Raw genomic sequence first — 138,224 nt, forward strand, 5'->3', positions numbered from 1 at the left:
GACTTTTCCTTTCCAGATTTAGCTAATATTCAGAAAGGGAATCTAGCACCTGCCTTCCAGATTTGAACACCTCACAATTCAGGAGTGCTTTAGCTCAGTTTGGGCAGCTCTTACTTCATTTCTCCCAAATCAAATATACTGATCCACTGTAATTTGCTGTAGAAAAAGTAGGATAAGAAATGAAGAAGCAAGAAATGCTTCCCGGTGGTTATTAGGACTGGAATTGCTATTTTCCACAGCCATTGCCTTTTTTTGAGTTTTATTTGTTTAAAAGGAAGACAGTGATATTGCATTGGCAAATTCCCCACAGAAACAAAGAGTGGAACAAAAGAGTAATAAAGGCATCTCAACTTTTCCTCATTTATGGAGGACAGTCTTATAATATGCATCCAGATCTCCTCCAGTCACGCAAGCTAAAAACTGTTCCACTTTACTGCAGCTCTGTAACCATATGGGAACCAATCCTGTCTGTGTTCTGTGCACATCCAAAATTCCTGCTGAATGAGCCACCCTGGGAGCAAGTTACCAGTGACTTGCTGGTAGTAGAAGGAGGGTGCAGGTGCAGGGAGGGGGGAAGAGCCCAGGGCTGGGGTGCCAGGGGTGTGTGGGGGGGAGCTGAGAGCTGGGGTGGGGGCAGCCAAAAAATTTTTTGCTTGGGGCGGCAAAAAACCTAGAGCTGGCCCTGTCCTGAGGCCCCTTCCAACCCTGATATTCTATGATTCACAACTTTTGTGCTCAGTACAGGCAAATGAGAATTGAGAGGTAAGCTGTGCAGGGAACTCTTCCTCAACTTGAACTCCGCTCCCCAAGGGCCTTTCGGAGTCTTCTATGGACTTCAGGTTTCATTTGATTTCCAAGGTTTATGGTTTCCAAGGTTAATTAGCCACCTCTCCTAATGCAGGGATCCTACATGTCAGACCAAAGATCGATGGCCCAAAAGAGCTAAGAAACAGAACTAAAGCTGAGCGCTAGGTGTTAAACTTACATGAGCATCCAGAATCTGACTGTGCCCTGGCAAGTTCAACGCTGCCGAAAGAAACCAGAAAACAAGGAGCTCGTCAGGTCCCCCTGCTAGCACCAAATCTGGTGTCTAGTCAGTCTGCTGGGAAATCAGGAAAAGGAAATGAATGAAGAAGTCAGGCAATAACAAGGAAATGAAGAGGTTTGCCGAACGGGTTCTGTCCGATTTACCATCTTCCCAGCTACCCATCAACGTTAAAGACCTAAAGTCAACCTAGCGGCGTAAGTACAGGTTGTTAGATGGAAATTAAAAGGAGCTGCTGTCACGAGTGTTAAGTGCCTGCAAGCAGCATGCAGACCGTTTAAAGACACCGTCATTAGAGGCCCAGATGAAATGTATGCCCTAAATCAGAAACGACAATAGGAGGACCAGAAGAACTGGGGTGATTTAGTTGGGGTTGGTCCTTCTTTGAACAGGGGGTTGGACTAGATACCTCCTGAGATCCTTTCCAACCTTGATATTCTATTATTCTAATGCCACCCAAGGTAAACAGCAGAGTAATGGAAGCCGTTAGAGGCAAAAAGTCATCCTTCAAAATTTGGAAATCAAATTGTAGCGAGTATAATAGGAAGGTGCACGAACTCTGGCTGGTCAGGCCAAAAAAGAATCTGAGAAGCAACGTGCTGAAGACACAAACGCTAACTGTAAGAATGTTTTTAAGTACATCAGAAGCAAGCAGCCTGCCAAAGAGGTGGTGGGGCCACTAGCTGACAATTGAGCACTCTAGGAAGACGAGGCCATTGCAGAGAAGCTCCATGAATTCTTTGCAGCGGTCTTCGCTGCAGAGGACGGGAGGGAGAGTCCCACATCGGAGCTGTCCTTATTGGGTGATAAATCTGAAGTACCATCCCAGTAGAAGAGGTTTTAGAACAAATTGTTCAATTAAACAGGAATAAGTCACCGGGACCAGATGGCATTCGACCACGAGTTCTGAGGGAACTCAAATATGAAATTGCAGAACTACTAGTTGTAGTAAGCAAGCTACCAGTGAAGCGAGCCTCTGTTGCAGATGACTGGCAGGTAGCTAATGTAACACCAATTTTTACAATGGGCTCCAGGGGCGACCCTGGCAATTGCAGGCCGGTGAGTCTAACTTCAGTAACGGGCAAATTGGTAGAAACTAGAGTAAAGAATGATCAGACACCCAGATAAACAGGATATGTTGGGAAAGGGTGAACACAGCTTTTGTAAAGGGAACTCGTACCTCACCAATCTTCTAGAATTCTTTGAGGATCTGAACAATCATGTGGATAAGGATGATTCAGTCGATACAGCGAACTGGGATTTTCAGAAAGCCTTTGACAGGGTGTTGTATCAAGCAGGCAAGGTACTAACAAGCTTCAACAGGACTTTATTTTTACAGTGGAAACCTCTTTACCAAGCTGCTGCTGCACAAACTGTAAATCTCTCTCAGCCTCCTCAACTCCTCCCTCCTCCTTCCTGTCCTTTCAGACTCCCAACAGCCAGTGCTCCAAGCACATCCAAACACCACATTCCCTCCTCTCTTAAGAAACTCTCCCAATTAAAATAAACATTGTTGTTCTAACAACAGGAACAAATAGGAAATGACACTATACTATTGGCAGAAATATTACCCTGAAAACACTGTAGATATTACATAACATAGTCTCTAGTCCAGGCAGGTGGTCGTCTGGATCTGACAGGCCGGCTCTCAAGCCCCGGTTCCAGTGCAATGTCTTGTTGTGCTGGTTCTACGGTGAAGTCATCCAATGCAGATTGGCTGTTGGCACAATCTCCTCTTGGTGCATAGGCAGGTGCAAGACAAGAAGCATTCCATACCCGCCCATCAGAAAGTCCATAGGTGTAAGGTCCCTTCTTCTCTAGGATTTTAAGAGGAGCTGTGAATTTATGGTCCCCTTTGCGTAAGATTCCAGGTTTTCGTATTCTTATGAAGGAACCACGCTCAGACTTTGGTTCCTTAGCACCCCGCTGCTTGTCTGTGAAAACCTTATACTTTGCTTGGTTCTGTTCAACTGTTTTTCTCACATCATCCTCGTTTGGAGCATCAGGGTCGTGCCTTTAACAATCCAGCAATGTTCAGTTTATTATTCATCTGTTGCCCATGCAGTAACTCTGCGGGTGATCTTTGCGTTGTGGCATGTTGTGTAGCCCAGTATGCTTGCAAGAATTCAGTAGTGAAGGGTATCCACAATCGCTCTTTACCAAGCTGCTGCTGCTGCACCCTCTGTAACTCTCACCCTGCCTCCTCAACTCCTCCCCCCTCCTTCCTGTTTCCTGTCCTTTCAGACTCCCGACAGCCAGTGCTCCCAGTTCTAATAATTACAAGCACGTAAACACCACACAGGGTCTCTCACCAAAGGCGCTAAAGAAAACTAGGTGGTTATGGGATAAGAACGTAAGAACGGCCATACTGGGTCAGACCAAAAGTCCATCTAGCCCAGTATCCTGTCTACTGACAGTGGCCACCACTGGGCGCCCCAGAGGGAATGAACAGAACAGGGAATCATCAAGTGACCCATCCTCTGTTCCCCATTCCCAGCTTCTGGCAAACAGGGGTTAGCTAGGGATACCACTGGCTAAGTGCCATTGATGGCCCTATCCTCCATGAATTTATCTAGTTCTTTTTTTAACCCTGTTAGAGTCATGGCCTTCACATCCTCTGGCAAGGAGTTCCACAGGTTGACTGTGCGTTGGGTGAAGAAATACTTCCTTTTGCTTGTTTTAAACCCACAGCCCATTAATTTCATTTGGTGACCACTAGGTCTTGTGTTATGAGGCGTAAATAACTCTTCCTTATTTACTTTCTCCACACCAGTCATAGAATCACAGAATATCAGGGTTGGAAGGGACCTCAGGAGGTTCTAGTCCCACCCGCTGCTCAAAGCAGGACCAACCCCAACTAAATCATCCCAGCCAGGGCTTTGTCAAGCCTGACCTTAAAAACCTCTAAGGAAGGGGATTCCACCACCTCCCTACAGGGCCGGTGCAAGGATGTTTCACGCCCTAGGCGAAACTTCCACCTTGCGCCCACCCCTCTCCCTGAGCCCCCGCCCTGAGGCACACCCCCCCCCGCGGCAGCTCCCCCTCTCCGCCTTGAGGTGCCCTCCCCCCCGTGGCAGCTCTCCCCTCTCCTGAGGTGCCCACCCCCGCAGCAGCCCCCCCCCCCCCCCCCCCAGGCCCCCCCCCCCCTCTCCCCCTGCTCCGCACGAGCACCCCGGCACGCGAGCATGCAGCTCACTCTCCCACCCTCCAGGCCCAATCAGTTTATCAGTTTGCCCAGCCTGGGAGGAGGGAGGAGGCAGGAGCAGGCTGCGCGCTCAGGAGGGAGGGGGGGGGGGGGGGGGCGAGGCGAGAGGGCCCCCCCCTCCCCGCCCATGCAGCCCAGCCTCTCCCTGCCCTGGCTCCCCCCCCCTGCCTCTCCACCCTCCGGGTCGGCAAGATCCGCGCCGGCCGCGATCGCCGCAAGAAAATGCCGCCCCAAAAGCTAAATGCCGCCTGCCCCCCCCCCTCTCTAGGTTCCTAGTTCCTCCCCTGCCTCCCTAGTTGTGCCTCCCTCCTCCCCATCCCCATTCCATCCACTCTCTTTTTTCCTAATGTCCAACCTACACCTCCCCCACTGCAACTTGAGACCATTGCTCCTTGTTCTGTCATCTTCTACCACTGAGAACAGTCTAGATCCATCCTCTTTGGAACCCCCTTCAGGTAGTTGAAAGCAGCTATTAAATCCCGCCTCATTCTTCTCTTCTGCAGACTAAACAATCCCAGTTCCCTCAGCCTCTCCTCATAAGTCATGTGCTCCAGCCCCCTAATCATTTTTGTTGCCCTCCGCTGGACTCTTTCCAATTTTTCCACATCCTTCTTGTAGTGTGGGGCCCAAAACTGGACACAGTACTCCAAATGAGGCCTCACCAGTGCTGAATAGAGGGGAATGATCATGTCCCTCGATCTGCTGGCAATGCCCCTACTTATACAGCCCAAAATGCCATTAGCCTTCTTGGCAACAAGGGCACACTGTTGACTCATATCCAGCTTCTCATCCACTGTAACCCCCAGGTCCTTTTCTGCAGAACTGCTGCCTAGCCACTCGGTCCCTAGTCTGTAACAGTGCATGGGATTCTTCCATCCTAAGTGCAGGACTCTGCACTTGTCCTTGTTGAACCTCATCGGGTTTCTTTTGGCCCAGTCCTCTGATTTGTCTAGGTCCCTCTGTATCTTATCCCTACCCTCCAGCATATCTACCACTCCTCCCAGTTTAGTGTCATCTGCAAACTTGCTGAGGGTGCAGTCCACGCCATCCTCCAGATCATTAATGAAGATATTGAACAAAACCAGCCCCAGGACTGACCCTTGGGGCACCCCACTGGAAACCGGCTGCCAACTAGACATGGAGCCGTTGATCACTACCCGATGATCTAGGCAGCTTTCTACCCACCTTATAGTCCATTCATCCAGCCCATACTTCTTTAACTTGCTGGCAAGAATACTGTGGGAGTAAGAATACTGTGGGAATACAGTCATGATTTTATAGACCTCTATCACATTCCCCCTTAGTCATCTCTTTTCCAAGCTGAAAAGTCCACACCTTATTAATCTCTTCTTATACAGAAGCTGTTCCATACCCCTAATTATTTTTGTTGCTCTTTTCTGAATCTTTCCAGTTCCAATATATCTTTTTTTAGATGGAGCAACCACATCTGCACACAGTATTCAAGCTGTGGGTGCACCATGGATTTATAGAGAGGCATTAGGATATTTTCTGTCTTATTATCTATCCCTGTCCTAACTGTTCCCAACACTCCGCTGCACACTGACTGGATGTTTTCAGAGAACTCTCCACAATGACTCCAAGATCTTTCTTGAGTGGTAACAGCTAATTTAGACCCCATCATTTTATATGTAGAGGTGGGATGATGTTTTCCAATCTGCATTACTTTGCATTTATCACCATTGAATTTCAGTTGCCATTTTGTTGCCCAGTCACCCAGTTTTGTGAGATCTCTTCGTAGTTCTTCACAGTCTGCTTTGGACTTAACTATCTTGAGTAGTTTTGTATCATCTGCAAATTTTGCCACCTCACTATTTACCCCTTTTCCCAGATCATTTATGAATAAGTTGAACAGCAGTGGCCCCAGTACAGACCCCTGGGGGACACCTGGGGATAAGAGGGAAGATCCTCTTCTGACACTGGCAGACCAGCTGCCAGCACATGCCAAGGCCCCTAGGCCTTACTGAGAAGTGACAAATGCATGACTGGAAACCAGTCTTGCTCACCTATTTGTTGGTGTTGTTAAAACAGGCATTAGATTTATAAAAATGTGTTTCGTGTTTAGACTTTATGAAAAGCTTGTGAGTTGCTGCAGGATTATTCTCACCTATAATATCTGTAGCCTATGTTATAAGGTGATATATAAGCGTTGGCACTAAACCTGTAAACCCCTTTGCTGCCCCGAGTCAGGAGAGAAGCATTACCAGGAGAGGAGCCATCTCCTTTCCAACAAGGGAAGGCCCTGAGACATCAGACAAGCCACTGTGGATCATCCGTGGTCAAGAGACTCGGTTGATTTCTCCCCCTCACACGCACACCCAGGAGGAGGCAGAGACACTTGCCCCCATCAGCTTGAGCTCTGGGGGAATGGAATAAAAATCCCTGTCAAGAAGAAATTGCTGCTTGGACTTCAGGGAGCCGGCACGCCTTCTAAGCATAAGAAGGGATCCCGGCTGTTTGGCTAGAGTTAGCCCTGAAGGACATACAGAGCTTGCGTGTTACAGCAGCTTCTACTACTTTTTGAAACCTCAGACTGTAACTCCTTTGTGTGTATGTTTACCTGCTTTAACCTGGTAAATAAGTTTCTTCTTTTCCTAGTTAGTAAAGATTTAGCTAGTTTTATTATAGAATTGGCCACGATCGTTGTCTTCGGTTTGAGATCTGAGGTGCAATTGATCTGGCTGAGTGACCAGTCTGAGTAACCGGAATATTGTTATGGTTTTTGGTGCAAGGGACCATCTATCACAAAGGCAGGCTCACCTGGGTGGCAAGATAGATTCAGGGTGCCCAAGGAGGCTGTCTGTGACTCCATGTTAAGGTTGTTCTAGTGCCTGAGGAGTTCACACTTGATGCTTGGTTGGTGAAATCAAAGTCTGGAACACACAACCGTGAGGAGCTCTGTTGTCTGCCAGCCCCAGGCGCCCAGGGCTCCTGCTCTCTGGGGCTCTGGCCGCACTAGACAGGTAAGTTTCTAGCTTGTGTCTGACACTATCAGGTGGTCCAGAGACATCTACATGGAACACATCACAGGACACTGCCAGTACCAGGTTGAGTAACCGAGAACACCGACCAGGAAAATAACCCACTTCCTTCCCTGACAAACCAAGGGATGCACCCCACCCATGTACTTCTTCTCTACACCAATATAGACTTAGACCAGTGGTTCCCAAACTGAGGTTCACGAACCCTGTTACAGGGGGTTCTCAGGAAAAAATTCCCTAATGGCGGACAGAGCTGGCCCTAGGGACCCCGGGCAGCACAGGACCAGCAGCCCAGAGCTCCTGGATGCCCAAGAGCTAAGCAGATCAAAGCAAGCATATCTATCACACTGAGATTTAAACTTCAAGACTCCTTATAAGAAATGGAAAGGGAGGTGGATATTTTTTGCTGTTTTTAAAATGAAATAGGCAGCTAGTATTGTTTTAAAATTATTATGAAGAACAAGTTTAAGCTTTGTTGTAACATGTGTTGTTTGCCTGGACTGCTCAAGACCTGAATGCTTGTGTAGGAGGAACTCTCTGAGTTGGCTTCTTAAATACCTTCCTGCTGTTTCACATCTGATACTCCTTGATGAAACATAGGAGCCTTGTCTTATAACAGGCTTGTTCAAAGTGATACAAGCTACGAAAGTGAGATCCTGGAAGAGTGTTGCTGTTTTCATAATGTAAAAAAATATACTGTGATGATAAATAATAATTAATAATAGTGTGTAATAATGTCATAAAAACTAATTTTATATTTCCAAGATCACTGCTTTTATCAGTTATACGCAGGTAAAGGAGAAAAGCCCTGGAAATATTCATTTTTAGGAGGGGGTTCTCGAGACTTGACATTTTAGTGAAAGGGATTCACAGGTTGTTAAAGTTTGGGAACCACTGACTTAGACTCTTAATGCATTCTATGGGCAGAGAAGTGATGCAGAGATGCTGTGATGCCCGTACACCCCTGCCCACAACGTTTTCTACCTCACCGTGACGAGCTCCCAGACATGCAACAGACACCATGACTAGGTAACACTAAGTGAGGATCGCTTCCCCAAAACGACTCCAGGGGAAGAATTCAAAGCAAGAACCCTTAACGCACAATTCTGTTTAAAGACAGACAAGTCTTGCAGCCGCCTTCCCTGTACACCCCTAATGTGCACAAACCCACCCACTGGCCTGTGACTAGCAATCTCTCCCTTTTTGCTCTTACAGCCTATGCCCGCGCTGTACCGCAGCCCAGTGCTCTTTTCTGCTCCTTCCCACAGAACCAGGACCGGGTTTACAATGGCACCAGGCCCAGGCTCCAAAGGGGCCCCGACCCAGGCCGCTCTCAGGGCAGGGGGAGGGGGCCTGGGAGCACCCCCATGACCCCACCACACACCCCGTCCTTTCTCCTGCACCCCCTCACATACCCAGCCCCCCCCACCCCATGCCCTGACTCCTGCACACACCCCCACATCCACACCCTGAGCACCAAACAGGAGCTCATGCACCCCCCCACATTCCCACCTGCACCCCTCGCACCAAATGGGAGCTGCCCCAGGTAAGCGCTTCACACCCCAACTTCCTGCCCCAGCCAAGCCCCCTCCTGCACCCCAAGTCCCTCCCAGACCCTGCATCCTAACCTGCTCCTGCACCCCAAGTCCCTCCCAGACCCTGCACCCCCAGCCCTAAGCCCCCCCGCACCCCAACTTTTTAAAAAAATGTTGTTATAAAGTGCTCTTATCCAAAGCGCTTTAGAATAGTTAGCTAATGGTACGAACGATATTTGGAAAGATCACTGAGTGGCCCACTGAGACCCTTTGCGATTTTCAAGTGGATTGTGGAAAAATAAGTTAGACCACAAAAACAATCACGGTACCTCACTTTATTTTCATGTCCTTGCTATTACTTATAGGAGGAGGAGGAAGAAAAAAAGAATGAACAGTGGGGGAGATGAGAATGTTCTTTTTCTTGGCTGGGTCCTAAGTAGGGGCCCCAAAAATGAAGCTGAGCACAGGGCCCCACTAACTCTAAATCCAGCACTGGGGCTGAACCCTCCCCCACAGGTCCCCACCCCAGAGCCAGGGGCTGACCCCGCCCCCGCCCCAAGCCACTGCCAGGACAGGGGCTGACCCCTTCCTTGCCCCAGCTCCCCACCCCACTGCCAAGGGGCTGGGGCTGGCCCCTAACCCCCCCCAGCTCCATTCTACCTGGGGCTGAGCCCCCAACCCCAGCTGCCTGACACCCCCCTCCCATGTTCCTCCCCACCCTGGCACTGGACTGGCCCCGGCCACGCTGCCAGCTCAGCCTGGCAGACGCCATCACCTTCCAGCAGGGCCGGTGAGTGGCCTGGGTGTAGGGTGTGAGTTTCTGGAGGTGTGTGTGGGGCTGCTGGCCAGTAGGGGAGGGCTGTGTTGGGATGCTGGGCAGTGGGAGTGATGGGCTGTGGGGAAGTGCACTGGGCAGTAGAGGTGCGGCGGTGGGGTGGGGTGATGTGTGCAGGGTGCTGTGTATTTATGGTGGAGGGTCTGTGAGGGGCCTGCTGGCCACAGGGAGTGGGGGCTGTGTGTTGTGGCATAGGCCTGCCCCCGAGGCTGGCAGCACATGGCCGGGCAGGTCACTATGCGTCTGGCAACTGGCAGTTTGTAACTAGTGCCCTGCACTGGGCGGGGTGGGGCCGGCCCCCATGCTCTGCCCCATTGCCCCTGGCTGGCCCGTCGCTCCGGGGGCTGACCTCCCCACACCCTGCTCCTTTGCCCCCATGGGGACCCACAAATATGTTTGACGCTGGGCCTACAAAAGGTTAATCCAGCCCTGCTCAGGAGTCCTGGCTCCCAGCCCCACGCCCCATCTTGAGCCAGTGATAGAACCCAGCAGTGCTGCCCCCCCCAACTATAACCACTAGACTTAACCCCCCCATCACCCCCAAGCCAGGTGGCTGGTGGGCCAGGAGCCCGGTCATCATTACATCCACTGAGAGGTCTCACAATGAGAGAAGGCAGGGATGCAGTATCTCTTGTACCGGACCAGCTGCTGCGGGTGGAGGAGCCGCTTTCAAGCCACACACAGCTCCTCTCTGGTCAGGCGTTCCCCGGGAACTGCTATTAACCCATTGTGTTCCATGCCAGGGAGGACAGCGCTTCCCTGCAGCTGGTTCACTGGCTGGCTGCTGGCTGATCAATGCATGTTAACAAAAATACTGTTTGAAACTGTTCCTTACCCCGCCTCTGCCACAGCCAGTGCTGCTCTGCTGCTGACAGGACACTGGGCCAACCCAGCTTACTAAATCTGGTGTTAAACAAAATCCCTTCTTCACATGCTGCCATATTCCCCCTTGCACCACGCCCGCTTCTCCAGCCACCACAGGCTTCCTGCTCCCATCAGACCTGAGTTTACCACATAAAGTTCAAGCAGAAACTAATGCCGCCCCCAATACAAACTAGACTCTCGCACATGCCCTGCTCATCCTGCGGCCAGCAGCACAGAGGCAGACTGTGTCTTTAAGGGTCAGCATGGAGGGCGCAAGCACAACCCCCTCCTTGTGTTAGGTGCATTTGCACCAGAGGCCTTCCCCTTCCTGTGGAGCCCTTGCTGTAGTCTAGTGCCCAGGAGCTGAGTGGTGTTTACACAGGTGGGCCGTACGGCAGGCCGAGCGCTATCTCCTCAAACACGAGCTGCCCAGAAGATGAAGGGGCACAGCTTGTGCAGTGGGGCCACTCGGTACGTACCCCCGAGCACTCCCAGGCTGCAGGGAGTTTCTGTAACAAGGGAAATTCCACAGAACAAACACGGTGCTCATTGAACCATAATGTTTGGGAACCAAAGAGTAAAAGCAGGAAGCTCCTGGCTCTTCCCGAGACCCCAACACTCTCAAAAGCCCTGGGGCCTTCCCCCACCTGTTCTGCCCGGGGCTCAGAACCCAGCCCGTGTATTGACTGTACCCCAGGCGGGTGTAGCTGCAATGGGGAGGAGGGGGCTGAGGCTCAGAATGCATCAGGCTATAAAGCATTTGAGCTCCTCTGGGCAGATGGGTGCTGGGAAAGCTCAGGGCAAGGGCTACTCATCAGCTGGGAATGGCTTTCCCAGACCAGACCCGACCACTGCCCTTGTGCCAGAAGCCTCTCTTCTAAACCGTGCTGCACTGGCAGCTTCACCGGCATGGAGCCCGGCAGGCCAGGGAGCCATGGTGCCAGCAGGCGGGGGTCCCTGGCACTGGGGTCACAACTGCCCGTGGGGTTTGAGGAGCCTGCCTAGGGACTGCAGAGCCGCCACACCAATGCCACGAACAGCCTGCAGCGAGCAGAGGGGATGCCTAGGCTGGGAGGGTCACAGCAGACTCCAGCTCACACAGGGTTACTCCTGGGAACTGTCAGAGGCAGGAACCCTGGCACAATGGAGACTGATGTCGCAGAGCGCCGGTCCTTCCTCCAGCACCCGGGAACTGCAAGACATCAATTCTGATGTATCCCCACCAGCACTGCTTCCTCTTTGCCCCACACTCAGCCGGGGGGCAGGCTGCCCTTCCAAGTACAAAATACAATTTGCACCAAAGCAACATTTTATTTAGAGCGTTTTTTATAAAAAGGAACTGCCACTGATATCTGGGGAGCGAGCTGCTCCTGCCCCAAGCCATGGAACAGCTGCCTACTGGGACGCACGCCCCAGCCTCCCGCGGCCCCTAGGAGATTGAGAGGGGCCCAAAGCCCGGGCGTAGGCAGCCAGGACTACAGACACGAGTACCACAGTCAGGGTCCGTCACCCAGTGAGAGACCCTGGCGAGATGTTCAAATGTAGCGACATGATGTTACCACCAAGCAGAGGAGCTCAGCCTGGGCCCAACACAGATGTTGACGTTGGGGCGTTACAGAACCAGGCTGCTGGGCGAACGGGCACATTGCTGGCATTGGCACTGCCTGCAGAATCGATCCCTTGCTGAGGCCAGGGCAGTGCTCCCTGCCCCCATGCAGCGCTGGTCCTAGGCGCACACGCCTGTGCACTCACTCCCCCAGCAGCGTGGTGACCTCGTGCACGTGGTCACGCACCACCTGGTCCAGCACGGCATAGACGTCCTTGCAGGCCTTGCTGGCAGCCTCGATGACCTGCTCCAGGTGGTCCTCGTGCAGCCGCGAGTTCATCTCCAGCAGGGCAATCTGGTCCGACTTGGGCAGCAGGGCGAGGGCCACCTGGGGGCCCCCAGCTGCCTCCTCCACATAGTTGAGGTCGGCCAGCGGTGTGTCCTCGATGAAGCCGGCTGAGCTGGCGCACACATAGTCTCGCATGGGGATGCCTGCGTCGATGGTGGCCAGCGTGGCTGCGTTCACGCAGGCACAGTAATTCCCACCGTCCGCCTGCAGGATCTGGGGAGGCACAGTGCTTAGCACAGAGGGCAGAGCAGGCTGCACCCACCCACTCAAGGGACCCTGTGTCTGGCCCCACGGAGCTCAGAGCCAGACCCTGCGTGTCCACAAGCCTCCTTGGCGATCAGTCACCTGCTCGTGACACAGGACAAGCCCTGGGCACACTCCTGGTGTTGCTGTCTGAGCAGACGGTGGCACTAGTGGGGCAGCAAGCAGAATGCATGGTGGCTGATCCCAGCCTGAACCCCATACAAACAACCCTCCCCACACTGATGCATGAGCCAGCACCCCAGCCAGGCAAGTGCTCCCCACAGAGGTCACCGCCCCTGCCCCAATGGCTCAGCTGAGGGTTCCTCGTACCCCTTGGTCACATCATACTGCTCCCCAACATGCTCCCTGGGCCCAAAGGGCAATGGGCAAGGTTTGAGCCCCCTTCCCACCTACTCCAGGGACCTATTATAGGCAACTGGGGTGGGACACACTGTCCTGGGGTCAGCACACCAGACAGCCAGGAAGCTGCCAGAGCTGTGTGAGGAGCCAGGTGGTGCCGGGTTAACCAGGGCAAGGCTGGAGCCAACTGTAAAGGCCCCAGGGCTTGGGGGGGGGGGGGCAAGGCTGGAAACCCCCTACCTGCACGTAGATGTCGATCTGGGAGCGGGGGTAGAGCTGGGTGAGGATCGCTGCCTCGAAGGTCTGCTTGAGGTGCAGCGTCAGCTCACTGGACTTGCGGTCGCCGTGGGGCCGGCGCTTGCGCTCCCCTGTGCTGAAGGTGGCCATGCTGTACTGACAGTTCACCAGCGCCCGGTCGTGCAGGGCCTTACTGCGGGAGCCACGCATCTGCCAACAGATGGGTAACAGGGCTGGGCCAGCAGGCCATGTGGCGCTGCAGCGCCCTGGCGGGGGCAGGGTCCTGCAGTTTGGGGGAGTCTCAGGGATTTCGGGGACAGGTTAGCTTGTCCTGTAATACAGGGCTTGCAGTACTGCAAGTTATGGACTGCCCGCCACTATGGACCGGGAGGGGGACCAAGGGCATGTTTCCCCAGGGACAGGCCTGCGGAGCAGGACGAGAGGGGAGCTCCTCCACCAGTACCAGGGACCGGAGGCTCACAGTGAACTTGCTAAGGACAAAACCCTGATGGGTCCCAGCCACGGCTCATCGTCTCCAGGGAAGGGGGCTTGTTTGGTGTTTTACCCCCTAGCTTCCCTTCTCCCACACCCAGCTCCTCCATCTGACACAGGGCCAAACTGCCCAGCGCAAGGGCACAATCAGGAGTGAGGATAATGGAGAGGGGAGCAGGGCTGGAGGCCTGGGCTCCTGGGTCTATCCCCAGCTCTGGCAGAGAGCAGGAGCTAGTGGCGGGGGACCCGGACTCCTGGGTTCTGGGGGGGGTGGGGGCTCGTGGCCAGGGGACCCAGACTCCGGGGCTCTCTAGAGGGAGCGGGGGCTAGTGGCGGGGGACCCGGACTCCTGGGTTCTCGGGGGTGGGGCTAGTGGCGGGGACCCGGACTCCTGGGTTCTCGGGGTGGGGACCCGGACTCCTGGGTTCTCGGGGGGGTGGGGGCTAGTGGCGGGGGACCCGGACTCCTGGGTTCTCGGGGGGGTGGGGGCTAGTGGCGGGGGACCCGGACTCCTGGGTTCTCGGGGGTGGGGACCCGGACTCCTGGGTTCTCGGGGGGGTGGGGGCTAGTGGCGGGGGACCCGGACTCCTGGGTTCTCGGGGGGGTGGGGGCTAGTGGCGGGGGACCCGGACTCCTGGGTTCTCGGGGGGGTGGGGGATAGTGGCGGCGGACCCGGACTCCTGGGTTCTCGGGGGGCTGGGGGCTAGTGGCGGGGGACCCGGACTCCTGGGTTCTCTGGAGGGAGCGGGGGCTAGTGGCGGGGGACCCGGACTCCTGGGTTCTCTGGAGGGAGCGGGGGCTAGTGGCGGGGGACCCGGACTCCTGGGTTCTCTGGAGGGAGCGGGGGCTAGTGGCGGGGGACCCGGACTCCTGGGTTCTCGGGGGGGGTGGGGGACCCGGACTCCTGGGTTCTCGGGGGGGGGGGACCCGGACTCCCCGCCCTCACCTCGTGCGGCCCGTACACCACCGCCAGCGCCTTGGTGTTGCCCTGCTCGATGTAGGCGGAGCCGTCGGCCTGGGCGAAGACCCCCATGCGCGCGCGCACCTTGCGCAGCTCCCCGGCGCGGCGCCCGTCCACGCGGTAACCCTCGTCCGAGAGCAGCTCCAAGCCCGCCATGGCGCGGTCCCGGCATGCACCGCGCCCGGGCCACGCTCCCCCGCTTCCGGCGTGCCCTGCGCGGGGACGTCATATCCCGGCATGCACCGCGCCAGGGCCACTGCCCCCTCCCGGCGTGCTCCGCGCGGGGACTGCATATCCCGGCATGCACCGCGCCAGGGCCACGCCCCCCGCGCACGAAGTGCCCATGCGCGGGGACGTCATATCCCGGCATGCACCGCGCCAGTGCCACTGCCCCGCTCCCGGCTTGCTCCGCGCGGGGACTGCATATCCCGGCATGCACCGCATGCGGACTGCATATCCCGGCATGCCTTGCGGTAGTCTAGTCCCCGCCCGGCGCTGCCGCTGAGCCGCCTGGGGGTCTCGAGCGCGCGGGGCGGTTCCTGCCGCGGTGTCCGAGGAGCCCCGCCCCGCCCCGCCCCTTCCTGCCGGCGCGTTACCCGGGGCACCCCAGAGCCCCGCCCCCCCGGCCCAGCTTTGCGCGGGGTCTCGCTCTGCCCCGGGGTGCGGCCCCCGCCCGCCCCGCCGCCCGCCGCGTCCCCGGGCGCTCCTCAGGAGCCTGGGCCCGGTCCACCGCACGCGGACCCCGCTCGCGTCCCAAGCCCGACCCAGCCGTGCCCGAGGGTCCCGGCCCCGGGGCTGGGCCGGGGCGAGGCGCTGCTGCTGCTGCTGCTGCCGCCCGGCAGTGGGACTCGCAGCGCGGAGCCCTGTCCGCCCCCGCCTGTGACCGGCGAGCTCGTGCTGACGCCGCTCGCGCTTCCGCTGGAGCCTGCTGTAACCCGAGGCCAAGCGCTGGGGGAGCGGATCCCCCCCCCCCCCGGCAGAGCGCTGGTTACACGGGCCCTTGTCGGGAACCCCTGCTCGAGGAGATTGGAGCTTAAAGCATCAGCCGCTTCGCTTAGCCCAAAGCCCAGCCACGCAGTAGTGAGCCCCTCGTTCAAACTCCGTCTGTCTGACCGCCTCTGTGAGAGTCCAGGGAAGAGCCCCCACGGCCTCCAGTAACCCACACTAACTCCCCCCCCCCCCCCCACCTCTCCAGTCCTTTGAGCCTGAGCTGGGGGATTGTTGCTTAGCTTCCCCAAGGAGAGGTTGGGAAGTTGATCTCTCTCTGGGCCATTGGTTGCTAGGGGCTGGTGTCCTGGCAATTGCGTTTACTGTATGGAGACCAGGCCCAGACAGCCAGGTGACACCCACACTGGTCTCTTCATCTGCCTGGAGAGCAAACAGCCCTTTTCCACCCTCAGGTGACAATACAGCACATCAGGGAAACTGAGGCACACATAGGCTTCACAAAAATATTGCAAAATATTCCCCCTTTCAACCGTCACCTCTCTTCCTCCTGCGAGACCAGACTGAGCAGGGTCGCTATAACATGTGACCTGGGGAAGTTCAGGGACCTCTTGTGACAAGGCATCAGCTATAACTTTTGCACTCCTCTTAACATGGACCACTTCCACATCATGATCTTGGAAGGCCAGACTCCATCTCGGCAGCTCGGCATTTGCCCCTTTAATTTGATTCAGCCACTTCAGAGGAGAGTGGACCGCAAACAGGAAAGTGCCACCCAGACAGATACGGCTGCAGTTTTAAGAGCCCACACAATGGCCAGGCACGCCGTCTCTAGTGTAGCATAGTTCAGCTCCATGGGGAGCAGTTTCTTGCTCAGGTACACAGTTGGGTGGCTCTCCCCCTTAGCATCGGCTTGTACCAGCACCACGCCCAGCCTGTGACCATCAGGAAGGGCTTGTCGAAGTCTGGGTGTAGAACATCCTTCAGTGCAGCCCTCTGGCACTGCTCAATCCAGACCACGTTGTCTAACTTACCCGTCTTGCACAGTTCGGTAATGAGAGTTGCCAAGAAGCTACAGTGGGTGTGACAAAGTAGCAATGTTCTTAATATTTTCTCTGAATACTGTGTGCGCGCCTTGGTTTCCCCTATGTCAGTGGTTCCCAAACTTTAACAACCCGTGAACCCCTTTGACTAAATTGTGAAATCTCATGAACCCCCTCCTAAAATGAATATTTCCAGGGATTTAAGTTTAAATTTCCTCAGTGTGCTGGATGCACTGGCTTTGCTCTGCATAGCTCTTGGAATTCCGGAACCACTGGAGAAAGGTAAAATCTCAGGTCTGGTTTGGCATCAAGTCTGTTTCTGTATTTCGTTTTCAGATGTGCATAGGAGGATAGATGTGCTTTCTTGCATAAGTATGTTGTTGAAAATGGTAACAAAACTGTAGTAGCTTTTTCTGCCAGAAGGGGGTACTCATTTCTTAAACTCAGCCAAAAGTTGATCAATGACAGATTTCTGTTGATCAATGACTCATTTTCAGTTCGTAATCACAGGAGAGCTCAATCAATTTCTCTTTTTCCTCAGTGTTCAATATCTTTGTTGAGAAAGTGGTATCATCGAAAGGGTTGTGAATCCAGTCATTATCGCCTGGCATAGCTGGAAAGTATTTCCTGAAAGTTGTGCAAAGTCCTTTTAGGTGTGCAGTAATATTGGTTTTAGTGCACTGATCCAGCTGAAGTTTATGTTCTGCCAGGAAGTCATGATAATTACTGAAACACTCCATTTGATTGTTTTCCAAACAATTTCCCCAGAATTGCAACTTCTTTATCATGGATTCAACTCACTCTTGCACATTGAAAACTGTTATATTGAGGCCTTGACGAGATAAATTTAGGTAATTAATTATTGAAAAAATATCTGCTATATAAGCTAGGCTGTGGAGCCGGACATTATTTTCCATACAGCTGGCAAGGTGGAAAAGGCGGCTATTGAAAAAAAACTAGGATTTCCGTTTGAAGCTCTGTGATGAAGTGGGACTGTTCTTAATGTTTTCTCTGAATACTGCGTGTGACGAAGTGGGACTGTTCTTACTGGGGTGCTGGATGCAGATCTTAAGTATCTAGCAAAGCAAAAGGCCATGCAGCCGAATGCCTGACACTCTGTCTCCTAGCAACTGATGGCCCGGGCACCTCCCTGCAAAGGTGCTGGCTGAAGGTGTTGGAGACAAAAGGGTCAGGTGACCTCCTGGCCCAGGAAAGAGGCTGAGCAGAGAGGAGGGGCCGGAGGGGGCTGGGCAGACTGGAGCTGGCTGGGGAAAGAAGGGAAGGACAGACAGGGCTCTGATCCCCAATGGGGGCTGAGGGGCTCCTGGGGCCCCAAGAGGGACCTAACAGGGGATCCTGTTATCTGTGCCTGCAAGACCTGTGTTGGACTGTGTTCCTGTTGTCTAAATAAACCTTCTGCTTTACTGGCTGGCTGAGAGTCCTGGTGAATCGCAGGAAGCCCGGGGGTGCAGGGCCCTGACTCTCCCACACTCTGCGACACTGGGTGGGTGCCTCAGTTTCCACCACATAGTTTACCTCATTTAGCTGCTTGACAACCTTGAAGGGCCCTTCCCAGGCAGCCTGGAGTTTGTTTTTCCTCACGGGGATGAGAACCATCACCTGATCCCCGGTGGCGAAGGCGCGGGCCCGCGCCGTGCGGTCGTACCAGACCTTCTGCTTCCTCTGGGCTCGGGCCAGATTCTCCCTGGCCAGGCCCATGAGCTCGGCAAGTCTTTCCCGGAAGGTCAGGACATACTCCACCACCGACTCTCCATCGGGAGCGGCCTTCCCCTCCCATTCGTCTCTCAACAGGTCCAGGGGCCCCCTTACCCGCCTTCCATACAACAGTTCGAAAGGCGAGAACCCAGTAGATTCCTGGGGTACCTCCCTGTACGCAAACAGCAGGTGAGGTAAATACTTGTCCCAGTCCTGTGGGTGCTGGTGCATAAATGTTTTTAGCATCATCTTTAGCGTCCCGTTGAACCTCTCCACCAGCCCGTTGGTCTGGGGGTGATACGCTGAGGCCCAGCTGGGTCGGACCCCACATTTCTTCCATAAGGACTGGAGCAGGGTCGACATGAAGTTGGACCCCTGGTCCGTTAAGACTTCCTTGGGGAACCCCACCCGGCTGAAAATGGTCAGCAGCGCATCCGCCACGGTGTCTGCTTCGGTAGAGGACAAGGCTACCGCCTCGGGGTAGCGAGTGGTGAAATCTACCACCACCAGGATGTGTTTCTTCCCTGACCGAGTCGCCTTGCTGAGCGGTCCCACCATGTCTATGGCCACCTTCTGGAAAGGTTCTACTATGATGGGCAAAGGCCTCAAAGCTGCTTTCCCCTTGTCCCGGGCCTTCCCCACCCACTGGCAGGGGTCACAGGATTGGCAGTACTGTTGGACATGGGTAAAGACCCCAGGCCAGTAAAAGTTCTGTAGCAGCCTCTGCCTGGTGCGCCGGATTCCCTGGTGCCCTGCGAGGGGGATGTCATGGGCCAGGTACAGCAGCTTGTGGCGAAACTTCTGGGGAACCACCAGCTGCCTCCTGATCCCCCATGACTCCACCTCCCCGGGGGGAGTCCATTCTCGATACAGGAACCCCTTCTCCCACAGGAACCTCTCCTTGCAACCTCTCCTCATGGTCTGTACTGCACTGAGGTTAGCCCGGTCCCTGAGCTTCCGCAAGGAGGGATCCTTCTGCAACTCGGCCTGGAACTCAGCAGCTGTGACAGGGATGGGGACCTGCTCTCTCTCACCGGCTGGGTCTGAGGCCGCAGCCTCTCCGGGCCGTGTCTCTGGGCGTTCCCTCCCCACCAGGTCAGGGTCCTGCGCCTCGGGCGGAGTACCCTCCCCGTTGTCAGGGCGCAGTGCCCTGCGCCGACTCTGACTACGGGTCACGACCAGGGCACCCCGGGCATTGCCTGGCCAGGCCTCGAGGTCCCCCCCCATTAACACCTCTGTGGGCAAATGGGGGTGCACCCCCACATCCTTGGGGCCCTCCTTGACCCCCCACTTCAGGTGCACCCTTGCCACAGGCACCTTGAATGGGGTCCCGCTCACGCCCATCAGGGTCAGGTAGGTATCAGGCACCATCCGATTTGGGGCCACCACCTCGGGCCGGGCCAGCGTCACCTCTGCGCCTGTGTCCCAGTACCCAGTGACCTTCCTCCCATCCACCTCCAGGGGAACAAGGCACTGTTTCCGGAGGGGCAGCCCCGTGCCCACCCTGTAGACCAAAACCCTGGGTCCGGAGCATCCAGCCCCCCCAAGGAGCTGACCTGGGGCTCTCCTCCCTCCTTCCCAGGTGGGACGCTGCCAGCCCCCCTTTCCTGGGAATGCTGCCCCTCATCCAATTGGGTCTTTACCCAGTCAACCCTCTGCGGGTTGGGTCTGCTCGGTCTGTCCCTGAGCTTGGGGCACTGGGCCCGTATGTGGCCTCGTTGGCCACAGTGGAAGCAGCCCATGTCTCGTGGGTCCTCTCGAGGGGGTCGGGTGGACCTGACGCTGGATGTTCCCCTTTGGTGGGGGTTCTCCATAGGCCCCCGCTGGGAGGTCCTGTGGTGACTCTCTCTCTGCGTTGAGGCAGGCCTGCTCCCTCGAGACTCCTCCCTGCCATCCCCTGCCCGACTGTCCACAAACTCATCGGCCAGCCGGCCTGCATGCTGCGGGTTCTCCGGCTTCTGGTCCATCAACCACAGCTTCAGGTCAGACGGGCACTGCTCATACAGGTGCTCCAGTATGAATAGGTCAAGCAGGTCCTCTCTAGTTTGGGCCCCAGCTGTCCACTTGCGGGCATACCCCTGCGCCCGGTTGACCAGTTGCAGGTATGTGACCTCCCGGGTCTTACGTTGACTCCAGAACCTCTTCCGGTACATCTCCGGGGTCAGCCCAAACTCGCGGAGCAGGGCCTCTTTGAACAGGTTGTAGTCCCCCGCCTCCGCCCCTCTCATTCGGCTGTACACCTCCACGGCGGTGGAGTCCAGTAAGGGGGTGAGAAACTGGATCCTGTCTGCAGGGTCAACCCGGTGCAGCTCGCAGGCATTCTCAAAGGCCATCAGGAAGGTGTCTATGTCCTCCCCCTCCTTGCGCCGGGCCAGGAAGCTCTTATCAAAGCTCTTTGTAGGCTTGGGCCCCCCCTCACTCACCGCAGCCGGGGCCCCGCTGCTCCTCAGCCGGGCCAGGTCCATCTCGTGTTTACGTTTCCTCTCCTTCTCCCTCTCCTCTCGCTCCTGTCTCAGTTCTTGCCTCCTTAACTCGAGCGCCTCCCTGTCATATTCCAGCCGCCTCCGCTCCAGGGACAGGGAGCTCCGCCGGGACGATCCTCTGCTGGCCACTGAGCCCTCGGTAGTTGCTGGGCTCCCCCTCCCCCTAGGGACGCCCTCAGCAGCCAGCTGACCACTCCCAGCGGGGACAGACACTGGTGCCTGTGCTGCATCTGCCGGGCTGCTTCCCTCAGAGACCAGGACCGGTTCATTGACGCGGTCTCTCTCCTCCAGCCGGGCAATCAGCTGGGCCTTGGTGAGCTTCCCATGGCGCAGCCCCCTCTGCTTGCACAGCTCCACCAGGTCACACTTGCGCTGCTGGGCATACATCTTCCTGCTGGCCACTCACAGGCCGGGGTGCTCGCCGCTCCCCACGGGTTCCAGGGGGACCCCTAGTGTGCCAGTCCTTGAGGTCACCACCTCTCTGCCAGGGTCGAGCTGCAGGCTCCTCCGCCCCTGGGATCGCTCGCTGCGATCCCCCGGGGGACCCTGTTACTGCAAAGTCCTTCTCTCTGGCCACACTCTCCCAGGGGTTAATCGCCCCTTCGTTTTACTGCTCCCCAGTCACTTACTACAGGAAGCGCCGTCCACGGGGTGCAGTCGATCCCACCGCTGCCACCAGTTGTCACGGAGTATGGGGGAGTCAGGCCCTGCACCCCTCTTCCTGGACTCAGTGACTCTCAGCTAGCCAGTAAAACAGAGGGTTTATTGAACAACAGGAACACAGGATACAGCCCAGCTTGTGTTCAGAGCCAGGACCCCTCAATCTGACCTTTCTGGGGGGTTCAGGGTGCCTGGATCCCAGCCTAGGATCCCCTGAAAACCCACCACCCAGTTCCCCAACCGAAGACTGACTCAACCCTTCCCCTCCGCCCCTTTTCTTTGTCTAGCTCCTGGGCAGAGGTGTCACCTCCCCTCCCCCAGGCCTAGCTCATGTTACAGGCTGACTACCTGCCTCTCACCTAAAATCCTCCCTGCTCTCCCATCCCCCACACAGACAGCCCCTACTCCACCACACCTGTTTCTAGCACTTGCTAAGTACCTCACAGTGGGGGTCCTTTCTAACAAGCCTCCTAGAAAAACTTACACCTTTTCCCTAGCTGTTTTTTCAAGCAACCAGAAAGAGAAAAGAAAAAAAAGAAAAGAGAAAAAAAATATTTTCCTAACAAAGCCTGTTAGAAAACCTTATTTCCCTCAGCTAAACCCAGCTGAAAATCTGTTTCCAAAAAAAACCAATCTCCCCCTCCTGGCTTCCAAGAAGGTAGAAAAACCGGTTTTGCAACTGTCTTTTGCAAATTGCTAAGTATCCTCTCGGTAGGTGTCCTTTCTAACAAAAGCCTTGTTAGAAAAACTTGTCTGTTTGCCTTCGGGGTATCTCTCCCTCCTAACCTGCAGTCCTGCTTTAGAAGAGAATAGCAATGGCTCTCTGATTCAGAAAAAATCCTTACTGCTGTCCACCATGTCATAGGTCTCACCCCCACTTGGAGCTGTTGGGTTCCAATGTGGGGACCTGCCTTGGTTTCCCTCTAAACTAAAATCCTAGTTTAGATCTGGTTCTCGCTGCCACCAGTCAGTTTTTAAGTGTCTGACACACTCCCTGTTCCCCCAAAAACTTCCCCTGGGGAACACAGATCCAAACACCTTGAATCTCACCAGAGAGAGAGAAACAGCCAGTTCCCCTCCCCCCTTCCCTCTCTCCAGCCTGCTTTGGAGAGATTACACCGAGTCAAATCCTTGACTCAACACAAAGAGGGACTCACCTCCCCCTCCCCTTCCCTTGAATCTCCACAAAAGAAGGAATTAACCAAGTCCTTAATAGAAAAGAATTTATTAAAGAATAAAAAGAAGGTAACTGTCTCTGTGATACCAAGCTGGAACAATACACAGGGTCTAAACTTATCAATCTCTGGAGAGAATTCCCCCTCCCCCTTTCTCAGTAAAAGCAATATCAGCAAACAGGAAGAATTTCTTTTAGCAAACACACAATTGCAAATATAGAAAGCAACTCAAAAGACTAATCCGCCTTTCTAATTAATACTCACTATTAAATAGTAGGAACTACTCCAGGAGAACTTGAAGACATGACTGGCCTCTTTTAGATCCAAAGAGAGCTCTAACAAAGAACACAGACAAAGGCTTCCCTCCACAGAGATTTGAAATTATGTTGTCTTTGATTGGTTCTCTGGTCAGGTGGTCATCAGGTATTGCATGTTAACCCTTTACAGGTAAAAGAGACCTTAACCCTTAACTATCTGTTTGTTTATGACAGGGGTCCTGTTCTCTGTACCTACAAACTCTGTTTTAGGCTGTGCTCCTGTCATCTAATAAACCTCTGTTTTACTGGCTGGCTGAGAGTCACGTCTGACTGCAAAGTGGGGGTGCAGGACCCTCTGGCTTCCCCAAGATCCCACCTGGGTGGACTCGCTGTGGGAAGTGCGTAGTGTGGAAGGGGATGCTGAATGCTCCGAGGCCAGACCCAGGAAGGCCAAAGCTGTGTGAGCTTCTTGCCCTGGAGACAGTCTGCTCAGAGAGAGGAGGCTCCCCACAGTCCTGCCTGGCTTCATGTGGAGTAGTTCCAGAGCATCACCTGGTGACTCCGTGACAAGCTCAAACAAGTGCACAAGGATTTTGCCCCATGAGAGCCATCTAACTTCGGTATGGGTCAACAGACAATTGTGTAGACTACCCATTTCTTCACAAAGTACGTGAAATATTCTGGAATTTGTTGGCCATGATTTTATGAAATTCACCATTTTCCCTGCATTGTCTAGCACTTCCGTCAGTCCCTCAGGCATGCATTTTGCTGTGAGGGCTTGTCTAGATTAGCTACCTCAGTTGATTCATCCAACTGTATAGCATAATATGGACTGTTTTTCACTCTATGTACAATTGTAGTCTCCACATTATTTGATATGTTATTAATTCTTCATGACAACGTATTATTGCCCAAAGGTACCATGTGTCATGGAGTCCCCAGGCGCTGCTCTGGAACTGCTCCCCACAAAGCCAGTCAGGACGCTGGGGAGCCTCCTCTCTCTTGGAGCAGCCTGTCTTCAGGGCAAGAAGCTCACATGGCTTCACCTCCTGGGTCTCTCCTTGGAGCATTCAGCATCCTCTGCCCCTCCGTGTGCTTCCCACAGCGAGCCCGCCCAGGTGGGGTCCTGGGGAAGCCACAGGGTCCTGCACCCCCACGTCGCAGTCAGACGTGACTCTCAGCCAGCCAGTAACACAGAGGTTTATTCGATGACAGGAACGCAGTCCAAGACACATCTTGCAGGTACAGACAACAGGACTCCCTTTAGTTAGGTTCATCTTGTGGGGGAGCAGGGAGGCCAGAGCCCTATCTGGGCTCCCCTGGATTTTCCCAGCCAGCTCCAAACTGACTCACTCTCCAGCCCCTTCTCCTCTGGGCTTTGTCCCTTTTCTGGGCCAGGAGGTCACCTGATTCCTTTGTTCTCCAACACCTTTAGCATCCCCTTGCAGGGGGGAAGGGCCCCGGCCATTAGTTGCCAGGAGACAGAGTGTTGGCCATTTATGTACACTGGCCCTTTGCTCTGCAACAATTACACCCCCTTATCCCACCACCTAGAGACTTAAGAAATGCATAGGGGAAACTGAGGCACCCACACAGTATTCAGAGGAAATATTAAGAACAGTCCCACTTTGTCACACCATGTCAATCCTTTTTGCAGCCTTTGCTCCGAGCATGCAATGAACTACATCTTTTATACATGGACCAATCAAGCTCTCTGTTATGGTATGGGCTTCTGATGCTTTTGCTACTTGGTCGCTCACATGGTATGACGCTTCAAGTGCATGTTCATCATCAGTACTTGCTTTGGATATAAAACTGGTAATGTCACTTTTCCTCTCAGCTAATTTTTGCTTGAAAAAAATCAACAGGCTTGTCGAATTGTGCAGGATGCCTAGTTTCTAAATGGCACCGAAGTAGAGAAGGTTTCAGGCTGCTGTTTGCTAGACCATCACCACAGATCACACACAGTGGTTTTGGATGTTTTTGGTCACCAATGCACGTACAGCCATCTTTTATATAATTATCGTCATATTTTCTTTTCTTTATAAGTGACTTTCCAGGACCATCATGATCATTAGAAACCCAGCTGATTCTTGCATCTTTACACTTTCCTTTTTCAGCCACTTATTAATTGAACTTGTGTACAAAAGTTATAATAAAAATACAGAGAGAATCCTAACAACCAGCAAACTAGAAAACAAGAAGATTCACTCACCTCTCACTGAAGCAAAACAGCGCTCCAGAGAGAATGACTTAGTATTGAATTACTGAGGCTCCTTAACGTTGCTACACGGGGACAAATTAGCCTGGACCACCCCCACGTACAGTGTGGCCCCTGCTCACTCTGCCCCTCAAGCCACCCAACTTCCCACATCTGCCAAGGACAGGGGTTCCAGCTGCTGCCCTGCCCACCACGGGGCTTAGGCTGCTGGTCCCACACCAGGGTCTGGGCTGCCAGCTCTGCACTCTGTGGGGCTCAGGCGGCTGGACCCCGCTGGCCAGGGCTTGGGCTGCCCACTCAGCGCTCCACTGAGCTCGGGCTGGCGGTCCCCACTGACCACTGGGGCTTGGGCTGCCGGCCTCCCCACTGACCAGGGCTTGGCTGCCTGCTGAGCGCTCCATGGGGCTCGGGCTGTCAGCCCTGCAGCCGGATCCCACCTGCTGCCTCCCATGCCTGGGCTCCTCTGGCCGCCATTAGGGGAAATTTTTCTGGTGAACCCCCTGTAACGTTGTGTGAACCCGTTTGGGAACCATTGTATCTAGGTGATGGGATAAGGGTGTGTGGCTGCGGCAGAGACCCCTGGAGGGCAGGTGTGACTGCTGCCTGGCTGCCTGTGCACAGAATGGCTGATACTCGGTATCCTGGCAACTGATGGCCAGAGCCTGTCCTCTGCAAGGAGCCAGCCGGAGGTGTTGGAGAACAAAGAGACCAGGTGACCTGTTTGCCCGGAAGGAGGCAAAGCACGGAGGAGGGGCTGCTGAGCTCGACTGCGATGATGGAAGAGGTCAGTCTCCTGGTTTGGGACTTGGGGGAAGAGCCCAGGGCTCTGGATCCCCCCAAGATGGACTTTGCTGTAACTTCCTGATTTCTGTGCTAACAAGCTCTGTTCTACGCTGTGTTCCCGATGACTAATACAGCTTTTGCTTTACATGCTGGCTGAAAGTCACAGCTGACTGCGGAGTTGGGGAGCAGGGCCCTTTGGGGGTGTACAAGGCTTCCCCAGGGGTCCCACCCAGGGGGACTTGCTGCAGGGAGCTCACGGGGTGAACGGGGGCTGAATGCTCTGAAGTCAGACCCAGGAAGCACTGAAGCCAAGCCGGCTCCTTGCTCTGGGGCTAGTAGGAAGGTGATCCGATCTATCACCTCCAGAGAAAGGGAAGAGCCTAGAAGATGTGAAAGAAAATTTAGTTTGATAGTTTTCTGTCTGGTAAGAACTCACTTATCAATAGACACAGCTGGGAAACCCTTCTGTCTGTATAGATGTAGTTGTGAAATCCTCGCCTCTGTGTTGTTTTGTATGTTTATTTGCATGGTCTCTGCCTGGTTCGGTGATTGTTTCTGTCTGCTGTATAATGAATTTTGCTGGGTGTAAACTAACGAAGGTGGTGGGATATAATTGGTTAGCTAATCATGTTACAATACGTTAGGATTGTTAGGTAAATTTGAGTAGAATGATTGGTTACGGTATAGCTGAGACTATCACTATATAAATTAGGGGCAAACAGAAAGTAAGTTGGGATTCGAAAATAAGGAAAAGGAACCTGGATTTAAGCTCGCTGGAAGTTCACCCCAATAAACATCGAATTGTTTGCACCTTCGGACTTCGGGTCTTGTTGCTCTCTGTTCATGCGAGAAGGACCAGGGAAGGGGGAGGGTGAAGGAATAAGCTCTCTAACAATCACACCCGGCTGGCTTCCTGGGGAGAGTCGGTCATCCATGGTCCTCAGTTGCTAGGTACCAATGTCCAGGCAATTGGAGTGGCCGTTGTCTTTGCCTGGCTCTCCGTGGGGTCAGGCCCCAGACAGTCACACCTGGGTCTCTGCAATGAGTAAACCACCTTTTCCCCCCACCCAGTTAATCATGCAACACAGGGGGGAAACTGTGGCACACACAATACTCATCCGAGATATGAAAAATTCCCACTCTGTCACAAGGGGATTGACAGTCACAGCACAGTCCACTCTGCTCCGCCCAGAGCCCAGCCACGCAGCTGTCTGCCCCCCTCCTGACAGAGCCCAGACTGCCTCCTGCAGCCAGCACTTGCCCCACACCTCCCCAGTCCTAAGATCTTGAGCTGGGAGATTATTGTTCAGCTTCCTGAAGGAGAGGCTGGGAAGTCCTGTTGCTCTGGGGGGTTGGGGGCTGGGTATCGATGTCCTGGCAGCTGGATTTGCCATTGGCTTCTCAGAGGGTCCAGTGATATGGGGAGCAAGACCCAGACAGCTGGGTGCCACCCATATTTGTCTCTTCGCCTGTGTCACGGACTCACAGATCATGCCCACTCGTGGCCCCGTGGGGGGGGGGGCTTCCAGTGCGACAGCCCTTCTTGGGGGCCACTCTCTCTCTCGGGGTCAGGGCCCTCCACCTCCTGGAGCCGCACCTCTCTGGCCTTAGCACGTCTGTCTCTGCCGTGGGCCCCCTCAGGGAGTCCCCTTGCTCTGGGCCCCCTGGGCCTCCTCACCCCCGAAGGGGTTGAGGCCCCCTGTTCTCTAGACTGGAGCGACTCTCAGCCAGCATAAAACAGGAGGGTTTATTGAGAGTTGAACCCAGCACAGGAACCTCTCAGGCCTGGCCTCCCTCAGCCCAGCACATCCCAGTCTCCCCTGCATCTAGGTGGGCTCTGCCTGCTCCCCCTCTCCACCCCCAAGCCCCCCTGCTTCCCAGCTGGGCCTCCGATATCCCCGCCCCAAGCCCCACCTCTGTCCATTGTCTTTTCTCCAGATAAACAGGGTCACCTGGGTCTCCTCTCCTCCCTTCTGTCCTCTGGCCCCTCTGGCTGGAACCGGCTGGTCAGGTCAGGTCACCGGGGTCCTCTCTTCGCAGCCCATTATCCTCCCACTGGCCAGAACCAGCTGTGACTCCTGAGCTGGGTCTCTGGGTCACCAGTCGCTGGGGTCTCCATCCTCCCGGCCATTGGCCTGGGTCCCAAGTTCCCTCTCCACTGTAGGGTGACCAGATGAGATGAAGAAAATATCGTGACACATGGGGGGGAGGCCTGCAGAGCAAAAAGAAAACAGTGCTGCTGGCAGAGCGAAATATCGGGACAACCACCCAAATATCAGGATGTCTGGTCACCCTAGTCCTCCTCACCTCGTTAAACCAGTAACACCCGGGGACACTGAGTCCCACCCCCTGTGCATGCAACCCACTGGGAAACACGGAAAAACCAGGAAAATCCTCCAGTTCTCACAGGCTGCCTGGAGAGCAAACAGTCCTTCCCACCCCAGGTAGCAATGCAGCATGCAGGGGAAACTGAGGCACACACAAGCCTCAACATTATTACCAAAAAATCCCACTTCATCACCCCCCATCCCCAGCCGTCCCTCTCCACCCCCACCCCAAGCACCAGTGCTCCATTTCCATCCACTGCCTCAGTGTCCCTCCAAATCCCTCTGCTCCCGCCCCATTCCCCCTCCCAAACCCCGGATCACCGCGGCCCCACGGCTCAGCGAGACTCCCCCAGCGCACTGCGCCGACCCGGCCGCTCCCGCAGCAGCCCTGGCTCCCGGTAACCCGCTCCGGGCGCCGGGCCGGGGCCCGGCGAGTCCCTGCCCGCGAGCGCTCGGGGTTGCGCCGCGCAGCGCTGGGGCGAGCGGTGAATTCTGGCCGGGCCAGCGGGTGCGGACTCACCGAGTCCGGGCGGAGAAGCTGGCGGGGCTGGAGCCTGCAGCGGGGCTCGGCAGCCGCAGCGAGAGCCCCCGCCGCTGCAGCCCGTCCAGCCTCGCCCCCTCCCCAGCGCCTCCAGCCCCGCCTCCTGGCTCCCAGCCCCGCGGAGCGCACCCCTCGGCCCCAGCGCGGCGCCTCTCCGGTGCCAGGCGGGGCGCGGGGCGGGGCGGTGCCGGGCTCAGCTGGGCTCCCGGAGCAGGACCGGCCCGCTCCCCCCAGGGCTCGCACGGAGCCAGCTGCTCCTTCTCCTCTGCCCGCAGCGCCCTGCGCCCGGCCCGGCTCCCCAGGCACCTCCCCAGCCATGGCCCGGCCGAGCCCCAGCAAGTTCCAGTTCGCCATTGACCGCGGGGGCACCTTCACCGACATCTTTGCCCGCTGCCCCGGGGGGCGCGTCCGCGTGATGAAGCTGCTGTCCGAGAACCCGGCCAGCTACCGCGATGCGCCCACCGAGGGCATCCGCCGCGTCCTGCAGGAGGTGAGGGCAGGGCCCGGGGTAGGACGGGTCGGGCCCGGCCAGGAGCGGGCCCTGACCCCAGCGTCCTGGAGCCGAGGTGCCCGCCCAGCCCCTGGCACCTCGGCAGATCGGAGCGGGCCCCGGCTGCAGCCAGCTTGGCCCCAATAGCCCAGAGCAGCCTCTCGCCCCGCTGCCGGGATCGCAGCAGCCCGGCTGTGGCTCTGCCCCGCTGCCAGCGCTGGCCGGTCTCCCTGTGAGCCGGCCCATCGGGGGGGGGGGGGCGTTTTCCCCGGCCCAGCTGGGTTTCCTGCAGGAAGGAGGCGCGGGGTGCGATACCCGGAGGGGGGGGGCGCTCTCCCGACAGATCTGTCCGGCTGGGGGCCCAGCCAGCACCCCCTGTTCTCCCCAAGGCCTGGGTCTGCCAGAGGGAGGAGGGGAGACCTTGGTGGGCCACCCAGCTTAGCCCTGGGCTGGGAAGCCAGGCTGGCTCCGGGGCAGGGCCGGGTTTACAATGGCGCCATGGAGCCGGGCCCATGCTGAGAAGGGGCCCCGAGACCCCGCTGGCTCCCCCCGCCCACCAGCTGGCCGAGGGCTCCTCTCTGCTACCTGGCCCCATCCCCTGCTGCTCCAGGCAGCCTCTGCTTCCCACCACCTGTGGGGCCCCGCCTGGCTCCCGGGAGCTGAGCCACCTGGGGCTGCTGCAGAAGCCTGGCCAGTCTCAGCTAGTTGGGGGGCAGGGGCTTGGCTGGGCCCCTCCAGGCAAGTGGGTCTTAAGGGAGCCCAGCCGGGCAGGTCCTGGCCTGGCTGATTGCGCCACTCCCGAGGGGCCAGAGCGATTCCTGGCCCCGGGACCAGCCCTGGCTGCGCTGCCGGCTCAGTCGGGCAGACACAGTCGCCTCCCAGCAGGGCCCGTGAGTGTGGCTGGGAGGCAGGGCGTGGGGTAGTGGGTCTGTGAGGAGTATGGGGGTGTGTTGGGGCACTAGGGAGTGGGAGGTGTTGTCAGATGCTACCGGCGTGGTGCTCTGCTTTGTTCAATGTTGCTATCAATTGGCTGCGTGCGTGTTCCCTCTGTGTGCTGCCCCAGCTCTGCAGATCGCTGACCCAGCAGACCCCGAGAGAACCCCCAATGAGCACAGAGTCTAGTAAGGTACGAAGGCACGTCGGCCAGGTTTATTGTCAAACGAAGCACAATGATAGTTCCCTCTAGATTTTACTCTACAGGACACACTACGAGTATGAGCCCCCTGGCAATGGACTCAGCTCAGTCAGTGGCAGGACTTTCAGCTGCCCCCTAGGCTGGACAAAGACACCGCCCCAGGGGTGCATTCTTATACACTGGTGCAAACACGTTACACATCACTCCTGACGTATTGAGGTGCAGCCCCTCTATGCAGTAAGGTGCCACCTCTCACCTTGTACATGTTGGTTCGAACAAAACAACTCCGGCCATCATATTCCCCTTTGGCCCTGTCATTGGGATGGGTCGGCCTGCTCCCTGTTATCTGTGTGGAGTGTACGAGTGTGCGAATGTTCTGATCATTGGGGTCCAGTACCTGTTAGGTGTGTTTCTGTTTGCAGCATCAGCCCTTTCCTTGCCAGCTCCTGTGAGCAGGGCCTGCCTCTGGCTCACAGCTTCACTTTGCTTTATGTTAGCAAAGTCTTGCCCATTACTTTAGCTCAGGCCTCAGGCCTCATACCAGGCCTCTGATACCAAGGTTTATATCTCAGGGCCTCCTCTTACTACAGGGGGTGCTGGGCAGTTGTGGGGGGGCTGTGGGCAGGGGTGGTGTTGTGCAGGGCGCTGTGCATTTGTGGGTGGGTCTGGGGGTGGTGCTAGGCAGAGGGAGTTGGGGGGGCTCGGGCTATAGGGAGTCGGGGGGTGTTGGGCGGGGGGGGGGGGGCTGTGTGCAGTGGCATAGGCCCACCCCCGAGGGGAAGGGACAGGCTGGCAGCACAGGGCCGGGTGGGCCACTGTGCATCTGGCAACTGCTGATTTGTACCTAGTGCCCTGCACTGGGCTGGGCCGCCCCTGCCATGCCATGCCCCATTGCCCCTGGCTGGCCCCTCGCTCCGGGGACTGACCTCCCCACGCCAGGCTCCACTGCCTCCATGGGGGCCCACAAATATATTTGGCACCAGGCCCAGAAAAGGTTAATCCGGCCCTGCTCCAGGGGTGTTTGTAGCTCTTCCACTGGCTCGCTGGATCACCTTGGACCTGGGGACAGTGACTCTCCTCTCCTGGGCTCATGGGCACGAGATGATCTGAGCTCCATGGAGGGTGTTACTGGCTGTGGAAGGAGACTGCCTGCAGTGACAGGAGCTTCCCCCAGGAATGTGGCACTCCCTTTCCCCCCGACCACCCTCTGGATGCATCCCGGATAGAGTGGATCCGCATGGGGACCACGGTGGCCACCAACGCCCTGTTGGAGCGCAAGGGGGAGCGGATCGCGCTGCTGATCACCAAGGGCTTCCGGGATCTCCTGCACATCGGCAACCAAGCCCGGCCCAGAATCTTTGACCTGGTGAGTCCCCAGCCCTGCCTCCTTCTCTGTGCCTCTCCTGGGCCAGGCTCCTACTGCTGACAGGGCTTCGTATGGCCTTGGGTTCCAAGTGTGGCCAGGGCAAGGAGCTCCTGGGTCCAGGAGCATCTGGAATCTGGGCAGGATTCTCCTGCCTGCTCTGTCTCTGAGTAAACCAGCCCCCCACTGACCCCAGGGCCCCTTTCCCACATGCCAGGGGCAGCCGGGCAGGGCGGGGTGTGCGCTGCACCTGGTGATTGGCTGGCGCAGCCGGAGCGCAAGCTGTGTTGTTCCAGCCGGCAGGGTGCTCTCCTGAATCCAGCACTTGAGGCCCTGGGGGAATCGTCCTTCGGGAGGGCCCTGTCCACTGACCCACAGACAATGTCCTTGGGAACCCAGTGCAAGGGGCCTATTGTTTGGAAGGAGTCTGGGCTGGATTCCACAGCTAATCTCTGGCTGCAGTACCCGCCCCCCTTTATCTGCACTCGGTTGGCTGTGGGGCCACGTGGCAGCTGCGGCTGCTCCAGCCCTACCCACAGATCCTCCCAACTCTTGCCAGGAGGCTCCCCCACCCCTGCTGCTTGCACATGGTCTGGGTTGAGCTTTTAATCCCCTGGGTTTCTCCTGCAGCTCCCTCCCCTCCCCCCGGCCCAGGGGAAGGAGCTGCCTCTCCACAAAACCCTTTGATCTCTGAGTGTCACAGTTTGGGGGAGACCAGGCCCTGCACCCCCGGCTTCCTGCGATTCACCAGGACTCTCAGCCAGCCAGTAACACAGAAGGTTTATTTAGACGACAGGCCATTCTCTGTGCAGACCCTTTCACACCCCTGCCCTCTAGGGCTCTGCAACAATCGCACCCCCTTATCCCACCACCTAGAGACTTAAGAAATGCATAGGGGAAACTGAGGCACCCACACAGTATTCAGAGAAAACATTAAGAACATTCCCACTTTGTCACAGTCTGTATCCACAAAAGCAACAAAGAAGTGGCTTTTTTACTCACACAATCTTATGCCCAAATAAATCCGTTAGTCTTTAAGGTGCCACCAGACTCCTTGTTATTTTAATCTCCTGGGTTTCTCCTGCAGCGACCCCCCCCCCGAGCCCCAGGGGAAGGAGCTCCCTCTCCACAAAACCCTTTGATCTCTGAGCTTCTACAGATCAAGCCTGGGGAGCCCTCCAGGTGTCTCTGCCGAGTGCTGATGGGCGGCTGCCTGGAGGCATCTGGCTGGGGGAAATGACCACACACCCCAGGGGTGACCCCAGAGAGCCCCAGTCCAGGTGGCTCGGTCACTGAGTGCTGCGGGGGGGTGGGTGGGTTGTGTGTGTGCTGGCTGTCGGCTCTGGGACCTGTTCTAGATGGAAGGGTCTGGTGGGACTGGACTGAGGGTCTGGCTACACTTGCAGCTGTACAGCGCTGCCGCGGGAGCGCTTTGAAGTGCGAGTGTGGTCGCGGCGCCAGGGCTGGGAGAGCTCTCAGGTACCCCACCTCCCCGTGGGGATTAGCTTACAGCGCTGGGGCACTGTTTACACTGGCGCTTTGCAGCGCTGGAACTGGCTGCGCTCAGGGGGGTGTGCCAGTGTGCCAGTGTAGCCAAGGCCTGACCCACCGTCTCCCTTCGGGTATGTCCACACAGCGGTCAGCTGACTCAGGGCCCCGGGCTCCACACGCAGTGCAGACGTTTGGCCTTGTGTCACGGAGTCCCCAGGCGATGCTCTGGAACTGCTCCCCACCAAGCCAGGCAGGACTCTGGGGAGCCTCCTCTCCCTTGGAGCAGCCTGTCTGCAGGGCAAGAAGCTCCCACGGCTTCACCTCCTGGGTCTCTCCTTGGAGCATTCAGCATCCTCTGCCCCTCCGTGCGCTTCCCACAGCGAGTCCCCCCAGCGGGGGCCTGGGGGGGGCCACAGGGTCCTGCCCCCCCACTGCGCAGTCAGACGTGACTCTCAGCCAGCCGGTAAAACAGGAGGTTTATTTAGACGACAGGAACACAGTCCAGGACAGGGCTTGCCGGTACAGACAACAGGACCCCCCCTTAGTTAGGTCCGTCTGGGGCCCCCAGGGAGGCCACAGCCCCATTGGGAAGCCCAAGCCCCATCTGGGCCCCTCTCCATTTCCCAGCCAGCTCCAAAGTGAAACTCCCTCCAGCCTCTCACTCAGCCTCCCCCCGGCTCCTCCCCCAGCCTTTGTCCAGTGTCCCGGGCAGAGGTGTCACCTGGCCTCCCACCCCCCCTCCTGGGTTCTCAGGTTACATGCTCAGGTGTCCTCCCTTCCCCAGTGCAGACAGTCCCAGCAAAACCCCTGCCACCTTCCCAGGTCAATGCTCCCCACTCAGCACTCGCATAACACAGCCAGAACATTCCCACTTCGTCACTCCTTGGGCTGAAGGCTAGGATCCGAGACCCCCCCCACCGGGTCAGAGCCCGGCTCCAGCCGAGTGGGAACGTCTGCACTGCTACTGTTAGCTCCGTAGCGCGGACCCGAGGCAGCTGTCCCGGGTCCTGAGCCGGTGCCACGGGTGGTTTGCTGTGTAGACGTACCCTTAGCCTCTCTGGGGCGAGAGGGGTTAAACTCCTGTGTGATGGTGCTGCTGGGACACTGGGTTGGGAGGGAGAGATCAGAGCCCTGGAGCCCTGAGCAGCTGGTCCTGGTGGAGCCCTGACTGACTGCAGCAAGGAGCCGGAGCTGGAGCCGGAGCCAGGGCGGGGGAGTCGCCTCCAGGGCCATCTGGAAGGGGGAAGCTCCTGAGGCTGAACCGGGGGCCTCCAATGCCAGGGGGCCAGGCGGGAGCAGGGCCTGGGACTCAGCCCCTCACCAGGGGTGGGCGGGAGTTGTGGGGAGCCGGAGCAGCGGAGAGAGACCTGGGTCACTGGGGTGCGGCAGGACGTGGCGGGGCTGGGGAGTGGGGACCCCAATGTACACCCCCTTCAGCCCCCGAGGAAAGCGCTTGGAGGGTGGGGGGTGGCAGCAGGAGACCAGAGTGGTGGAGTGAACTGCAGCAAGGAGGGGGAGGATGAGCCCCCTGCCCCCTAGCGTGGTGGGACGAGAGCCAATCCCAGACCATGCGGGGGGCGCGTGACTGGCCCTGCCCTGGGGCTGGTCTCCACACTCCAGCCCCCCAGCCTGGCAGTGACCGGGCCCCTCTCTGTCGGTTCCCCAGGAGGTGGCAGTGCCCGAGGTGCTGTATGAGGAGGTGGTTGAGGTGGACGAGCGGCTGATCCTGCACCGCGCCGGCTGCCAGCTCCCTGGGGCCGAGCCCGGCCAGGCGCTCTCAGGTAGGTGTTTGGAGCCGGCCGGAGGGCAGCAGAGACAGGGGGCAGTCAGGGCCGGCTGGACCGCCCCCCGCCCCCGGTGAATACCCAGGGCAGTGCCATGGAGGGGGCTCAGCCGTGCACCTTTGGTGTCTTCCCAATGCCCCAGTTCCCCTCCCCACATTGCCCTGCTCTCTGTCCCTCTGCCCCGTGGCCTCCAGAGGGGGATTGGGGCTGCGGTTTGCATGTGTGGGCCCCTCTACCGTGGCTCCATCCTCTCCCCAGGCGTGACGGGGGATTCGCTGGTGGTGCAGCGCCCCGTGGACCTGGCCATGCTGCGGAGAGAGCTGCAGCGGCTGCTGGCGCGGGGGATCCGGAGCCTGGCCGTGGTGCTCCTGCACTCCTACGCGTGAGTCCCTCCGGGTGGGCGCTAGGCCCCCTGTCGCCTACGTGGCCCCGAGTGCGGTGACATGCTGGGGGCATCCCCAAGGGCACGGGGCAGACGCGGGCAGGGGTGAGATGAGCACTGGGCTCAGCCTAGACCCGATGGGTGCTGGTCCCCACCCCACTCGCGGTGCTCGGAGCCGCTCGGGGCTGGAGCCTGCACCTCCAAAGCCAAGGCTGGGCTTGGCATGTGCCTGGGGAGCAGGTCAGCCTTGTGCCACCCCCACACTGGGCACTGCCCGGCTCGGGGTCCCACCAGCGCCCCTGCTCAGCTGCTAGCATGGCCCTGCCCCAGGGGGCTGGGAAGCTCTCCCGTCTGGCTTGGGGCGGGGGTGCCCTGCTCTGGGGAAACGGGCGCCTCTGCCCCACGGCTCTCCCCAGGCCCTGACTCCACTCTCTCTCCCTGGCAGCTGGCCAGCCCATGAGCAGCAGGTGGGGGCGCTGGCCCGGGAGCTGGGCTTCCAGCACGTGTCTCTGTCCTCCTCGGTGATGCCCATGGTGCGGGTGGTGCCGCGCGGGTACACCGCCTGCGCCGACGCCTACCTGACCCCCTGCATCCACCGCTACCTCGATGGCTTCCGCGCCAGCTTCAGCCCGCAGCTCCAGGTGAGCATGGCAGCACATCGCCTCCAGGGGCCTGCCGTGCCCTGACTGCCCCGGTGGCTGGGCGGGTATTGCCCTGAACCGCCCCCTGGGGCTTCCCCACCCACCCAGGCAGACGTGGCCCTTCGCCTCCCCACATGGCCACTCCCGGCTCATCCACATGGACTCATCTGCTCCCCTCTTCTGCGCCTGGTCCGTGTCCCCATGCCAGGGCCCCTCTCCCTGCCGGGGGCACATCCCAGAGCCCTTCCCTGGCTCCAGCCTCTGTCCCAGGGCCCGTCCCAGTTCTGCTGGCCTTGTGAACCCACCCTGGCACTGCCTGTCACCCAGCTGGGGACCCCGGTTCCTGCTCCATGCAGGGCCCCACCCCCTCGTCCCACCTGGCTCCAGGCTCGCCCGCTCTCTCTGGCTCCCCCTGCAGGACACCCAGGTGCTCTTCATGCGCTCCGACGGGGGCCTGACCCCCATGGGGCAGTTCAGTGGCTCCAGGGCCATCCTGTCTGGCCCTGCCGGCGGCGTTGTGGGCTACGCAGTCACCACCTACAGCCAGGAGGACGGGCAGCCTGTGATCGGCTTCGACATGGGAGGTGGGTGCCGCCTGCAGGGGGGGGTCTCTCCCTGTGACTGGAGTGGGAAGGGTCCGAGCTCCTTTGCACGTGGTGGGGGACCCTGGCTCCCCCAGATGGGCTCCCCTAGGGCAGGCGAGGCCTGGTGCTGGGCAGGGGCCGGGGAAGCTGGGATGTCGCCCCAGGGCCGCCCAGAGGATTCAGGGGGTCCCTGCCGCCGAATTGCCGCTGAAGACCCAGCACTTCGGCGGCAGGTCCCAGAGCAGAAGGACACCCCCACCCCACCCCCGCTGAATTGCCGCTGAAGACCTGGAGCGGAAGAAGCTCTGGGGGCCCAGACCCCGTGAGAGTTTTCCGGGGCCCCCGGAGAGAGTGAAGGACCCCGCTCCAGGGGCCCTGAAAAACTCTCGTGGGGGTCCCTGTGGGGCCCGGGGCCTGGGGCAAATTGCCCCACTTGCGCCCCCCCGGGCGGCCCTGTGTCGCTCTGCCCCAGGCAGGCTGCAGGCCCTGGGGATGGAGCCAGCTCTGAGCCAGGCCCTGGCTGAGCTGTGACCCCCGCAGGCACCTCGACGGATGTCAGCCGCTACGCCGGCGAGTACGAGCACGTCTTCGAGGCGACCACGGCCGGGATCCGCATCCAGGCCCCCCAGCTGGACATCAACACCGTGGCGGCTGGCGGCGGCTCCATGCTCTTCTTCCGGTGGGTGCCTTTCCCTGCCCCGCCACTCCTGGGGCGCTTCCCCCAGGCTGGGGTTCAGGGACCCGGGCTGGCTCAGGTGGGTTCTGCTGCTGTGGGGCCCTGACTCCCCTTACAAAGGGGGTGAGCCTCCCACACCCCTCAGTGACACCCGTCCAGGCCTAGCAACGCCAGTCCTGCTTGTGGGCCAAGAGAGGGCCCCCGAGTGTGGGGCTGGCTCTGGGGGCTGCTTCGCCTGCTGCTCAAGGGACTGGATGGGCCGTTCTTGTTCCAAGCGCTCTGACGTTCCTGGCCCGAGGGGCTGTGCTTTGAGCTTCAGCATCCAGCCCCTGGACATCGGCCATTCCTGGTTCCAGCCCCGTCCCGGCTCCTTCTCCCCGCTCTGTCCCCGATGCCCCAGCCTGGCGCTAGGGGTGCTGTGCTGCCCAGCGGGGGCTCAGTAGGGGGCGCTCTCCCCCGGGTCTGTCCCCGATGCCCCAGCCTGGCGCTAGGGGCGCTGTGCTGCCCGGCGGGGGCTCAGTAGGGGGCGCTCTCCCCCGGGTCTGTCCCCGATGCCCCAGCCTGGCGCTAGGGGCGCTGTGCTGCCCGGGGGGGCTCAGTAGGGGGCGCTCTCCCCTGGGTCTGACCCGATGCCCCAGCCTGGCGCTAGGGTGCTGTGCTGCCCGGGGGCTCAGTAGGCGCTCTCCCGGGTCTGACCCCGATGCCCCAGCCTGGCACTAGGGGTGCTGTGCTGCCCGGTGGGGGCTCAGTAGGGGCTCTCCCCGGGTCTGACCCGATGCCCCAGCCTGGCGCTAGGGCGCTGTGCTGCCCGTGGGGGAGGCTCAGTAGGGGGCGCTCTCCCCAGGGTCTGACCCCGAAGCCCCAGCCTGGCGCTAGCGGTGCTCTGCTGCCCAGGGGTGGGGCTCAGTAGGGGGCGCTCTCCCCCGGGTCTGACCCCAATGCCCCAGCCTGGTGCTAGGGGTGCTGTGCTGCCCAGGGGGTGGGGGGCTCAGTAGGGGGCTCTCTCCCCCGGGTCTATCCCCGATGCCCCAGCCTGGCGCTAGGGGCGCTGTGCTGCCCGAGGGGGAGGCTCAGTGGGGGGCGCTCACCCCCGGGTCTCACCCCGAAGCCCCACCCTGGCGCTAGGGGCGCTGTGCGGCCCGGCGGGGCTCAGTAGGCGCTCTCCCGGGTCTGTCCCGATGCCCCAGCCTGGCGCTAGGCGCTGTGCTGCCCGGGGCTCAGTAGGGGCGCTCTCCTGGGTCTGACCCGATGCCCCAGCCTGGCGCTAGGGGTGCTGTGCTGCCCAGCGGGGGCTCAGTAGGGGGCGCTCTCCCCCGGGTCTGACCCCGATGCCCCAGCCTGGCGCTAGGGGTGCTGTGCTGCCCGGTGGGGGCTCAGTAGGGGGCTCTCTCCCCCGGGTCTGACCCCGATGCCCCAGCCTGGCGCTAGGGGCGCTGTGCTGCCCGTGGGGGAGGCTCAGTAGGGGGCGCTCTCCCCTGGGTCTGACCCCGATGCCCCAGCCTGGCGCTAGGGGTGCTGTGCTGCCCAGGGGGTGGGGGGCTCAGTAGGGGGCGCTCTCCCCCGGGTCTGACCCCAATGCCCCAGCCTGGTGCTAGGGGTGCTGTGCTGCCCAGGGGGTGGGGGGCTCAGTAGGGGGCTCTCTCCCCCGGGTCTATCCCCGATGCCCCAGCCTGGCGCTAGGGGCGCTGTGCTGCCCGAGGGGGAGGCTCAGTAGGGGGCGCTCTCCCCCGGGTCTATCCCCGATGCCCCAGCCTGGCGCTAGGGGCGCTGTGCTGCCCGGGGCTCAGTAGGCGCTCTCCCGGGTCTATCCCGATGCCCCAGCCTGGCGCTAGGGTGCTGTGCTGCCCAGCGGGGCTCAGTAGGCGCTCTCCCGGGTCTGTCCCGATGCCCCAGCCTGGCGCTAGGGCGCTGTGCTGCCAGCGGGGGCTCAGTAGGGGGCGCTCCCCCCCGGGTCTGTCCCCGATGCCCCAGCCTGGCGCTAGGGGCGCTGTGCTGCCCGGGGGGGCTCAGTAGGGGGCGCTCTCCCCTGGGTCTGACCCCGATGCCCCAGCCTGGCGCTAGGGGTGCTGTGCTGCCCGGGGGGGCTCAGTAGGGGGCGCTCTCCCCCGGGTCTGACCCCGATGCCCCAGCCTGGCGCTAGGGGTGCTGTGCTGCCCGGTGGGGGCTCAGTAGGGGGCTCTCTCCCCCGGGTCTGACCCCGATGCCCCAGCCTGGCGCTAGGGGCGCTGTGCTGCCCGTGGGGGAGGCTCAGTAGGGGGCGCTCTCCCCCGGGTCTGACCCCGATGCCCCAGCCTGGCGCTAGGGGTGCTGTGCTGCCCAGGGGGTGGGGGGCTCAGTAGGGGGCGCTCTCCCCCGGGTCTGACCCCAATGCCCCAGCCTGGTGCTAGGGGTGCTGTGCTGCCCAGGGGTGGGGGCTCAGTAGGGCTCTCTCCCGGGTCTCTCCCCGAGGCCCCAGCCTGGCGCTAGGGGCGCTGTGCTGCCCGAGGGGGAGGCTCAGTAGGGGGCGCTCTCCCCCGGGTCTATCCCCGATGCCCCAGCCTGGCGCTAGGGGCGCTGTGCTGCCCGGGGGGGCTCAGTAGGGGGCGCTCTCCCCCGGGTCTGTGCCCGATGCCCCAGCCTGGCGCTAGGAGCGCTGTGCTGCCCGGGGGAGGCTCAGTAGGGGGCACTCTCCCCCGGGTCTGTCCCCGATGCCCCAGCCTGGCGCTAGGGGCACCTAACAGGGCTTCTGGTACTTCCCGGGGCTGGCGCGTGACCCGCACTGTCCCTGCCTGGGTCCGATCTAGGTCACTGTTTTCCTACTTCCCTCTTGCCCATGTGCCCTCAGCTGGGCACAGGCTTCTCCTTCACTTCCTGCCCCAAATGCAGGGCGATCCCGCTGCGTGGGGCTGCCCTGCCCGCCCCGGGGCCGCGCTGCAGTAACGCGTCTCCCTTCTCTCCCCTCCAGGTCTGGGCTGTTTGTGGTTGGTCCCGAGTCTGCGGGGGCCCATCCTGGCCCCGCCTGCTACAGGAAGGGTGAGGCCGGGGCTCTGCTGTGCCGGGGCGTGTCCGGGTGGGCTGGTGAGCGGCAGCGACTGACCCCTTGTCCTTGCAGGGGGGCCCCTGACAGTGACCGACGCCAACCTGTGCCTGGGCCGCCTGCTGCCCCATTACTTCCCCCACATCTTCGGGCCGGGTGAGGACCAGCCGCTGTCGCGGGACGCCACCCTGCAGGGCTTCCAGGAGCTCACTGCCCGCGTGAACGCCTTTCTGGCCAGCCAGGCGCCAGGCCCCCGCTCCCCTCTCACCGTGGAGGAGGTGGCCATGGGCTTCCTCCAGGTGGCCAATGAGGCCATGTGCCGGCCCATCCGCTCCCTGACCCAGGTAGGGGCGGGACAGTGCTGCAGCCTATCAGCCCCACGATGGTGACACCTGCCCCCGCCTCTCCCCAGAGCCGGCAGGGCCTTTCCTCCCCCACCCCTGCTCCCCTGCCTGCATTGGGAGCAGAGCCAGGCTCCGTGCATGGGCTCTGCCCAGGGCACCCAGCACTCCCGGGCGCAGAGCTGAGCCTCCCCAGGCTGGTGACTCTGGCCAAGTGCAGCCCCACCCTGCCTGCAGGAGAGGGAAGGGTTCCCCTGGACTTGTTCCCGGGGGTGGGGAAGGTTCCTGGGGCTCACACTCAGTTCCCTGGTGGTGGGGGTGGTTTCTGGGGCTCGCTGGGTGTGGGGGCTCAGTTCTCGGGGTTGGTTCCCTGGGTCTTGCTGGGGGCGGGGGGGCTCTGTTCCCCGGGGGAGGGGTTGGATCCCTGAGTCTGGAGGGGGGGGAGTCTCACGGGGGGGAGGGGCGGCTTGGTTTGCTGTCCCTGTGGGTGACGCTTCCTCTGGTTCTGGCAGGCGAGAGGCCACGACACCTCGCACCATGTGCTGGCCTGCTTTGGGGGTGCAGGGGGGCAGCACGCCTGCGCCATTGCCCGTGTGCTAGGCATGAAGCGGGTGTTCGTTCACAGGTACGGGCCGGGGAGCTGGGGGAGGCATCGTGTCTGCCAGGGCCCAGAGAGCCCGTGGGGGGCCGCGGGGGCTGACACTTCCCAGGTCTCTCCCCCGGCTCTGGGGCTCTGCATAGGGAGGGCAGGTACAGACAGCCCCACAGGGCTCGGCAGGGCGGGGGTGGGGATGCTCGGGCGCCCTGTGGCTCTCGTGTTGGGGGCTCTGCTGGGTGCTACAGAGCGGGCTGGCTCGTTTTGGTAGGGTCACAGTTTGCTGATTTTGGTGTCCCTGCTGCTGGATGTGGCAGAGGCTGGGGGGAGCAGGACCGGGCAATGGGAGTGGGGGGCCGGGGGGAAGCAGGGCTGGGCACTGAGATTGGGGGCCGGAACAGCAGGGCCGGGCACTGGGAGTGGGGATGGGGGTAGCAGGGCCGGGCGCGGGGATTGGGGGGCTGGGAACAGCAGGGCTGGGCACTGGGATTGGGGGGCCGGGGACAGCAGGGCTGGGGAGCAGGGCCGGGCGCTGGGAGTGGGGGGCCGGGGGGAGCAGGGCCGGGCGCTGGGAGTGGGGACCGGGGAGCAGGGCCGGGCGCTGGGAGTGGGGCCGGGGAGCAGGGCCGGGGAGCAGGGCCAGGCACTGGGAGTGGGGGCCGGGAACAGCAGGGCCGGGTGCTGGGAGTGGGGGCCGGGAGCAGGGCTGGGCGCTGGGATTGGGGGCCGGGAACAGCAGGGCTGGGTGCTGGGAGTGGGGCCGGGGAGCAGGGCCGGGCACTGGGATTGGGGGCTGGGAGCAGGGCTGGGGAGCAGGGCCGGGCGCTGGGATTGGGGCCGGGAACAGCAGGGTCGGGTGCTTGGAGTGGGGCTGGGGAGCAGGGCCGGGTGCTGGGATTGGGGGCCGGGGAGCAGGGCCGGGGAGCAGGGCCGGGCGCTGGGAGTGGGGCCGGGTGCTGGGAGTGGGGGCTGGGGAGCAGGGCCGGGAGCAGGGCGGGTGCTGGGATTGGGGGTCGGGAGCAGGGCCGGGGAGCAGGGCCGGGTGCTGGGAGTGGGGCTGGGGGGAGCAGGGCCGGGGGGAGCAGGGCCGGGTGCTGGGATTGGGGCCGGGAGCAGGGCCGGGGAGCAGGGCCGGGCGCTGGGAGTGGGGCCGGGAACAGCAGGGCCGGGGAGCAGGGCTGGGGAGCAGGGCCGGGTGCTGGGAGTGGGGCTGGGGAGCAGGGCCGGGTGCTGGGAGTGGGGGCCGGGGACAGCAGGGCCGGGGCTGGGGAGCAGGGCCGGGGACAGCAGGGCCGGGCACTGAGAATGGGGCTGGGGACAGCAGGGCCGGGCGCTGGGAGCAGGGCCGGGCGCTGGGGAGCAGGGCTGGGCACTGGGATTGGGGGGCCGGGAACAGCAGGGCCGGGTGCTGGGAGTGGGGGGCCGGGGGGAGCAGGGCCGGGGGGAGCAGGGCCGGGCACTGGGATTGGGGGGCTGGGGGGAGCAGGGCCGGGCGCTGGGAGTGGGGGGCCGGGGGGAGCAGGGCCGGGCACTGGGAGTGGGGGCCGGGGAGTAGGGCCGGGGAGCAGGGCCGGGCGCTGGGAGTGGGGGCCGGGGACAGCAGGGCCGGGCGCTGGGAGTGGGGGCCGGGGAGCAGGGCCGGGGGGAGCAGGGCTGGGTGCTGGGAGTGGGGAGCCGGGAACAGCAGGGCCGGACGCTGGGAGTGGGGGGCCGGGGGAGCAGGGCCAGGTGCTGGGAGTGGGGGGCCGGGGACAGCAGGGCCGGGCGCTGGGAGTGGGGCGGGGAGCAGGGCCGGGCGCTGGGAGTGGGGCCGGGAGCAGGGCCGGGCGCTGGGAGTGGGGCCGGGGAGCAGGGCCGGGCGCTGGGAGTGGGGACCGGGGAGCAGGGCCGGGCGCTGGGATTGGGGGCCGGGGAGCAGGGCCGGGCGCTGGGAGTGGGGGGCCGGGGGAGCAGGGCCGGGTGCTGGGAGTGGGGGGCCGGGGGAGCAGGGCCGGGCGCTGGGAGTGCGGGGCTGGGGGGAGCGGGGCCGGGTGCTGGGAGTGGGGGGCCGGGGACAGCAGGGCCGGGTGCTGGGAGTCGGGGGCCGGGCGCTGGGAGTGGGGGGCTGGGGGGAGCAGGGCTGGAGGGAGCAGGGCCGGGCGCTGGGAGTGGGGGGCCGGGGACAGCAGGGCCGGGTGCTGGGAGTGGGGGGGCCGGGGAGAGCAGGTCCGGGCGCTGGGAGTGGGGGGCCGGGGACAGCAGGGCCGGGCACTGGGAGCCAGCCTCGTGGTTCCTGGGGTAGTTGGTTCGGCGCCCTGGGACCGGCCTGGGCGCTCTGCCCAGCAGACCGGGTGCCCCCCGCTGCCCTGCGGCAGGGCCGGTGCCAGGGCTGGGGGAGCGCCGCCCTCAGGCCGGGGTCTCCTTGCAGGCACAGCGGGATCCTGTCGGCCTACGGGCTGGCCCTGGCGGACGTGGTGCACGAGGCCCAGGAGCCCTGCTCCCTGCGCTACGGGCCCGAGGCCTATGCCCAGCTGGACGAGCGCATGGCGGCGCTGCAGACAGAGTGTGTGCGGGCACTGCAGGCCCAGGGCTTCCCCAGGTACCCGCCCCACAGGCCCAGGGCTGCCCTCGGGGGGCAGGGGGGCTGCATGCAGGCTGGACTCCCCGAGGGCCCGTCACCCTCAGCCCAGGGATTTGCATCAGCACCTCCCACCGCTTCCTCTGGGCAGGTGGGACGGACTCTCTGGGGGGAGGAGAAGGGGCAGGCGGGCTCTCTGGTGGGGGTGGGGCGAGGGGCTCTCAGGGGGCAGGTGGGCCCTCGGGGGCAGACAGGCTCGCAGGGGCGAGGGCAGGTGGGCTCTCGTGGGGGGCAATAGGCTCGCAGGGGCAGGTGGGCTCTTGTGGGGTGATGGGCTCTCGGGGCAGACAGGCTCGCAGGGGCAGATGGGCTCTCGTGGGGCGATGGGCTCTGGGGCGGGGGCTCTCGGGGGAGCGATGGGCATGGGGCGTGGGGGCTCTCGGGGCGATGGGCTCGGGAGCAGGGGCTCTCAGGGGACGGAGAGGCTCATGGGGGGACGATGGGTTCTGGGGGGGCGGGGGGGCTCTCGTGGGGGGCGATGGGCTCTCGGGGGCAGACAGGCTCACAGGGGGCAGATGGGCTGTGGGGGGGCGATGGGCGTGGGGGGCGATGGGCTCTCGTGGGGGGCGATGGGCTCTCGGGGAGCAGGGGGGCTTTCGGGGGGACGGAGAGGCTCTTGGGGGAGTTCTGGAGGGTGGGTGACGATGGACGTCCCGGGAGGCAATGGGAAGTGCTGCGCTGGGGGACCAGCTAACCCCACCCTCCCCGCCCAGGTCTCAGATCTGCACGGAGCCTTTCCTGCACCTGCGCTACGAGCGCACGGACTGCGCCCTCATGTGCTCGGCCAAGGGGTACCCGGCCACGTCCGATTCCTGCCGGGCCGGGGACTTCCGCGCCGCCTTCTCCAGCAGGTGGGTGTCCCTTGCCCCATGCGGGGGCCTGGGCCCCTCCTTCCCCCCACAGCACTGGGGCTGGGGGTGCCTTCCAGAACGACTGACGTGCACCGGGGCACGATCCTGAGGGCCCAGGGGTTAGTGGGCAGCACCTGCCCAGGGCTCGCTGGAGACTTGCCTTGTGGCTGCCAGGCCACTGTCCCTGCCCCACCTGTGGCCCAGAGGACCCCACCTTGCCCCCAGCGCCCTCGGCTGCCCTGCAAGGGGTGCAGCGGGGTTTGTTCCCAGCCACGTGCCGGGCTGCTGGGCGTCTCTGCAGCCTTGATGCAGCATGTGCCTGGGCTAACAGCGGCCTGGCCCTGCAGGTACCTGAAGGAGTTTGGCTTCACCATCCCTGGGCGCCCTGTGATGGTGGATGACGTGCGCGTGCGAGGCATTGGCAGCACCGGGATTGGCCAGGACGAGCCAGTCGCGGCCAGCGGCAGACCCGCCCGCGTGGAGACGGTGAGACCCAGGCAGCAGCACTCTCCCACCCCGCCGTGTGCGCCCCTCTCCCCCCAGGACTGTGGAGAGGGCTGGCTCCCTCCCTTCCTAGGGGCAGGCGGGCTCTGGGACGGGGCAGCACCTATCCCAGGGCAATCCCACAATGCCCCTGCCAGTCAGCGATCTGCCGGTCCTGTCCCATGCCCTGCCTCAGAGCAGCTCCTGGGGCTCAGCTCTTCCCAGACAGCCCTGCCCCGGTGTGGCACAGCGGGCACCGCTCCTGGGCAGCACAGGCCCGCGGGGCGCTGAGTGCAGGAGGGCAGGCTGGCTGTGCTGAGCCCTGCCCTGTGGGTCCAGATGGCTCCTCTGGGGCAGGGCAGGATCAGTGCCTGGGTCTGAGCGGCTGGGACACTGGCTCCATCTGTGCCAGGGCGCAGGGGAGGGGGTTCCCTGTTAAGTGATGCACAACGGGGCGGGATTGGGGGAACCTGGGCCCAGGCACTCTCAGGGCATCCCCTCTTCTCCCCGGGCAGGTGACCCGCTGCTATTTCGCTGATGGCTACCTGGACACCTGCGTGTACCTGCTGGAGGATCTGTCCTGGGACCACTCCATCCCTGGCCCCAGCATCATCATCGATAAGAACAGGTGGGAGGGGGGTAGATGGAGCCCGGACGCTTGGGTTCTATGCTTGTCGCTGGGGAGAGAACCTGGGCCAGTGGTTAAAGCAGGACGCTGGGCATCAGGACGCCTGGGTTCTCTGCCCACTGTCGAGAGGGGAGAGCTGAGCGGGGCTGAGATCGGTGGTCAGCGCTCCTGGGTGCTGTTCCCAGCCCAGGCTCCGACTTGCTCTGTGGCTGGGGAAGTCTCTGTCGCTCCTGCGCGAGAGGCTGTGCAGGTGCTTCAGGGAGTTCTGGAGGGTGGGTGATGATGGACGTCCCGGGGGGTGATGGGAAGTGCTGCCCTGGGGAACCCTCCCACGGGCGTGTGCACTAACACAGCCTTGTCCCTCAGCACCATCCTCATCGAGCCGGGCTGCACGGCCTCCATCACCCGCCACGGGGACATCAGCATTGCTGTGGGCTCCGAGAAGCAGGGCCCTATCAGCACCCAGCTCGACACCATCCAGCTCTCCATCTTCTCCCACCGCTTCATGGGCATTGCAGGTGAGGCTGTGGCACCAGGCCAGCCCCCAGGCCCACTCTACATGTGTGTCGTCCAGGAGCTCATCTCGTTCTTTTTTTGAACCCTGTTATAGTCTTGGCTTCACAGCATCCTCTGGCAAAGAGTTCCACAGGTTGCCTGTGTGTGGTGCAAAGGAATACTGCCTCTGGTTTCTTTTAAACCTGCTGCCTGTTAATGGCTGGTTTAGGAACAACAAATCCTGCATCTCAGCAGGGGGTTAGACTAGGCGGCTGCTGCGGTCCCTTCTAACCCTGTGCTTCTATGATTCTAGTTTCATTGGGTGACCCCTGGTTCTTGTGTTATGTGGAGGAGTAAATGACACTTCCCTGTTCACGTTCTCCACATCATTCAGGATTTTTAGATCTCTATCATATCCTCCCTTAGTTGTCTCTTTCCTAAGATGAAAAGTCCCAGTCTTGTTAATCTCTCTTCATATGTACGTTTTCCAATTCTAATATATCTTTTTTGAGATGGAGCGACCACATCTGCACACAGGATTCAAGCTGTGGTTGTACCATGGATTTATATAGAGGCAACATGATATTTTCTGCCTTATTATCGATCCCTTTCTTAATGATTCCCAACATTCTGTTCGCTTTTTTGGCTGCCGCTGCACATTGAGTGGATGTTTTCAGAGAACTCTCCACAGTGACTCCAAGATCTTTCCTGAATGGTAACAGCTAATTTAGACCTCATAAATTTGTCTGTAGAGTTGGGATGATGTTTTCCAATGTGCATCACTTTATCACCATTGAATTTCACCTGCCATTCTGCTGCCCATGTTAGGACTTCCTCTCGTCCCCCCTCGGTTCTTGTCACCCAGACAGAAAGCAGAAGGCCCGAGTGCCAAGTGCAGGCAATGCCATGTTTATTGGTGTTACCAAACAAGCATAATCCACAGCTCCGTACACCAGCAGAGCTTTTCCCTATCCCCTCCTCTTCAGTAACAGGTCATCCTGCAGCCCCAAGCATTCGGCCATAAAACTGTTCTGCTCTGAAACACCAGTAACCAAATCTGTCCTCAGCCCCTGAAGCACAGACTGCTCCCTCCCAGAATCAGCCTGGAGACAGTCCTGTCCCAACACCATTGTCTTCCCAACACGCTGGCCACACACAGCCCCTTGGTTATAGGGCTGCTCAACTTCCTTAACAGCTTCTACTCCACCTGAGACCTTCTCAAAGCTCCCCACACTGGATCTCTCAAAAGGAAAGTCAGTGGATCCATTCACAACAGAAAATTTCTGGCTGGTAGGAACTGAAACTTCCTTGATCAAATCACTTCCACACCCTTCAGCTGCAGTAAACTGCTTGCACAGGCTACCATGAGGATTCCTTTCCCCAGGAACTTCTCTAAGCACCAATTTATCCCTCACAGAAATTCTGCCCTTACCCTCTGTCACGGAGTTTGGGGGAGACCAGGCCCTGCACCCCCGGCTTCCTGCGATTCACCGGGACTCTCAGCCAGGCAGTAACACAGAAGGTTTATTTGGACGACAGGAGCACAGTCCAAGAGAGGTCTTGCAGGTACAGACAACAGGACCCCCTCAGTCAGGTCCATCTTGGGGGGCCCCAGGGAGGTCAGAGCCCCGTCTGGGCTCCCTTCCATTTTCCCAGCCAGCTCCAAACTGAAACTCTCCAGCCCCTCCTCTGCCTTTGTCTCTTTCCTGGGCCAGGAGGTCACCTGATCCCTTTGTTCTCCAACACCTTTGTCACGGAGTTCCCGGGCGCTGCTCTGGAACTGCTCCCTACGAAGCCAGTCCAGACTCTGGGGGAGCCTCCTCTCTGTGAGCAGCCTGTCTGCAGGGCAAGAACCTCCCACGGCTTCCACCTTCCTGGGTCTGACCTTGGAGCATTCAGCATCCTCTGCCCCTCCGTGGGGAAGCCAGAGGTCAAGCATGCACCCCAATTTCGCAGTCAGACGTGACTCTTAGCCAGCCAGTAACACAGAGGTTTATTAGACGACAGGAACATGGTCTAAAACAGAGCTTGTAGATACAGAGAACGGGACCCCTCGGCCGGGTCCATTCTGGGGGGCAGTGAGCCAGACCCCCACGTCTGCCCTCACTCCTCGTCCCCAGCCAGCCCCAAACTGAAACCCCCTCCAGCCCCTCCTCTCTGGGCTTTGTTTCTTTCCCGGGCCAGGAGGTCACCTGATTCCTTTGTTCTCCCCCACCTTTAGCATCCCCCTGCAGGGGGGAAGGGCCCAGCCATTAGTTGCCAGGAGACAGAGGGTCGGACAGGAACTGAGTCACCCACACAGTATTCAGAGGGAACATAAAGAACAGCCCTGGCCATTAGTAGCCAGGAGACAGAGTGTCGGCCATTTATGCACACTGGCCCTTTGCTCTGCAACAATCTCACCCCCTAGAGACTTAAGAACTGCACAGGGGAAACTGAGGTACCCACACAGTATTCAGAGGAAACATTAATAGCAGCCCCACTTCGTCACAACCTTCAGCTGGCACCTTTGTAGACAGGGGCGGCTCTAGAAATCGGGCTGCCCCAAGCAGCGCGGAGCGCTGCGCCGCCCTCCGGTCCTCGCGGGCGGCTGAGCTCCGCCCGGCATGCCTGCATGCCTGCGGCGGGCCCCGCAGTCGGAGCTCAACCGAGCCGGAAAGCGGGGACCCGCCGCAGCCTGCAGCGCTGGCTCCGTGACCTGCCGCAGGAGCTCAACGCCGCCGCCCGAAACGGCCGCCCCAAGCGCCTGCTTGGCGCGCTGGTGTCTAGAGCCGCCCCTGTTTGTAGAGGAGGGCCCCAGGACATTAGTTGCCAGGAGACAGAGTGTCGGCCATTTTCTGTCCGGACAGCATCACATCTGCCCTCTAGGGCTCTACAACAATCACACCCCCTTCTCCCACCACCTAGATACTTAAGAACTGCATAGGGGAAACTGAGGCACCCACCCAGTATTCAGAGAAAACATTAAGAACAGTCCCACTTCGTCACATCCTCTTCACCTAGGGCTTGGTCTAAAGGAACACTTCCCTGAGTCACAACAGACTCTTTCTGGGTCTTACTCACATCCATGATCACCTTTGGCCCTTCAGGTGGATTCCTACAGAATCGCCTTTCAGGCAAACTCATAGACTCACTAGATAACAGGTTAGAAGCAGTCTCCTTCCCTTGGCCACGAACAAGTTCAGGAATCTTTTCCTTCTTGCTACAAGTTGTCAAACTGTCAGTAGGTAACACACTTAAATCACCTTCATGCTCTCCTTGTGCCCCGGCTGGGGTATCACCCTGATCAGACAGAGTTGCTGCACCCTTTTCCAACCACACATTAGCAACTGGCAAACTACAAGCACCAGAATTGTCTGGTCTCTGGGATTTTGCTAGGACACTAACTGGATGCACCCTAGTCACAGGGCCATTCTCCCCAGCAGACACAAACTTAGGACCATTCCCTTCCTGGGCTTTAGTTGAATCCAGAACCAACTCTGAGACAACTGCACTATTCTCAATCCTCACAGGCTGAAAGGCCCCTTCTGTCTGCTCCACAGACACAGAAGAGCCGGAGACACATTCTCCTCTACCAGACACCCAGCTTGGGATCTCCTTTCCCTTGTCCCAGCACACAGGGCTGTTCACAGACAACTGCTTGGAGACCGAGGTAGCTTCCTCCATAGGCAAGTCAATACCCCTGACAGACACAGGCACATTCCCTCCACTGTCACATGCAAACAGTCTGTTAGGAATCATTAAAAAGGGGATAGAGAATAAGAATGAGAATATATTATTGCCCTTATATAAATCCATGGTACGCCCACATCTCGAATACTGTGTACAGATGTGGTCTCCTCATCTCAAAAAAGATATTCTAGCACTAGAAAAGGTTCAGAGAAGGGCAACTAAAATGATTAGGGGTTTGGAGAGGGTCCCATACGAGGAAAGATTAAAGAGGCTGGGACTCTTCATCTTGGAAAAGAGAAGACTAAGGGGGGACATGATAGAGGTGTATAAAATCATGAGTGATGTGGAGAAAGTGGATAAGGAAAAGTTATTTACTTATTCCCATAATACAAGAACTAGGGGTCACCAAATGAAATTAATAGGCAGCAGGTTTAAAACAAATAAAAGGAAGTTCTTCTTCACGCAGCGCACAGTCAACCTGTGGAACTCCTTACCTGAGGAGGTTGTGAAGGCTAGGACTATAACAGCGTTTAAAGGAGAACTGGATAAATTCATGGAGGTTAAGTCCATTAATGGCTATTAGCCAGGATGGATAAGGAATGGTGTCCCTAGTCTCTGTTTATCAGAGGATGGAGATGGATGGCAGGGGAGAGATCACTTGATCATTGCCTGTTAGGTTCACTCCCTCAGGGGCACCTGGCATTGGCCACTGTCGGTAGACAGATACTGGGCTAGATGGACTTTTGGTCTGACCCGCTACGGCAGTTCTTATGTTCCTATGTTCTTATAGTATTGGCACAAGTTATGGAGTCACCTTCTACTGAACTCACAGTAACAGCATTTACATAAAAGGTGGCAGTGTATTTGGTTACACCCAGACAACTGCTCACAGTTATACAACATACCCAGGGCCGGCTCTACAGTTTTCGCCGCCCCAAGCAGCGCACCGAATTGCCGCTGTGGACGGCGGGGGCAGTCCGTGTGCCCTTAGGGCAGCAGGCGTGTTTCCGCGGTGGCGGCAGCTTCTATGTTTAGCTGAAGCCGCCGCAGACAGCTAAACATAGAAGCTGCCCCCGAATTGCTGCCGCCGCGGAAACACACCTGCCGCCTTACGGACACACAGACTGCTCCCCCCCGCCCGCGGCGGCAATTTGGTGCGCTACTTGGGGGCAAAACAACAGGGACGGCCGCCCCTTGCAGATTGCCGCCCCAAGCACCAGCTTGGAATGCTGCTGCCTGGAGCCGGCCCTGAACATACCAACATTGTTGTAAACTGGACTTTTAAGAGGATACAGTTTTTGCTGTTCTTCCCTTGCTTTTTTGACTTGGAGCTGAACTCTGACTGCCTCCTGTTGCATTCGCTGAATCCTCTCCTCAGCAGCCTGTCCTTCCATTTTCCTTCTACGAGCCCTTTCCTCTCTTTTAGCAGCTGTCACGGAGTCCCCGGGCGCTGCTCTGGAACTGCTCCCCACCAAGCCAGGCAGGACTCTGGGGAGCCTCCTCTCCCTTGGAGCAGCCTGTCTGCAGGGCAGGAAGCTCCCACGGCTTCACCTCCTGGGTCTCTCCTTGGAGCATTCAGCATCCTCTGCCCCTCCGTGCGCTTCCCATAGCGAGTCCGCCTGGGCGGGGTCCTGGGGGGGCCACAGGGTCCTGCCCCCCCACTGCGCAGTCAGACGTGACTCTCAGCGAGCCAGTAACACAGAGGTTTATTCGATGACAGGAACAGGGTCTAAAACAGAGCTGGTAGGTACAGAGAACCGGACCCCTCGGCCGGGTCCATTCTGGGGGGCAGTGAGCCAGACCCCCACGTCTGCCCTCACTCCTCATCCCCAGCCAGCCCCAAACTGAAACCCCCTCCAGCCCCTCCTCTCTGGCCTTTGTCTCTTTCCTGGGCCAGGAGGTCACCTGATCTCTTGTTCAACTTTAGCGATCCCCTTGCAGGGGGGAAGTGCCTGGGCCATTAGTTGCCATGGAGACAGACTGTGGGCCAGAAACTGAGGCCCCCACACAGTATTCAGAGGAAGCATTAAGAACGGTCCCACTTCGTCACAGCAGCTTCTTTCTTTTTCTTTCTTTCATCAGCCTCCTTCTCCAGCTGGGCCAAGGCTTCTCTCTCATTCGCATTTCTGCCAGTTTCTGTTCACGCTCAAGTTGCAGTTTACTTGCTGCCTTTTGCTGTTCTGCAGCTTCTGTAGCATCGGGTAAGGGCCGTGCTCCTGCCCCCTGATCACTGGCCATTAACAGCTCTCTCAATTCTTGATTTGTAGCGTCTTTCTAAAGCTTATCCCCTTTTCTGAGCACAAATCTTCCAGGGCTTTTTTGTCAAGACCTCACATGCTCTTTGCTCACCCATTGCAACTGCTCCTTAACCAACCAAACTCTCAATACCACAATTCCAATGTGGACAGCGTGGGGTTCTGACCCAAAGCTTAATTGACCTGGTTCTGTGGATCCTGCTGACTACGCCACTGTGACGGTGCTGCCCGTGGGAGCCAGCTGAGGTCACTCAGTTAGGGTGAACTGCAAACAAAACGGGGCAGACAATGCTTAGATTTACCAACCAGCACAAAACAGCTTCTCTAGTACCTCACTGGTTACTCAGAAGTGCAAACAATACAGTTCCCTTAAAGTGCCCAGCCTCAGGCCTCCATCCAGACACACCTGTCAAACATATGATGGTGATTATAAAAGAAAAGGTTCTTCCAACCCCAAAGGATCAGCCACACACCCAGGTTCTGTTATAACTTGATCTTACCCAAAATACACGCTATAGCTAATTCTTGTTAACTAAACCAAAATGTATTAAAAAAGAAAAGTGTGTTGGTTAAAAGATCAATCTACAGACAGACTTGAATTCAATTCTTGAGGTTCAGACACAGCAGAGATGAGCTTGTAGTTGCCAAAAGTCCTTTTAGAAATAGTCCATAGGTTACAGTCCAATGTCCATATTCAGGGTGGCTCCAGTCAATGACTGGGGGATCTCAATCCTTGTGGCTTAAGGTTTCCCCCTCTTGAAACCCAAAGCAGATCTGAGATGAAGTAGGATCGTGTCCCAGGGGCATTTCCAGTAGCCTTTTCGCCTGAGAAAACAATAGGCTTAATTCTCCTTCCAAACATCCTGGCAATTAGCACAGGGAAATTTACCCATTAACAGTTCAGATACAGGTGACCACAACCTGCAAAGAGACACACAGACAATAATACTATTGCACTCAAGTATAATCATAAATGTTAATATTCCTTTTTTGATCTTTGAATTAAAGCCATAGCAATCATAGAAGATCAGGATTGGAAGGGACCTCAGGAGGTATCTAGTCCAGTGGTTCCCACACTTTTGCACTGGTGACCCCTTTCACACAGCAGCCTCTGAGTGCGACCCCCCACTTATAAATTAAAACCACTTTTCTGTATATTTAATACCATTATAAATACTGGAGGCAAAGCGGGATTTAGGGTGGAGGCTGACAGCTCATGACCCCCCATGTAATAACCACATGACCCCTTGAGGGGTCCTGACCCCCAGTTTGAGAACCCCTGATCTAGTCCATCCCCCTGCTCAAAGCAGGACCAGTCTCCAGGCAGATTTTTGCCCCAGATCCCTAAATGCCCAAACCACTGAGCTAAGACTTGTTTGCTGACATCCCAAGACCTGAGCAAACACCTCTCCTTCCACCTCTAACAATGCAGACTTGCATTTCAAAGCTCTGCTCATTTACATATTTTCCTAATCAGTTTCTACAAGTTCGGCCCTGGGTCAGGTCAGTCTGGGAGGTAATTAACTCTTTCTGGCCCTGTCGCCTTTCAATGAGACAGTATATCACACTCCTAACGTCACACCAGCCTAGAGTGACCAGATGTCCCGATTTTATAGGGACAGTCCTGATTTTTGGGGCTTTGTCTTATATAGGCTTCTATTACCCCCCACCCCTGTCCCGATTTTTCAGATTTGCTGTGTGGTCACCCTGCACCAGTCCCAGCACCATTTCAGGCAGAACAGCCCCTCCCCCTCCCGACGGTCGCCATCGGCTTCGTAAAAATACTACAGAAAAAAATACTACAGAAACTCCCCCCTGTGAGTGCTCTCAGCTGGGCCCATCCCACAAGCCCGGGGTGGGGCTGGGCAGGGCAGTGCTTGGATGGGAGACTTCCCAGGATGCCAGAAGCTGCCGGGAGCAGCAGGGGGGCCCAGTAGGGGACACGGTCCCCTTGCAGTTAGTGCTGAACCCAGTGCAGCACTAGGGGCGCTGCACAGCTGGAAGTGTTGCTAGGGTCTCTGGCCCACATACCCCAGAGTTGGGGTGTTAATCCCACTGTCCTGGCCCCGTTCTAATTAGGTGGAGCTCCTTCTGCCTCTCCAAATTCCCCCTGGAGCTTCAGCGGAGCACAGACTCTCCTTCACTTCCTGTCCCAAGCTGCTGAAGAGCCCTGCTGGGTTGCTGTTACCCAGCTGTTTCATGCTCCACCCCAGAGGCAGCTGCATTTCATATAGCATCTTTCAAACAAACTATGGCCCAAGGGTCGCCCCGGTTCAGTCAGGGGTGTGGGGCACAAGAGGCATGTAGGACAGGGAAGTGAGAGGTGTTTGTGGCTGAGATTTCGGAGGAGCTGCTGGGTCCTAGAGGCACTGGAGCGGCGGTGAAGAAGGCTCGTGCATGGAGAGCATGTGGCACTGATATGAAGTGCAGACCGGCTGGTGCTGGGGAAGTGGGGGAGAGATGGACCCGTGATGCCAGCTGGAGCCAGGGATGCAGGGGGACTGCTCAGCCTTCTGAGCTGCCTAGGCTGTGGGAAGGGTGGGTGCGTGGCCGTGGGGCTGGGATTCCTATGGAACTGCTCCCTCCTTGGCCTCGGTAGCAGTCGCTTCATCTCGCCCTGCAGAGCAGATGGGCCGGAACCTGCAGAGAACGGCCATCTCCACCAACATCAAGGAGCGGCTGGACTTCTCCTGTGCCCTCTTCGGGCCGGATGGGGGGCTGGTGTCCAACGCGCCCCACATCCCCGTGCACCTTGGTGCCATGCAGGAGGCTGTCCAGTTCCAGGTAGGCGCAACCCCGGCACACACCTCTTGGGCATCCCCCTGCGCCCTTGCTCTGCGCTTCGTGGGCTGGGCCTGCGGCTCCCCCCGGGGCGGCCCCTGAGCACCGCTCTCGGTGCCATTTCAGCTCCGGAACCTCGGGGCTGACCTGAGCGAGGGCGACGTGATCCTCAGCAACCACCCATGTGCGGGGGGCAGCCACCTCCCAGACTTGACTGTCATCACACCCGTGAGTACCACCGGCAGGGCCTGGGCAAGGCGCAGCTGGGGCCGCTGGCTGCAGCTCCCCATGGCCAGGGCCGGCTTTACGCTGATTCCCCCGATTGCCCGGAATCGGGCCCTGCGCCAATGAGGGCCCCGCGCCTAAGGGGGCCCTGCTCCCGGGGTCTTCGGCGGCATTTCGGTGGTGGGGGGTCCACTCCAGGATTTTCAGCGGTGGGGGGTCCACTCTGGGGTCCTCGGCAGCATTTCGGCACTGGGGGGTCCACTCCGGGGTCTTCAGTGGCATTTCGGTGCTGGGGGGTCCACTCCGGGGTCTTCAGCGGCATTTCGGCGGTGGGGGGTCCACTCCGGGGTCTTCAGCAGCGTTTCGGCGGTGGGGGGTCCACTCTGGGGTCCTCGGCGGCATTTTGGCGCTGGGGGGTCCTTCGGTGCCGTGGAAGACCCAGAGCAGACCCCGCACTGCCAAAGCCCATTCCTGAGCAGGCAGGTCTCCCCACCCCAGAGGTGCCAGCCCCCAGGGCACTGTAGCCTCAACAGAGAGGCCAGGGGCCAAGTGGGGCTGACAGGATGGTGACTCAGGGCAGCGGGTGTCCCAAAGGCAGGGGCAGTGGGTAGGGGTTGCCCCACACCTGGCTGTGCCCTGCCCAGAGCCCCTGCAGGGCACGTGGGTCCCTGGCCCCGATTCCAGCTGCTCTCCCCTCCCAGGTGTTCTGGCCAGGGGTGCCAAGGCCCGTGTTCTTCGTCGCCAGCCGTGGGCACCACACGGACATCGGCGGCATCACACCCGGCTCCATGCCCCCGCACTCCAAGGTGCTGCAGGAGGAAGGCGCCATCTTTGTGTCCTTTAAGCTGGTGAAGGATGGAGTCTTCCAGGAGGAGGGTGAGTCTGCTGGGGGCAGGATGGGGGCTCCATGCATGAGCTGGGAGGAGCAGCTAAGCAGCCTTGGGCTGGATTTGCATGCAGATGGGAGACCCCCGAAGGGATCCCTGCGCTCTGGCCGCGGTGGAGCCGTCTTCCTGACCCTGGCAGGAGCTCCCCTTCTGCGCCAGCAGGGTGGGTGGGCTCGGTCTCCCAGCCCTGCGGCGGGTGCAGGATTTGTTCGTTGGGTGCTTGCCTGCCCCAAGGCCCCAGGCTGGGGATTGGGTAGCACCGTCCTGCCCAATCGGGACCCTGGGAGCCAGTGTGCCCCTTGGGGAGTGAATATCTCAGCATGCAGGTGCATCCTGGCACCTGTCTCCAGGGGGCCTGCTCACACCTGCCCTTCCTCTCAGCAGCTGTGAGCGAGGCCCTGATGGCTCCCGGCTGCATCCCAGGCAGCAGCGGCACCCGCAACCTCCAGGACAACCTGTCGGACCTGCGGGCGCAGGTGGCAGCCAATCAGAAGGGGATCCAGCTGGTGAGCGAGCTGATTGGCCTGTATGGGCTGGAGGTGGTGCAGACCTACATGGCACACATCCAGGTAAGGGGGTGGGGCCTGGCCTGAGTTCCTGGGGCTGTTTGCCCTGATCTGTGTGCAAAGCAGCGGGACCCCTGGGCTCCCCATGTCCCGTTCCCAGCCGCGCCCCGGCCCCCCTCACTGCCCCGCTTTGCCCCACAGGCCAACGCGGAGGTGGCAGTGCGGGACATGCTGAAGGGATTCGCCGCTCGCTGGGGGGCAGCGACGCACCCCATGGCGGTGCAGGCGCAGGATCACATGGACGACGGCTCCCCCATCCGGCTGAAGGTGGAGGTGGACCCACAGGAGGTGAGCCAAGCCCCTCTGCTGTGGGTCGGGGCTGACGTCAGGAGCTCTTGTGGGGGAGGGGGATGTGCAGGGGGAGGAATGGGGGGGTAGCAGGAGGATGAGAGAGTTGTGGGGAGCCAGCTGGCAGGAGGAGAGTTAACCCAGAGGTGGGCGACCTGGGGCAAAGGTAACCTCCCATCTGATGGGTGAGCAGGGAAGGGGCTGGGGGTGACTCGGGGGGATGAATCTGTGGGGGAGGAGCTAGGATTTTGGGGCAACTCTGATGGGGGAGGTGGGTGCTGGGCTGACCCAGGATGGGGGCAGAGGGGGACCGGGCGGCTGAGCTGACCCCTGGTCTGGGGGGGAAGGGCTGGAATGAAGGGGGGCCAGGTGGCTCGGCTGACCTGTCTCTAGGGGGAGGTGGGTGCTGGGCTGACCCAGGCTGGGGGCAGAGGGGGGCCGGGCAGCTGAGCTGACCCCTGGTCTGGGGGGGAAGGGCTGGAATGAAGGGGGGCCAGGTGGCTTGGCTGACCCGTCTCTGGGGGGAGGTGGGTGCTGGGCTGATCCAGGCTGGGGTGAAGGGGGGCCGGGCGGCTGGGCTGACCCCATCGGGGGGCGAGGGCAGAGCCCCGTTCTGAGCCCGGCTCTCCGCAGGGCAGCGCCGTGTTTGATTTCTCTGGCTCTGGCCCCGAGGTGCATGGGAACTGCAACGCCCCCCGGGCCATCACCCTCTCGGCACTGATCTACTGCCTGCGCTGCATGGTGGGCCAGGACATCCCGCTCAACCAGGTGGGGCTCTCCCTTCGCTCCATGCCAGCAACAGGACAGTTAGTGTTGGGGAGGGACCTGCTGTGACGGAGCGATTCTGGCGGGACCCAACTGAGAGTGCCAAATCAGGACCAATTGCTTAAACAGGGCAGTTACAGCCCTAGGCTGGGGTTTTTCCACCTCTAAGGCAAACCAAACCAGCCAGACAAAAGGACTTTGGTCTCACCCCACTGGCTAACCACAAGTCACACAAGCAATTTCCTTAGACACTCCAGTCTCCCAGTATCACCACCAGTGCACTCGTCCTGGGGATAAATGGTTATGAAAACCAACACCCCAATAAAAGAAAAAGGTTCCCTCGATCCCAAAGGACCAAGCCCCAGACCCAGGTCAATATACACATCAGATCTTACCCACAAATCACGCTGTTGCCAATCCTTTAGAATCTAAAATCTAAAGGTTTATTTACAAAGGGAAAAAGGTAGAGATGAGAGGTAGAATTGGTTAAATGGAATCAATTACATACAGTAATGGCAAAGTTCTTAGTTCAGGCTTGCAGCAGTGCTGGAGTAAACTGCAGGTTTAGATTAAGTCTCTGGAGAGCATCCCCCACTGGGATGGGTCCTCAGTCCCTGGTGTAGAGCTTCAGTTTGTGGCAAAGTCCCTCCAGAGGTCAGAAGCAGGATTGAAGACAAGATGGAGATGAGGCATTAGGCTTATATAGACTTTTCCAGGTGTAAGAATCCCTTTGTCTTCACTGTGGAATTTTACAGCAAAATGGAGCCTAGAGTCACATGGGCCAGTCCCTGCATACTTTGCTGAGTCACAAGGCGTGTCTGCCTTCTCTCCATGGGTCAATTGTGTAGCCGATGGCTCTTTAATGGGCCATCAATCCAGCTATGCCGGGCTAACATCAGCTTGTCTGGGAGGCTTCCCCCAGAAGCACAGCACAAACTTGAAATACTGACAGCATAGAACCAACATTCATAACTTCAACTAAAAATGATACAGACATACAGACAGCATAATTATAACCAGCAACCCATAACCTGGTCTTAGACACCTTATATGACCCCCTTTACTTAGGATTTGGTGCCACTACAGGACCTTGGTTGCAACCCATGTTCTATATGGTCCCAATTTATATCAATAACGTCACACCCCCAACGCAAAATTGATGCAGGAAGGGATGACAAAACATCGCTGACTGCATCCCAAGAGCCCCCTTTCCTTGGGTCTGTCTCACTACAGCTAGTGTTGGGCTAGAGGCCATACCAGTGTATAACCGAAATGGTTTATCAAAGTCATGTTCAATAACATGAATGAATCTCCTTACAAACTCAAGGTATAACTTGGTTAGCTTTTGCAGCATGGTTCCTGTATGTTTCATGTGATCTTGCCAAGAGCTAAAGAAAACAGCTACTTTATCCATACCAGCTTTGGCCAATGTTTGGAACCCAATTAACATTACACCAATGTAGATATTGATGTTGTTCATAGAACAGGAATCTTGGCATTTAGCCATGAAAGCAATATGGTAGTGTGCCTCAGTTTCCCCTCTCATACAGCACATCAGGTCTGGAATGTATTTTCCCCTGTGAAAAGTTCCAACACTGTTTGCATGCATTAACTGTGAAACATCAGTATAGTAAGGCCCTTTAACATAAAGTGTGTTTTCATGTATTCCTTTCAACATGTTTAAGGGATTTTCCAAAAGATTAGGCACATCGTACATTTTTACAGTTCTTGGCAATAGCAACACATTAGATACAAAAATTAGCATTAGCAATAACAACAAATTGATTGCAAGTGTCCATTTACAATCATGTTTGTCATGCCACACCCTTGGCTCAATACCATTGGAATTTGGGCATTTTAGGGTTAACCTGTGGGTTCCCTTTGCAAAATTCAGTCTTCTCTTTCCTTCTTGTTCTTCGGGACTAAACCCCGATTTCTCTTGCTTAACAGAGATCACTGGCTGATGGGGTGGGTCCTCTGTGCTAACAGCTATTAGCAAGTCTTTCTTCTCCCTGCCAGCCAAGTAATTCGCATCAACACAGACACTCGCTTTTAACCTCTTAGCTGCTATGGATTCCAGGGCTGGACTTTGTCTTACAGAGATACCACACAAATCCAAAGAGTCTGAGGGTGAGAGCTGGCCTGCTCTCCCCTGCCTCCTCAAGCATTTAGCCATACAACTGTTCTGCCCTGAAACACCAGTAACTGAATCTGTCCTCAGATCCTGAAGCACCGACTGCTCACTTACAGATTCAGCATGGAGACATTCCTGTCCCAACAGCATTGTCTCCCCACCAACAAGCTGGCCACACACAGCCAGGTGGTTATAGGGCTGCTCAACTTCCTTAACAGCTTCTACTCCACCTGAGACCTTTTCAAATCTGCCCACACTGGATCTCTCAAAAGGAAAGTCAGTGGATCCATTCACAACAGAAAATTTCTGGCGGTTAGGAACTGAAACTTTCTTGATTAAATCACTTTTACACCCTTCAGTTGCAGTAAACTGCTTGCACAGGCTACCATGAGGATTCCTTTCCCTAGGAGCTTCTCTAAGCAGCAATTCACCCCTCTCAGAAATTCTGCCCTTCCCCTCTTCACCTAGGGCTTGCTCTAAAGGAACACTTCCCTGAGCAACCACAGATGCTACAGACTTTCTAGATAACAGGTCAGAAGTAGTCTCCTTCCCTTGGCCATGAACAAGTTCAGGAATCTTTTCCTTCTTGCTACAAGTTGTCAAACTGTCAGTCGGTAACACAATTAAATCACCTTTATGCTCTCCTTGTGCCCTGGCTGGGGTATCACCCTGATCAGACAGAGTTGCTGCACCCTTTTCCAACCACACATTAGCAACTGGCAAACTACAAGCACCAGAATTGTCTGTTCTCTGGGATTTTGCTATGACACTAACTGGATGCAACCTAGTCACAGTGCCATTCCCCCCAGCAGACCCAAACTCAGGACCATTCCCTTCCTGGGCTTTAGCTGTATTTACAACCAACTTTGAGACAACTGAATCACCCTCACCCATCACAGGCCGAAAGGCCCCTTCTGTCTGCTCCACAGACACAGAAGGGCCAGAGACACATTCTCCTTCACCAGACACACAGCTTGGGACCTCATTTCCCTTGTCCCAGCACACAGGGCTGTTCACAGACACCTGCTTGGAGACCGGGGTAGCTTCCTTCATAGGCAAGTCAATACCCCTGACCGACACAGGCACATTCCCTTCACTGTCACATTTCTCCACACAGGAAACAGGTAAGGGACAGGGACACTCATCTTCCACTATCCCTCCCTTCCCAAACTGCTGATTAGACAAAGCCATCAGCTCACAAGGCTGCCTAGGCTCCTGCAAACTTTCCCTACCAGGCACATTGCCTCTCCCAACAGATAAGCTGCTGCTCTTTTCACTACACTGAGCTACTTTTAGCAAATCACAGTTACCCATTTCAGGTTTACTTCTACAAGCTGCACTAGCCACCAATCCATTACCCATTACAAATTTACCCTCTCCTTCCTCAGTTAGGGATTTAACCTGAGAAACATTTTCCTCCCCAATGAGATCTTTTTGCTCTTGATCTAACTCCAGATTCACTTCTGAGACATTAGACAGACATTCAGAAACTTCATTCCCAGACAAACTGCTTTTTTGCACAGACAAACCTTTGGAGCAACCCTCCTCAGGCAAATCATTGCCCACAATAGACACAGGTTTAAGATCATTCCTCTCCTGTAACTGGCTACCTGGACTGAACAAGGCTGTAACATTTTCCCCAATTAAAAGATCTTTAGGCAATAACTTCCTGACGCCAGCTATCACTTCATGCTGAGCCCCATTCCACTCAAGGTGGATTCTGGCTAAAGGCACACGGACAGTAAACTCACAGAGGATCACAACATTCACACTCTGATTTGGTAAATAATCTTCCTCTTTGACCAGATCTGCTCTAACAAGAGTGATGTTAGAAGCCATAGTTTGCCCTAAACAGCTTTTACCATTGACTTTTACACTCTCATACATCGCACTGCCACAATTTATGGGGCCACCCCCTACTGAACCCACAGTAACAGCATTGACATAAAAGGTGGCATTGTTGGGGTACATGTGGTTACCCCCAGACAACTGCTCAGAGTGATACAACATACCAACATTGTTACAAACTGGACTTTCAAGAGGATACAGTCTCTGCTGTTCTTCCATTGCTTTTTTGACTTGGAGTTGGAGTCTAGCTGTCTCTTGTTGCATCTGTCGAGTTTTCTCCTCAGCAGCCAGCAGCTCCAGACGCCTCTTACGAGCTTTTTCTTCTCTCTTAGCAACTTCTTTCTTTCTCTCATCAGCCTCTTTCTCCATTCGAATTTCTGCCAGTTCTTGCTCATAATCAAACTGCAGGCTGTCTCTCAAGGCTTGCAGTTTCCTTGCTTTTCCTGATGCTCTTTGTCTCATGGTCACTGATCTTTAACCAACCAAACTCTCAATCCCAAAGTTAAAATTTGGATAGCGTGGGGTTCTGACCCAAAGCTTAATTGACCTGGTTCTGTGGATCCTGCCGACTACGCCACTGTGACGGAGCTGTTCTGGCGGGACCCAACTGAGAGTGCCAAATCAGGACCAATTGCTTAAACAGGGCAGTTACAGCCCTAGGCTGGGTTTTTTCCACCTCTAAGGCAAACCAAACCAGCCAGACAAAAAGGACTTTGGTCTCACCCCACTGGCTAACCACAAGTCACACAAGCAATTTCCTTAGACACTCCAGTCTCCCAGTATCACCACCAGTGCACTCGTCCTGGGGATAAATGGTTATGAAAACCAACACCCCAATAAAAGAAAAAGGTTCCCTCGATCCCAAAGGACCAAGCCCCAGACCCAGGTCAATATACACATCAGATCTTACCCACAAATCACGCTGTTGCCAATCCTTTAGAATCTAAAATCTAAAGGTTTATTTACAAAGGGAAAAAGGTAGAGATGAGAGGTAGAATTGGTTAAATGGAATCAATTACATACAGTAATGGCAAAGTTCTTAGTTCAGGCTTGTAGCAGTGCTGGAGTAAACTGCAGGTTTAGATTAAGTCTCTGGAGAGCATCCCCCACTGGGATGGGTCCTCAGTCCCTGGTGTAGAGCTTCAGTTTGTGGCAAAGTCCCTCCAGAGGTCAGAAGCAGGATTGAAGACAAGATGGAGATGAGGCATTAGGCTTATATAGACTTTTCCAGGTGTAAGAATCCCTTTGTCTTCACTGTGGAATTTTACAGCAAAATGGAGTCTGGAGTCACATGGGCCAGTCCCTGCATACTTTGCTGAGTCACAAGGCGTGTCTGCCTTCTCTCCATGGGTCAATTGTGTAGCCGATGGCTCTTTAATGGGCCATCAATCCAGCTATGCCGGGCTAACATCAGCTTGTCTGGGAGGCTTCCCCCAGAAGCACAGCACAAACTTGAAATACTGACAGCATAGAACCAACATTCATAACTTCAACTAAAAATGATACAGACATACAGACAGCATAATTATAACCAGCAACCCATAACCTGGTCTTAGACACCTTATATGACCCCCTTTACTTAGGATTTGGTGCCACTACAGGACCTTGGTTGCAACCCATGTTCTATATGGTCCCAATTTATATCAATAACGTCACACCTGCCCACTGCGAACTGAGCTGAGAGCCAGCAAACTCCCAGCACGCAGCAGCCAGTGACTGCCCCAGGCTTGTCTCAGGGGAGAGGGGTCTGCAGGGCAGAATGGTGGATATTGGGGGGCATGTGCCTGAGCCCCTTATACAGGAGCAGGGAGGAGCCAGGGCATCTCCCCCCAGACTGTGCCCCCGTGCCAGGGATCCCAGGGGCATGACACGCAGCAGAGCCCCCAGTCCCCGCATGCACTGCTCCTACTTGAGTCGAGATGGGGTGCTGCAGGCCGGGGTACAGCAGGGCTGGGGGCTGAGGTCTCTGGGTGGGGCAGGGGCTGGCACAGGGAGCTGAGGTCTCTGGGTGGGGCTGGGGCTGGCGCAGGGAGCTGGGCGCTGAGGTCTCTGGGTGGGGCTGGGGCTGGCGCAGGGCACTGGGCGCTGAGGTCTCTGGGTGGGGCAGGGGCTGGCGCAGGGAGCTGAGGTCTCTGGGTGGGGCAGGGGCTGGCGCAGGGAGCTGAGGTCTCTGGGTGGGGCTGGCGCAGGGCACAGGGAGCTGAGGTCTCTGGGTGGGGCAGGGCCTGGCACAGGGCGCAGGGAGCTGAGGTCTCTGGGTGGGGCTGGGGCTGGCACAGGGGGCTGAGGTCTCTGGGTGGGGCTGGGGCGGGCAGGGGGGGCAGAGGTCTCTGGGTGGGGCAGGGGCTGGCACAGGGGGCTGGGAGCTGAGGTCTCTGGGTGGGGCTGGGGCTGGCGCAGGGAGCTGAGGTCTCTGGGTGGGGCAGGGGCTGGCGCAGGGTGCAGGGAGCTGAGATGTCTGGGTGGGGCAGGGGCCGGCGCAGGGCGCTGGGAGCTGAGGTCTCTGGGTGGGGCTGGCGCAAGGCGCAGGGAGCTGCGGTCTCTGGGTGGGGCTGGGGCGGGGGAAGGGGGCTGGGAGCTGAGGTCTGTGGGGGGGGGTGGGGCTGGCGCTGGGCGCTGTGGTCTGGGGGTGGGGCTGGGGCTGGCGCAGGGGGCTGGGAGCTGAGGTCTCTGGGTGGGGCTGGGGCTGGCGCTGGGAGCTGTGGTCTCTGTGTGGGGCTGGGGCGGGGGCTGGGAGCTGAGGTCTCTGGGTGGGGCAGGGGCTGGCGCAGGGAGCTGAGGTCTCTGGGTGGGGCTGGGGCTGGCGCCGGGCGCTGGGGGCTGTGGTCTCGGGGTGGGGCTGGGGCTGGCGCTGGGAGCTGAGGTCTCTGGGTGGGGCAGGGGCTGGCGCAGGGAGCTGAGGTCTCTGGGTGGGGCAGGGGCTGGCGCAGGGAGCTGAGGTCTCTGGGTGGGGCTGGCGCTGGGCGCAGGGAGCTGAGGTCTCGGGGTGGGGATGGGGCTGGCGCAGGGGCTGAGGTCTCTGGGTGGGGCTGGCGCAGGCGAGGAGCTGAGGTCTCTGGGTGGGGCTGGCGCAGGCGCGGGAGCTGAGGTCTCTGGGTGGGGCTGGCGCAGGGCGCAGGGAGCTGAGGTCTCTGGGTGGGGCTGGGGCTGGCACAGGGAGCTGAGGTCTCTGGGTGGGGCTGGCGCAGGGCGCTGGGAGCTGAGGTCTCTGGGTGGGGCTGGGGCTGGCGCAGGGGGCTGAGGTCTCTGGGTGGGGCTGGGGCTGGCACAGGGAGCTGAGGTCTCTGGGTGGGGCTGGCGCAGGGCGCTGGGAGCTGAGGTCTCTGGGTGGGGCAGGGGCTGGCACAGGGAGCTGAGGTCTCTGGGTGGGGCAGGGGCTGGCGCAGGGAGCTGAGGTCTCTGGGGGGGGCGGGGGCGGGCGCAGGGCGCTGGGAGCTGAGGTCTCTGGGTGGGGCAGGGGCTGGCGCGGGAGCTGAGGTCTCTGGGTGGGGCGGGGGGTGGCGCCGGGGGCTGGGAGCTGAGGTCTCTGGGTGGGGCAGGGGCTGGCGCAGGGAGCTGAGGTCTCTGGGTGGGGCTGGGGCTGGCGCAGGGAGCTGAGGTCTCTGGGTGGGGCTGGCGCAGGGCGCAGGGAGCTGAGGTCTCTGGGTGGGGCGGGGGCTGGCGCAGGTCGCTGTGGCCTCTGGGTGGGGCTGGGGCTGGCGCTGGGCGCAGGGAGCTGAGGTCTCTGGGTGGGGCTGGGGCTGGCGCAGGGAGCTGAGGTCTCTGGGTGGGGCTGGGGCTGGCGCAGGGAGCTGAGGTCTCTGGGTGGGGCTGGCGCTGGGCCCAGGTAGCTGAGTTCTCTGGGTGGGGCTGGGGCGGGCGCAGGGAGCTGTGGTCTCTGGGTGGGGCAGGGGCTGGCACAGGGAGCTGAGGTCTCTGGGTGGGGCTGGGGCTGGCACAGGGAGCTGAGGTCTCTGGGTGGGGCTGGGGCGGGCACAGGGGGCTGAGGCCTCTGGGTGGGGCTGGGGCTGGCGCTGGGCGCAGGGAGCTGAGGTCTCTGGGTGGGGCTGGCGCAGGGAGCTGAGGTCTCTGGGTGGGGCTGGGGCTGGGGCTGGCACAGGGCGAGGAGCTGAGGTCTCTGGGTGGGGCTGGGGCTGGCACAGGGCGCAGGGAGCTGAGGTCTCTGGGTGGGGCAGGGGCTGGCGCAGGGCGCAGGGAGCTGAGGTCTCTGGGTGGGGCAGGGGCTGGCGCAGGGCGCAGGGAGCTGTGGTCGCTGGGTGGGGCTGGCGCAGGGCACAGGGCGCTGAGGTCTCTGGGTGGGGCTGGCGCTGGCCGCTGGGAGCAGAGTGCTCTGGGGGGGGCGGGGGCTGGCGCAGGGCACAGGGCGCTGAGGTCTCTGGGTGGGGCAGGGGCTGGCGCAGGGAGCTGAGGTCTCTGGGTGGGGCAGGGGCTGGCACAGGGGGCTGGGAGCTGAGGTCTCTGGGTGGGGCTGGGGCTGGCGCTGGGCGCAGGGAGCTGAGGTCTCTGGGGGGGGCGGGCGCTGGGTGCTGCGGTCTCGGGGTGGGGCTGGGGCTGGGGCTGGCGCAGGGCGCAGGGAGCTGAGGTCTCTGGGTGGGGCTGGGGCTGGCGCAGGGCGCAGGGAGCTGAGGTCTCTGGGTGGGGCAGGGGCTGGCGCAGGGCGCAGGGAGCTGAGGTCTCTGGGTGGGGCAGGGGCTGGCGCAGGGCACAGGGAGCTGAGGTCTGGGGGTGGGGCGGGGGCGGGCGCAGGGAGCTGTGGTATCTGGGTGGGGCTGGCACAGGAGCTGAGGTCTCTGGGTGGGGCTGGCGCAGGGCGCTGGGAGCTGAGGTCTCTGGGTGGGGCTGGGGCTGGCGCTGGGCGCAGGGAGCTGAGGTCTCTGGGTGGGGCTGGGGCTGGCGCAGGGAGCTGAGGTCTCTGGGTGGGGCAGGGGCTGGCGCAGGGCACAGTGAGCTGAGGTCTCTGGGTGGGGCAGGGGCTGGCGCAGGGCGCTGAGGTCTCGGGGTGGGGCTGGGGCTGGCACAGGGAGCTGAGGTCTCTGGGTGGGGCTGGGGCTGGCGCAGGGCGCTGGGAGCTGAGGTCTCTGGGTGGGGCTGGGGCTGGCGCAGGGAGCTGAGGTCTCTGGGTGGGGCTGGGGCTGGCGCAGGGCGCAGGGAGCTGAGGTCTCTGGGTGGGGCTGGGGCTGGCGCAGGGAGCTGAGGTGTCTGGGTGGGGCTGGGGCTGGCGCAGGGCACAGGGAGCTGAGGTGTCTGGGTGGGGCTGGGGCTGGCGCAGGGCACAGGGTGCTGAGGTCTCTGGGTGGGGCTGGGGCTGGCGCAGGGCACAGGGCGCTGAGGTCTCTGGGTGGGGCTGGGGCTGGCGCAGGCGCGAGGAGCTGAGGTCTCTGGGTGGGGCAGGGGCTGGCGCAGGGAGCTGAGGTCTCTGGGTGGGGCAGGGGCTGGCACAGGGGGCTGAGGTCTCTGGGTGGGGCTGGCGCAGGGAGCTGAGGTCTCTGGGTGGGGCTGGGGCTGGCGCAGGGGGCTGAGGTCTCTGGGTGGGGCTGGCGCAGGGCACAGGGCGCTGAGGTCTCTGGGTGGGGCTGGCGCAGGGCGCAGGGAGCTGAGGTCTCTGGGTGGGGCTGGGGCTGGCGCTGGGCGCAGGGAACTGAGGTCTCTGGGTGGGGCTGGGGCTGGCGCAGGGAGCTGAGGTCTCTGGGTGGGGCAGGGGCTGGCGCAGGGCGCAGGGAGCTGAGGTCTCTGGGTGGGGCAGGGGCTGGCGCAGGGAGCTGAGGTCTCTGGGTGGGGCAGGGGCTGGCGCAGGGCGCAGGGAGCTGAGGTCTCTGGGTGGGGCAGGGGCTGGCGCAGGGCGCAGGGAGCTGAGGTCTCTGGGTGGGGCTGGGGCGGGCGCAGGGAGCTGAGGTCTCTGGGTGGGGCTGGGGCTGGCGCAGGGCTTAGGGAGCTGAGGTGTCTGGGTGGGGCTGGGGCTGGCGCAGGGCACAGGGTGCTGAGGTCTCTGGGTGGGGCTGGGGCTGGCGCAGGGGGCTGGGAGCTGAGGTCTCTGGGTGGGGCTGGCGCAGGGCGCTGGGCGCTGAGGTCTCGGGGGGGGGCGGGGGCTGGGGCTGGCGCAGGGCGCAGGGAGCTGAGGTCTCTGGGTCGGGCAGGGGCTGGCGCAGGGAGCTGAGGTCTCTGGGTGGGGCTGGCGCAGGGCGCTGAGGTCTCTGGGTGGGGCTGGGGCTGGCGCAGGGCGCAGGGCGCTGAGGGAGCGGGGTGGGGCAGGGGCTGGCGCAGGAGCTGAGGTCTCTGGGTGGGGCTGGCGCTGGGCGCTGCGGCCTGGGGGTGGGGCGGGGGCGGGCGCAGGGAGCTGAGGTCTCTGGGTGGGGCTGGGGCTGGCGCAGGGCGCAGGGAGCTGAGGTCTCTGGGTGGGGCTAGGGCTGGCGCAGGGAGCTGAGACGCTGGGTGGGGCTGGGGCTGGCGCAGGGCACAGGGAGCTGAGGTGTCTCGGTGGGGCGGGGGCTGGCGCGGGGCACAGGGTGCTGCGGTGTCTGGGTGGGGCTGGGGCTGGCGCAGGGCACAGGGAGCTGAGGTGTCTGGGTGGGGCTGGGGCTGGCGCAGGGAGCTGAGGTGTCTGGGTGGGGCTGGGGCTGGCGCAGGGCACAGGGAGCTGAGGTGTCTGGGTGGGGCTGGGGCTGGCGCAGGGCACAGGGTGCTGAGGTCTCTGGGTGGGGCTGGGGCTGGCGCAGGGCACAGGGGGCTGAGGTCTCTGGGTGGGGCTGGGGCTGGCGCAGGGCGCAGGGAGCTGAGGTCTCTGGGTGGGGCAGGGGCTGGCGCAGGGAGCTGAGGTCTCTGGGTGGGGCTGGCGCAGGGCACAGGGAGCTGAGGTCTCTGGGTGGGGCAGGGCCTGGCACAGGACGCAGGGAGCTGAGGTCTCTGGGTGGGGCTGGGGCTGGCGCTGGGAGCTGAGGTCTCTGGGTGGGGCTGGCGCAGGGCACAGGGCGCTGAGGTCTCTGGGTGGGGCTGGCGCAGGCGCGGGAGCTGAGGTCTCTGGGTGGGGCGGGGGCTGGCGCTGTGCGCAGGGAACTGAGGTCTCTGGGTGGGGCTGGGGCTGGCGCGGGAGCTGAGGTCTCTGGGTGGGGCAGGGGCTGGCGCAGGCGCGGGAGCTGAGGTCTCTGGGTGGGGCTGGGGCTGGCGCTGGGCGCTGTGGTCTCTGGGTGGGGCAGGGGCTGGCGCAGGGCGCAGGGAGCTGAGGTCTCTGGGTGGGGCAGGGGCTGGCGCAGGGCGCAGGGAGCTGAGGTCTCTGGGTGGGGCTGGGGCTGGCGCAGGGAGCTGAGGTCTCTGGGTGGGGCAGGGGCTGGCACAGGACGCAGGGAGCTGAGGTCTCTGGGTGGGGCTGGGGCTGGCGGCGCAGGGCACAGGGGGCTGAGGTCTCTGGGTGGGGCTGGGGCTGGCGCAGGGCGCTGGGGGCTGAGGTCTCTGGGTGGGGCTGGCGCAGGCGCGAGGGAGCTGAGGTCTCGGGGTGGGGCAGGGGCTGGGGCTGGCGCAGGGCGCAGGGAGCTGAGGTCTCTGGGTCGGGCAGGGGCTGGCGCAGGGAGCTGAGGTCTCTGGGTGGGGCTGGCGCAGGCGCTGAGGTCTCTGGGTGGGGCTGGGGCTGGCGCGGGAGCTGCGGTCTCTGGGTGGGGCTGGGGCTGGCGCAGGGCACAGGGAGCTGAGGTCTCTGGGTGGGGCAGGGGCTGGCGCTGGGTGCTGTGTCTGTGGGTGGGGGTGGGGCTGGCGCAGGGTGCTGCGGTGTCTGGGTGGGGCTGGGGCTGGCGCAGGGCACAGGGAGCTGAGGTGTCTGGGTGGGGCTGGGGCTGGCGCAGGGCACAGGGAGCTGAGGGGTCGGGTTGGGGCTGGGGCTGGCGCAGGGCCCAGGGTGCTGAGGTCTCTGGGTGGGGCTGGGGCTGGCGCAGGGGGCTGGGAGCTGAGGTCTCTGGGTGGGGCTGGGGCTGGCACAGGGAGCTGAGGTCTCTGGGTGGGGCTGGGGCTGGCGCGAGGGGCTGAGGTCTCTGGGTGGGGCTGGCGCAGGGCACAGGCGCTGAGGTCTCTGGGTGGGGCTGGCGCAGGCGCGAGGAGCTGAGGTCTCTGGGTGGGGCTGGGGCTGGCGCGAGGCGCGAGGAGCTGAGGTCTCTGGGTGGGGCTGGCGCTGGCGCTGGGCAGGGAGCTGAGGTCTCTGGGTGGGGCTGGCGCTGGCGCGGGGCGCCGGGCGCTGAGGTCTCTGGGTGGGGCTGGGGCTGGCGCGGGAGCTGAGGTCTCTGGGTGGGGCAGGGGCTGGCGCAGGCGCAGGGAGCTGAGGTCTCTGGGTGGGGCAGGGGCTGGCGCGAGGGAGCTGAGGTCTCTGGGTGGGGCAGGGGCTGGCGCAGGCGCGGGAGCTGAGGTCTCTGGGTGGGGCAGGGGCTGGCGCAGGCGCAGGGAGCTGAGGTCTCTGGGTGGGGCTGGGGCTGGCGCGGGAGCTGCGGTCTCTGGGTGGGGCGGGGGCTGGCGCAGGGCACAGGGAGCTGAGGTGTCTGGGTGGGGCTGGGGCTGGCGCGGGGCACAGGGTGCTGAGGTCTCTGGGTGGGGCTGGGGCTGGCGCAGGGCACAGGGTGCTGAGGTCTCTGGGTGGGGCTGGCGCGAGGCGCGAGGAGCTGAGGTCTCTGGGTGGGGCTGGCACAGGCGCGGGAGCTGAGGTCTCTGGGTCGGGCCGGGGCTGGCGCAGGGAGCTGAGGTCTGGGGGTGGGGCTGGCGCAGGGCGCTTCGGTCTCTGGGTGGGGCTGGCGCAGGGCGCGGGGAGCTGAGGTCTCTGGGTGGGGCTGGGGCTGGCGCAGGGGCTGGGAGCTGAGGTCTCTGGGTGGGGCTGGCGCAGGCGCAGCGAGCTGAGGTCTCTGGGTGGGGCTGGGGGTGGCGCAGGGGCCTGGGTGCTGAGGTCTCTGGGTGGGGCTGGCGCAGGGGGCTGGGAGCTGAGGTCTCTGGGTGGGGCAGGGGCTGGCGCAGGGAGCTGAGGTCTCTGGGTGGGGCAGGGGCTGGCGCAGGGCGCTGAGGTCTCTGGGTGGGGCTGGCGCGAGCTGAGGTCTCTGGGTGGGGCTGGGGCTGGCGCAGGGGGCTGGGAGCTGAGGTCTCTGGGTGGGGCTGGCGCAGGGCGCAGGGAGCTGAGGTCTCTGGGTGGGGCAGGGGCTGGCGCAGGGAGCTGGGAGCTGAGGTCTCTGGGTGGGGCTGGGGCTGGCGCAGGGGCTGAGGTCTCTGGGTGGGGCTGGGGCTGGCACAGGGGCTGAGGTCTCTGGGTGGGGCTGGCGCAGGGAGCTGAGGTCTCTGGGTGGGGCTGGGGCTGGCGCTGGGAGCTGAGGTCTCTGGTGGGGCAGGGGCTGGCACAGGACGCAGGGAGCTGAGGTCTCTGGGTGGGGCAGGGGCTGGCGCAGGGTGCTGGGAGCTGTTCGCCTGCTCTGTGCCCCCTGTGGCCGTGCCCTGGCCTGGAGCCCCGGCTTGGCGGAGGGCAGGGGGGCGGGGGTGCTCGGGCAGCCTGACACCCTCTCCCCCACGGCAGGGCTGCCTGGCCCCGGTGCAGGTTCTCATTCCCAAGGGCTCCATCCTGGACCCCTCCCTGGAGGCTGCAGTGGTGGGGGGCAACGTGCTGACCTCGCAGAGGGTGGTGGACGTGATCTTCAGGGCCTTCGGGACCTGCGCTGCCTCCCAGGTGAGAGCGGGGCGTGGGGGGGCGGCCGTGGAGCTGGGCCCTGGGGCTCTCCCTGGCAGGGGCTGTGACGGAGCGATTCTGGCGGGACCCAACTGAGAGTGCCAAATCAGGACCAATTGCTCAAACAGGGCAGTTACAGCCCTAGGCTGGGGTTTTTCCACCTCTAAGGCAAACCAAACCAGCCAGACAAAAGGGACTTTGGTCTCACCCCACTGGCTAACCACAAGTCACACAAGCAATTCCCTTAGACACTCCAGTCTCCCAGTATCACCACCAGTGCGCCTGTCCTGGGGATGAATGGTTATGAAAACCAACACCCCAATAAAAGAAAAAGGTTCCCTCGATCCCAAAGGACCAAGCCCCAGACCCAGGTCAATATACACATCAGATCTTACCCACAAATCACGCTGTTGCCAATCCTTTAGAATCTAAAATCTAAAGGTTTATTTACAAAGGGAAAAAGGTAGAGATGAGAGGTAGAATTGGTTTAATGGAATCGATTACATACAGTAATGGCAAAGTTCTTAGTTCAGGCTTGCAGCAGTGCTGGAGTAAACTGCAGGTTCAATTTGAGTCTCTGGAACATCCCCAGCTGGGATGGGTCATTCAGTCCTTCGTGCAGAGCTTCAGTTTGTAGCAAAGTCCCTCCAGAGGTCAGAAGCAGGATTGAAGACAACATGGAGATGATGCATTAGCCTTATATAGACTTTTCCAGGTGTAAGAACCTCTTTGTCCTCACTGTGGAAAATTACAGCAAAATGGAGTCTGGAGTCACATGGGCCAGTCCCTGCACTTCGCTGAGTCACAAGGTGTGTCTGCCTTCTCTCCGTGGGTCAATTGTGTAGCTGATGGTCTTCAATGGGCCATCAAGCCAGCTATGCAGGGCTAACACCAGCTTGTCTGGGACACTTCCCAGAGGCAGAGCATAATACAAAATACAGACAGTACAGAGCGAATACTTATAACTTCAACTACAAAATGATACACAGACATACAGACAGCATAATCCTAACCAGCAACCCAGAACCTGGTCTTAGACACACATGATAAAGGTAATAATAGGAGATATACCAATCTCCTAGAACTGGAAGGGACCCTGAAGAGTCATCAAGTCCAGCCCCCTGCCTTCACTAGCAGGACCAATTTTTTGCCCCGATCCCTCAGTGGCCCCCTCAAGGATTGAACTCACAACCCTGAGTTTAGCAGGCCAATGCTCAAACCACTGAGCTATCCCTCCCCCCTCCACTGAGCTATCCCTCCACACCTTATATGACCCCCTTTACTTTGGATTTGGTGCCACTACAGGACCTTGGTTGCAACCCATGTTCTATATGGTCCCCATTTATATCAATAACGTCACAGGGGCTAGGACACAGGCACATGGGGCCTGGCGATTCCTCCAGCCTGCGGGCGAAGGGCACGGCAGGCCGTGGAGCTGGGCCCAGCCCAGGGGAGTTCCCTGCTGAACGGGCCCAGGCGGCTGGAGGCATCCCGCAGGCTGGGGCTGGGCACCCCGTGGGGTGGGGCCGTGCCCCCTCCAACTGCCCTGGCTGGGGCTGGGACTGAATCTCCTCAGATCCGGGACCCCATGGCAGGGGGCTGCCTGGTACAGGGCGGGTTTGCTCTCCCGTCGGGGGGACCCCGGGGCCGGCTCTCCCGTCGGGGGGACCCCGGGGCCGGCTCTCCCTCCATCTCTCATCCCCTTGCTCCAGGGCTGCATGAACAACGTCACGTTTGGGAACGAGGACTTTGGCTACTACGAGACGGTGGCGGGTGGCGCGGGGGCCGGGCCCCACTGGCATGGGCGCAGCGGGGTGCACACCCACATGACCAACACCCGCATCACTGACCCCGAGATCCTGGAGAAACGGTGGGCGTGGGTCTGGGGCCCCACGGGGAGCACCCCGTCTTTGCAGGGCTCTCGGCTAGGGCCAACCTCCTTGGGGGACATGGGGCAGGGAGTCTGGGAGAAGGGCCTGGAGGGGGGGCTGGATGGAGTGGGAGGTCCCTTGGTGTGGGAGTGGCAGCAGCCAGGACTCAAAAGACCTTTGGGGTAACCCCAGCTCTTTAGGGGCCCCCACCGAGCCAATGGGCCCCCGGGGTTTAGTGTCCTCAGCCCCTGTAACCTCTGGCTGGGGGGCTGAGCCGGCTGTGGGTCCCAGGGTCTCCTTGCCCTCTGCTCGGGCAGTGGCAGTGTGTGCGGTGGGACGGGGTGGAGGGTGCCCTGCCAGTGTGGGGGGGGTCACCCATCTCCCCAGTGACGCTCCCTTCCCCCCCAGGTACCCAGTGATCCTGCGCTGCTTCGAGCTGTGCCGGGGCAGCGGGGGCAGCGGGCAGTTCCGGGGCGGGGACGGGGTGATCCGGGAGCTGCTGTTCCGCGAGGAGGTGGTGCTGTCGGTGCTGAGTGACCGCCGGGCCTTCCGCCCCTATGGCCTGTACGGTGAGCACCCGCCATGGTCCGGCCCTGTGTCCCAGCCCCCCAGCCCCTCCCCTCCCCTCCCCATCCCTGCACTCTCACTGCCCAGATCTTCGTGGTACCCCAGCTGTCCCCCATTTGATCCTCCCTCTGACCCCCCATCTAACCCCCTACCCTCTGTCGCCGCATCTACCCTCCCTCTGACCCCCATCTAACCCCTACCCTCTGTCGCCCCATCTACCCTCCCTCCGAACCCCGTCTAACCCCTACCTCTGTCGCCCCATCTACCCTCCTCTGACCCCATTTAACCCCTACCCTCTGTCGCCCATCTACCCTCCCTCCGACCCCCGTCTGACCCATACCCTCTGTCGCCCCATCTACCCTCCCTCCGACCCCGCCTGACCCCTACCCTCTGTCGCCCCATCTACCCTCCTCTGACCCCATCTAACCCCTACCCTCTGTCGCCCCATCTACCCTCCCTCCGACCCCCGCCTAACCCCTACCCTCTGTCGCCCATCTACCCTCCTCTGACCCCATCTAACCCCTACCCTCTGTCGCCCCCTCTCCCCCCCCTCCGACCCCGGCTACCCCCTCCCCTCTGGCGCCCCATCTACCCTCCCTCCGAACCCCGTCTAACTCCCTACCCTCTGTCGCCCATCTACCCTCCATCTGACCCCATCTAACCCCTACCCTCTGTCGCCCCATCTACCCTCCTCTGACCCCATCTAACCCCTACCCTCTGTCGCCCCATCTACCCTCCCTCTGAACCCCGTCTAACCCCTACCCTCTGTCGCCCCATCTACCCACCCTCCGAACCCCCGCTAAACCCAAACCTCTGTCGCCCCATATACCCTCCCTCTGACCCCCGTCTAACCCCCTACCCTCTGTCGCCCCATCTACCCTCCCTCTGACCCCCATCTAACCCCTACCCTCTGTCGCCCCATCTACCCACCCTCTGAACCCCGTCTAACCCCTACCCTCTGTCGCCCCATCTACCCTCCCTCCGAACCCCGTCTAACCCCTACCCTCTGTCGCCCCATCTACCCTCCCTCTGACCCCCATCTAACCCTGTGATGATGCGGTTCTGGTGGGACCCAACTGAGAGTGCCAATTCAGGACCAATCGCTTAAACAGGGTGTCACGGAGTGTGGGGGAGTCAGGCCCTGCACCCCCGGGCTCCCTGCCGATTCACCAGGACTCTCAGCCAGCCAGTAAAGCAGAAGGTTTATTTAGATGACAGGGATACAGTCCAACACAGGTCTTGCAGGCACCGATAACAGGATCCCCCCTGCTAGGTCCATCTTGGGGCCCCACAGCCCCCCTCGGGGATCAGAGCCCTCTCTCCCTGCTTCCCCTCTTTCCCCAGCCAACTCCAGTCTGCCCAACCCCCTCCGGCCCCTCCTCTCTCCTCCGCTTCTTTCCCAGGCCAGGAGGTCACCTGACCCCTTTGTCTCCAACACCTTTAGCCAGCACCTTTGCAGGGAAGGTGCTCAGGCCATCAGTTGCTAGGAGACAGAGTGTCAGGCATTTGCTGCATGGACTTTTGCTGCTAGATACTTAGGATCTGTACCCAGCCCCCAGTAAGACCAGTCCCACTTCGTCACACAGGGCAGTTACAACCCCAGGCTGGGGTTTTTCCACCTCTAAGGCAAACCAAACTGTGGAGAAAGAAGTAGTTCGGGGCTATTTAGAAAAGCTGGACGAGCACAAGTCCATGGGGCCGGATGCGCTGCATCCGAGGGTGCTAAAGGAGTTGGCCGATGAGATTGCAGAGCCATTGGCCATTATCTTTGAAAACTCATGGTGATCAGGGGAGGTCCTGGATGACTGGAAAAAAGCTAATGTAGTGCCCATCTTTAAAAAAGGGAAGAAGGAAGATCCAGGGAACTACAGGCCAGTCAGTCTCACCTCAGTCCCTGGAAAAATCATAGAACAGGTCCTCAAGGAATCAATTCTGAACCACTTAAAGGAGGGGAAAGTGATCAGGAACAGTCAGCATGGATTGACCAAGGGCAAGTCATGCCTGACTAACCTAATTGCCTTCTATGATGAGATAACCAGCTCTGTGGATAAGGGGAAAGCAGTGGATGTGCTATTTCTGGACTTTAGCAAAGCTTTTGATACAGTCTCCCACAGTATTCTTGCCAGCAAGTTAAAGAAGTATGGGCTGGATGAATGGACGGTAAGGTGGATAGAAAACTGGCTAGATGGTCGGGCTCAACGGGTAGTGATCAATGGTTCCGTGTCTAATTGGCAGCTGGTATCAAGCAGAGTGCCCCAAGGGTCGGTGCTGGGGCCGGTTTTATTCAATATCTTCATTAACGATCTGGAGGATGGTGTGGACTGCACCCTTAGCAAGTTTGCAGATGACACTAAACTGGGAGGAGTGGTTGATACGCTGGAGGGTAGGGATAGGATACAGAGGGACCTAGACAAATTAGAGGATTGGGCCAAAAGAAATATGATGAGGTTCAACAAGGACAAGTGCAGAGTCCTGCACTTAGGACGGAAGAATCCCATTCACTGCTACAGACTAGGGACCGAATGGCTGGGCAGCAGTTCTGCAGAAAAGGACCTAGGGGTTACGGTGGACGAAAAGCTGAATATGAGTCAACAGTGTGCCCTTGTTGCCAAGAAGGCTAATGGCATTTTGGGTTGTATAAGTAGGGGCATTTCCAGCAGATCGAGGGACGTGATCATTCCCCTCTATTCAACATTGGTGAGGCCACATCTGGAGTACTGTGTCCAGTTTTGGGCCCCACACTACAAGAAGGATGTGGATAAATTGGAGAGAGTCCAGCGGAGGGCAACAAAAATGATTAGGGGGCTGGAGCACATGACTTACGAGGAGAGGCTGAGGGAACTGAGATTGTTTAGCCTGCAGAAGAGAAGAATGAGGGGGGATTTGATAGCTGCTTTCAACTACCTGAAAGGGGGTTCCAAAGAGGATGGATCTAGACTGTTCTTAGTGGTAGAAGATGACAGAACAAGGAGTAATGGTCTCAAGTTGCAGAGGGGGAGGTTTAGGCTGGATATTAGGAAAAACTTTTTCACTAGTAGGGTGGTGAAGAACTGGAATGGGTTACCTAGGGAGGTAGTGGAATCTCCTTCCTTAGAGGTTTTTAAGGTCAGGCTTGACAAAGCCCTGGCTGGGATGATTTAGTTGGGTTTGGTCCTGCTTTGAGCAGGGGGTTGGACTAGATGATAGTCCAACCCTGATATTCTATGATTCTATAGTTCTGGAAAATCCCTTCTTCCCTTTTTTAAAGATGGGCACTACATTAGCCTTTTTCCAGTCATCTGGGACCTCCCCCGATCGCCATGAGTTTTCAAAGATAATGGCCAATGGCTCTGCCGTCACATCCGCCAACTCCTTTAGCACCCTTGGATGCAGTGCATCCGGCCCCATGGACTTGTGCTCGTCCAGCTTTTCTAAATAGTCCTGAACCACTTTTCTCCACAGAGGGCTGGTCACCTCCTCCCCATGCTGTGCTGCCCAGTGCAGCAGTCTGGGAGCTGACCTTGTTTGAGAAAACAGAGGCAAAAAAATCATTGAGTACATTAGCTTTCTCCACATCCTCTGTCACTAGGTTCCCTCCCTCATTCAGTAAGGGGCCCACACTTTCCTTGACTTTCTTCTTGTTGCTAACATACCTGAAGAAACCCTTCTTGTTACTCTTAACATCCCTTGCTAGCTGCAACTCCAAGTGTGATTTGGCTTTCCTGATTTCACTCCTGCATGCCTGAGCAATATTTTTATACTCCTCCCTGGTCATTTGTCCAATCTTCCACTTCTTGTAAGCTTCTTTTTTGCGTTTAAGATCAGCACGGATTTCACTGTTAAGCCAAGCTGGTCGCCTGCCATATTTACTATTCTCTACACATCGGGATGGTTTGTTCCTACAACCTCAGTAAGGATTCTTTAAAATACAGCCAGCTCTCCTGGACTCCTTTGCCCCTCATTTTATTCTCTCAGGGAATCCTGCCCATCAGTTCCCTGAGGGAGTCAGTCTGCTTTTTGAAGTCCAGGGTCTCTGTTCTACTGCTCTCCTTTCTTCCTTGTATCAGGATCCTGAACTCGACCATCTCATGGTCACTGCCTCCCAGGTTCCCATCCACTTTTGCTTCCCCTACTAACTCTTCTCTGTTTATGAGCAGCAGGTCAAGAAGAGCTCTGCCCCTAGTTGGTTCCTCCAGCACTTGCACCTGGAAATTGTCCCCTACACTTTCCAGAAACTTCCTGGATTGTCTGTGCACTGCTGTATTGCTCTCCCAGCAGATATCAGGGTGATTAAAGTCTCCCATGAGAACCAGAGTCTGTGATCTAGTAACTTCTGCCACTTGCCAGAAGAAAGCCTCGTCCGCCTCATCCCCCTGGTCTGATGGTCTATAGCAGACTCCCACCACATCACCTCTGTTGCTCACGCTTCTAAACTTAATCCAGAGACTCTCAGGTTTTTCTGCAGTTTCATACTGGAGCTCTGAGCAGTCATACTGCTCTCTTACATGCAATGCAACTCCCCCACCTTTTCTGCCCTGCCTGTCCTTCCTGAACAGTTTATATCCATCCATGACAGTGCTCCAGTCATGTGAGTTATCCCACCAAGTCTCTGTTGTTCCAATGACATCATAGTTCCTTGACTGTGCCAGGACTTCCAGTTCTCCCTGCTTGTTTCCCAGGCTTCTTGCATTTGTGTCTAGGCACTTAAGATAACTCGCTGATTGTCCTGCTTTCTCGGTCTGAGACAGGAGTCCTCCCCTCTTGCACTCTCCTGCTCGTGCTTCCTCCCGGTATCCCATTTCCCCTCTTACCTCAGGGCTTTGGTCTCCTTCCCCCGGTGAACCTAGTTCAAAGCCCTCCTCACTAGGTTAGCCAGCCTGCTTGCGAAGATGCTCTTCCCTCTCTTCGTGAGGTGGAGCCCGTCTCTGCCTAGCACTCCTCCTTCTTGGAGCACCATCCCATGGTCGAAGAATCCAAAGCCTTCTCTCCGACACCACCTGCGTAGCCATTCGTTGATTTCCACAATTCGACGATCCCTACCCAGGCCTTTTCCCTGCACAGGGAGGATGGACGAGAACACCACTTGCACCTCAAACTCCTTTATCCTTCTTCCCAGAGCCACGTAGTCTGCAGTGATCCGCTGAAGGTCGTTCTTGGCAGTATCATTGGTGCCCACGTGGAGAAGCAGGAAGGGGTAGCGATCCGAGGGCTTGATGAGTCTCGGCAGTCTCTTCGTCACATCATGAATCCTAGCTCCTGGCACGCAGCAGACCTCTCGGTTTTCTCGGTCGGGGCAGCAGATAGATGATTCAGTCCCCCTGAGGAGGAAGTCCCCAACCACCACCACCCTCCTCCTTCTCTTGGGAGCGGTGGTCGTGGAACCCCTATCCCTAGGACAGCGCATCTCGTGCCTTCCAATTGGTGGAGTCTCCTTCTGCTCCCTTCTCTCAGATGTACCATCTACTCCACTCTCTGCATTAGTACCTGTGGAAAGAACATGAAAACGGTTGCTCATCTGTATCTCCATTGCTGGTACATGGATGCTCTTCTTTCTTCTTCTGTAGGTCACTTGCTGCCAAATTTCTTCACCGTCCCCCTCTCCCCTCTGCACAGCCTGCTCTGATTCTTCAGTACGTTGTGCCCGTAGAAGCATATCCTGACGTCTGTCCAGGAAATCTTCATTTTCTTGTATGCAACGCAGGGTCGATACTTGTTGCTCCAGACCTCGAACCTTCTCTTCCGATATGGAGACCAGCTTGCACTTTGTCTGTACAAAGTCGCTTCTGTCCTGTGGAAGAAAGACAAACATGGCACAACCTGTGCAGGTTACAACAGCTGAATAGTATCAGAGGGGTCGCCGTGTTAGTCTGGATCTGTAAAAGCAGCAAAGAGTCCTGTGGCACCTTATAGACTAACAGACGTTTTGGAGCATGCGCTTTCGTGGGTGAATACCCACTTCGTCGGATGCATGTAGTGGAAATTTCCAGGGGCAGGTATATATAAGCACGCGAGAAGCAGGCTGGAGATAACGAGGTTAGATCAATCAGGGAGGATGAGGCCCTGTTCTAGCAGTTGAGGTGTGAAAACCAAGGGAGGAGAAACTGGTTCTGTAGTTGGCAAGCCATTCACAGTCTTTGTTTAGTCCTGAGCTGATGGTGTCAAATTTGCAGATGAACTGGAGCTCAGCAGTTTCTCTTTGAAGTCTGGTCCTGAAGTTTTTTTGCTGCAGGATGGCCACCTTAAGATCCGCTATGGTGTGGCCAGGGAGGTTGAAGTGTTCTACAGGTTTTTGTATATTGCCATTCCTAATATCTGATTTGTGTCCATTTATCCTTTTCCGTAGAGACTGTCCAGTTTGGCCGATGTACATAGCAGAGGGGCATTGCTGGCATACGATGGCATATATTACATTGGTGGACGTGCAGGTGAATGAACCGGTGATGGTGTGGCTGATCTGGTTAGGTCCTGTGATGGTGTCGCTGGTATAGATATGTGGGCAGAGTTGGCATCGAGGTTTGTTGCATGGATTGGTTCCTGAGCTAGAGTTACTATGGTGCGGTATGCAGTTACTGGTGAGAATATGCTTCAGGTTGGCAGGTTGTCTGTGGGCGAGGACTGGCCTGCCACCCAAGGCCTGTGAAAGTGTGGGATCATTGTCCAGGATGGGTTGTAGATCCCTGATGATGCGTTGGAGGGGTTTTAGCTGGGGACTGTATGTGATGGCCAGTGGAGTCCTGTTGGTTTCTTTCTTGGGTTTGTCTTGCAGTAGGAGGCTTCTGGGTACATGTCTGGCTCTGTTGATCTGTTTCCTTATTTCCTCGTGCGGGTACTGTAATTTTGAGAATGCTTGGTGGAGATTTTGTAGGTGTTGGTCTCTGTCTGAGGGGTTAGAGCAGATGCGGTTGTACCTCAGTGCTTGGCTGTAGACAATGGATCGTGTGGTGTGCCCGGGATGGAAGCTGGAGGCATGAAGGTAGGCATAGTGGTCAGTAGGTTTTCGGTATAGGGTGGTGGTAATGTTCTCAGTGGTAGAAGATGACAGAACAAGGAGTAATGGTCTCAAGTTGCAGAGGGGGAGGTTTAGGCTGGATATTAGGAAAAACTTTTTCACTAGTAGGGTGGTGAAGAACTGGAATGGGTTACCTAGGGAGGTAGTGGAATCTCCTTCCTTAGAGGTTTTTAAGGTCAGGCTTGACAAAGCCCTGGCTGGGATGATTTAGTTGGGTTTGGTCCTGCTTTGAGCAGGGGGTTGGACTAGATGACCTCCTGAGGTCCCTTCCAACCCTGAGATTCTATGATTCTATGACCATCACTTATTTGCACCGTGGTGTCAAGGAAGTGGACCTCTCATGTAGATTGGTCCAGGCTGAGGTTGATGGTGGGGTGGAAGCTGTTGAAATCGTGGTGGAATTTTTCCAGAGTCTCCTTCCCATGGGTCCAGATGATGAAGATGTCATCAATGTAGCGTAGGTAGAGAAGGGGCGTGAGTGGACGGGAGCTGAGGAAGCGTTGTTCCAGGTCAGCCATAAAAATGTTGGCATATTGTAGGGCCATGTGGGTGCCCATAGCGGTGCCACTGATCTGGAGGTATATATTGTCATCAAATTTGAAAAAGTTGTGTGTGAGGATAAAGGCACAGAGCTCAGCAATCAGTTGTGCTGTGGCATCATCAGGGATACTGTTCCTGACAGCTTGTATTCCATCAGTGTGTGGGATGTTTGTGTAGAGAGACTCCACATCCATGGTGGCTAGGATGGTGTTTTCTGGAAGGTCACCAATGCATTGTAGTTTCCTCAGGAAATCAGTGGTGTCACGGAGATAGCTGGGAGTGCTGGTGGCATTGGGTCTGAGTAAAGAGTCCACATATCCAGACAGTCCTTCAGTGAGATTGCCAATGCCCGAGATGATGGGGCGTCCAGGATTTCCGGGTTTGTGGATCTTGGGTAGTAGATAGAATAACCCTGGTCGCGGCTCTAAGGGTATGTTGATTTGTTCCGGTGTTGGTGTAGGGAGTGTCCTGAGTAAATGGTGCAGTTTCTTAGTGTATTCCTCAGTGGGATCTGAGGGAAGTAGCCTGTAGAATTTGGTATTGGAGAGTTGTCTGGCGGCCTCTTTTTGGTAGTCAGACCTGTTCATGATGACAACAGCACCTCCTTTATCAGCCTCTTTGATAAAGGTGATACGCTCACCTTCCATAACTTCTTCCTTCTAAGAGCTTCCTCAGCTGTTGCAGCAACTCATAGAAGCCCGCAAGATGAAAGCCTCAGTGGGCTCTCCCCAGGCAAACTCCCTCTGTTCGCCTCTGCTGTTCGCTGCTCAGCTGGTTTGCTGCTGACTGCCTTTTTATAGCAGTCGGGCCCACTCAAGGTCCACCTGGAACAAAGCCTCCCAATTCACACTTTTCAAACAATCAAGCACACGTCCAACTGACAAACTGTGCCCTGCAACAGATGCTCAGATACTCACCAACACAGCCCCCCTAATGCAGCGCTTAGCGTACCTCCTCACAGAAGATTAGGCACATTGTACATTCTTACAGTTCTTGGTAATAGCAACACATTAAAATCACCATCGGCAATAACAACAAATTCATTGCAAGTGTCCATCTACAATCATTTTTTGTCATTCCACACCTTTGGCTCAATACCATTGGGGTTTGGGCATTTTAGGGTTAACCTGCGGCTTCCCTTTGCAAAATCAAGTTTTCTTTTTCCTCCTTGTCCTGAAGGATCAAACCCTGATTTCTCTTGCTTAACAGAAGTCACTGGCTGATGGGGTGGGCTCTCGGTGCTAACAGCTATTAGCAAGTCTTTCTTCTCCCTGCCAGCCAGGTAATTTGCATTAACACAGACACTAGCGTTTAACTTCTTAGCTGCTACCAATTCCAAGGCTGGACTCTGTCTTACAGAGATACCACACAAATCCAGAGGGTCTGAGGGTGAGAGCTGGCTTGCTCTCCCCTGCCTCCTCAAGCATTTAGCCATAAAACTGTTCTGCTCTGAAATACCAGTAACTGAATCTGTCCTCAGCCCCTGAAGCACAGACTGCTCCCTCCCAGAATCAGCCTGGAGACAGTCCTGTCCCAACACCATTGTCTTCCCAACAAGCTGGCCACACACAGCCCCTTGGTTATAGGGCTGCTCAACTTCCTTAACAGCTTCTACTCCACCTGAGACCTTCTCAGAGCTCCCCACACTGGATCTCTCAAAAGGAAAGTCAGTGGATCCATTCACAACAGAAAATTTCTGGCTGGTAGGAACTGAAACTTCCTTGATCAAATCACTTTTACACCCTTCAGCTGCAGTAAACTGCTTGCACAGGCTACCATGAGGATTCCTTTCCCTAGGAGCTTCTCTAAGCAGCAATTCACCCCTCTCAGAAATTCTGCCCTCACCCTTCTCACCCAGGGCTCGCTCTAAAGGAACAGTTCCCTGAGCCAGCACAGACTCTTTCTGGGTCTCACTTATATCCAGAATCACCTCTGGCCCATCAGGCAGATTCCTACACAATCCCCTTCCAGGCAAACTCCTACACTCACTAGATAACAGGTTAGAATCATTCTCCTTCCCTTCGCCACACACAAGCTCAGGAATCTTTTCCTTCTTGCTGCAAGTTGTCAAACTGTCAGTAGGTAACACAATTAAATCACTTTCATGCTCTCCTTGTGCCCTGGCTAGGGCATCACCCTGATCAGACAGAGCTGCTACACCCTTTTCCAACCACACATTAGCAACAGGCAAAATACAACAAAGAATCCTGTGGCACCTTATAGACTAACAGACGTTTTGCAGCATGAGCTTTCGTGGGTGAATACCCACTTCTTCAGATGCATCTGAAGAAGTGGGTATTCACCCACGAAAGCTCATGCTGCAAAACGTCTGTTAGTCTATAAGGTGCCACAGGATTCTTTGTTGCTTTTACAGATCCAGACTAACACGGCTACCCCTCTGATACTAGGCAAAATACAAACATCCAGAATTGTCTGGTCTCTGGGATTTTGCTAGGACACTAACTGGATACACCCTAGTCACAGGGCCATTCTCCCCAGCAGACACAAACTCAGCACCATTCCCTTCCTGGGCTTTAGTTGAATCCAGAACCAACTCTGAGACAACTGCACTATTCTCCACCCTCCCAGGCTGAAAGGCCCCTTCTGTCTGCTCCACAGACACAGAAGAGCCGGAGACACATTCTCCTTCCCCAGACACACAGCTTGGGATCTCACTTCCCTTGTCCCAGCACACAGGGCTGTTCACAGACAACTGCTTGGAGACCGAGGTAGCTCCCTCCATAGGCAAGTCAATACCCCTGACGGACACAGGCACAGGCACATTCCCTCCACTGTCACATTTCTCCACACAGGACACAGGTAAGGGACAGGGACACTCATCTTCCATTATCCCTCCCTTCCCAAACTGCTGACTAGACAAAGCCACCAGCTCACACGGCTGCCTAGGCTCATCCAGACTTTCCCTACCAGGCACATGGCCACTCCCCACAGATAAGCTGCTGCTCTTCTCACTACACTGAGCTACTGCCAGCAAATCACAGTTACCCATTTCAGGTTCACTTTCACAAGCTGCACTAGCCACCAATCCATCACCTATCACAAATCTCCCCTTTCCTTCCTCAGCTCGGGCTTCAACCTGACCAGCCACTTTCATCTGCTCCTCAGAGAGATTGTCCTGACCAGTGAGATCTTCCTGCTCTTGAGCTACCCTCTGTCGCTGCATCTGCCCTCCCTCCGACCCCCGTCTGACCCCTACCCTCTGTCGCCCCATCTACCCTCCCTCTGTCGCTGCATCTACCCTCCCTCTGTCGCTGCATCTGCCCTCCCTCCGACCCCCCGTCTAACCCCTACCCTCTGTCACCCCATCTACCCTCCCTCTGACCCCCATCTAACCCCTACCCTCTGTCGCCCCATCTACCCTCCTCTGACCCCATCTAACCCCTACCCTCTGTTGCCCCATCTACCCTCCTCTGACCCCCATCTAACCCCCTACCCTCTGTCGCCCCATCTACCCTCCCTCTGACCCCCATCTAACCCCTACCCTCTGTCGCTGCATCTGCCCTCCTCCGACCCCCATCTAACCCCTACCCTCTGTCGCCCATCTACCCTCCCTCTGTCGCTGCATCTGCCCTCCCTCCGACCCCATCTAACCCCTACCCTCTGTCGCCCCATCTACCCTCCCTCTGACCCCCATCTAACCCCTACCCTCTGTCGCCCCATCTACCCTCCCTCTGACCCCCATCTAACCCCCTACCCTCTGTTGCCCCATCTACCCTCCCTCTGACCCCCATCTAACCCCCTACCCTCTGTCGCCCCATCTACCCTCCCTCTGACCCCCCGTCTAACCCCTACCCTCTGTCGCTGCATCTGCCCTCCCTCCGACCCCCATCTAACCCCCTACCCTCTGTCGCCCCATCTACCCTCCCTCTGTCGCTGCATCTGCCCTCCCTCCGACCCCCATCTAACCCCTACCCTCTGTCGCCCCATCTGCCCTCCCTCCGACCCCCCGACTAACCCCTACCCTCTGTCGCCCCATCTACCCTCCCTCCGAACCCCGCCTAACCCCTACCTCTGTCGCCCCATCTACCCTCCTCTGACCCCCGACTAACCCCTACCCTCTGTCGCCCCATCTACCCTCCTCTGACCCCCGACTAACCCCTACCCTCTGTCGCCCCATCTACCCTCCCTCTGACCCCCGTCTAACCCCTACCCTCTGTCGCCCCATCTACCCTCCCTCCGACCCCCGTCTAACCCCTACCCTCTGTCGCCCCATCTACCCTCCCTCCGACCCCCGTCTAACCCCCTACCCTCTGTCGCCCCATCTACCCTCCCTCTGTCGCTGCATCTACCCTCCCTCCGACCCCCGTCTAACCCCGACCCTCTGTCGCCCCATCTACCCTCCCTCCGACCCCCTGTCTAACCCCTACCCTCTGTCGCCGCATCTTCCCTCCCTCCGACCCCCATCTAACCCCCTACCCTCTGTCGCCCCATCTACCCTCCCTCCGACCCCGTCTAACCCCTACCCTCTGTCGCCCCATCTACCCTCCTCTGTCGCTGCATCTGCCTTCACTCTTACCCCCCGTCTAACCCCTACCCTCTGTCGCCCCATCTACCCTCCCTCTGACCCCCCGTCTAACCCCTACCCTCTGTCGCCCCATCTACCCTCCTCCGACCCCCTGTCTAACCCCTACCCTCTGTCGCCCCATCTACCCTCCCTCCGACCCCCGTCTAACCCCTACCCTCTGTCGCCCCATCTACCCTCCCTCCGACCCCGTCTAACCCCTACCCTCTGTCGCCCCATCTACCCTCCTCTGACCCCATCTAACCCCTACCCTCTGTCGCCCCATTTACCCTCCCTCCGACCCCGTCTAACCCCTACCCTCTGTCGCCCCATCTACCCTCCCTCCGACCCCGTCTAACCCCTACCTCTGTCGCCCCATCTACCCTCCTCCGACCCCCGACTAACCCCTACCCTCTGTCGCCCCATCTACCCTCCCTTCGACCCCCACTAACCCCTACCCTCTGTCGCCCCATCTACCCTCCCTCTGACCCCGTCTAACCCCTACCCTCTGTCGCCCCATCTACCCTCCCTCTGACCCCGTCTAACCCCTACCCTCTGTCCCCATCTACCCTCCCTCTGACCCCCGACTAACCCCTACCTCTGTCGCCCCATCTACCCTCCCTCCGACCCCGTCTAACCCCTACCCTCTGTCGCCCCATCTGCCCTCCCTCCGACCCCCGTCTAACCCCAACCCTCTGTCGCCCCATCTACCCACCCTCCGACCCCGTCTAACCCCATACCCTTTGTCGCCCCATCTACCCTCCCTCTGACCCCGTCTGACCCCTACCCTCTGTCGCCCCATCTACCCTCCTCCGACCCCATCTAACCCCCTACCCTCTGTCCCCATCTGCCCTCCCTCTGACCCCGACTAACCCCTACCCTCTGTCGCCCCATCTACCCTCCCTCCGACCCCCGTCTAACCCCTACCCTCTGTCGCCCCATCTACCCTCCCTCCGACCCCCCGACTAACCCCTACCCTCTGTCGCCCCATCTACCCTCCCTCTGACCCCTCTTATAACTAGGGTTGCCAGGCATCTGGTTTTCGACCTAGGAGCCGGAGGGATGTCTGGGTCCCACGCAGACTTCCTCCCTCCCTGGAAAATGCCGGGGGTCACCTGCACTCCTTGCCCCAGTCCTGAGCTCCCTCCCACACTCCGAACCCCAGCCCCGAGCCCTCACCCCCGCTCACACCCCAATCCCCTGCACCAGCCCAGAGCCCCAGCCCACCCTCCACACCCCTCAGGCCCAGCCCGGAGCCCCCTCCTACACCACAATCCCCTCATCCCCGGTCCCACCCCTGCCCCAGCCCAGCGAGGGTGGGGAGAGCAAGGAACAGAGGGAGGGGGCATTGAGTGAGCAGGGGGCGGGGCCTTGGAGAAGGGGTGGAGCATGGGGCGGGGCAAGGGTGTTCCATGATCTGCAATTAGAAAGTTGGCAACCCTAGATCTAACCCCCACCCCCTCGTGGTATCCCCATCTGCCCCCCATTTACCCTCCCTCTGACCCCCCATCTAACCCCCACCCCCTCGTGGTATCCCCATCTGCCCCCATTTACCCTCCTCTGACCCCCATCTAACCCCCACCCCTCGTGGTACCCCATCTGCCCCCTATTTACCCTCCTCTGACCCCCATCTAACCCCACCCCTCGTGGTATCCCCATCTGCCCCCATTTACCCTCCTCTGACCCCATCTAACCCCCACCCCTCGTGGTACCCCCATCTGCCCCTATTTACCCTCCTCTGACCCCATCTAACCCCCACCCTCATGGTACCCCATCTACCCTCCTCTGACCCCCATCTAACCCCTCCTCATGGTACCCCATCTGCCCCCATTTACCCTCCCTCTGACCCCCATCTAACCCCACCCCTTGTGGTACCCCCATCTGCCCCTCATTTACCCTCTCCTCTGACCCCCATTTACCCCCATCTAACCCCCATCCTCATGGTATCCCCATCTACCCCATTTACCCTCCTCTGACCCCCATCTGACCCCCACCCCCTCGTGGTACCCCCATCTGCCCCCCATTTGACCCTGCCTCTGACCCCCCCATTTACCCTCCTCCTGACCCCCCGGTCTCTCTTGGGCAGGGGGGGACTCCGGCTCCCCCGGGCTGAACTTGCTGATCCGCAGAGACGGACGAACCATCAACCTGGGGGGGAAGACGTCACTGCCAGTGCTCCCCGGGGTAAGAGTCCTGCACCCCCCTGGCTGGGGGTGGGAGGGGAGCTGGTTGACACGGCTCCCCCGGTGGGGGGTGGGGCTGGCACGGCTGTGCCAGGGGAGAGGGGGGGCTGCTGGTTGACACGGCTCGCCCAGTGGGGGGTGGGGCTGGCATGCTGTGCCGGGGAGGGGGCGGCTGGTTGACACGGCTCCCCGGTGGGGTGGGGCTGGCACGGCTGTCCTGGGGGAAAGGGGGGGCGGCTGGTTGACACGGCTCCCCCGGTGGGGGGTGGGGCTGGCACGGCTGTGCTGCGGTCCGGCTGTACCAGCCAAACCTTTCCTTGGGTTGACCTGGTCTGATTCCCCTCTCTGGTGGCTCCTGTCTGGGCAGGGTCTGGGGACAGCCCCCCTCTCCTCTCACTGGCTCCCCTCCCCTCCCCTCCCCTCCCCTCCCCTCCCCACAGGACGTCTTCCGCTTGCAGACCCCCGGCGGGGGTGGCTTTGGGCTGGCTGCTGACCCCAGGGACTCCCTGGAGCGGCACCAGCCACCTGACGCCAGGAGCTTCCCGGAGCGTGGCAGCCTGTACGACTATCGCCTGGCGCAGGAGACGGCGTGAGGGCCGGGCCGGGGCGTGGGATGAGCCGCCCCACGGCTCTGCCCCCCTCCCCCCTCCTGGCCTCCTAATGCAGGGAGCATGGGCCAGGACTCCTGGGTTCCAGTCCACTGGGCCCTACCTCGCTGTGTCACGTTGCCCGAGTCCCTGCCCCTCTCTGCCCCACTATGGGGCGAACACTTGCAGGGGTCGTTCCTGGGCATTTGCGACTCATGGGGCTGGAGGTGCGGTTGGGGGCCTGAGCCAGGGCCTGTGGTGACTGGGGCCATGGGAACTCCCCTCCACGTGTCCTGGAGCTGAATCTCCCTGCTCTGTCAGCCCCACAGGGCCCCTGCTGCTCTCGGGGCGCATCCGCGCCCCGCCGTGGAGGAGGGGCGTGAAGGGAGCTGCCTGGGGGGAGCGAGAGCAGCCTTTGCCCTCCCCCCACAGCAGCGAGGAGCCGATGCAGCAGTTCGGGTTCTCTCCAGGGAAGGGCGGCGTTTGCCCCATCACAGGGTGTCGTAAGAGGAGGCCCTGAAACATAAACCCTGGGTCTCAGAGGCCCGGCCTGAGGCCTGAGCTAAAGGGATGGTCAGGACTTAGTGAACATAGGGCAGAGTGAAGCTGTGGGCCAGAGGCAGGCCCTGCTCCCAGACGCTGGCAAGAAGGCTGCTAATTGGATGTATACACAGAGCTAAAGGCATCTGTCACCGAGTCCCCGGGCGATGCTCTGGAACTGCTCCCCACAAAGCCAGGCAGGACTCTGGGGAGCCTCCTCTCCCTTGGAGCAGCCTGTCTGCAGGGCAAGAAGCTCCCACGGCTTCACCTCCTGGGTCTCTCCTTGGAGCATTCAGCATCCTCTGCCCCTCCGTGCGCTTCCCACAGCGAGTCCGCCCAGGCGGGGTCCTGGGGAAGCCACAGGGTCCTGCCCCCCCACTTCGCAGTCAGACGTGACTCTCAGCCAGCCAGTAACACAGAGGTTTATTTGATGACAGGAACAGGGTCTAAAACAGAGCTTGTAGGTACAGAGAACCGGACCCCTCGGCTGGGTCCATTCTGGGGCCCAGCGAGCCAGACCCCCACGTCTGCCCTCACTCCTCGTCCCCAGCCAGCCCCAAACTGAAACCCCCTCCAGCCCCTCCTCTCTGGGCTTTGTCTCTTTCCTGGGCCAGGAGGTCACCTGATCTCTTGTTCACCTTTAGCCATCCCCTTGCAGGGCGGAAGGGCCCCAACCATTTGTTGCCAGGAGACAGAGTGTCAGCCAGTTATGTGCACTGGAGACTTAAGAAATGCATAGGGGAAACTGAGGCACCCCCACAGTATTCAGAGGAAACATTAAGAACGGTCCCACTTCATCGCATCTCTCCCCCATTCAAGACCGAACTGAGCGAGGTCACTTCAGCCAGTGACCTGGGGAAGTTCGAACCCACCAACGCTCCCAGGGATGCCCCAGCATCTCTCCCGTTCCTTGGTGGGAGTTACACCGGATCCTTCCGGTTTCACACCCTCCCGTGGGTCTGTTGTGCTTGATGGCACTCGCCGGCTGCATGTGAAAAGGTTTATGCGGCCCAGGCCCTTTTGCCACCCCAAACCCCTGGGGTTTAAACTGGGATTGGGTCTTTTCCCAGCGCTGCAGTTTGGAGGGCTGTGATTTGGGCTCTCTGGGTTAAGAGCCCCCATCTTGACCTTGGCTACCCGCTGAACAGGTGTCTCTGTCCACAGCAGTTCCTCTAGAATCTCCCCAGGCCTAGGCATGGGGTCGGCATTGGACACCGCGATGGCTTTAAGCTTCCGCTGGCCCCCACAAAACCAGATCATCCCGTCTCCCTTGGGGACCAGCCCCACGGGTGAGGCCCATGGGCTGTTGAATGGCTGGATCCCATCTAAAGCCAGCAGGTCCTTGGCCTCTCTCCAGGTTCTGGGCTGCTTTCCCAGGGACTCTGAACGGGGAACACCTGATGGGGAGATTGGCTCCCACCTCAGGGAAGAGATCCCCCAGGGGGTCTGCCCCCTTCTCCTCCCAATCCTCCCCTTCCAGGTCCAGGGGTCCCCTCGCTTTCCTCCCATACAGCAGTTCAAATGGGAAGAACCCTGTGGATTCCTGGGGCACCCCCAGCTGCCTCTCGATCCCCCCCAGTTCTGCTTCCCCTTGGGGAGCCCATTCCTGGTACAGGGATCCCCTCTCCCGCAGGACTCTGTCCCTGCAGCCGTCCCCAAGGGGGTTTGCAGCGCTGGGGCCAGCAAGTTCCCTCTGCTTCTCCAAGGAGGGATCCCCGTGCAGCTCGGTCTGGGATTCAGCGGCTGGGGAAGGGAGTGGGACCTGCTCCCTCTCGCTGGCTGGGCCTGGGGTCACAGCCCCCCTGAGCCCTGTCCCTGGTAGCTCCCTCCCTGCTGTGTAATCACTTCCCAGCAGCACGGCTGGACCAGGCAAACCTGGTTGGCAGCCGCCCTGCCCTGCCCTGCCCGGGTGTCCCCCCACTCAGCTGGGGTCTCAGCTCCCCCCGTGCTCAGCGCTGCCCTGGCTGTCCCCGTGGGGGCAGGCAGCGAGCTCTCTGCTCTGGTCACAGCATCAGAGCCAGCGTCAGCTCCGGTGTACAGGGGGGTGGGGAACATCCCTTTGTCCCACTCAGCCCCCGGGGGCTGGTTACAGGCAGGCAGGTATCTTGAGCCCTGCAGCCCCTCCCCCCTGCCAGCCAGGTCATTTGCATTTTCACTGACCATTTCCATCCTAGCCAATTGGTTCCCTGGATTTAAATTCAAACCCTCGGCCGTTACCGGAGCAGGGCCTGGATCCTGTCCCAGAGAGACACAGTCACCCCCCAACAGGGCCTCCCAGCCGATATCCTGGAGAACCCCAACGACCAGCCAGCCCGACCCCTCCTGGGGCTGCACAGGGATCCGGGCCATAGGCAGGGCGAGGGGCTTCACCCCGGGGACCTTCACCCAGGTCCCTCAGCCCCTCAGCATCTGCGGCTGCACCACCCGGGGCCTGACAACAGTTCTCTCTGTCCCAGGGTCTCGCCACCCCAGGCAGGTCTCCCCACTGACCCCCACCTTCCACTCCCACTGGGGGCCCGAGGGGCCTGAGCCCAGGAGACTCCACACAGACATACAGGCCGGGGCCAGGAGTGGGAGCCTGTCCACCACCCCACCCATCTGGCTGACGGCGTCTATGGCCTTGGGGCCCAGCAAGGGAGCTGGATACCGGGGCATTGCCACAGGGTCCCCCTGGTTCCAAATCACCCGCCTGCTTGAAGGCAGCATGGGGGGCATCCACATCCCCCCTCCTTAACCAGGGGCAGCAATTTAGTGTCGAGGTTCCCTGCAGAACTGGCAGCCCGGGGTCTATCCCCACTCACCCCTGGGCAGCCCCCTATGTCTCTTCGCTCCACCATCGCCAGTCTATGCGGCTGCTGCTTCTCCTGCAGCTTTTCCTCGGGCTCTTGCTCTCTCTCACGGCCTCTCGCTCTCTCGGGCTCTGCTCCCATCCCATCCGTCTCCGATCCCCTGGTGGGGAACCCAATCGTGAAGACCCTTGTCTGGCAGGGGACCAGACTCTCGGGGATGCCTGGCTGCTGCTCCAGCTGCTCCCAGATCCTCTCGTAGCCCCATCTGGGTCAGGAATCTGCTCCTCAGAGCGGTCCTTGTCCTCCTCCTCCAGCTGCACGATTAACTGGGCCTGGGTGAACTTCCCCATGCGTAACCCTCTCTGTGTGCACAGGATCACAATGTCCTTCTTCAGGAGATGGTGACAGGCCATCACTGCACCGCTCCCAAGTGGCTCTGGACTCAGAGGCCTGTGTGCTCTTGGCTCCCCCCTGGTCTCCAGGAAGAACCCCTGGTGTGCCAGCCCTTCTTGGGATCACCACCTCTTTGCCAGAGTCGAGCTGCAGACTCCTCCGCCCCTGGGACTGCTCCTGCAATCCCCAGGGGAACCCTGCTACTGCAAAAATCCTTCTCGCTCCCAGGGTTGAGCGGCAGCTCCTCTGCCCTGAGACTGCTCCCTGCCGTCCTCAGGGGGACCCCGTTACGCCAACAGTCCTTCTCGCTGGTCACACACGCCCAGCGGTAAATCGCCCCCTGAAACAGTCCCTCTCTGAGCCTTCAGCACACCTGGTCCTCATTATCCCCCCTTTGTTTTACTGCTCCCCAGTCACTTACTGCAAGCAGCGCCATTCACGGGGTGCAGTACATCCCACCTCTGCCACCAGTTGTCACGGAGTCCCCGGGCGCTGCTCTGGAACTGCTCCCCACAAAGCCAGGCAGGAGCAAGAAATGCATAGGGGAAACTGAGGCACCCACACAGTAGTCAGAGGAAACATTAAGAACAGCCCCACTTTGTCACAGTCTCAAGCACTAATAGGATAAACATGGACCAGGATGGCACCAGAACAGTCTGGTACAAACATTCCACAGAGATAATGAGGAACAGGCTGACCCATCCTAAAAGACAGGGTCAAAAGGATAATCTGATGGACAGACTTGTTCAAACCAAGATGTACCGGGAGAGGCAGCATCCCAACACGCAGAGGGGTTGCACCCCAACACGTCAGGTGTGATGTGTAACGTGTTTGTACCTGTGGATAAGATGCACCCCTGGGGCGGTGTCTGTCTGGCCTGGGGGCAGTGGAGAGTCCCGCCACTGACTGAGCTGAGTCCATTGTCAGGGGTGCATATTCGTAGTATGTCCTGTAGAGTCTGCGGGGAACTTTTACTGTGCTTCGTTTGGCAATAAACCTGGCCCGGTGCCTTTGTACCTTATCGGAGTCTGTGGTCATTGGGGGTTCTCTTGGGGTCTGCTGTGCCAGTGATCTGCAGAGCCGGGGCAGCGCGCAGGGGGAACACATGCATGCAGCCGACAGCTACAACACTGACCGGAGCAGAGCCCCACACCGGTGACGTTGCTGGAGTCTGAGGGAGCGAAAGGCACCGGCACTGCTGTGGGCCGCACGCCAGCCCAGTCGTAGCCTCCTTGTGGCCCCAGAGCTGGAGACCCCTGGGCTCCTGCTAAACCCGTCTCTGTGCTTTGCTCAGGAGCGATAGGCCTGGCGGGGGGCAGTTCCACCCGCCCACCCGCGTGACCCTATCCAGGGCTCTGGCTCTTTCTGGCGCAGGGGGAGCTTCAGCCAATGGGCTCACTGAGTTGGGCCCGGCCTGAGCCTCAGGGAGGCACATTCCCCGCCGGGCTGCAGGGCCACCCAGAGGTGGGGGGCAAGTGGGGCCATTTGCCCCAGGCCCCACAGGGGCCCCGTGAGCTGCTCTGGGTTTTTGGTGGCACATCGGTGGCGGGTGCCGCCCGGTGAGTCCAAGCGCCGCAAGCGTCGGGAAAAGGAAAAAAAGCCGCGCTCAGCGGCACTTAGGCTGCTCCACCGCCGCTGCTTCATTCTTGGCAGCGACTCGCCGGCAGGTCCTTCCCTCCGAGAGGGACCCGCCGCCGAAGACCCGGCCCTGCCCCCGGCCCCTGAATCCTCTGGGCAGCCCTGCTGGGCTGGTGTGACGGAGCGATTCTGGCGGGACCCAACTGAGAGTGCCAAATCAGGACCAATTGCTTAAACATGGCAGTCACAGCCCTAGGCTGGGGTTTTTCCACCTCTAAGGCAAACCAAACCAGCCAGACAAAAAGGACTTTGGTCTCACCCCACTGGCTTACCACAAGTCACACAAGCAATTTCCTTAGACACTCCAGTCTCCCAGCATCACCACCAGTGCACTCGTCCTGGGGATGAATGGTTATGAAAACCAACACCCCAATAAAAGAAAAAGGTTCCCTCGATCCCAAAGGACCAAGCCCCAGACCCAGGTCAATATACACATCAGATCTTACCCACAAATCACGCTGTTGCCAATCCTTTAGAATCTAAAATCTAAAGGTTTATTTACAAAGGGAAAAAGGTAGAGAAGAGAGGTAGAATTGGTTAAATGCAATCAATTACATACAGTAATGGCAAAGTTCTTAGTTCAGGCTTGCAGCAGTGATGGAGTAAACTGCAGGTTTAGATTAAGTCTCTGGAGAACATCCCCCACCGGGATGGGTCGTTCAGTCCCCTGTGTAAAGCTTCAGTTTGTAGCAAAGTCCCTCCAGAGGTCAGAAGCAGGATTGAAGACAAGATGGAGATGAGGCCTTAGCCTTATATAGACTTTTCCAGGTGTAAGAATCCCTTTGTCTTCACTGTGGAAATTTACAGCAAAAATATGGAGTCTGGAGTCACATGGGCCAGTCCCTGCATACTTTGCTGAGTCACAAGGCGTGTCTGCCTTCTCTCCATGGGTCAATTGTGTAGCTGATGGCTCTTTAATGGGCCATCAACCCAGCTATGCAGGGCTGACATCAGCTTGTCTGGGACACTTCCCAGAGGCAGAGCATAAAACAAAGTATAGACATTACAGAGCCAATACTTATAACTTCAACTACAAAATTATACACAGACATACAGACAGCATAATCATAACCAGCAACCCAGAACCTGGTCTTAGACACCTTAGATGACCCCCTTTATCTAAGATTTGGTGCCACTGCAGGACCTTGGTTGCAACCCATGTTCTATATGGTCCCAATTTATATCAGTAACGTCACAGCTGGGCTTCATTAAGTCCAGCACGGAGGCTTTGGCGGGCTCGGCCTCACTTGCGGGTGCTGCCTGAGCCCAGGCTGGACCCCTGCCAGGTCGAGCGGGTCTCCCTCAGCTGGCATGAGGGCGGCACAGAGAGCAGGAGCCTAAACCCTGGAGTCTTTGCTGCCTGCCCCAGCATGTCTGGGCCTTGCTCTCCAGCAGCACCTCCCATGACACCGGCTGGACTCAGCAGTGCAAGGGTTAACCCCTCCAGTGCCGTGGGTTGGGCAGGGCAGCGGGCGTGACGGTGTCCGGTGAGGCTATTACAGCTGAACTGGCAGGGGTGTGATCCCCGTCCAGCGTGGGTCTGTTCGGCCACCTGTGCCCCAAGATCGACGAGGGCTGGATGGAACGCTGCCCCCCAGCTCCCACCAGCCCTGCTGGCTCTGCACCCATGACCAGGCCCTTCTCCATCGCCGAACCCAGGCACAGGGAGCAGCTCTGGCCCGGCCTTTCAGACATGGAGACTGGACCTATGCCCGTACTGTGGGGAACCAGGACACTGCGTCAAGCTGCCCTGCCAAGGTGTGATCTGCACCTGGGTCAGAGAAAGCGAAACCCTAGACCCCTTAGGGGGGTGCGGGCTGGGCTGGCGCCTTCCCTTTCCTCCAGCAGCCCGCACCAGTACGCTAGCAATGGCCAATCAGAGGCCAGCCCCTCTCTGGCTCGAGCACCTTGTGATCCCCAACACCAACCTAGAGGTGCTGGTGGGCTCGGGTGCCTCAGGCAGTTCCATGGATCCAGAGTCTGCCCAGGCACAATATCCCCCCACAGCGCAGTCACCCACCAGCTGGCACCCTTAGAGGCCACTACCCTTTGGGGCCACCGAGAAATTCTGTTTGGGCTCATGCGTGAACTGCATTCACCAGTTGTCCTTGGCATCCCCGGCTCATCGCCTACAACCTGCACATCTGCTGGTGTCAGGCACGATATGCTCTCCGTCCCTGTCTCGCCAGCAATCCTGTTTCCTGAGAGCCAAACCGGGCCCAGCAGCCCACTGCAGCTTACTCAGTCCTCCAAAGAATTCAGAGATGCTAAGCGAGGAGCCAAAGGTGACCCTGGCAACCTCCACGACCTCCTCCATAGCTCCAGGGATTCCTATTAAATAACAGCACTATGCCGACATGGTCAATGAAAAGAAAGCCAACACCCTACTGCCTCATCGCAGCCATGATGCCCCCATTGACCTCCCGTCAGGAGCCGAGGCTCCTTTTGGGCACATTTCCTTCCTCTCTCAACCTGAACTACGGGTACTTCTGGAAGGATATGAATGGCAGATCACCTTCCCTACCAGGCATGGCCATGGTCATGCCATTTGGCTTATGCAATGCCCTGGCAACATCTTTAGGGACATACTGGACCAATTTGTTGTCCTTTATCTGGATGAGATCCTAATTGTCTCTGAAAGTCAGGACCTCTACAGTCATCATGGCTGCACTGTCTTGGAGTGACGATGCCAAAACCACCACTGCTCAAAACTTGAGAAATACGCGTTCAATAAGGACAGGGTGGAATTCTTGGGATCCCCTCGCCCGAGGAACTCGCACGGACCTTCATAAGGCAGTGGCAATATTCAACTAGGCCACACCCAAGGATGTAGGTGGCGGGCAGTGATTTCTGAGATTTGCCAAATTTTACAGGTGATTTATTAAAGGATTCTCTAGCCTGGTTGCACCCATAACCCATGGGGTTCAGTAGCTGTTGATCAACTGAAGAAGGCATTCACCGTGGCAGCTATCTGAATTCACCCAGATTTCACTAACAACTTATGATCAAGGCCAATGACTCAAACTTTGCCATAGGTGCAGAATTATTTCAACATGTGGGTCCCTGCAACCAATTCTACCCCTGTGGTTTTTATGCTCGGAAGCAGTCCCCAGTGGAGAAAAATTACAATATTTGGGACAAGGAACTACTGCACATCAAGATGGCTCTGAGAAGTGGTGCCACCTCCTAGAAGGAGCCCTATTCCCAGTCTGAGTCCTGATGGACTATAGGAACTTGGAATACCTACAGACGGCCAGATTCCTTAACGAACGCCAGATCTGCTGGTCCCTCTTCTTTGCTCATGACAGGGTCGTTGTAACCTATCAACCTGGGGCAAGAAATGGGACGGCGGATGCCCTATCCCCCAAAGGCTAACATCTCAACCTGAGGAGACGCTGCATTTTTCTGAACGCGCTGGCGCTTCCTTCGCACTGAAGGGATTTTGCCCTAGTACAGTGCCAGGAGGTGACGGGGGCGCGCCCAACGGAGGCCAGGCCTCTGTCTCCCCGGAGGAGATGGAGTTTTCTTGCCAAGCAGAGATGGCAGAAAGTGTTATGGCGGCTGCTGCTGTGTAAGCGCTCGCAATCCAGGAGTCCCGCTAGCCTGCGAGTGAGCTGGGCAGCGGTGGGGCTGCAGCGTCAGCCACGGAGCCTGAGTCTCCAGCAGAGACGGCCTCTGCCCTGTCTCTGCTGCTCGGTTCTCGCCCCTTGTGTGTGTTTTGTCCTCGCGGAAGCAGGCTGGGACTTTAACACCACCAGGGACAGCTCGAGCTCAGCTCACCTGACTTACACAAACTGGACGGTTAGTACCAGGCCCCCTAGTTGGCTGTGAGAAAACCCCAACATTCACCAACAAAAATCCATGTTCTTCCATTGCAAAGGGATCCCTGGGATCCTGTTGTACCAGCGTTAACGCCGGCTGAGAGGCTGTCAACTGGGGGGGGTGGTGTTCCTGGTAAAACCTCTCTCTGGCGGAAGGGAACAAGCGTCACTGTGCCAATGGCAGCCTTACCGGGGACCTGACGGCCAACGCGGCCACTGGGTTTCTTCCTCCTGCTCTGTCGTTAATAAACGGCTACAGGGCTGGTCACGGTGTGTTCGCCGGGGGCCCGGGCGGCCTCAGCCCAAACCTCGTTGAACACCGGTCAGGGCGAGGGCCACATTAACACCTTTGATGGCCTGGCAGGGGGGCTTTAGCCAGTGCCTCTGAAATCAGTTGCAGATTAGCCTGTCTGCACTGGGCTCCCAGCTGCCTCCATTGGGACTGGGGGGTGAAGCCAGGGCTGAGTGAGTGGCATTGTGACCTGGTGCAGACTCAGACCTGAGTAACACAGTGCCCACATGCACCAGGTTGCAGGGCGGAGACGGACGCAGCCCCCTGGGCCAGGAGCCTCCTCTGCAGGGTGAACATAAGAACAGCCAGACTGAGTCACACCAATGGTTCATCCAGCCCAGTATCCAATGCCAGGTGCCCCAGAGGGAATGAACCAAACAGGGCATCATCAAGTGATCCATTCCCTGTCGCCCACTCCCAGCTTCTGGCAGACAGAGCCTAGGGACACCATCCCTGCCCATCCCAGCTAATAGCCATCGATGGACCTATCCTCCATGAGCTTATCTAGTTCTTTTTTGAACCCTGGTATGGTCTTGGCCTTCACAACATCCTCTGGCAAGGAGTTCCACAGGTTGACTGTGCGTTTGGTGAAGAAATACTGCTTTTGGTTTGCTTTAAACCTGCTGCCTGTTCATTTCATTGGGTGACCCCTAGTTCTTGCATTATGAGCAGGAGTAAATAACACTTCCTTATCTACTTTCTTCAAACCAGTCATGAATTTATAGACTTCTATTGAATCCCCACTTAATTGTCTCTTTTCCATGCTGAAAAGTCTCAGTTTTATTAATCTCTCCTCATACGGCAGCCATTCCAGACCCCTAATCATTTTGTTGCCCTTTTCTGAACCTTTTCCAATTCCAATACATCTTTTTTGAGATGGGGCGACCACATCTGCACGCAGTATTCAAGCTGTGGGGGTACCATGGATTTATATAGAGGCAACATGATATTTTCTGTCTTATTATCAATCCCTTTCCTAATGATTCCCAACAACATTGTTACCTTTGTGGAAGCAGGGAAAGAATTAATAAGGATTTGAAGGGGATCTTAATGCATGTCAGTCAGTTAGCAAGAGTTAGCCCAGCTGTAACCCTAATGACGTGAGACTTCTAGAAGCAAGGATAGTGTGGCAGAGGAGGAAAAAACTGTGTAAAAAAGTATTTACCCCTTGTAACTGATAACCAAATAGCAGCCTGTGTGTCTTCTAGGAGAGAGAAAAAGATAAGGCTGAATGGCTTGTGTAAAAAAAATGTGTTTGTTGCTCTCTGTTGTTGTTATTATTATTGCTTTATTGTAACAAAAAAAGTAAGGCTTGCTGTGATGCTGTGATTGTTGAGAGAGACCTGGGACTGACCTGGGTCCTATGGCACTCTCCTCCACTCTCTCTCTCCTCCATAATAACTGGAGGAATAATAACTTTTGATTTGACCTTTGCGAAAAAAGAAAAAACTGAGTTTTTCTCTGACACCTTGTTTGGCTGCCACTGCACATTGAGTGGCTGTTTCCAGAGAACTTTCCACACTGACTCCAAGATCTTTCTTGAGTGGTAACAGCTAATTCAGACCCCATCATTTTATATGTAGAGGTGGGATGATGTTTTCCAATGTGCATTACTTTGCATTTATCACCGTTGAATTTCATCTGACATTTTGTTGCCTAGTCTGCCTGGAGCCGGGAGGGGCAGGGGGCTCTGACCCGGGAGCCGGGAGGGGCAGGGGGCTCTGAGCAGGGAGCCGGGAGGGGCAGGGGGCTCTGAGCAGGGAGCCGGGAGGGGCAGGGGGCTCTGACCCGGGAGCCGGGAGGGGCAGGGGGCTCTGAGCAGGGAGCCGGGAGGGGCAGGGGGCTCTGACCCGGGAGCCGGGAGGGGCAGGGGGCTCTGACCCGGGAGCCGGGAGGGGCAGGGGGCTCTGAGCAGGGAGCCGGGAGGGGCAGGGGGCTCTGACCCGGGAGCTGGGAGGGGCAGGGGGCTCTGACCCAGGAGCCTGGGGTTGCATCTCATTGGCCAGAGACCAGAACCGTGACTCCTTTGCCAATGACTCCTGTGTAGCGGCCGCACGTGGCATCACTGGCTACGAGGGCTGAGAGGCCTGGGCAGGCTGTGGGGGGTGATGGCTCCTTGCCCTGGGGACCCCCCGTACCCAAGGGGGGGTTGCTGAGAGGCCTGGCATGGTGCCGAAGGGGGATGACACCTGGGGCAGAGCAGGAGCCGGGAGCTGGTGGGTCACAGGGTGTTGAAGGGGGCTGAGCTGACCCAGCCCGTGGAGGATCTGGGTGGGTGATGGGAGCTCTGAGGGCTGAACCCTGACCCCTCCCAGGGCAGGCGGGAGCTGTGAGCTCAGCCGGTGGCTGCAGGCTGGGACAAGGGGCCGAGGGGGGTTGGATAAGACCCGGCTTCAGAGAGACTGGGCAGATCTCGCCCGGGACTGATGGAGCCCGGGACTGACAGATCGTGTGGCCACTTGGCCGGTTGCTCGGACCTGGTCCACCTGGGAACGTTGGCTTCCCCAGGCCGCCGTTACAGCCGACTGCCAAACCCTGCTGCCCGCAGACGCAGCCGATGGCAGAGGTGCCTGGGCCTGGCAGAGGAGCCAGGTCTGTACTGAGGTCAGTCCCGGGGGACGGGCTGGCCAGAGCTCGCAGCCTGGGGCAGGAGAGCTGGAGCCCTGAGGCTCAGTCCAGGGGGGCTGCATGGCCCCCTGAAGGGAGAGAGGGACCCTGGGGACCCAGCCTGCTGAAGGGTTCCTACCAGGGACTGTTCAAAGTTGGGGTGTAGCTGTGCCAGTGGCCAGCCTGCAGCTGCCAGGGGAGAATCAGCCCCAGCTGTCCCCAATGCACAGATGCGGACAGGTGCTTTGGAAGCTTTATTAATTCCAGCTCCCGACCCCACGGGGCACAGGTGAGCGGGGGCAGTGGCAGCCACGGCGCAGCTGAAGAGCACTGTGCCCTGCTGGGGGACAGACGGGCCTCGCGGTGCGGAGCAGGGGCAGACACGGCCCCCACGCCAGTGCCGGGGAGCCCCTGCCCAGCTAACACCCAGCTCACGGGCTGGGGAGGGGGCCCACGGAGCCCGTGGCACTGAGCCGGGGGAGAAGCCGGCTGGCAGCCTGGGAAATAGCCGTCCCCTCGTCCTGCTGCAGTGGGTGAGGTCTGCAGAGGCAGCGCCACACCCCTGCGCCCCCCCGGGGACCCCGAACCCAGACCCATGGGTGCTGGGCCCCACTGGTGCAGTAGAGCAGCATGCCTGAACCTGGGGCCCCCGCCAGCCTGGAGACCAGGTGCTGGGGCTGTCCCCCTCCTGGGGCACTGAGCCGGGGGGGCTCTGGCCAGCACAGACCCACCTCCCATGGGACCACCAGAGCCCCAGGGGGCAACTCTAGCCCCACACAGCCCTGCACAGCCCCAGGGGCCTCTTGGCCCAGCCAGCTCCATCCGGTCCCAGGCCTCGCGGCCTATCCGAGTCCGGCGGGAGGGGGGGACACGGAGGGGGAGGGCCCAGCCCCACCCCACCATAACGAGCACTCTCCATCGACCTTCCACCCCGGACACCGGGGTTCACACTTGCTGCTGCCACTGCGGTGCAGGGTTCAGGAGCAGCCGCAGCCCCACAGCCATGTGGTCCGAGCAGCCGGCCAGCTGGGTGATGAAGGAAAACGTCTCCACCTCCTGGGCAAAGCAAGGGGACAGCAGTGTCAGGTGGGGTGGGGGTGTGTGTGTGTGAGAGAGAGAGAGAGGGAGAGACACTCTGGATCCCAGGTCTGGCTACGCCAGAGCACTGCAGGCTGGGACGTGTAGTCTCCATGGGCTGCAGCCGCCCCTCAATCAAGGCTGAGCACTGACACAGCTCGCTACCCCTTCCCGGCCATGGCCAGGCTCCTTCCCCCGCTGCAGGGCAGGAAACAGCCTGGAGCGGGGCCGAGGTCCCAGCCAGCATCTCACAGCACATCAGGGTCAGAGCCAGCAGAGAACCCAGGCGTCCAGGCCCGGACCCTTCCCGGGAGCCCCGCCCCGTGCTGAGTAGCTCTTTGAATCCCCCGCCCCCGAGCAGCGATTGAGCGAGGCCAGCGAGGCCAGCCCCGCCCGTACCGCCAAGCCCCCCGAGCGTGGGAGCTGCTGAGAGCCCCTGGAGGAGCCGATGTAGCGAGTGCGGCTCCCAGCCCCAGCCACCTCCCCAGCATGGGCCCCCGCGGCCCTACCAGCCCCCAGCAGCTGGCCCCTGAGCCGGGTCTCAGCTGAACCCCCCTGCCCTGGGCCCAGCGTCCCTGGCTGGGAGCTCTCCTGCACCCTCTGGGCACTCACCGTGGTCAGGCTGATGGGGGCGGGGTGCTCGCGGTACAGGATGTAGTCGATGCGGCGCCCTTCCCAGGGGCTCCCTGCTGCCGAGGGGTCGGGGCGGCCGTCCTGCAGGATGGGACCCGCCAGGTACGTCCGCCTGCCCTCCTCTTGCTCCAGGGTCCTGTGGGGCGCACGGGGAGCCATCAGCAGGGTGGGCCGAGGGGGCCGAGTGGCGGGGGAGCAGGAGGGGGGCTCTGCGTAGGGGGCTGCACGGCAAGGGGGGGCCATGCAGAGAGTAGCCCCCAGTGTCCCATTAACCTGTGCGGGGCCATGGGCAAAGCCTGCGTTGAACTAGGCTGTAAATCCCTCTGCCCCCACCGTGCTCCGGAACCTGCAGAACCCCCGTCCACTTCCCCCTCCCGCAGTGCCCGGAACCTGCAGGGCCCCGGACTGCTCCTCCCTCGCTCCGGAACCTGCAGAACCCCAGACGCTTCCCCCTCCCGCAGCGCTCGGAACCTGCAGGGCCCCGGACGCTTCCCCCTCCCGCAGCGCCCGGAACCTGCAGGGGCCCGGACTCCTCCCTCGCTCCGGAACCTGCAGAACCCCAGATGCTTCACCCTCCCGCAGCGCTCGGAACCTGCAGGGCCCCGGACGCTTCCCCCTCCCGCAGCACCCGGAACCTGCAGGGCCCCGGACTGCTCCTCCCTCGCTCCGGAACCTGCAGAACCCCCGGACCCTTCCCCCTCCCGCAGCACTCGGAACCTGCAGGGGCCCAGACTCCTCCCTCGCTCTGGAACCTGAAGAACCCCTGGACGCTTCCCCCTCCCGCAGCGCCCGGAACCTGCAGAACCCCCGGCTGCTTCCCCCTCCCATAGCGCCCGGAACCTGCAGGGCCCCGGACTGCTCCTCCCTCGCTCCGGAACCTGCAGAACCCCCATCCACTTCCCCCTCCCACAGCACCCGGAACCTGCAGGGCCCTGGACGGCTGCGCCCTTGCGCCGGACCCGGCAGAAGCCCAGACGCTGCCCCCTCCCGCAGCGCACGGAACCGGCGGGGCCCCGGACGCCCGGAACCTGCAGGGCCCCGGACTCCTCCCTCGCTCCGGAACCTGCAGAACCCCAGACGCTTCCCCCTCCCGCAGCGCCCGGACCCTGCCGGGCCCGGGACTGCTCCTCCCTCGCTCCAGAACCTGCAGAACTCCCGGCTGCTTCCCCCTCCCATAGCGCCGAGAACCTGCAGGGCCCCAGACGCTTCCCCCTCCCGCAGCGCCCGGAACCTGCAGGGCCCCCGGACGCTTCCCCCTCCCGCAGCGCTCGGAACCTGCAGGGCCCCGGACGCCTCCCTCGCTCTGGAACCTGCAGAACCCCTGGACACTCCCCCCTCCTGCAGCGCTCGGAACCTGCAGGGGCCCGGACGACTCCTCCCTCGCTCCGGAACCTGCAGAACCCCAGACGCTTCGCCTCCCGCAGCGCCCGGAACCTGCCGGGGCCCGGACTCCTCCCTCACTCCGGAACCTGCAGAACCCCAGACGCTTCCCCCTCCCATAGCGCCCGGAACCTGCAGAACCCCGGGACACTTCCCCCTCCTGCAGCGCTCGGAACCTGCAGGGGCCCGGACTCCTCCCTCGCTCTGGAACCTGCAGAACCCCCGGCTGCTTCCCCCTCCCATAGCGCCCGGAACCTGCAGGGCCCCGGATGCTTCCCCCTCCCACAGTGCTCGGAACCTGCAGGGGCCCGGACTCCTCCCTCGCTCCAGAACCTGCAGAACCCCAGACGCTTCCCCCTCCCGCAGCGCTCGGAACCTGCAGGGGCCCGGACGCTTCGCCTCCCGCAGCGCCCAGAACATGCAGGGGCCCGGACTCCTCCCTCGCTCCAGAACCTGCAGAACCCCAGACGCTTCCCCCTCCCATAGCGCCCGGAACCTGCAGGGCCCCGGATGCTTCCCCCTCCCGCAGCGCCCGGAACCTGCAGGGCCCCGGACGCTTCCCCCTCCCGCAGCGCCCGGAACCTGCAGGGCCCTGGACTGCTCCTCCCTCGCTCCGGAACCTGCAGAACCCCTGGACGCTTCCCCCTCCCGCAGCGCTCGGAACCTGCAGGGGCCCGGACGAGTCCTCCCTCGCTCCGGAACCTGCAGAACCCCAGACGCTTCCCCCTCCCGCAGCGCCCGGAACCTGCAGGGGCCCGGACGCTTCCCCCTCCCGCAGTGCCCGGAACCTGCAGGGCCCTGGACGCTTCCCCCTCCTGCAGCGCTCGGAACCTGCAGGGGCCCGGACTCCTCCCTCGCTCCGGAACCTGCAGAACCCCAGACACTTCCCCCTCCCACAGCGCTCGGAACCTGCAGGGCCCTGGACGCTTCCCCCTCCCATAGCGCCCGGACCCTGCAGGGCCCCGGACTGCTCCTCCCTGGCTCTGGAACCCGTGGGTGCAGCCGTTACCTTTTCAGCTTCTCTGGGGTCGACACGGCCTCCTCGTGGATATGCAGGTAGTTCAGCAGGGTGCCTGCAGGGATGTGAGCAGCAGTTACCCTGCCATTCGCCCCACCCCAAAATCTTCCTTCAGCCACAGGTACCTCAGCAGAGATCTGTGGGGCAGGAAGGCTGGGACAGCAGGGGGCTCTGGGTCGGGAGGGGCATGGGCAGCTCTGGGGGGCAGGCTGGGCTAGCAGGGCCCCTGACCCCCGGGATCTCACCCTGAGCTCCCAAAGGCTGGTTCCCTGTGAGGATTTGGATCTAGATGTTTATCTGCAGCCCCAGACAGGGTCCCGGCACCGCGGAACTGAGACAGAGAAGGCAGCAAGGCTGCGCCGGGCACTGGGCCGTCCAGACACCTACCTATGGCCCAGGGCCGGTCCTGCCTGGGCCCCACTCGGCATGGGTCTTGGTACTGGCGGAAGATCTCATGGGTCTGCTCCAACTCATCCCCTGGAAAGAGCCGGCAGAGTGAATGGGCCCATCTGCCCCCCCATCCCCTCCTCCACCCCTCCCGCTGCCCCATCCCCTCCACTCCTTGTGTGATGAAGCGGGAATTTTCTATAATATTTGTATGAGTCCAATGTGTGCCTCAGTTTCCCTCTACACTTTGCTGCTCCTGGAAGAGTGCAGGAGACACAGGGGTGTGTGTGTGTGTGTCACTCGCTGTTGGGATCGGTAATTAACTGCTCGGAGCAAACCAGATCGACAGAGGGGCCAGGGAGACCACAGAGGGGCCAGGACTGAACAGAGCAGGAAGCCTGCAGGCGGCACTAGGGACCTGAGCGGGGGGAGAGAGGGGCCAGGTGGCGGGACCGCGGCAGAGAGACAGGAAGCCCCATCACGCCGGGCTGGCTCCTGGCTCCGGCTGGGCAGGAGGGGCCTGTGCCTTGGTGGGCTCGCCCGCAGCCGTTCGTTTCTGTGGCTGGGGCCTAGGCAAAGGCTGCCTGTGTGGCTGCAAAGACCCAGCCCAGAGCCTCGCACCCTGCAGGGCCCGCGAGGGCTGGCGGCTGGATTCCTTGCAGGGGGCCCCGGGGCCCGAGCCAGCCCCTCGGGGTCCCAGGCTGGGCACCACCCCCTGCCCCACCTGAGGAGCAGTTGTCGAAGTTGAAGTCCCCGCAGAACACGTCGAAGGCGACGACGTCCCCGTGCTGCGTGTGGGTGTCCTGGAACAGCTGCGCCCAGAAGAGCCCCTGGGTGAGCTGGCTGCAGCGGATCTGAGCATCGGCTGCGGGGGGACAGGGCTCGATTACAGCGGGGCCAACGTCCTCATGGGTGAAAACAGGACACTGCTCCTGCTCCACCTCTTTCCCTCAAGCCCCTGCACCCCCCCCCCTGCATCACTCACTGCTCTCTCCACCACCCTCCCCTGCCAGCTGAGCACGGCTGGGGGGGGCAGGGGAGGGGAGGGAGAGCCGTGCTCCGGGGGTGGGGGGAGTGGGGCAGGGTGGGGGAGGGGAGGGCAGGGAGAGCCCTGCTCCGGGAGTGGGGGGAGTGGGACAGGGGGCAGGGTGGGGGAGAGCAGCGCTCCCTGGTGGCGGAGGCCGGTAACTGCAGGGAACTGGACTTCCAGTGTCCAGTCAGCACTGCGGACCGGCACTGCCAGGTCCCTTTGTGACGGGACTTTCCAGTTAAAAACCAGACACCTGGAAACCCTACTGTGCTGTTGGCTGCACCCCACATCCAACCCCTGTGGGGCTCCCCTCAGGCAGCGCCCAGCCATGGAGCCAGCGCCCCGGCCCCCTCCCCACCACTCACGGGGTCCCCCCAGCTGCCCCTGCAGACCCTGGGGTGAGGGGAGATTTGGCCCCTGGCGCTGGGACCTCCTCAGCAGCCCCAGGGGGGGGACAGGGGGGCCTGGGGGGGGGGGGGGGGGGGGAGGGGAGGGGGCTGGCAGAGAAGCCAGTGCCCAGGTGCCAATCCAGCACCAAGCCGGCTCCAGGAGCGCGGCAGGGTAGAGGCTGGGCGGCGCCCAGGAGCCGAACGGGGAAGGGGGGGCGTCTGGACGAGCTGGTCTCCCTCCGCAGCCCCCTCCCAACACTCACCGGCTGGCGCGTGCAGGTGTGTGCAGTTCAGGTAGCCCACAATCCGCTGCCCGTCTGCTGCCCCCAGCTCCACCTGGCGCGCGCACATGGAAACATTGCCCGTGACCAGCTGGCAGGGGCCCCATCGCGGGGGGTGCAGGCGTCTGGCCAGGGCGAGGCAGGGCCGCGGGGAAGGAGGGTCAGTTTCAGCCGTCGGTGCAGGGCATGGCCGGGAGCTGGGAGCAGACAACCCCCCCGCGGGTGCCCTGGACTCAGCCCTTATTGTCTGGCTGGGGTCCCAGCACCTTGTGGGTTGGGAGCTCAGCTCCCGGGGCACAGCTAGACAGCCTGCGGCAGCGAGCCCCCGGTGCAGGGCTGGCGAGCCCCCGGGGTGAGAGCCCAAGCTCCAGCCCCGGCCACGTCCCACCGGGGTCAGAGCCCGAGCCCCAGCCCCAGCCCCGGCCACGTCCCCCCGGGGTCGGAAGTCCAGCCCCAGCCGCGTCCCCCCGGGGTCAGAGCCTGAGCCCCAGCCCCATCCCTCCAGGGTCGGAGCCCCAGACCCGTCCCCGTCCTCCTGGGTCGGAGCTCCAGCCCCCGCCCCCGCCCCCCGGGGTCAGAGCCCCAGCCCCGTCCCTCCAGGGTCAGAGCCCCAGCCCCGGCCGCGTCCCACCGGGGTCAGAGCCCGAGCCCCAGCCCCGTCCCTGTCCCCCTGGGGTCAGAGCCCCAGCCCCGGCCACGTCCCACCGGGGTCAGAGCCCGAGCCCCGGCCCCAGCCCCGGCCACGTCCACACGGAGTCAGAGCCCTGGCCACGTCCCCCCGGGGTCAGGGCCCCGTCCCCGGCCACATCCCCCCGGGGTCAGAGCCCCGTCCCCATCCCCACGGGGTCAGAGCCCCGGCCCCAGCCACGTCCCCCCGGGGTCAGGGCCCAAGCCCCAGCCACGTCCCCCCGGGGTCAGGGCCCCGGCCCCGGCCACGTCCCCATGGGGTCAGAGCCCAAGCCCCAGTCCCGGCCCCGGCCACGTCCCCCCGGGGTCAGGGCCCTGGCCCTGTCCCCGTCCCCGTCCCCCCGGGGTCAGGGCCCACGCTCCAGCCCCAGCCACGTCCCCATGGGGTCAGAGCCAAAGCCCCAGTCCCGGCCCCGGCCACGTCCCCCCGGGGTCAGGGCCCTGTCCCTGTCCCCGTCCCCGTCCCCCCGGGGTCAGGGCCCAAGCTCCAGCCCCGGCCACGTCCCCATGGGGTCAGAGCCCAAGCCCCAGCCCCGTCCCCGGCCACGTCCCCCCGGGGTCAGAGCCCAAGCCCCAGCCCCGGCCCCGGCCCCGGCCACGTCCCCTGGGGTCAGAGCCCGAGCCCCAGCCCCAGCCATGTCCACGTGGCCGGTTGTGAGCGGTCGCACGAGCCCTGCGAGCCCCAGGCTGCCCCTGGGAGGCTGCGGCAGGGCTGGGCGACACTCCCTGGGTGACTGTTCCCAGCGCCGGGAGGAGGCAAAGCCCTGGGCACACAGAGCAGTTTCCATCCCACGCTGGGGCAGGCGTTTCCAGGCCTGGCTGAGGGGGAGCGAGTGGCCGGGGCAGCAGAGGGTCAGGGGCCCGTTGTCAGAGGCTGAGCCCCCTCAGCCAGCCTGCTGGCTCCCAGCCCCGCTGCCAAGGCTCTCACTGCTCTCCTGGCAGGGCCGTTCCCGAAGCGCCTGCTCCCCGCCAGGCCCTGTCCCTGCTGGGCTGCAGACACCCACTCCCCCAGCCAGGGCTCCCGGAGCCGACAAGCTCCGGCCGCAGGCACTGCCCAAGGGGCGTCCCCCCAAAGGCTGAACAAGAGCATCGGGGGGCCCTGCTCCCGCCACCCACTGTCTGGGGATCCTGGGATTTGGGGCAGACGCAGGCAGCTGCTGCTTGGGGGACAGCTGGCCCTGGGCCCCCTGCAGCTGGAGCAGCTCCTGACCTGCACGGACAGCAGCCCCTTGGCAGACAGCGCGTCCTCGCCGGAGCACTCGGGGTAGCAGCGGTACTGGGCGGCCAGCACGGGGTAGCGGCTGGCCAGGAAGAGCCCGCTGCCGAACACCTTGAGAGTACAACAGCCCTGCAGCCCGTAGGCGCCCACGTCGTACACGATGTGCTCGTAGAAGGGGCTCAGCAGCTGGCACAGGCGGGCGCCCGCCCTCTGGTCAAACACCTCCTGCAGGCACACGAAGTCCACGTCCGGCGGGAAGGGCACCGAGATCTCCCCGGGCCCAGCCTCTCCCTCCCCGTCGGGGACCTCAATCACCACGCTGGCGCCAGGCCGGCGGGCGTGGCTCTCTGGCCGCGGTGGGCTGGCCGCCGTGGCCCCATACTTGGAGGGCAGCAGGAACTGGCTGCTCCTGGGGCTGGCGAAGCTGGCGCCGGCCTCCCCCTGCGTGAGGCGCTGGCCGATGCGGGCCACCCGCTGCTTCATCTGCCCCAGGTTGCTGAACTTGGCCAGGCCGTTGGGCAGGAGGCAGACGTTGGCGCTGACGAAGCCGAAGGCCTTGCTTTTGCCCGGCAGCTCCCACACCTCCGGGTGGCGCGAGAGCACGTTGTGTTTGTAGGCGAAGGGCCTGCGGGCAGCCTGCAGGGGGAGCCACAGCAGCAGGCCCAGGAGGGCGCCAGGCATGGAGAGGATGAGGAGCAGCAGCAGCAAGGGGCCGGTGAGCAGTGCCCGCAGCGGGCAGCACCGGTGCTGCTGCCGCTCCGCCGTGGTCTCCCTGAGGTCGAGGAGGCAGTCGGTGGCCCAGTAGCTGGGGAACAGCAGGAACTGGCCCAGGCTGTAGAGGCCGCTCAGGAGCCGGTTCGGGAACGGAGACTCCCGCAGGACCATGCTGCACGGCACCGGGGGCGGGGGAGCCCGGGCGTTCCTGCTCCACCTGCTTCCCGGGGGCTCCGGTCAGACCTCGCCACGCCACGCCCCGGGGTCCCGCAGGGCTGGGAGGAGCAGCCTCGTGCACAGCGCTTCGCGTCCGGGAGGTGCTGCAGGGAGAGAACGGGCTGCAGTCAGCGCTGCCTGGCGGGTGCCGGGCATCACCGGGGGCAGGTGGTGCATGGTGGGCTCAGCCCCATGCCCCTGGTGAGTGGTTTGACATTGGCATCTGCCCCTGCTGGTTGCCTGGGGCGGGCCCTGCCAGGCTGGGCGGGCTGATGACCCCAAACACCCCCTGGTGGGTTCACAGACCGGCCGGCCGGAGGCTCCTCTGAACGGGGGTTTGCGGCGGCTCCCCCAGGAGCAGAGAGTGGCAGTGCAGGGCCTCAGCGACAGCAAACGCGGCCCGAGGCTTAGTGCAGCCAGGACAGAGCCCACAGATGGGGCCCAAGACCCCCCCACCCCTGGACGGAGCCTGCGGACGGGGCTCGGGACGACCCCCTCCCTGGATGGAGCCTGTGGACAGGCCACGGGGAGGGACTGGCGGGGACCAGGACCCAGACCCAGAGGAACGTTACCTGCTGCGTGTGCCAGGCTCCCTGATGAGTGCCAGGGTAACCACCCCCCCCGCCATCGAGTGGCACCAAGCCCACACAGAGAGATGAATGAGTCTCCTCTGCAGCCCGAGCTACGAGCCAGGGGGCTTTTAGCTCATGCACTAAGCTCCAGGGGCCCCCGTTCGATCCCCCCACTGACGAGCAGGGTGTCAGTGTTACCCCAGGGCACCCACCCGTCTGGCCACAGGGACGGCTTGTGTCTCCCTCCCCCATGCCCCTGCCCTATCACCCTTACCTGGGCTCTCCTGCCAGCCTGGCTTCCTGAGCCCCTCCCCGCTCGCCTTCCCCCACCCCTTGCCTACCCCCGGCCCTGCTCCATCACCCTCACCTGCTCACCCTGCTGCCTGAGCCACCCGCCAGCAACACGGGGGGGGCCCACGAAACCGGTCCCTGGCAGCGGGACTCAGTGGCTGCCCCTCCACATTGTCATTTCAGGGGGCCAGCGAGTCGCAGGCATCATGCAGGCACCAAAGAGCCCAGAGCTGGGAGCCAGAGCTCCTGGGTTCTCTCTCCAGCCCTGGGAGGGGAGTGGGGTCTAGTGGTTAGAGTTGGGGGGCTGGGAGCCAGGACTCCTGGGTTCTCTCTCCAGCCCTGGGAGGGGAGTGGGGTCTAGTGGTTAGAGTTGGGGGCTGGGAGCCAGGACTCCTGGGTTCTCTCTCCAGCCCTGGGAGGGGAGTGGGGTCTAGTGGTTAGAGTTGGGGGCTGGGAGCCAGGGCTCCTGGGTTCTCTCTCCAGCCCTGGGAGGGGAGTGGGGTCTAGTGGTTAGAGTTGGGGGCTGGGAGCCAGGGCTCCTGGGTTCTCTCTCCAGCCCTGGGAGGGGAGTGGGGTCTAGTGGTTAGAGTTGGGGGGCTGGAAGCCAGGACTCCTGGGTTCTCTCTCCAGCCCTGGGAGGGGAGTGGGGTCTAGTGGTTAGAGTTGGGGGCTGAGAGCCAGGGCTCCTGGGTTCTCTCTCCAGCCCTGGGAGGGGAGTGGGGTCTAGTGGTTAGAGTTGGGGGCTGGGAGTCAGGACTCCTGGGTTCTCTCTCCAGCCCTGGGAGGGGAGTGGGGTCTAGCGGTTAGAGTTGGGGGGCTGGAAGCCAGGACTCCTGGGTTCTCTCTCCAGCCCTGGGAGGGGAGTGGGGTCTAGTGGTTAGAGTTGGGGGCTGGGAGCCAGGGCTCCTGGGCTCTCTCTCCAGCCCTGGGAGGGGAGTGGGGTCTAGTGGTTAGAGTTGGGGGGCTGGAAGCCAGGGCTCCTGGGTTCTCTCTCCAGCCCTGGGAGGGGAGTGGGGTCTAGTGGTTAGAGTGGGGGGGCTGGGAGCCAGGACTCCTGGGCTCTCTCTCCAGCCCTAGGAGGGGAGTGGGGTCTAGTGGTTAGAGTTGGGGGGCTGGAAGCCAGGACTCCTGGGTTCTCTCTCCAGCCCTGGGAGGGGAGTGGGGTCTAGTGGTTAGAGTTGGGGGGCTGGAAGCCAGGACTCCTGGGTTCTCTCTCCAGCCCTGGGAGGGGAGTGGGGTCTAGTGGTTAGAGTTGGGGGCTTGGAAGCCAGGACTCCTGGGCTCTCTCTCCAGCCCTGGGAAGGGAGTGGGGTCTAGTGGTTAGAGTTGGGGGGCTGGAAGCCAGGACTCCTGGGCTCTCTCTCCAGCCCTGGGAGGGGAGTGGGGTCTAGTGGTTAGAGTTGGGGGCTGGGAGCCAGGGCTCCTGGGTTCTCTCTCCAGCCCTGGGAGGGGAGTGGGGTCTAGTGGTTAGAGTTGGGGGGCTGGAAGCCAGGACTCCTGGGTTCTCTCTCCAGCCCTGGGAGGGGAGTGGGGTCTAGTGGTTAGAGTGGGGGGCTGGGAGCCAGGACTCCTGGGTTCTCTCTCCAGCCCTGGGAGGAGTGGGGTCGAGTGGTTAGAGGTGGGGGGCTGTGAGCCAGGACTCCTGGGTTCTCTCTCCAGCCCTGGGAGGGGAGTGGGGTCTAGTGGTTAGAGTTGGGGGCTGGGAGCCAGGACTCCTGGGTTCTCTCTCCAGCCCTGGGAGGGGAGTAGGGTCTAGTGGTTAGAGTTGGGGGCTGGGAGCCAGGGCTCCTGGGTTCTCTCTCCAGCCCTGGGAGGGGAGTGGGGTCTAGCGGTTAGAGTGGGGGGGCTGGGAGCCAGGACTCCTGGGTTCTCTCTCCAGCCCTGGGAGGGGAGTGGGGTCTAGTGGTTAGAGTTGGGGGCTGGGAGCCAGGACTCCTGGGTTCTCTCTCCAGCCCTGGGAGGGGAGTGGGGTCTAGTGGTTAGAGTGGGGGGGCTTGGAAGCCAGGACTCCTGGGTTCTCTCTCCAGCCCTGGGAAGGAGTAGGGTCTAGTGGTTAGAGTTGGGGCTGGGAGCCAGGACTCCTGGGTTCTCTCTCCAGCCCTGGGAAGGGAGTAGGGTCTAGTGGTTAGAGTTGGGGGCTGGGAGCCAGGACTCCTGGGTTCTCTCTCCAGCCCTGGGAAGGGAGTGGGGTCTAGTGGTTAGAGTTGGGGGCTGGGAGCCAGGACTCCTGGGTTCTCTCTCCAGCCCTAGGAAGGGAGTCGGGTCTAGTGGTTAGAGTTGGGGGGCTGGGAGCCAGGGCTCCTGGGTTCTCTCTCCAGCCCTGGGAGGGGAGTGGGGTCTAGTGGTTAGAGTTGGGGGGCTGGAAGCCAGGACTCCTGGGCTCTCTCTCCAGCCCTGGGAGGGGAGTGGGGTCTAGTGGTTAGAGTTGGGGGGCTGGGAGCCAGGACTCCTGGGTTCTCTCTCCAGCCCTGGGAGGGGAGTGGGGTCTAGTGGTTAGAGTCAGAGGCTAGGAGCCAGGACTCCTGGGTTCTCTCTCCAGCCCTGGGAGGGGAATGGGGTCTAGTGGTTAGAGTTGGGGGCTGGGAGCCAGGACTCCTGGGTTCTCTCTACAGCCGGGGGAAGGGAGAGGGGTCGAGTGGTTAGTGTTGGGGGGTGGGAGCCCGGACGCCTGGGTTCTCTCTCCAGCCCTGGGAAGGGCGTAGGGTCTAGTGGTTTGTGTTGGGGGGCTGGGAGCCAGGGCTCCTGGGTTCTCTCTCCAGCCCTGGGAAGGGAGTCGGGTCTAGTGGTTAGAGTTGGGGGGCTGGGAGCCAGGACTCCTGGGTTCTCTCCAGCCCTGGGAAGGGAGTGGGGTCTAGTGGTTAGTGTTGGGGGGCTGAGAGCCAGGACTCCTGGGTTCTCTCTCCAGCCCTGGGAAGGGAGTGGGGTCTAGTGGTTAGAGTTGGGGGGCTGAGAGCCAGGACTCCTGGGTTCTCTCTCCAGCCCTGGGAAGGGAGTGGGGTCTAGTGGTTAGAGTGGGGGGGCTTGGAAGCCAGGACTCCTGGGTTCTCTCTCCAGCCCTGGGAAGGGAGTAGGGTCTAGTGGTTAGAGTTGGGGGCTGGGAGCCAGGACTCCTGGGTTCTCTCTCCAGCCCTGGGAAGGGAGTAGGGTCTAGTGGTTAGAGTTGGGGGCTGGGAGCCAGGACTCCTGGGTTCTCTCTCCAGCCCTGGGAAGGGAGTGGGGTCTAGTGGTTAGAGTTGGGGGCTGGGAGCCAGGACTCCTGGGTTCTCTCTCCAGCCCTGGGAAGGGAGTCGGGTCTAGTGGTTAGAGTTGGGGGGCTGGGAGCCAGGGCTCCTGGGTTCTCTCTCCAGCCCTGGGAGGGGAGTGGGGTCTAGTGGTTAGAGTTGGGGGGCTGGAAGCCAGGACTCCTGGGCTCTCTCTCCAGCCCTGGGAGGGGAGTGGGGTCTAGTGGTTAGAGTTGGGGGCTGGGAGCCAGGACTCCTGGGTTCTCTCTCCAGCCCTGGGAGGGGAGTGGGGTCTAGTGGTTAGAGTTGGGGGCTGGGAGCCAGGACTCCTGGGTTCTCTCTCCAGCCCTGGGAGGGGAGTGGGGTCTAGTGGTTAGAGTCAGAGGCTAGGAGCCAGGACTCCTGGGTTCTCTCTCCAGCCCTGGGAGGGGAATGGGGTCTAGTGGTTAGAGTTGGGGGCTGGGAGCCAGGGCTCCTGGGTTCTCTCTCCAGCCCTGGGAGGGGAGTGGGGTCTAGCGGTTAGAGTGGGGGGGCTGGGAGCCAGGACTCCTGGGTTCTCTCTCCAGCCCTGGGAGGGGAGTGGGGTCTAGTGGTTAGAGTTGGGGGCTGGGAGCCAGGGCTCCTGGGTTCTCTCTCCAGCCCTGGGAGGGGAGTGGGGTCTAGTGGTTAGAGTCAGAGGCTAGGAGCCAGGACTCCTGGGTTCTCTCTCCAGCCCTGGGAAGGGAGTAGGGTCTAGTGGTTAGGGGTGGGGGGCCCCGGACGCCTGGGTTCCATTGCCAGCTCCACCCCCAGCGCCGTGTGACCTTGGGGTGTCCTTCCCCCCTCCTGGTACCGGTGCCCTGGGCACTGACCTGGCGATTCCCCATTGGCTGCCGTCAGCAGCAGCCACCTGGCCGGTCCGAGAGCCCCCCCGGGCAGCTGCCGGCCCCGCTCCGGAGCCCCCCCTCACCGAGAGCGGCCGGAGCCGCTGCGGGGCCGGGCTGAAAGCGAAAGCAGCCGCCCCTACCTGGCCGGGGCCCCCGCCCCGAGCGCTTAAAGGAGCCGCAGCCCGGGGGTGGGGGGGGGAGGACCCAGGAGGTCCCGTCCGGGCCCCCCTCCCCGGGGCGCTGGGTCTGAGCCCCCCCCCCCCGACAAGCCCCTGGCCGGGGCTGGCTCTTACCCCGCAGTCACACTCGCCTGCCGCGCTGGACTTGGGCCGGGACTCGGGAGCAGCCCGGGGGGGCAGGACTGGGGGGGGGGAGGCCCCGAGGTCGGCAGGGGCAGCCGCAGGGCTCCGTAACCCGCCCCGGCGCGGGGCGCGGCGTTGCCCAGGTGGGGAAACTGAGGCAGGGGGTGGCGGATGGACTCCGCGAGCCTGCGCAGAGCCGGGATGAGCGCCCAGGAGCGCCGTGCCGAGCCCCTGCTCTCAGCCGGGCCCCTGCCTGGGGGTCCCTGCGGGGCGGGGGCGCGATGCTGGGCCCGCAGACGGGGCCGCCTCCCGGCAGGTGCTTAAAGCCTGGCCCGAGGCGCTGGTTCCCGCCCGGCAGGCGGCCCCGGGGCCCTCCGGCCCTTTACACTGGGGGGGGGGGGGCATTTCCCTCAGCAGCCCGGCGGGTCCCACACCCCTCCCCACAGCCACTGCCCCCAGGCCGGTTAGCCCCCCGGGAGAGGAGCAGCGGGCCGGGGCGCCCCGGCAGGTGCAGGCCAGTGGCTGCCCCCTCCCAGCCCCTGCCCCCAGCAGATCCCCTCTCCAGCCCCCTCCCCGCCTCTGGCCCCAGGAGATCCCCTCCCCAGCCCCTGACCCATCCCCTCGCCAGCCCTGCCCCCAGCAGATCCCTCTCCTCAGCCCCTGGCCCCCACAGCCCCCTCCCCAGCCCCCACCAGCCCTCCCCAGCAGGCCCACCCTTCCCCGCTCCTGGCCCCCACCCTTCCCCAGCCCCAGCCCCCAGCTCCTGGCCTCCTCCCCGGCTTTGCTGTCCAGACCCGGGAAATGCCCAGAGCCGGAGCCGCACTGCAGGGGAACGAAGGTCATGGTGGAAGTGAAGCCACCCAACTGTACCTGGCCTCTGCTTGCCCCGGTGGGGGGGATGGGGGGACGGGACTCCTGCCTTCCCCAGCCGCAGACCCCCCGGACAGGCAATGCTGCAGCGCTCTGGGGCGTGAGGGTGTCAGTTGGGGAGAGGGCGGCCCGCCGGCTGGGGTCACGCCCTGGCCCTTGGGGGTGGGGTGCACGGTACTTTGCAATGAAGGTTTCTGTGCGTGGGGGGATTGCTCACTGCGCTCCTTCTGCGCCCCCAGGGCTCCTCGCAGCCCAGCCCAGCGTCCCGCACGAGCTCCCCAGGTACCCCCAGTCCAGGGACTCCCTGCAACCTCCCCCTGCCAGGGACTCTGGGTGCCCCTACTCATCCCCCAGCTACCCCCATGTCCAGCCCCATGCAGCGCAGGCAGTGACGCCCTCGCCTCCTTGGCCCAGGGTTCTGGGGCTGCCCGTGGGAGCACGAGGGGAGGAGGCAGGTGGACGGAAGGGGCCGGGGGTGAGTGGAGGGGGGCCGTGTCCCCCTTTGCCAGCAGCTGGGCCCGGCTGCACCCAGATTCGGCCCCCCGGTGCAGCCTGATGCTTTGCAGCATTGTGGGCTAACAGCAGGGCAGGAAGGAAACCGGCAGAACGGAGCCTCCACCCCCAGAGGAAGTCGCATCTGAGCCACCCTCGCAAGCACCTTCCTCTGCTCTGCCTCTGAGCCCCTGCGGCAGGAGGTGCCTCTGCCCCCCCCCCCCCACTGCCTGTTACACAGGGAGAAGCTAGCACAGCCCTACAGGGAGCCAGAGCCTCCAGTGAGGGCCCCTGGGAGAAGGATGGGCCAGGCCTGGGACCCCGTGTGGTATCCAAAGGTACCGGAGGGCTCCTGTCATGCCAGAGAAGGGCCAGCAGTGATACTGCAGTACGCTGTGAGTTAACCCTCCAGCCCGTGACATGTTCCCCATTTGACAGAGGGGAAACTGAGGCACAGGGTGGGATGGTGACTTGCCAAGGGTCACATGGCAAGTCAGCGGCAGAGACAGGGCTGCAGCTCCGCTCTCCCAGTTCCCTTCTCAGCCCCCAGCACATCCTTCCCCTTGTCCCCAGAGCCACACGCAGGCAGGTGCTGTCTAGTTGTCTGACCACAGCTGTGGGAAACGGGAACTCCTGAACTTTGGCTCCAGTGCTGTGTCTGCCTCCCGCTGCAGCCCGGGAGCACCCGTGCAGCCACAGGGCCGAGCGGTGACACTCCAGGCCGGGTCTCAGCTCTCGGGCCGGATGAGGAGGGACATCTCCAGGCCTCGTGCAGAGCCGGGCGAGGACTGTTCCACAAAACGGTTTCCCAACAGAAAACACCAGTTTGTCAGTTGGGTGGGAGCAGGTGGGTTTGAACAGAGCTTGCCCTGGGGTGGTTCTTCAGGTCAGGACGGACTTTCTGGTCAAATCCAGAGCAAGAGACGAGGCACCAGCCCAGGGGGCAGGGCGCTCTCTGGGCTGCCAGGAATGCAGGCCCTACGGGATCTCCCCGTGGCTCTGGCTGGTCTCAGGTCTGTCCCAGTGCAGAGCAGGACATGCTCGCCCACCTCATGCGGGGAGGTGAGGGCTCGCTGGTCGGTGACGCTGTCTGACGCCCCAGGCAGACGGGTTGTGCTGAACAGTTCTGCCTCCTCAGGAAAGCGTGTCTGGAACACCAGCCCTGCTCCTGCACTAGCCTGGTACCGAGCATGCTGCAGCCAGCGGCTGGCACTGGGGGCACTGAGCAGGGAGCAGGGGCTTGGCTCTGAAGAGTTCATAGGGATGCCCAGAGCGATTTAGTCAGCAGTGCGTCTCCCAGACCCCGCACACCTGTACCTAGGGCTCCCCAACACAGGGACCTCCCCCCCGCGCTCCCTGCCCGAGCAGTGCTAGCAGGGATCCATGCCCCTTGAGAAGGGAGCAAACTCCCCAGGGAGAGCACTTCCCCCTTTGCCAGGGCCGGCGCTGCCATTTTTGCCGCCCCAAGCAAAAAAAAAAAAAAAAAAAAAGCTGCCCGGACTGTGCCACCCCAAGCATGGCTGGAATGCCGCCCCCTAGCCTGCGCCGCCCCTTAGCCTGCTTCCTCCGCCGGTGCCTGGAGCCGGCCCTGCCCTTTGCTGTCGAACATGGAAGTGTCACCTACCGGATCCCCCTGTGTCCTGCTGCAGCGTCCAGGGAGCTCTTCAGACGGGGCCTCCCAATCCGTCTGGAAAACAGATCGGGTCTGTCAGTGATTGCAAGTGACCCTCTGAGAACCCAGCTGGCCCAGCCACAGCACCATGTGCCACAGAACCAAGGCAGGGCACCCACTCTTGCCAGGAGCAGCGGGAGGCAAGAAGGAAAGTAACAATTTCACAGTTCATCCATCTGCCTGTCCATCCCCCCACCCGTCTGTCTATCTCCTACACCCTTCTGTCTGTCCATCCCCCCCACCCGTCTGTCCATCTCCTACACCCTTCTGTCTGTCCATCCCCCCCACCCGTCTGTCCATCTCCTACACCCTTCTGTCTGTCCATCCCCCCCACCCGTCTGTCCATCTCCTACACCCTTCTGTCTGTCCATCCCCCCCACCCGTCTGTCCATCTCCTACACCCTTCTGTCTGTCCATCCCCCCCACCCGTCTGTCCATCTCCTACACCCTTCTGTCTGTCCATCCCCCGCACCCATCTATCCATCTCCTACATCCCTTCTGTCTGTCCATCCCCCCCACCCGTCTGTCCATCTCCTACACCCTTCTGTCTGTCCATCCCCCGCACCCATCTATCCATCTCCTACATCCCTTCTGTCTGTCCATCCCCCCCACCCGTCTGTCCATCTCCTACACCCATCTGCCTGTCCATCCCCCCACCCGTCTATCCCCCCATCTGTCCATCTCCTACACCCATCTGCCTGTCCATCCCCCCACACGTCTATCTCCTACACCCATCTATCCATCTCCTACACCCTTCTGTCTGTCCATCCCCCACACCCATCTATCCATCTCCTACACCCATCTGCCTGTCCATCCCCCCACCCGTCTATCTCCTACACCCATCTGTCTGTCCATCCCCCACACCCATCTATCCATCTCCTACACCCCTTCTGTCTGTCCATCCCCCACACCCATCTATCCATCTCCTACACCCCTTCTGTCTGTCCATCCCCATACACTGTCGATGTCTCTCTGTCCATCCATCCCCATACACAGCCCCTATCTACCTGGCCATCCATCCCCCCCTCCACCCACAGCTCTTTGTCCGTCTGTCCCCGTGCACATCCCTCTGTCTATCTACTGCTGCTCCTGGTGGGGCTGCGCCTTCCCCTTGGCAGCGAGCAGCTCCCAAGCCAGAGCTGCCAAGGACACCGAACAGGGATGGGGGCAGAGACAGGCAGAGCTGCTAGGGTCCATGCAGCCCATCTCCTGGTGATGCAGGACCATTCCCTGCTGCCCGTGTGCATCCCCAGGCTGGGGGCAGTGCCCAGGCTCCTGCCCCTTCCTGTGGGAGCTCAGCCACGAAGTGGCTCTGACCGACCCTGCCCTAGACCGGCCCAGTCATGTGCCAGGGTCCTTCTCCCCCGATCCCTTCCATGCTGCTCCCCCCGGGTCCCACACAGCACAGCTCCTGCTGGCAGCCCTGCCCCCTCCCACTCCTTACGCTCCACCCTGGCCTCCGTGCCGACAGCTCCAGGAGTTTCCTTCCTGCACGCCTGACCTTGCCCCTCCGGATGTCCCAGCACGTGGAGCACGGCCCAGTTAGCGCTGGCCTAGCGCCCCCCAGCCGCCCCTCTGGGTGGTGTCCAGCTGCAGCGTGCACACAGCTCTGCTCCCAGCACAGGCCGCGCTGTGCTGAGCCCACCGCCCCCTCCCTTTCCGGCTCCCCGCGTCACTGTACAGCGCTGTGCACATCCGCAGCACCGGCACAAGAGCAGCAGGTGGGGAGGAACAGGGCACAGGGGGAGAGGAGCCGTCAGCTAGGCCTGGGGCAGCCAGAACCAAGCTGGGCGCCCGCAGGCAGCCAGTACGGGTCCCAGGGCACGGGGGTTACATACCCAAGGGTCAGGTTTCAGAGGGGAAGCCGGGTCAGTCTGTGTCAGCAAAACCAAGGAGGCTCCTCGTTATACCCAAGGGAAGATCGACAGGCCTCCCCGTTCTGCCCCTGGGGCTGCGAGAGCCCTTCTGGAGCAGCAGGGAGCTGCTGGGAGGGGGATGCAGCGTGCTAGCCCCACGGCCACGCAGGTTTCTGGGGGCCCAGGGAAGGATCAGAAATGAGGCCAAAATAATGACCATTGGGGGGAGGGGAGGCTGCCCGCTCCGGGCACTGGCACCCAGCACATGGGATTGCAGCGCCACTCAGGTGGGAAGGGTCACGACAACGCCAATCGGGGGGGAGGCCCTCGAATGCAGGGCCAAGGGCAAAGTGCCCCTTTGGCCTCCCGGGTGGCCCTGGCAGCCCCCTGCAGCACACACAGGAATGGCCAGACTGGGTCAGTTTCCTGTCTCTGACGGAGACCAGCCCCGGCTGCCTCAGGGGAAGACGTCCGAGATACTCTGCCCCATGCCCACCTCCTTCTGACCCTAATCGCCCGTGAAGGGCTGAAGCCCGGAGAGGTCTCACCCTTAGCACCGGCTCCTTTCACTCAGGCTATTCTCTCTATCCATATCAGTGCCCAATCCTTTTCTGAATCACGCTAAGTTCTTGACCTCAGCTTCCTGTGGCAGTGAGTTCCACAGGCTACTCACATGTGAACACACCTCTCCTTTCATCAGTTTGGAACTAGCCACCTTTACATTTTCCCGGCTGTCTTCTGTTATGAGCTGGGGAGAACCAGAGCTGCCGCTCTCCCGTCTCTATCCCCTTTGTCATTGGATCATGTCCCTTCCTGTTCAAGTGCTAATCCTCAGAAACACTTCGATTCAGCTTCACTCAGCACCCACTTTATTCTGATTTCACCAAGGTACACAAAGGCCTCAGAACCCTTCCTGTGTTTCTCCCCACACACCGCTATGGGGCAGGGCAGTGCGATTAGCCCATATTACTGAGGCATAGAGAGGCTAAGTGACTGGCCCCAGGCTGCTCTGGAAGTCTGTGGCAGAGACTTGAAGCCAGGTCACCGAAGTCCTTAGCTGGTGCCACCCTTCCTGTGCATCGCCCTGCTGCGGGATCCCACCTTAATGCTGGTGTCCCCCCACCATCGCCTGCATTTACAGAATGCTGAGCTCAGGGGAGACGAAAACACTGAGTGTGATGGAGCATCCCAGGCTGACCCCCATCTGGGAGTGTGTCCCAGGGGCCAGCTGTCCCCTGCCCTGTGGATTCATAGGGTTTAAGGCTGGAAGGGACACTTCGATCACGTACTCTGTAGGGCACAGGCCCTTCAGTTTCCCCGGTACAGAACAGGTTTGATCAGCCGTGATTTTATATTTACTTCCAGGTCGTTGATGAACCGATTGGCGTCAGGCCGAGAACCGATCCCTGGGGAACCCCACTAGAAACACCTCCCTTTGGTGAGGACTCCCCGCTGATGGCCACTTGCTGAGCTCTCCCCGGTCCCCCATCCCCGGCCTGTGTCCCCCCTGGATAGTGGAGCTCTACGTTCTCGGTCACAATGTGGCGTGGCACGTCCCATGCCTCCCTCAGTGTTTTACCACTAGGCCATGCAGCCCGTCTGACTAGAAGACGCCCTTGGGGAGCTGGGGCTGCTGGACTCGGACTCCAGGTCTCAGTTAACCAGCCTTTGAGCAGCCTGGGCAAAATTCACCGATGCCAACAGCTGGCACCAGGACAAGGGAGCGCTTCTATCCCCCTTGAGCTCTCAGGTGCCCAGGGGCCGGCCCTCGGCACAGGCTGGATTTCACCAGGACCCCAGCGAGTCTCTCTCAGCCATTCGGAAGTTGCCAGCCAAGGACTTGCTGTGGCTTTGCTAAGGCTCAGGGAGCAGCCCAAGGCGCTGGGCTGTGAAGGAGTCACCTGTCGTCCCAGGGAAGAGTGACTCACTCCTCGGAAGCTGGTGCTGCTCCAGCTCCTGGCAGGCAAGCTCAGCTGCTGGGATCAGCCCCCACACCCTCACCTGGTTTTCTTCAACATCTGAAGGGCTTGGAAAAAACCCTCCCCAGCTATTGGACAGTTGTTTATTATATGCATTGCAGTCGTGTCTCGGAAGTCCTGCCCCCGCCCAGGCCCCTAGCGTCCTAGGTGCTGCACAGACACAGAGCATTTGATTGCCAAGGCCAAGGCCACCTGCCCAGGGCAGGGTGTTAGGAGGGGAAGAACCCCGTACAAGCAAGGTTTTGAATCGTAGAGAAGGAGCATGGTCCAGTGAGCCCTGGACTCTGTTCCTGGCTCCACCACTGACCGGGGGGGTGACCTTGGGTGAGTCACCTCCCATCTCTGGGCCTGGGCGGGGGACACCATTTCAGATTTTGGTGGTGGTCGTGGTGGGTGGCAACTTTAACCGTGACTAGAGGCTACTTGCTCACCTGAACACTCTTGGTTTTTGCAGATAACTCAGATACAGTGCTCCTGTCAGATAATCATTTCTAATTCCTATATAAAGAAAGAAAATTAAATAAATATTAGACCCGCTCAGCTCTAATACTAACATGTTCAGACATCTTGTGTCAACTCACGTAAGGGACACTGGTTAGGTTTAAAATTTTAATGTACATTCTTTCTTTGTTACTAACTCTTGAATACAACAATTGTAGGAAAATCTCGATTATTTCCCATCCCTTTTTTTGCAGTTCTCTGAGCTTGGAATAGATCATTTCACTTTTGGAAACATCCTAGTAGGACAAGGCCCCGTAGTTTATACTGCACCTGCTGGGGCTCGAGGGGTGTTACCCCACTACAAATAATAGACCGGAAACAGGCTTTAAACAGGAGTGAAACTGACACTTTCAAGTCATTTTCATAGTATTGCCAACCTCAAACATACAAAAATCATGAATCAGGCTCACCAAGAATCATGAGATTGGCTTTAAAATAATGAGATTATGCAAAAATAATAGATTTGGTGATCTTTTTATGTACAATCTGCTTTTTGAACCTTTCGGGTGCACTGGGGTCACATTTTGAAGCTTTCTCCACAGCCACAAGGGCTAGAAACTGACTTTGTCTTTAAGAATGAAGGCTGAAATCATCACATATCACTTGCCTCCAGGAACTGGGGCTTTAAGCAAAACAATAATTATCATGAGACTCAAGACAAAATCATGAGAGTTGGCAACACTGCTTTCACTTCTGTTTAAAGGTTAATTACTTCCCAGAAGGCTCTTAAACACAACACTACAGCGACTGAGTTGCAGTTCTCACAGGAGAATATTTAAAACCAAAACCCAAGAAACTTCCACATTTTGAAGCTGAGAAAAAAAATGGAGACTTCCAAGGGTATCTCAGGGTCACTGCAGGCAGGAAAGGAAATAAACAGGCTGCCCCAAGCTCCTGTGCTTTTCCTCTTGAAAGAAAGTTGGACAGTCAAATCTTCTAGTCCTTAATCCAGTAAAACTTCCATTGCCATCAGCGCCTCACTCACAGGTACAGTAATTCCTCACTTAAAGTCATCCTGGTTAACGTTGTTTTGTTACATTGCTGATCAATTAGGGAACATGCTCGTTTAAAGTTGTGCAATGCTCCCTTCTAACTTTGTTTGGCAGCTGCCTGCTTTGCCCACTGCTTGCAGAAAGAGCAGCCCCTTGGAGCTGGCTGGTGGGGGCTTGGGACCAGGGTGGACCAGCAGCCCCGCCCCCATCAGCTCCCTGCTCCCCTAAGTTCCCTGTGCAGCAGCTTCCCAGCAGGCTACCAATTGCAGCTGCCCCTCCCCCCACTGCCATGTGCTGCTCCTGCTCTCTGCCTTGGAGCTGCTCCCAGAGCCTCCTGCTTGCTGTGCTGTATGGAGGGAGGGGAGGAAGAAGGGGGCTAATGTCAGGGTGTCCCCCTACCCCTGCTCCTGCACCCTGCTTACCCCATTGCCATAGAGCAGGGGGGACACAGGACAGGGCTCAGGATGGAGGGAGCTTCCAGGCAGCAGCTGCAGTCTCAGCAAGCTGATCTAATTAACACGGCAGGGTACTTAGAGTGGGGTAGCTACTTAAAGGGGAAATGTGCATCTCTCGCTCACACACACGCTGCGTGTCTGTGTCTGCAATGCTCCCTCCCCTCCCTCCATTCCTGCTGCCCTGTAGACTGTGAGAGTTAACCCTTGAGGGCTCAACCAATTGCTAGTTCATCATTTGGCAGTAAGGCATTGCCTGGGAAATATCCCACCCTCTGACTCCATCACCGCAACCAAGCTTCACAAACAGCATCGCTGTGTACCAGTATTCAATTGTTTGATTAAAACTTATGCTGTGTGTGTGTGTGTGTGTGTGTGTGTGTGTGTGTGTGTGTGTGTGTGTATATATAGATATAGTATACACACAGTATATATATCTATACACACAGTACATAAATATATATACACACAGTCTTTTGTCTGGTGAAAAATTCCCTGGAAACTAACCCCCTCATTTACATTAAATCTTATGGAGAAATTGGATTCACTTAACATCATTTCACTTAAAGTCGCATTTTTCAGGAACAGAACCACAACGTTAAGTGAGGAGTTACTGTATTAACATGTGCTCCATAACTATACACTTCATATGTAAATATCTGAGCCCTCTTATCCAGCGTTACACATCCTATCTGCATTGGCTCAGAGACTGGATTTTCAGGCATATTCTGAACAGTGCTGAAGACAGATGGTGCCCAGGGAATAACACAAATCATGACAATAACAGTCAACTGTATGGACTTTGTGGCTGCAGTTTCTGTTCTTGGTTCTGGAATTGGCCTGAACACAGCTGAGCCTGAAACGCTAAGAATCTGATGTATAATCACCTCTGATACTCAGACAACACTCTCTCATTCCTTCCTTTTCTCTAACTTAGAACAAAACATGACAAAACAAAATGGGTTTCAGTTAAAATCTAAAATTGCCCAGCAGGCATTGCTGTACAACCCAGCCTGCCACGCACTGGCCATTAAGTGCTCTCCTCTCATCTGACTCTCTCTCTTGATCCTTTCTGACCTCTGTGCTGCTTTTCATACTGTCAGGGGCGGCTCTAGGAATTCCGCCGCCCCAAGCAGGGCGGCGCGCCGCAGGGGGACCTCTTGCAGACGTGCCTGTGGAGGGTCCGCTGGTCCCACGGCTCCGGTGGACCTCCCGCAGGCACACGGGACCAGTGGACCCTCCGCCGTCATGCCTGCGGGAGGTCCGCCGGAGCCGCCTGCCGCCCTCCCGGCAAAATGGCGCGCTGGGGTCTGGAGCCGGCCCTGCATACTGTCAGCCGTGACCTCCCTCCCGATTGCCTGGGACCGTGGAGAACTGGCCTTCTTGGTTTTGCACCCACCTGAGTCCTATTTTCTGCAGCATGCAGCAGAGGGAAAGAAGGTTGGTGCAGTGGATAGGGAGCTAGCCCTGAGAGACCTGGGGGCTACTCCCGCTCCCCCCAATGGACTTCCTGTATGATGTCATCTAAAGACTTCCAGATCCTTAATTTAATTACCAGCCCTTTCTTATCTTAATCACCCTGCCTCTGTGACTCCCTGCCCCAGGGGCAGAGCCTGGGAGAAGCACTCTCCGCACAATGCACATTCCACACGAATTCTGGGTAGTTAAGAGCTCTGCCTGGGAGCACCCCTCCTGTAGGAAACTGAGGGGAGGGTAGTCCCCCCTGCTCTCCCTACTTGGCGTCCTTGGGCCTGTGTTCCCCCATCTAATCCTTCCTTCGGACTGCACTCTGAGCGGGACAGTGCCGTAGGGACCAGCACCGACTGGCGAGGGTCCTATTCCAGACAGTGAACAGCGCCAGTTACCAGGTAGATCTCAGCAAGTCTCTCTATGCTGTGCGGTGCCGCAAAGCGAGGAGCATGGGCGGAGCAGGGCAGAGTCTGTCTCCTGGTTGTGTGTCTGTCAGCACCCAGCACAATGGGCGCTAGGCACTACAGCAATACAAACAATGCATCAAGAGGCCAATGGCAGTTGTAGAAAGTGGTGCACCGATACACTCCCTGACATTCTGCCCAAACTGCAGGGAACGGCTGGTGCAGGATGCTCCCTCTCACAGACAGAGGCTAATGGAACAGGATGGTTTTTTTGTTCACGTCTGGTCCTTTTCCAGATCCGAATGTACCCCTGACCTCCCCAATATCTAGTGGCAGAGAGTTCCTCAGGCTCACAGAGTGTTTTGTAGAATAGTCTTTCCTTTATCAGTTTTACATTTGCTGCCTCCCCTTCTCCCCTTGCTCAGGGTGGTTTTTAATATCAAGAGAGTTGAGCCCACAATACACAATGGAAAACACAGCCCCATGGCCCCTGCCCCCTTTGCAGGACAGTAGCACTGAGAGGACACTGCTGCCCACAGAGACCAGTGGCCATGGCCGTGTCCCTGGCAGGACTCCAGGCTGGCAGAAGGGCCTGTTGCTCTTCATTCCTTCCAGCGCCTGTTCTTCGGAGCTCAGAATCTCAGCCAGTGCCTCATCTCTATTCCAGAGAAAAAGCGGATCCAGGGAGCGTCTCCCGACCAGCCTTGCTGGTGCAGAGAAGCTATTTACCATCTCTGCAATGTCCTTATCTTCCTTGATTTACCCCCTGGTTTCTAGCAGCCTCCCCGATCTGTTCACAGACATCTGCCTTCTGACGTTTCCACCGTTCCTTCTTGCTTTGGCTCTTTGCTGTCCCAGTTCCCTGTTCACCTCCCTCAGTCTCCATCTATTGGGTTTGCACCGCCGGGTTTCCACTTGTCAGACGAACCTTTGGGCTTGAACGAACTCCTGCATCTTCCTACGGAGCCGTCCTGGGCTTTCCTTGCCTCTCTGCTACCCGTGCGCCCGCCCCTGCGAGGTACAACAGGAACGGCACTGCACCCCTCCACCCCTGCCCCGCAATGCAGGCTCGCCACAGCCCGGTTCGAGGGGAGAGTTACAGAATCCAGCCCACTAGAGCTGGGCTGCGGGTCTGTCCTGAGGGCACCTGCCTGACAACATCCTGTGGTCTGTCGCGGAGGGCAAAGAATCGGAGCATTCTGGGCATAGTCCAAAGCCTTCTGAAGTCAGCAGGTGTCTTTCCATTGGTTCCACTGGGTCTGGATCAGGCCCTTTCTGGAGCCTGGCTTGAGACTAGGATGTCTCTCTCCCACCTCCAGGGGACTAATCTGCTGCAGGGGAGATCCAGGACCCCAGGACTCCGTGCTCCAGCCTCCACTCTTGCAATTCTCCGTTCCTGGCTGCTCCTGCCCATGGTTGGTACCAGAGGCAGCAGCCCATCTTCCCCCCGGCGTGCAGCGGTCAGGAACACAGCACACTGGGACAAGTTCCCGCTGCTGGCTCCCCATCACATTCCCTATTCTGTGCACAGTTTTATGACAGCACTTACCTCCGCCTCCGCCAGAATTCATCACCAGCAGGCCGTATGGTGCGGCTGAGTTACACGGTCAAGTCCTTCGGAAGAACTGTGACCAGTTAGCAGCTCCAGGCCAGGATGTGGAATGTGCGTTGGGCTCAGGCCGAAGAAATGTCTCTGCCATCAGGGTGACCTGTGCGCTGAACAGTGACAGACTTAATCATGTTTCCTTGGGAAACGCCCCGTGACACCTGGCTGCTCAACACGCATTCTCGCTGTAGGCGTGTTTGGAACTCCACTTGCGGAACGCCCTGTGGACTGCTGCCTGCCTAACAGGTCCTGCTTCCAGACTTCCTGCACTTTAGTGTTATTACAGAGTCATTTTATTGCACCCCACAGCATGAGGCCAGGTCACAGGGTCTGCCCCAAAGAACCTACCGTCTAATTATAGACGTGCCCCAAGCACCACCGTTAATGAGCACACAAAAGGAGGACAGCAATGCGGAAGGGTGACGTAGTTACCTGGTTACTCAGCTGGCATGACTTTGGCTCACTCAGTCAATTTATTGTCTGCTGAGCCTTCCACGGTGCAGAACATTCACAATGGGAGAGGTTAGTTCAGGGGTAGGCAACCTATGGCAGGTGTGCCGAAGGCAGCACTCAAGCTGATTTTCAGTGGCACTCACACTGCCCGAGTCCTGGCCACCAGTCCGGGGGGATCTGCTGATACCACACACCTCTGTGTTCTTGGGGAACCAGGGTGCAGTATCAAGCCTGACTCATGCAAGCACCCCCCCTCCCCCGCCTCTGCTTAAACCAAAACCCATCAGAGGAAAAAACTTGCAGAGAGCAGTGAAGGGCGTTGGGAGACACACCTAGACCCCTCCTGACAAGGGTGACAAGATTAAGACATTTCCATTAGCATACAGAATGGAGAGCAGAGACAACTCCCCTAGCCTCATCTGCATGAAAGATGGGACAGAAAGACATCTCAATTTACATACAGAATGGAGAACAGAGAACCGCACTGAATTCTGGGACCAGAAAAAGCAGGGAAGCACTGCATCATGGGAATCTCTGCTCCAGATGCTAATGAACCTATGTCTGCACACACCCAGCTCAGCAATTATCAGACCAATTCTAGTCATGAATCCTTAATTGATATCCAAATAGTGAAGCAGCCTAGTTGCATTGTGAGCTCCCTGGAAGAAAACACCACCCATAGCCAAGAGTGATCAGCTCCTATTGTCTAGTCTAAAGAAAACCCTTGAGTTATCAGCCTTACCTATAAACAAATCTAGTGTTCTCCCTTGAACAACTGTATTTTCTCTACAAAAATCCCTACTCACCCTCCAGTCAGTGTTCTGATGCTTAGATCCAAACTAGGCATCAGTTCCACTGGGACTCCATCTTCTCCTGGCTGATCGTGCTGGGGGCTCTGCCTGTCTCCAGCACTCAGGACGCTGAGCTACCAGCATCACCTGGGAACCCCGACCAGTTCAAGCCTCATGGAGTGGGTGAGACCCCCCCCCCCCCTTTCTCTCTCTCTGTTTTCCTTTCTACCTTCGGTATTAACCTTTAATAATGTAGGTTAGGTTGGTTTAGGCTCCTTGTGTAGTTATCGCTGTTATTCAATAAATAACTTTTATGGTTAAGCTGGTTGCTTCTCTCTCTCTCTCTTGCTGGACTTTACTCTTTTGTGGTTTTAGCTTCCCCCATTCACTCTGCAGCAATGCTTCTTTTACCTAAGCAAAAGATCCCTGCAGTGCCCAAAATCCAGTGGGGTTTGCTCATCAAGTAGGTTCCTGCCAGTACAATTGTGTTGTGAAGGTGGGGATAGGGACGTGCTGGATCTGAGACACATAAGGGTGGCAGCTTGAAAGTGAAATATACAAAAACCTGTAGGAGAACACTTCCCTCCCTGGCCACACAATAGCAGATCCTAAGGTGGCCATCCTGCAGCAAAAAAACTTCAGGACCAGACTTCAAAGAGAAACTGCTCAGCTCCAGTTCATCTGCAAATTTGACACCATCAGCTCAGGATTAAACAAAGACTGTGAATGGCTTGCCAACTACAGAACCAGTGTCTCCTCCCTTGGTTTTTACACCTCAACTGCTAGAACAGGGCCTCATCCTCCCTGATTGAACTAACCTCGTTATCTCTAGCCTGCTTCTTGCTTGCTTATATATACCTGCCCCTGGAAATTTCCACTACTTGCATCTGACGAAGTGGGGATTCACCCACGAAAGCTCATGCTGCAAAACGTCTGTTAGTCTATAAGGTGCCACCGGATTCTTTGCAGCTTGAAAGTGCTGGTCATCCAGCCCAGTGAGTCCAGGGACATATAAGGGGTCAGCTTGACAGTGCTGATTGACCCGGTCCGCTCAGACGTGCTCCGTTCATGTATGTGTGGGAGCTCATCCGGTTCTGGGGCTGGAGGAACCCAGCCCTGGGGAACCCAGGTCCTGCAGGATCACTCCATTGGGAGGGGACTTGCAGCAGGGAGAAGCAGAGCTCCGTATGAGCACACACGTGACACAAGCAGCACATTGATAGAATTACAGAATCCCCTTCCCCAGAAAAGTGACCCAAATGAATGAGCATTCCCCAAAGTAATGGGCAAATCTGGTAACACTGCATTTTAATTTAATTTTAAATGAAGCTTCTTAAACATTTTTAAAACCTTATTTACTTTACATACAGCAATAGTTTAGTTATATATTATAGACTTATAGAAAGAGACCTAAAAATGTTAAAATGTATTACTGGCACCTGAAACTTTAAATTACAGTGAATAAATGAAGACTCGGCACAGCACTTCTGAAAGGTTGCCAACCCCTGGGTTAGTTTGTCACTCTTTCTGCACCGGCCTGTTCATGCTAGTAACATCCATATCAGGCCCCATTTCCCAAACCTAAGGAGTATTAGGTGCAAAACTATTACCAAAGAATGTCAGCAGAGATGGGATACAAACCTGAGACTGCCCAAGGGCTTTCTGTCGATGTCCCAAAGGCACAATCCCCAGTGGCAAAAGGAAAAAAAAAAGAAAAGAAAGAAAGAAGCTGCTTTGCTTAAAAATCATTTGATTAAGAGAGACGTGAAAGCGGCAGTGAGAAAGGAAAAGAAAATAATGATCTACCGAAGGGGAGGTAGATGGCAATGGAAGTTAAGCTCCAGCAATTGATACGAGAAGCTGAAGATAGCAATTTGAAATGTCTATGGTCAGTAGAGTTAAAGACAATGAGCAAGAAGGTGTTAAATATACCACAAATAAAACCCATGACTAGGTGGAGATGGAAAATTGTCAGTAATGATGCAGGAGAGCCAGAGGTATGGAAGAGTTCAGAGTCTGGAACCAAGCTGGAAGCCGTATTCATACCTTACAAGGAGGATGAAAGACTTTCTTGTCCAATAGGAACTAAGGCAGATGTCAAACAGCATCCGCTAAACGGGTAATCTGCATCCATAGGTTTGATTTAAGAGATGGCTGAAGAACTTTCCAGGTTACTCATGTGCACTTGTAATAAGAGTGTAGGAAACTAGGAAGGGTCCAGAGCAGGGGTAGGTAACCTATGGCCCGCATGCCGAAGGTGGCATGAGAGCTGGTTTTCAGTGGCACTCACACTGACCGGGTCCTGGCCACCAGTCCGAGGGTCTGCATTTTAATTTAATTTTAAATGAAGCTTCTTAAACATTTTAAAAACCTTATTTACTTTACACGTCCGACGAAGTGGGTATTCACCCATGAAAGCTCATGCTCCAATACGTCTGTTAGTCTATAAGGTGCCACAGGACTCTTTGTTGCTTTTTACAGATCCAGACTAACACGGCTACCCCTCTGACACTTGACAACAATAGTTTAGTTATAGATTATAGACTTATAGAAAGAGACCTGCTAAAAACATTAAAATGTATGACTGGCACGCGGAACCTTAACTGAGAGTGAATAAATGAAGACTCGGCACAGCACTTCTGAAAGGTTGCTGACCCCTGGTCCAGAGGATTGTGGAAAGCCAATGTCATGTCAAACAGGGCAAAGGAGATGGCCTGGGTAACTCTGGGCCAGTTACCTGACACTGATCCTGGGTAAAATAATGGAATGACGGACACAGGACTCTATCGGTAGAGAATGGAAGGATGGAAATCTAATCCGTGCCGGTCAGGGAACACAGTCATTCCTTGGCAAGATTACAGGTCTGGCTGATGAAGGGAACTAGGCTTCCAGCTTGGTTCCAAACACTGAACTCTTCCACACTTCTGTCTCTTCTGCATCATTACTGACAATTTTCCATCTCCAGCTAGTATCCCGACATCTCGTCGCGGGACACTCGGATGCTGGAAAGAGCTGTCAGGTGGCAAATAACAAAGAGGAAGGTCACCGACAGAGCGATCTGGATCCCTCCCTAAGGGAGGCGGGATAATCGAACTACGTGAGTTCAACACAGCTGAATGCAAGGCCACACGCTGAGGAACAAAGACTGCAGATCACACTCGTTCCGGGGGCACTGTCTCCTGGAATGCAGAGACATGAAAAGGACTCAGTGTTATGGTAAGAGCCAACTGAACTTGAGCTCCCACTGCAGGGCAGTGTGACAAAAAGGGCTAATGCGATCCCTGGATGCACAAGCTGGGGGCTGTTGCGTAGGGATAGGAAGGGGATATGGTCTTTACATACAGCATCAGGGAGTCCGTAACTGAGCATGGTGCCCAGCTCTGGCGCCCACACTTCAAACAGGAGGTTGACCAATTGGGAAGGGTTCGGAAAAGAGCTCCAGGGGTGATTCAGGGGCTGGAAAAGCTGCCTTGTAGTGAGACAGTCAAGAGGAATCTAATCCATTATCTACTTAGAGGCTATAATCAACCTCCAGTCTCCGGCGTTTCCCACTCCCAACACAAACATGCTTTGGTCTCTTCCTATTGACAAATACCAACCCTTGAGCCACTTGCCAAGTGCCCTGTCTCCCTTCTGTCTTCAATCTCATCAAACGCACTGTCTACAATCGCTGTCTGGAGCTCCTCTCCTCCAGGTCCATCTGAGACGGTCTCCAACTCAGCTCCCATCTTGACATTCAACTGAAATCGTTCCTGTAAATCTCTAACAACCTCTTCCTATCACAGCTCAGAATCCGTTCTCCAGCCTCATCCTCTGTGACCTGTCAGATGCCTTCGACCAGGGCCGGCTCCAGCTTTTCTGCCACCCCAAGAAGCAAAGTGGAAAAAAAAAAAGGATAAAGCCGATCAGCGGCAGCTCAATCATGCCGCTTCATTCTTCGGAGGCAATTCGGCAGTGGGTCCTTCACTCCCTTTCTTCCTCTTTGGCGGCACTTCGGCGGCAGCTCTAAGAGGAAGAGAGGGACTGAGGGACCCGCTGCCGAATTGCCACCAAAGACCCAGATGTGCTGCCCTTTTCCATTGGCTGCCCCAAGCACCTGCTTCCTGCGCTGGTGCCTGGAGCTGGCCCTGCCTTCAACATCATCAGATCCACTAGAGCAGAAGACTGTGTCACGCATTGGGTAGGAGCCAGCCAACGGTATGATACAGAAGCGACACAGGTGGGGCTGTATTAACAGGAGCATCACACATACGACATGGAAGATAATGGTTCTGCTCTACCCAGCACTGGGGAGGCCTCCACTGGAGGACTGTGTTCAGGGTTGGGTGCTGCACCTTAGGAAAGATGTGCACAAACTGGAGGGAGTCCAGAGAGCAACACAAGCGATGAAAGGTTTGGAAAACCTGCCCTGCGAGGAAAGGTTAAAAACAACTGGGCATGTTTAGTCTTGAGCAAAGACTGATAATGGCCTTCAGATCTGTTCAGGGCTGTTATAAAAAGGATTTGATCAATTGTTCTCCATCTCCATGAAGGTAGGACAAGTAGTAATGGGCTTAACCTGCAGCCAGGGAGATGTAGGTCAGGTATTAGGAAAAACTTCTTAGCTCTCTGGGTAGTTAAACTCTGGACCTGGCTTCCAAGGGAGGGTGTGGAATCCCCGTCACTGGGGGGTTTGAAGAAGAGGCTGGACAAACCCGAGTGTTCCTTGGTGCTGCCTCAGCGCAGGGTGATAGACCAGGTGGTCTCAAGGTTCCTTCCAGCCCGACATTTCTAAGATTTTTACAAAATCTTGTCCTCCCCTGGACTCCGTCCTCTCCTGGTTCTCCTCCAACCTCTCCAATAGCTCCTTCAGCATGTTCTTTGGAGGGTACTCCTCAACCTCCCTCCAGCTTTGGGGGGGGGAGGGGGAGGGTTTCCAATGGACTCTGGCCTTGGTCCCCTTCTCATTTTGATTTGGAAATGCTGCCATGATGCCCCATGGGAGTTGTAATGCAGTTTTCTCATGTCCCCATTCTCCTCTGTGGGTCCAACTCCAAGGGACACAGAGGCCCATTGGTGGATTGCAACTCTTTGTCAATAACTGTTGTCAAGCCTGACACATTCACTACACCTCACACATTTTTGTCATGATGTGGACCCAACAGGTGCCATGTGATATAGCACTGGAGAGCTGATAACACATTGGTCATTAATATTCTTGTGTGACATATGTACGGCGTGTGTCCAAAGAGTTAGGGACATGGGCTACAATTCTAGTCTTAACGTGTTTGGTAGGCAATGCCTAACCCCTAGACAAGGGAATGTGTGTGTGTTGGTCTGTCCAGCCTGGCACAGACAGTGAAACATCCAGTTACATAAAAGGTAAATGAAGCCATCGAGCTAACAAAGGGAGGAGGCAACATCTTAGCTATCCCAGTGGGGGAGGAACCAGCGTGAGGTCTTCACCAGAGAGCATGGCCGTCTCTTCCCAGCAGGAGAAAAGGAGCTTTATCTAAGAACACATTCCAAAGGTTTACTGGTCTATAAAAATGGACCCCAAAGAATAATCAGTTGAATCAGTGAGTGTATACAATAAAGTGTTTTGAGTAACCTCTCTTACGAAAGCCTGTGGCACCCCACTGATCCCTAGAGGAGAATGGGGACAGGAGAATATCAATACAGACATGTCACGGTGATATTAAGACCATGTGAGGGATTATGGAGACTGTCATAGGTTTATTCCCCACTTTGAACTTTAGCGTTCACAAGATGGGGACCTGCATGGACTCCTCTAAACTAAAATCCTAGTTTAGATCTGGTTTTCGCTGCCACCAGTCAAGTTTTAAGTGTCTGACACACTCCCTGTTCCCCCAAAAACTTCCCCTGGGGAACACAGATCCAAACACCTTGAATCTCAACACAAAGGGAAATAATCCATTTCCCTCCTCCCCTCTCCTAGTGCTTAGGAGAGATACCTTGATTCAAACTCTTTGAATCAAACAAAGAGGGATTCCCTATCCCTCCCTCCCTTTCCCCTAGTCCTTGGGGAAAATACCTTGATTCAAACTCCTTGAATCAAACAAAGAGGGATTCACTTTTTCCCCCTCCCCTTCCCCTGAAAATCCAAACAAGGGAAGAAATCAAGTTCTAAAAAAGAAAAGATTTTATTAAAGAAAGAAAAAAAAGTACTATCTCTGTATTACCAGGATGCAAAAATACAGGGTCTAACTTATAAACCTGGAGAGGCTCTCCCCCACACCCTTTCTCAGAATAATCAAAGTAACAGCATACAGAAATAAAGATATTTCTCCGGCAAACACACAATTGCAAATGTAGAAATCAAATTATAAGACTAATTCGCCTTTCTAATACTCACTATACTAGATAGTAGGAAATACTCCAGGAGAACTTGGAGACATGTCTGGCCTCTCTTAGATCCAAAGAGAGCACGAACACTCAAACAAAGAACACAGACAAAGCCTTCCCTCCACAGAAATTTGAAATTATCCTGTCCCTTGATTGGTCCTTTGGTCAGGTGTTCATCAGGTTACTGAGCTTGTTAACCCTTTACAGGTAAAAGAGACTTTAACCCTTAACTATCTGTTTATGACAGAGACTCACTAACATTAAACCAAACAAAGGGAGAAACAGGTTTTCCTCAGACACAAGCAGGAGCGCTGGAACAATTTGGATAGTGGAGGTGCTGAGAGGCATTGAACCAAACTGTAACCTCTGGATATAATGGAAACCGCTTCAGGCCCGGGGGAGCAGCAGCCCCCCAACCCCCCTAGTTCCAGCACTTATGGACACGAGGGAAGGTAACATGGTGGAGTCAAAACAACGGAGGCCCCATTTACACAGAACTCAGCAGAGGGTGGGAAGTCCGCAAGATGGGAAGGACAGTGCGAGGTCATCGTGCCTCTTAAAACAGGGTCACTGAACCCTGAGAGATACAAGGGGAGACGGAGAAGCAGCTGGAGGCCAAGGGAAAGCAGCACTTTGTGTGTCTGTGGAAGTTCCTGACAGAGAGAGCCAGCCACGGCTGACAGGATTGGGACAAATGTGCCGTGACCCAAGGCAGTAGCTTGGGAAGTTAGGCTTTGTAATGGTGTCATGGAGTCCCTGGGCGCTGCTCTGGAACTGCTCCCCACCAAGCCAGGCAGGACTCTGGGGAGCCTCCTCTCCCTTGGAGCAGCCTGTCTGCAGGGCAAGAAGCTCCCACGGCTTCACCTCCTGGGTCTCTCCTTGGAGCATTCAGCATCCTCTGCCCCTCCGTGCGCTTCCCACAGCGAGTCCGCCCAGGCGGGGTCCTGGGGGGGCCACAGGGTCCTGCCCCCCCACTTCGCAGTCAGACGTGACTCTCAGCCAGCCAGTAACACAGAGGTTTATTAGATGACAGGAACAGGGTCTAACACAGAGCTTGTAGGTACAGAGAACCGGACCCCTCGGCTGGGTCCATTCTGGGGCCCAGCGAGCCAGACCCCCACGTCTGCCCTCACTCCCCGTCCCCAGCCAGCCCCAAACTGAAACCCCCTCCAGCCCCTCCTCTCTGGCCTTTGTCTCTTTCCTGGGCCAGGAGGTCACCTGATCTCTTTGTTCTCCCACACCTTTAGCATCCCCTTGCAGGGGGGGAAGGGCCCGGCCATTAGTTGCCAGGCAACAGAGGGTTGGCCAGGAACTGAGGCCCCCCCACAGTATTCAGAGGGAACATTAAGAACAGCCCCACTTCGTCATAAATGGCTGAGCCCTATTTTTACTGTCATCATCGGTTTCAGCGAGTTCAAAGACAAGGGGAAAAGACCATTCTTGTTTTGATTCGCTTTTTTGATGAAATAAACTTGTTTCACTTTAAATCTCCCCCCACCACAGTGTGGCGCTGTAGAGGGGCAGACTCACCCCTGCGGCGCCTCCTGCTGGTGACTCCTGGGAATTAGCTCAATTCAGCTCCGGAGAGCTCTCTGCAGGCCAGTGATCCACCTGTCCTCTGGCCCCCATGTCCCTTTAACTGGGGTGCTGCTCCTGGCAGTACCCCACTGATCTGGGTCTCCCTGTCTGGGGAACCCCCAACCCACTATCCCCACCTCGCCTCAGTTTTGGCTACTGCCTAGTCTCCATCTATCCCCCGCTCACTGGGGCAGAGTGCAGTGTCTCAGCCATTCATCATAGGCAAAGGGGTCTGGACTGGCTGCCTTTACCCACCCTCAGGCTGTCCCTCTGCAAGCCCAATACCTCAGTGGGCCTAGAACTAGGCTCTGCAGCCTGGGGAGCTGCTGGCCTAGGGCTTCCCAGCTCCTAAGGCCTGGCCTGGCCTGGCCTGGCCTTTCCCCTGCCCTGCCCTGCCCTGCCCTGCCCTGCCCTGCCTCGCCTCGCCTCGCCTCGCCTCGCTCTAGGTCCCCTGCATGCATTCCCCAGCAGCCAGGCCTGTCTCCCTCTCTAGTCAGAGAGAGACTCCTTCCCTCTGGCTGCCCAGGCCTCCTTATAAGGCCCAGTTACTTAGTTTGGGGCGTGGCCCCAGCTGCAGCCACTTCCCCCAATCTGCCGGGGTTTAGCCTTGCCCAGCCCCAGCTCTCTGTGGGGCTTTTCCAACCCCTCCAGGGCCGGAGCGGGTGCTCACCCCACTACAGGCGCACTGAGAATCGAAGCGATTGGTAGCTCCAGTTAAAGTAACAAGCTGGGCTGGGCTTTTGTGTCTGTAAAGGAGCAACACACCTGATTATTTCTCTGAGCTGTCCGGGGCGGCAGGACACCTCAGGGCAGATGGGCTTGGGGAGATTTGGGAGGGGGATGTTGGGGTCACCCTGCGAGTAGCCCCCCAGGGTGGTGGAGACCAGGGTGGGACTGTTGTGTTGTAAGCAGGCTGCTGACTGGGGGCTGCACACCACGGACTCTCAGGGTCCTGCCCGCTTGGTTGCTAGGATCTGGGCTGTGAGCTGCAGCCGCAGAGCATGAAGAGACTCAGCATTACAGAGCAGGCGGTGACACGACCCCTCACTGGTCTGCTTGAACCCCAGATCATCACAGCTACATCTCCCAGAATGCACCATGCTCAGGCACTCCCACAACATACTGCTGTCACAATTCCACCGGCTCGGTGCTCTCCCTCGCACGGCTCTGGCACAGCCCATGGGAGGACCCCTTGGGTCTGTCAGCCCACCTCGGATCACACTCTGTCCCGGGGGTCAGCCCCTCGGCTTCACTGACCCTTGGAGCCTTCAGCCCCCCGGGTCATGGTTTAGACCCCACTGGGAGTTGGGCATCTGGGTGCTAAAGACAAGCACACATCTGTGAGCTGTTTTCAGGTAAACTGGCAGCTTTGGGGCAGGTAATTCAGACTCTGGGTCTGTGTTGGAGCAGACGGGAGTGTCTGGCTCACAAGACAGGGTGCTGAAGTCCTGAGCTGGCAGGGAGAGCAGGGGCAGAAGTAGTCTTGGCACATCAGGTGGCAGCTCCCAGGGGGGTTCTGTGATCCAACCCGTCACAGTGGCGTAGTCGAGCAGGGTCTGTGCACAGCTGATTGCTTTGAGGTACTGGTAGTGATTTTAAGTGAGTTTTAGGTGTGGTGGCTGGAGAACAGACAAAGTGGTTACTGGTTTGT

General features: G+C 59.3%; 3 protein-coding genes across 8 annotated transcripts; 1 reads left to right on the forward strand and 2 right to left on the reverse strand.

The window, feature by feature from the left end:
- Window positions 1–11,774: 11,774 nt before the first annotated feature.
- Window positions 11,775–14,926, reverse strand: EXOSC4 (exosome component 4). The gene is made up of 3 exons (XM_039521564.1): window positions 14,657–14,926; window positions 13,222–13,428; window positions 11,775–12,591 (listed from the first exon to the last, which is right to left on the reverse strand). Exons 1-3 carry the CDS (start codon window positions 14,825–14,827, stop codon window positions 12,232–12,234), a joined length of 738 nt encoding a protein of 245 aa, XP_039377498.1. The 5' UTR covers window positions 14,828–14,926; the 3' UTR covers window positions 11,775–12,231.
- A 14,089-nt stretch (window positions 14,927–29,015) lies between these two features.
- Window positions 29,016–88,764, forward strand: OPLAH (5-oxoprolinase, ATP-hydrolysing). Its single transcript, XM_039521546.1, has 26 exons — window positions 29,016–29,312; window positions 31,622–31,813; window positions 34,968–35,082; window positions 35,344–35,467; window positions 35,913–36,108; window positions 36,527–36,692; window positions 37,233–37,371; window positions 40,313–40,380; window positions 40,460–40,728; window positions 41,238–41,350; window positions 43,728–43,898; window positions 44,651–44,788; window positions 45,136–45,274; window positions 45,787–45,899; window positions 46,266–46,417; window positions 54,945–55,105; window positions 55,229–55,330; window positions 56,029–56,203; window positions 56,599–56,783; window positions 56,922–57,068; window positions 57,702–57,836; window positions 71,342–71,491; window positions 73,204–73,361; window positions 73,771–73,931; window positions 88,066–88,163; window positions 88,603–88,764. Exons 1-26 carry the CDS (start codon window positions 29,139–29,141, stop codon window positions 88,753–88,755), a joined length of 3,894 nt encoding a protein of 1,297 aa, XP_039377480.1. The 5' UTR covers window positions 29,016–29,138; the 3' UTR covers window positions 88,756–88,764.
- An 11,383-nt stretch (window positions 88,765–100,147) lies between these two features.
- Window positions 100,148–127,490, reverse strand: LOC120396384 (sphingomyelin phosphodiesterase 5-like). 6 transcript variants are annotated; one of them, XM_039521189.1, is made up of 10 exons: window positions 127,350–127,490; window positions 122,413–122,479; window positions 118,099–118,161; window positions 108,922–109,964; window positions 107,007–107,079; window positions 106,049–106,189; window positions 105,325–105,414; window positions 104,929–104,992; window positions 102,519–102,675; window positions 100,148–101,885 (listed from the first exon to the last, which is right to left on the reverse strand). In XM_039521189.1, exons 4-10 carry the CDS (start codon window positions 109,813–109,815, stop codon window positions 101,775–101,777), a joined length of 1,530 nt encoding a protein of 509 aa, XP_039377123.1. In that variant the 5' UTR covers window positions 109,816–109,964; window positions 118,099–118,161; window positions 122,413–122,479; window positions 127,350–127,490; the 3' UTR covers window positions 100,148–101,774. The 6 variants fall into 6 exon arrangements, with proteins under 6 accessions (XP_039377123.1, XP_039377122.1, XP_039377121.1 ...); XM_039521188.1 differs by lacking the exons at window positions 122,413–122,479; window positions 127,350–127,490 and adding an exon at window positions 119,648–119,757; XM_039521187.1 differs by lacking the exons at window positions 122,413–122,479; window positions 127,350–127,490 and having other exon boundaries at window positions 118,099–118,347.
- Between the last annotated feature and the right edge of the window lie 10,734 nt (window positions 127,491–138,224).

This window comes from Mauremys reevesii, linkage group 2 (genome assembly GCF_016161935.1).
Source record: "Mauremys reevesii isolate NIE-2019 linkage group 2, ASM1616193v1, whole genome shotgun sequence".
NCBI lineage: Eukaryota > Metazoa > Chordata > Testudines > Geoemydidae > Mauremys > Mauremys reevesii.

Bases quoted from the DNA above. Each gene is read 5' to 3' on its own strand.
- EXOSC4 (XM_039521564.1), bottom strand. From the start codon at position 14,827: ATGGCGGGCTTGGAGCTGCTCTCGGACGAGGGTTACCGCGTGGACGGG. The intron at 13,429-14,656 runs GTGAGGGCGGGG...ATCTGTTGGCAG, and splicing joins TGGTGTACGGGCCGCACGAG to ATGCGTGGCTCCCGCAGTAA. The intron at 12,592-13,221 runs GTAGGGGGTTTC...GTGCCTCCCCAG, and splicing joins AGATCGACATCTACGTGCAG to ATCCTGCAGGCGGACGGTGG.
- OPLAH (XM_039521546.1), top strand. From the start codon at position 29,139: ATGGCCCGGCCGAGCCCCAGCAAGTTCCAGTTCGCCATTGACCGCGGG. The intron at 45,275-45,786 runs GTGAGACCCAGG...CTCCCCGGGCAG, and splicing joins GACCCGCCCGCGTGGAGACG to GTGACCCGCTGCTATTTCGC. The intron at 56,784-56,921 runs GTAAGGGGGTGG...TTTGCCCCACAG, and splicing joins CCTACATGGCACACATCCAG to GCCAACGCGGAGGTGGCAGT.
- LOC120396384 (XM_039521189.1), bottom strand. From the start codon at position 109,815: ATGGTCCTGCGGGAGTCTCCGTTCCCGAACCGGCTCCTGAGCGGCCTC. The intron at 104,993-105,324 runs GTAGGTGTCTGG...ACATCCCTGCAG, and splicing joins GGACCGGCCCTGGGCCATAG to GCACCCTGCTGAACTACCTG. The intron at 102,676-104,928 runs GTAACGGCTGCA...TGCGCCCCACAG, and splicing joins ACCCCAGAGAAGCTGAAAAG to GACCCTGGAGCAAGAGGAGG.